The 139,011-nt window shown below is 40.9% G+C and overlaps 5 protein-coding genes across 8 annotated transcripts; 1 reads left to right on the plus strand and 4 right to left on the minus strand.

Annotated features, from left to right (window-relative positions):
• Positions 1 to 12,811: 12,811 nt before the first annotated feature.
• On the minus strand, positions 12,812 to 37,945 carry suclg1 (succinate-CoA ligase GDP/ADP-forming subunit alph). Of its 2 annotated transcripts, none has more exons than XM_061679627.1 (9): positions 37,709 to 37,945; positions 36,898 to 36,998; positions 31,464 to 31,580; positions 31,080 to 31,292; positions 30,709 to 30,766; positions 30,419 to 30,502; positions 26,976 to 27,127; positions 19,871 to 20,059; positions 12,812 to 13,570 (listed from the first exon to the last, which is right to left on the minus strand). In XM_061679627.1, the coding sequence occupies exons 1-9, from the start codon at positions 37,740 to 37,742 to the stop codon at positions 13,544 to 13,546; spliced, it is 975 nt and encodes a 324-aa protein (XP_061535611.1). In that variant the 5' UTR covers positions 37,743 to 37,945; the 3' UTR covers positions 12,812 to 13,543. The 2 variants fall into 2 exon arrangements, with proteins under 2 accessions (XP_061535611.1, XP_061535612.1); XM_061679628.1 differs by lacking the exon at positions 37,709 to 37,945 and adding an exon at positions 37,555 to 37,660.
• A 4,831-nt stretch (positions 37,946 to 42,776) lies between these two features.
• On the plus strand, positions 42,777 to 46,006 carry cisd2 (CDGSH iron sulfur domain 2). Its single transcript, XM_061679272.1, has 3 exons — positions 42,777 to 42,990; positions 43,706 to 43,920; positions 44,625 to 46,006. Exons 1-3 carry the CDS (start codon positions 42,888 to 42,890, stop codon positions 44,712 to 44,714), a joined length of 408 nt encoding a protein of 135 aa, XP_061535256.1. The 5' UTR covers positions 42,777 to 42,887; the 3' UTR covers positions 44,715 to 46,006.
• Positions 45,185 to 64,324, minus strand: si:dkey-162b23.4 (sodium/hydrogen exchanger 9B2). Its single transcript, XM_061679267.1, has 12 exons — positions 64,187 to 64,324; positions 61,641 to 61,842; positions 60,914 to 61,084; positions 60,273 to 60,415; positions 57,839 to 57,966; positions 57,575 to 57,750; positions 56,819 to 56,925; positions 50,712 to 50,861; positions 50,430 to 50,538; positions 49,801 to 49,937; positions 49,528 to 49,711; positions 45,185 to 47,277 (listed from the first exon to the last, which is right to left on the minus strand). The coding sequence occupies exons 1-12, from the start codon at positions 64,319 to 64,321 to the stop codon at positions 47,216 to 47,218; spliced, it is 1,704 nt and encodes a 567-aa protein (XP_061535251.1). The 5' UTR covers positions 64,322 to 64,324; the 3' UTR covers positions 45,185 to 47,215.
• A 3,973-nt stretch (positions 64,325 to 68,297) lies between these two features.
• On the minus strand, positions 68,298 to 80,260 carry bdh2 (3-hydroxybutyrate dehydrogenase, type 2). 3 transcript variants are annotated; one of them, XM_061679271.1, is made up of 11 exons: positions 80,198 to 80,212; positions 79,093 to 79,182; positions 78,930 to 79,024; positions 77,856 to 77,934; positions 77,080 to 77,176; positions 71,484 to 71,592; positions 71,115 to 71,175; positions 70,856 to 70,969; positions 69,400 to 69,458; positions 69,220 to 69,312; positions 68,298 to 68,380 (listed from the first exon to the last, which is right to left on the minus strand). In XM_061679271.1, exons 3-11 carry the CDS (start codon positions 78,999 to 79,001, stop codon positions 68,327 to 68,329), a joined length of 738 nt encoding a protein of 245 aa, XP_061535255.1. In that variant the 5' UTR covers positions 79,002 to 79,024; positions 79,093 to 79,182; positions 80,198 to 80,212; the 3' UTR covers positions 68,298 to 68,326. The 3 variants fall into 3 exon arrangements, with proteins under 3 accessions (XP_061535255.1, XP_061535254.1, XP_061535252.1); XM_061679270.1 differs by lacking the exon at positions 80,198 to 80,212 and adding an exon at positions 80,100 to 80,178; XM_061679268.1 differs by lacking the exon at positions 79,093 to 79,182 and having other exon boundaries at positions 80,198 to 80,260.
• Positions 80,261 to 90,784: 10,524 nt separating this feature from the next.
• On the minus strand, positions 90,785 to 116,925 carry tacr3a (tachykinin receptor 3a). The gene is made up of 5 exons (XM_061679711.1): positions 116,558 to 116,925; positions 111,461 to 111,649; positions 111,088 to 111,238; positions 96,278 to 96,474; positions 90,785 to 91,135 (listed from the first exon to the last, which is right to left on the minus strand). The coding sequence occupies exons 1-5, from the start codon at positions 116,923 to 116,925 to the stop codon at positions 90,838 to 90,840; spliced, it is 1,203 nt and encodes a 400-aa protein (XP_061535695.1). The 3' UTR covers positions 90,785 to 90,837.
• Positions 116,926 to 139,011: the final 22,086 nt, after the last annotated feature.

Below are 139,011 nucleotides of genomic sequence, written 5' to 3' on the forward strand. Positions count from 1 at the left end.
AAAGTGGTCGTCACCAAAGGTGAAGCTTACTACTTTTGCAACTTGTTGTTATAGTTATCCGGCAAGTTTATTAAAACATTAGATGCAGAGTATTTAAAAATCATATTTTAACAATGACAAACGTTTGACCGCAGTGATGGAAATATAATATAACATATTTCCGTCATTTAAGAATTTGTGTATTTGTAATCCAAACAAATTAAAGGTCCAACAGCCTCCAGGATTGTGGTCCACTATTCCTGTCAAAACATTCACTATTAAACGAAACAAAATTAGAATACGTGACATGAAATAATGTACAGCTTTAGAAGGTAAGGAAGAAGCTAAGGCAAGGTAATTATAAAATACAAATGTAAACAGTGGCGGTCCCGGAGATGGATGAAAGAATGGCCCTGCCAGTTTTCCTCTACACACGCATGCACGCGCGCACACACACAGATACACACGCACACACACCAGTCCAGTGAGTTTTACAAACTGGTTATTGCTCAGATATGGCTCAGCTGTGTTGTTGGGGTGTTATGAGAGTACCTATGGGGTTTTACGCCGGTCCTTACTGACCCTATTTCGGAGCCTTCCAACATATGACCTTTAAATCACTCTAAATTCATTCTCAGCCGTTCCCAGCTTGTTGTTATATATTAATATTGGAGCTGCTTCTTCAATGGATTTTGCTCTTCCTATCAACTTGCCCCCAGCCACACCAACACTAGTATTAAATGGGATAAAAGGAGAAAGACAAAATTGTCTTTGACTCTCAGAGCGGTAGACCTCTTGCCTACACTTAAAGTTTGATGGAAAGGCAGCAAATAGGAGTTGATCTTAAAACGTGTGCTATAAAGGAAACAGTGGGAAAAGTCCCATCTGAGAAAATACCACAGGAAGTCATTACGTAGAAAAATGTGAAAATGTTCTTTAGCTTTCAGTTGATCAAAAGCGCATGCAAAACGAACACAGTGTTGTGAGGAATTCTCCGACTGTGACCAATATGACAGTCAAGAGCTTGAGGTAATCATCCTCCATAGACGTCCTACAGTGAAATAGAAGTTACAATATCATCAGCGGGGCGCTCTAAAAGGCCCTGGGTGAAATGGACACTGGGAAAAAGGAATCAAGAGACCAACGTATTAAAAAGACAAAGTTGAAAGGTTTTTCAGCAGGTCTAATGCTTCCCAAGTGGGGCGGGATAATTTGTTTATCTCTTAATTTGAAAAATTAATGTCCTGTAGAATGTACCTCGTGTTCTACTGCATTGACAGCAGCTCCCAAAGAAACTAAAGAGAATTCATATCACAAAATATACCTCTGCACATGAAAAGCCATCTCTCTCTGTGGGATTAGGACGCTGCTGACAATCCTAAAGGGGGGGATCCTGATGAGAAGTATAGCAACAGCTGGCAGGATGTGATAACTGTGCATGGGAGCCGAACGTTAAAGGTATTACTGCAAATAGTGATGCGTGTAAACACATCTCTTTGCAGGGAAGAAAATGCACTGTCACCCCGTAGGATCAATATTAAAATAGGGGATATAATCTTGCATTACGACTACTAAATTTACACAGCGCAAGAAATGAAAAGGCATGAAGGTGGAAGCGCAAAACTGCATAAATACAGGGAACAGGAAATAGAATGCGTATTAAAGTCCACAGTTGTAAAAATGTTTATCAATCTTTTGCAAACAACTACAACCAGATTTGTTGTTGTTGTTGTTCTTTTGTTCAATAAATATATAAATATACAGTATAGACAGAGATCTCGTTTTCTATGCGCCACGACGAACTAAAATTAGCAGGGAAGCATAAAGTACGATCAATCTGTGTTTTTGGACGCAGAGCTATGGCTTAGTACTTCGTTGTGGTGCTGGAAATCCGGCGTGTGATTTTTTTTTGCGTTTTTGAGGGGACAAGACAGGACAATTTGGTCGCACCATTTCTGAATGGTGCGACAAAATAAAAAAAAAAAGACATTTACAGCACGGTGTCCGACTGGTTAGAGCGTCTGCCTCACAGTTCTGAGGACCGGGGTACAATTCCCGGCCCCGCCTGTGTGAAGTTTGCATGTTCTCCCCGTCCCCGCGTGGGTTTTTTCTGGGCACTCCGGTTTCCTCCCACATCTCAAAAACATGCATGCTAGGTTAATTGAAGACTCTAAATTGCCCGTAGGTGTGAATGTGAGTGCTGATGGTTGTTTGTTTATATGTGCCCTGCGATTGGCTGGCAACCAGTTCCGGGTGTACCCCGCCTCCTGCCCGATGAGAGCTGGGATAGGCTCCAGGACTCCCGCAACCCTTGTGAGGATAAGCGGCTCAGAGAATGGATGGATGGAAGCCGCTTACAGGTGCCCAGTCATTTGAGGAAGAAAAAAACAGTTCCGCAACTGGAAAGCACACACATGAAAGCCATCGTGGGCGCTAAACCAGTCAGAGATAGTGAAGGGCGGGGACCCTTGGTCTGATAGGTGCGTGTGTGTGTGTGTGTGTGTGTGTGTGTATGTGCACGCACGTGCGCACACGTATGCGCTTTTGAAATGCGGGCGCTCGCGTACACGAAGCTATGTTTTCTGATGGCGAACCGGTAGCTGCACAGTTACAGAAAGTTGAGCGGCATTAATGGAATTAACTATGTGGGAGCATTTTGGATTCAAGCCAGATCAATGCGGCCATCCCGCTAACACCAATGAGCTGGTATGTCAAATTTGTATGAAGTCGCAACAAAGACAACACAATTTAAAGTGACAAAGTTCATTTTAAACACAACCATCCCACTTAATTTCTTCAGCTGTGAACAAAAAAACACGGTGGCACATTTCCCGTTTCTCGTCAGCTTGCAATTATGGAACCCTTTGCCCAACAATGCAAACACAAACGTGACAGCGTATATGGTGCATGTATGTTCACATTATATACAGGTATTGGATGTGACCACCCAATCTGTCAGAGATGTCGATCTGCACCCACTCACCCCCCATCCCCCGGCGACGATTGTCCCCCGGCCACCCTGAAAAAACACCTGGACCCAGTCTGCCCCCCGCTAAAAATGGGCTAGAACTGCCACTCAAAAGGGCATGCAATAAGTGCACCCATGGAGCGATTGTGCATGGGTGGGGATGGATTCATGAGGTCTGCAGTCATATATAAATCACCCGCGGTTATTACCAGCTTATCCTATATTTAATCATGTTGTCTTTCGCCATATCAGCCAAGTGACAATGCCGTGACGCACAGATCGCTCCCTCTATGCATGCGAGACAATCATTGTGAGTTTTTTAAAGGGACTTAATCAATTAATCCGCTTGATTTGGGGCAAATAAAGACGGTTGTGTTTACACACACCGGCGCAGACAGCCCCTTTTGTTAAATACGGCGGCTGCGAGATGACAACAACCTTCACATACAACCTTCAAAGCTTCACATATTATCCAATCTGACAATGTTAGTGTGCTTGGTCATGGTGACCTTGTTGATGTACAGTACTCATCTTAGGCGAGTCGCTTTCTGAACCGCGAAGAATTAGTCTGCTAATAGACCAAATCCCCTGCGATTGGCTGGCAACCAGTTCCGGGTGTACCCCGCCTCCTGGCCGATGACAGCTGGGATAGGCTCCAGCACGCCCGCGACCCGAGTGAGGAGAAGCGGCTCAGAAAATGGATGGATGGATGGATGGATGGATAGACCAAATCCGTTGCCAAAGGTGAACGCCCCATGGGACCCAGCCAGGCACAGCCCGAAAAGGTAACCTGGGTTCCCCTTCCCATAGGTGCACCACCTGAGGGAGGGGCTACAGGGGTTGGGTGCAGTGTGAGCTGGGCAGCAGCCGAAAGCGAGGACCTTGCCGCTCTGATCCCCGGCTACAGAAGCTGGCTCGAGTGAGTGAAATTCTGGTCTACCATCTGGCATCTCAGCAAAGGGAAGCAGTGCCCCATCAACACTCTGTAGAGTGGAGATAGGGCACTGCTGACCTCAACTTGGGACGTTGTGAATCGGTGGGACGAATACTTCAAAGACCACCTCAATTCTACCGACACGCCTTCTCAGGAGGAAGCAGTGTCTGGGAACTCTGAGGCAGGTTCCCCTGACATTGCTTTTTGCACTGGTGCACAGCCATGTTAGAAGTGGAAGAACTGTTCCCACAAAGTTGGGAGTATGGAATTGTCCAAACTATTGGCTCCTTAGTTCTAGTGACAGGAACACTGAAGGATTCAGCATACCAAGAGCTTTTGGACAATTCATTGCTCCCAACTTTGTCGGAACAGTTTGAGTCACATGAGTCATATTATTCTGAAGTAACAGTACTCTTACTTGAGAACAACATTTGTTGGCTGCTCTACCTACATCTGCATATATATGGCCCCCCGGACAAAACCCCATTAGCCGCCACGTGTTATCGCAACAAATGGCTGCTGCTATTATGTTGATTAAGCTGTTCAGTGTAAAACAGTGCCATTTTATTTCCATCCATCCATTTTCCGTACTGCTTATCCTCACTCGGGTCGCGGGCGTGCTGGAGCCAATCCCATGACTCTGGGCATGAGGCAGGGTACACCCTGAACTGGTCGCCAGCCAATTGCAGGGCACATAGAAACAAACAGCCATTCGCACTCACATTCACACCTACGGGCAATTTATAGTCTTCAATTAACCTACCATGCATGTTTTTGTGAGGAAACTGGAGTACCCGGAGAAAACCCATGCAGGCACGGGGAGAACATCCAAACTCCGCACAGGCGAGGCCGGATTTGAATCTGGGACCTCAGAACTGGGAAGCAGATGTGCTAACTAGTCGGCCAACGTGCCACCATTTTATTTTATTTTATTATTCTGTATTTTATTTTATTTCTTTTTTTTACACCTGTGCTGTTCCGCTGCGACACTGGAATTTTAAATTATGGTTTTCTTTGTAAGAAAAATCTGAAGCTGTGATTTTAAATTATTATAATATTTATATTGTATGGACTATATAATTGTATATAATAATAAAATAATACAACAAATAAAGAATAAAACAACATTATGGACTGGTCACAGCGTCAATCGCAGACCACATTTTGAGACAGACAACCAACCATTCAGTCACCATTTACACCATTGCCGGGTGGAAAATAGAGCCTATCCCAGCAGACTTCGGGCAAAAGGCGGACTACACCCCGAACTGGTCGCCAGTCAGTCGCAGGGCACATACAGACACGGACAACCATTCGCACTCACAATCACACCGTCACTTAGTGGGAACTGAACCCACGCTGAACCCGCACCAAAGTCAGGCGACTGTACCACTACACCATCTGCGACGGTCGCCAACCAATCGCAGGCTATTTATTATATTGTATTATTATATGTATTCTAGCATTAAAAGTATCCTCCCCACAAACACATAAAATAATTATAAGTTTTCATAAAAAAAGACATCTGTTCAACCTCTGAACACCCAGTGGTATAATAAACCATTTTTGTCCAAAAATAGCATTTAATAGAATGAAAGCGCTAATTAAATAATTGATTCGGGTGAGCCTTTGTTGTAGACATTATAAAGACTCAAATCAATTTCTTGCAAATCTCAATCTCATGAAAATTCATTGCTAAATTGCCTCAGTACGTCTTTAACTGCGCCTTGTGAAAAAGCAGCAATGATAAAATTATGCAAATGATTGTATTCACTGCGGATTTTACATTACTATACTGTATATTGCACGTTCCTGCTCTGCACTGTCATACACCGCACAAATACATGTTTCTGAAGAAGAAACCAATTCCACAGATGATTGAGAACAAAAAGGAAGGAGCCCTACTCATCAATGCCTATACATCGCCTTCTCTGTCCTCATTCTTGCCCTCAATTCCCAAAGCAATCTCAAGTCAGTGGTTCTATTAAAACAACACAACCTCATGCAAATTGCTACTGTCAAGCCTCTTGGTTTTATATCTTGTCCTGAAAACAGCTCGATGCTTTAATGGAGACGGCACCGTGCAAACTTTGCACCATCAGGTAGGATCAACGGTATCTATAAAACAATCTGACGATAGTCATCGGCCCATATTCATGTAAAATGAGTATAAGGTGACACTGAATGGTTGAATACTTCATTGAGAGTGGGTGCAACCAAAGCATGTAATTACAGCCAAGGGCAACAAATACAAGCTCACCTATACAGCTTTCTGTCTGTAACGTTTCGCTTCTGGAAATTAATTATCCTAATTGGCAGGTGGCAGCATGCGCTATTGTTTGCTATTGCAGCTTGCGACTGTTAATGGCCCACCACGCGCGCCATGTTAGCTTCTACTCATCCATGAACCTGCAGCTGAATTAAGGTGGGGGGGGGGGACACACACCTCGTCTTAACTTGATCAGAATCAGAATCTGAATCATCTTTATTTGCCAAGTATGTCCAAAACACACAAGAAATTTGTCTCCGGTAGTTGGAGCCGCTCTAGTACAACAAACAGTCAATTTACAGAACACTTTGGGGACATAAAGACATTGACAAAAAACAATTGTGCAAAAAGATGCAGAGTCCTCTAGCACTGAGAGTAGTTCGAACGACTAATATTGCAATAGTCCGGTGCAATGACCATTGTGCAAAGGGCGCTGAGACTTCAAGGAGTGTATGCGGTTTAAAGTGACGAGTAGTGCGATCATCTGGGACAATGTTGGTTGTGCAAATGTTACAGTTACTCCTCAATCAGTGTGCAAATGGAGCAGATGCTACTCTGGCATGAGTGGCCAGTATATGCAAATAGTGCAGCATGGCGAGACAACTACAGTGAGTGCACGAGTAATACATAATTGGCCCCACAGAAATGTGACAACGAACTCAAGTCAAAAAATTGCCAGCTTGTTGTAATGGAATTATAGGTTAGGTGTTTAAGAAGTTGATCGCAAGAGGGAAGAAGCTGTTGGAATGTCTACTAGTGTATCTTGTCTGATTCACTGAAAACCTAGTAGTGCTACCGGTTGCCATTAGTCATCTCAGCGCCATTTAATATCTCTGCACATTCATTTGCTATTATTGTATGTGCTGGCTAAATGCAAAGCACTCTAATGAATTCCCCTTAACATTAACAGTATCTGCCATTTGTGGTGCTTTGTTGGTAAACACCAGGTTTGGACAAGCAATTACTGTTCAGCACCTTTGAAGGGCATAAAAGGAAGGACAGACAAGTTGACATGCATATAATATAATATCTCAAATATATCCTGATTGATATAATCAGTATTTCATACTTTTTTCTTCAATTGTTTAAGTTTTTGTTTGTTTTGTTGATGTTACAGTTGCATGCTGTTATATTGCACTATTCTATAGTATTGGTGGTTTCTATACTGTAATTGCGACCTGAAAGTGGTTTCATTAAGAGGTGGATTGAGTTAAGTGAAGTTCCTACTGAAGGCCCAGGACCGAATGCACGGCCCACCACTGAATAATAGCTACTGCTGATCTTGTTGTCAAATACAGTTAATGGAATGGAATCCAATGCCATTTCCGTATCAAAACTTCCGAAGTCCCTGATATCGGATAATTTGGAATAAAAAATGTTTACATCTCAGGAGGAATTTTGTCATTTGTCAATTTTATGTTAACTCCCAGTATTTAGATCTTGGATCACCAACTTCATTTAATGTAAATTTGCTGGCACATTTTAAGGTTTGCTTTTGCTATTAAATCCTGCAAAGCTGTATTAAGCCATGGTTAAAGCAGCTAAACACCAACAAAGGTTAATAAATACTCTTTACAATACACAGTGGGAACCATTCCTCGCAGCCTCTCAACTTAAAAGCGAGAACCTCTGAGCTTCTGTACAAATACAGGAGGCCTAGAGCTCCACTGTCAGTCATGATGTTAATTTGCTGTGGCAGATTAAAAAGTAAGCAAAAGAAATCTATTGTAAACAGTTTCACACTGCATAGACAGATTAAGCTGGCCTGGTTGACAACTGCTACGAGATATACTAAATAAGATGAAGATTGTTTCGTGTAAGGCATTGTCCGCTACATTACATTCTTGAGTTCATTTGAAGATATTTTGAATGGGCAAAACAGCTGTAACCTTATCTTACCTCTGTGTTGTCTCCACTTTGTCTTATCCAGTTTTCTTTATCTAGCGTACAGTAATGGTGATGTGTTTATCCTATAAGCTGCTTCTATGGATTTCTTTATTTGGCTTAATTAGAAGATAAACCGCTCTATTTGTATTTGGAAATAGTCATTTTAATCACGTTTCTTATTCCAATAACAATGACTAAAGATTGAAAAATAATTAACAGTGTGGGAACTAGCAGGTGTCAAAGTTTCCATGATAAAATGCATTATGAGCAAAAACCTATTGTAGGAAATATTGTGTAGACAGGCTATTAATTAAAAACAGCAGGTGTATGTGAAGCATTTCATAACATTGTAGAATCAGTACCAAAAAAAGGTTACTAAATTGTATACAGTCTATTATCACCTGAAAAAAAAATCTGCAATAGAAAACTGTCAGCGGATGTAAAATATTGAAAACATTCACCCAATGCAAGGATTTGTTTCTAACTTGACTACAGCCAGTGACCTCGCTTCAATTTTCAAATTGTTCGGGGCAAAGGTACACTTGGGTTTCCAATACCTATATGAGCTATTACTCATATTAAGGAATTACAACCCCAATTCCAATGAAGTTGGGACGTTGTGTTAAACGTAAATAAAAACAGAATACAATGATTTGCAAATCGTGTTCGACCTATATTTAATTGAATACACTACAAAGACAAGATATTTAATGTTCAAACTGATAAACTTTATTGTTTTTAGCAAATAGTCATTAACTTAGAATTTTATGGCTGCAACACGTTCCAAAAAAGCTGGGTTATGTTTACCACTATGTTACATCACCTTTTCTTTTAACAACATTCAATAAACGTTTGGGAAGTGAGGACAGGAAGCTTTGTAGGTGGAACTGTTTCCCATTCTTGCTTGATGTACAGCTTCAGCTGTTCAACAGTCCGGGGTCGCCAGTTGTCGTATTTTGCGCTCTATAATGCGCCACACATTTTCAATGGGAGACAGGTCTGGACTGCAGGCAGGCCAGTCTAGTACCCGCACTCTTTTACTACAAAGCCACGCTGTTGTAACACGTGCAGAATGTGGTTTGGCAAGGTCTTGCTGAAATAAGCAGGGGCGTCCATGAATAAGACGTTGCTTGGACGTCAGCATATGTTTCTCCAAACCCTGTATGTACCTTTCAGCATTAATGGTGCCTTCACAGATGTGTTAGTTACCCATGCCATTGGCACTAACACAGCCCCATACCATCACAGATGTTTGCTTTTGAACTTTGCATCTATAACAGTGCGGATGGTTCTTTTCCTCTTTGGCCCGGAGGACACGACGTCCACAATTTCCCAAAACAATTTGAAATGTGGACTCGTCGGACCACAGAACACTTTTCCACTTTGCATCGGTCCATCTTGGATGAGCTCGGGCCCAAAGAAGCCGGCAGCGTTTCTGGGTGTTGTTGATAAATGGCTTTTGCTTTGCATAGTAGTTTCAAGTTGCACTTACGGATGTAACGCCGAACTGTATTTACTGACATTGGTTTTCTGAAGTGTTTCTGAGCCCATGTGGTGATATCCTTTACACATTGATGTCAGTTTTTGATGCATCGCCACCTGAGGTATCGAAGGTCACGGGCATTCAATGTTGGTTTTCGGCCTTGCCGCTTACATGCAGTGATTTCTCCAGATTCTCTGAACCTTTTGATGATATTATGGACCGTAGATGATGAAATCCCTAAATTCCTTGCAATTGTACTTTGAGGAACATTGTCCTTAAACTGTTGGACTATATTTTCTCACGCACTTGTTCACAAAGAGGTGAACCTCGCCCCATCTTTGCTTGTGAATGACTGAGCAATTCAGGGAAGCTCCTGTTATACCCAATCATGGGACCCACCTGTTCCCAATTAGCCTGCTCACCTGTGGCATGTTCCAAACAGGTGTTTGATGAGCATTCCTCAACTTTCTCAATCTTTTTTGCCACCTGTCCCAGCTTTTTTGGAACGTGTTGCAGCCATAACATTCTACGTTTTTGATTATTTTCTAAAATCAATAAAGTTTATCAGTTTGAACATTAAATATCATGTCTTTGGAGTGTATTCAATTAAATATAGGTTGAACATGATTTGCAAATCATTGTATTCTGTTTTTATTTATGTTTAACACAACGTCCCAACTTCATTGGAATTGGGGTTGTAAAATGAAGTCGAATGTCATCTTTATTAATCATGAAGTCACCACCAGCTCAACAGAGCACTACGGTGTCCAAAAGGTTTGTGATGTTTGATGTCATCTGGAGGGGTGTTTTGGCAGCCATGTTTACTTTTTCTATTCCTGCCTTACCCATAATTTAAATTGTCTCTGTCCAATGTCCCATGTCAGTTACTAATATAATGTATATTTACTAACTGGCCACTATACAAAGGTACAGGATACCATCCTATATAAGCAATGTAATACAATTCAGGAGCAGAATCTGAATTTGTAAATATAGGTAAGGGTACCCATTTCGATAAAGGCTCTTTACAATGTATTACAAAAGCAAATGAATAGACAAATATGTGGAAAGGATTACATAATGATGAGTTTGTATATTGATGTTGTTTTGTTTCTTTGTCTCACACGATTAAATAATATATATTTACATTGTAATTTCTTGATCCATGTAAATTGACAGACATATTGGATTTTGACACTGGTTTTGACATGATTCAAAATTATAATCTCCGTTGCACGGCGTCTTCACGTCCCACTTTACATTCAATCAAAATGCACAGAAGCTTTCCCCTACGGTGAAAATACATTTCCGGGTTTGCGAGCTGTGCCGCCGCGTTGCCTTGGCTCAAGCCATATAAATAGTATGTAAAGCATCAAATGTTGTGTAAAATCAATGCTACACTATATAATAATGTATAATGTGGCTGTCCATGAAAAGCATAGCTTGTGACCAGAATGTATGCAAGGTAGATCCCTCGCTCGGTACGTTAAAAAAATTAATGTAGCCGGCAGCTTCCTTGCTAATTCCACACATTCCCTTTAATTCTCGCCAGCATCCTCTCTTGAACAACCTGCTTACTTCCATAACTCTTAATCTATCTTTTTATGGTTTAGGAAATGTGATCAAGTACAATATATTGAATATACAGGATTAAACACCTATACAGGCTCTGCATAGCCTACCCTTCCCGCGATGCAGGAGCCAATCATGTCTTAAGACATGATTGGCTCCACTTTCTTGGGCGGGTCTTGCCGAGAAAGTCCGTGGGATTTCTAAGAATGTGACTGTGAAATGGGACCTTCCCTTTGTTACGTCTTTTGTAAAAGTGTTTCTGCTTTTCGTTAATGTGTTTTCTGAAATGTAAAAGTGTTTCGGTTTTTGTTTAATTTGTTGTCTGAAATGTAAAAGTCTTTTGGCTTTTGTTAATTTGTTTTCTGAAATGTAAGACTGTTTTGGACCGAAGGTTCACCTTCCAAGATCCTAAGCACACAGCTAAGATAATGAAGGAGTGGCTTCAGAACAACTCCGTGACTGTTCTTGAATGGCCAAGCCAGAGCCCTGACTTAAACCCAATTGAGCATCTCTGGAGAAACCTGAAAATGGCTGTCCACCAACGCTCACCATTCAACCTGACAGAACTGGAGAGGATCTGCAAGGAGGAATGGAAGAGGATCCCCAAATCCATGTGTGAAAAACTTGTTGCATCATTCCCAAAAAGACTCATGGGTTTATGAGCTCAAACGGGTGCTTCTACTAAATACTGAGCAAAGGGTCTGAATACTTATGGCCGTGTGATATTTCTGTTTTTCTTTTTTAATACATCTGCAAACATTTCAATAATTCCGTTTTTTTCTGTCAATATGGGGTGCTGTGTGTACATTGAGGAAAACAAAAAGAACTTTCATGATTTTAGCAAATAGCTGCAATATAACAAAGAGTGAAAAATATAAGGCGGTCTGAATACTTTCCGTACCCACTATACCTATGATGAAAATTCCAGGCCTCTCATCTTTTTAATTGGGAGAACTTACACAATTGTTAGTTGACTAAATAATTTTTTGCCCCACTGTATTTGGATGGGTGAAACGGTGACCAACTGGTTAGCATATCTGCCTCACAGTTCTGGGGACCGGGGTTCAAATCCTGGACTCGCCTGTGTGGTGTTTGCATGTTCTCCCTGTGCCTGTGTGGTTTTTGTCCCACGAATGGTTGTTTATATGTACCCTGCGATTGGCTGGCGACCAGTTCAAGGTGTACCCCGCCTCTCGCCCGAAGATAGCTCGGATAGTCTCCAGCACGCCCGCAACCCTAGTGAGAAGCGGTACAGAAAACGGATTGATGGATGTGTTTGGATGACTACTTCATACTTTTACTTGTGTCATATTATTCTAAATTAACATTACTCTTACTCGAGTACAATATTTCGCTACCCTACCCACCGCTGTTTATGCATATGCCGTGTGTTTTGTGTACCATATTTAAAAAAACTACTACAATAACACTACAACTCTGTGGCCTTAAAGTTTTACACAGTGTATTGCATCTTTGATAAATCTGTCAAAAAAAAACAGTAAAAAGCAATTTGATCATGTCTCCTTTCTGACAATGTGATGTAGGATTGATTTCATCTAAAGGATTTTAGATATTAAATGCTTTGCATTCATCCCTTTTTTTTTTTTTTTTTTTTTTGGTGTTTTCCTCCTCAATAGATAAATGCTGTTTCGGTCACTTGGGCTTGTCATTAGTAAATGAATGGTCAAAATTTACAACGTATAATAAGAAATCCTCAAATTTTCGGATTGCATGCACAAATTCCATTTGACATTTATTTTAACATTTATCCTTGTTGTGTACTGTATATACAAATGCAAGAAATCGTAAATATTTCCTCTGCAACTGGTTCTAAATGTGTAACTGGCATAAAGCAGGACAGGCTGTGATAATTGTGCCAAATGTATGCCTTTGAATCCTCAACTTGTATGGAGTATTTGAAATGCTGTATTTCATTATTATTATAAAACAAATTGGGAGTAGGAGACAGCATTTGTAGAACTGGTGTCTCTCATGGAATCACAGCAAAAACAGGCAAGCAACAGGTGACTGATGAGAAATACTTCTTATTCAGGTGGGCAGCCGCTGACAAATGATGGGATATGAATCTTACAACAACAGGTGCACTCAACCAAGGGCTATAATGGCAGTCTTCCCTCAGCTTTCAACATTAAGCAGAGGAAGGAAAATAACATCTGCAAAGCTTGTACAAGGTATATAAGTATTATAGCATACATAAGGTTTTTGGACATACTTGGCAAAATAAAGATGATTCTGATTCTGGCCTCTTTAAGATACCAGCAAGACACTTTATTTCTTACTTTCATTATGTGCAAGTTTGTGACAGAATTACAATATAAACACTGAATGTGTGCTCATAGTTGCAGAGATATTCGGGGTTAGAGATTGGGGGCATATGCACATCAAGAATCAGGTTGTTCATCTTGGAGGTCACGTGTCTTCTCAAACTGCTCACAGCATCTTCCTCTTCTCAAACTCCTGAAGATAAGCAAGAAAGGAGAAAAGCAACAGGGAATGAAGTGAAATAGACAGAAGGGAATTATTAATTCGTGTTGATATCTCACAGCTCTATTGAAAGGGAAATGCTACCAAAGAAGAAGAGAACCCGTTTATATTTTTCCCGAGAGTAGCCCTCACATGCCGGCAGGTTCATTACCAAGTTGCAGCCGTGAAGACTAGTCACGTTCTGTGATTGATCCTGAGAGCTTGCACGAGCAATAATCTGATAGATGCTACAGTAACTTTGTTCATCAGCAAAATCATAGTATAAATGAGCAGAATTATGTTTAGCCATTTAAAAAAAAAAATAATAATAAAAAAGCTATTTACTTAGTGAATTCCGGACATATCACACAAAAAGTAGGATGGTAGAATATGTCCTTCCCTCAAAAACTTCTACTCACTCGGGTGTGGGGCGGTATCTTAATGCAAATGCCATTTATCAGGTCTGCAGAACACAAGGACTGCACAGCCCAGGCTTGAAAATACCTAAAAGTATACTGCCACCCTGAGGAAGCATTGGGTGAATGTTTTAAACCCCTCTTCAAAGCATTTAAAGCCTCTTGTTGTTCTGGGAATGGGCAAATGAATTAAGAAACCTTTTGGTGGGTCAACATGGGATTTGTGCTGGATTGCAAACAGCTGCGTTAACAAGGCATCAGCGGGGCCCAGTCATTTGGGATGAAGCTTTAAAAAAAAAAATGTGTAATGGCATGACAAAAAAAAAGGGAACGAGAGAAAAGGAAGATAGAACACAGATGCTTTAGTGTAGTACAACGGAGTAAAACCACCGTGTTTGTGAAGGGGGGGGGGGGGGGGGGGGCTGACTGACAGGAGCTTGACACCTGACAAGGAGTAAACACGAGGGAATGGAGTTTGCCACTCAAACAATGTACGACAATGTCTTTTATGAAATAGCGACGAGAGCAACATCAGAAAAAGAAGTGCAAGCCATTTAGAAGAGAGCAATGGCAAGCGTTCGACACTGGCTGCATTACTTAATTTCCCAAAGCAAAATTGACGCAAGAGTTCGTGTACGTGTTTTAGTTACTTTGCAAACAACGCTAAGAAGGTTGTAATTATTCTTGCATATTAAGTTGTCTGATGAACACTTTTAAAAAAAAAATAATAATAATAAATTTATAATCGCCTTTCTGCACCAGAGGCATTGCTAATTCCAGTGGCTATCACTGGAAATATTGCATATTTGAATTAGTTTCAAACAATGTCATCCACAAACAGCTTTGGAAATATGAATGTGAATTGTACAAATTAGTGAATTTTGGGGGTGAAAACCCCCATTAAATTACTATTACTGGCTTCACCAATTAAAATTACATCTGAAATATGAAAACCTTTAATCAATTGTTGAAGTCACAAATTCTTTTTTTGTTCAATGTTCAGTCTACAACAATTATAGTACACAAATCCATAATGGCTTGAATCAACATTGATTGGAAAGGCACAGTAAGAAGAATATAATTCTTATGTTTATCCCTCTACAGTGACGTGAAAAAGTATTGGCCCCCTTCTTAAATTCTCAAATTCTTATATTTTTGCATAGTTTTCCTACTTTGTTTAAGATCATCGAACAAATGTAAATAGACTATTATAACCCAAGTGAACTTAAAATGCTGTTTCTGGAAAGGTGATTCTGTTTGAGTGATTTCCTGATTGAACAGGTCTGAAGGTAATCAGGCTTGGGTGTGATCACTGAAAATTAACCAAAAATGGTGATTAGCTACAATTAATTCATCATTTAACAAGGGGGGGGGGGGTAATTACTTTTTCCACACAGAGCCAGGTAACTGAATTTTTATTCTTCCTTAATAAATGAAATAATTAAAAAACACCATTTTAAGTTCACTTGGGTTATATTTGTGTGATATTTACATTTATTTGATGATCTTAAACTTTAAATTAGGGAAACTATGATTTTGAGAAGGAGGGCAATACTTTTTCAAGGGTCTGTATATCACGGGTATACAACTAAAATTTTAAAGTGTCTAGATCGAGAACATTTCGTGAACCAAAGGTCTGGATCGTCATCTAGCAGGGCCGGCCGGCCCTGGGCATAGGAGACATAGGCTGCCATCTGCTGGAGGGGCGCACCGCCAGCACCCTCCTCTTCGGGAAAAATATTTCAATAAAATAATTTGCCGCCCACTGGCGCCCCCTTTACCTCTCTGTCTTGAAAGTAAATAAAATTACAAAAACTAAAGTATGTTTGTCACTTGGCAAGTCACGTCACATGACATTGGGGCGCATCGCAAGTCAACGAACGAGCGATCAGTCAGAAGAAGACAGGTGATTTTATTTACAGTTTTTTTTTCCATCATGAAAAGGACAGCTATGCCCTTGGGCGCACAGTTCCGCAAAAGAAGCGGAGGAGCAAAAGAAGTCAAAATATAAAGGCAACGTTATATCCACATTTTATTTAATTTTAAATAAAGCATTAGCTTAACACGCTGTCAAGTGACCAGATGTCTTCTTTTACCTGTCCTCGCTGCGGTTGTTACCGCTGCTTATGCTGTAATTAAGCGACCAATTTGAACAAATCATTACTTGGGCACATGTAACGATTACTCTCTTTTTATTAGTAATCACAGCTAAACAATAATAATCTTATGTTTAACAACAACATACTGATGTTTTGTATGTAGGGCCTGTTGTGGATGGTTGTCCTCCTTCAGCTTTTTTGTTTGTTGAACTAAGTAAATCATCAAAATGATCTATAATAAAATAAAACTGGATTCTTAATCTCTTCATGTAACAGAACAATGTTACCGTTATTATCCATATTTTGTGCTTCAGATGTGTTTACTGCCTGATGTATTGTAATTTGTAAATCATTGTGCACATTTGCATGTGTGTTTAATTTGCTTGCAGGTGAAGGCCCAAGCACAGTGGGCATTATCCTGTCTCCACAGCCTGAAGACCTATAGAGTCTATAGAATATAGAGTCCTCAATTAACCTGTCAGCCCTTCTGAACTGCAAGGAACTTCAAAGGCAACCCCTTTAGACCCTGCTGACTGGCCATCTCTTTCTGACAACGTAAGAGTGGAGTTAGTCACCCGAAGGCCATACCAGGTATCATCAAACTTTCAGTTTCCAAAAAGAGAAATTGCCATCACCACCATTTTTACAGACATTTAGTGAATGGAAAAAGGTCAAGAGAAGCTGGTTAGTCTATTCAAAGAAGAGAAAAAGCCTATACTGCTTCTGTTGCAAGTTCTTCCAAAAGAATTTCAAACCAACCACCAAATGGATTTTTGCAAATCCAAGCTTTCAGCCCTCTAAACTTTTACTTTAACAGTTTATTCTTTACTGGAAAACATCAAAGTCCAAAAAACATCCAAAAGAAAATGGATAAGGGATGCATAAGGGCTGGATTACAATTCATTCATTAAAACTCCCTGAATTCATTTTAGACAGTGGTGTCTGTATAGAGATGTGGTGTGTGCTGTTTCTACCCCTAGATGTCAGTAAACCCTAAGGCATGGAGTTCTTTTAATATAGAAAAAAAAAAAGGGGGCCGGGTGGGGTGAAAGAGAGGACAAGTTGTTGCTACTTTTGGTTTGTCCCATTAGGTGTTGCAACAGTTACATGCATGATTTGTTTGGCAGTGACGATCTAAAATGAAGAAAATATTTTATTTTATATTTTAAATTGTGTGGCATGTCATCATAAAAATTAATGGCAATGTTAAAAACTATTGCTATTTGACTTTTTTGTAAACGTATGTAAATGATGGAGGGGGGCGCCATGTAAAATCTCGCCTAGGGCGCCACATTGGCTGTCATCTAGTGTCTATTTATTGTGATATATATTTAAGTCGCCGGCCTAGTCATCAACATCTGCTTGTAATCAATTCCTCTGTCAAATCCAAGGACCATCATTATTTTTTCTATGGTTATGTTTTGTTTAATGATTGTGCTTTTCTGCCTGACAGTTCAATTTGAATCCCATTAGACAAAATTAAATGAGTTTCATCTGGTCCTTCATGTTTTCTTGAAAGAATTGTACACATCTTGCAAATTCTGTCCAGGTAATCAAACATATGAGCACAACTGTGTGTTCTCTCATTTACTAAATAAAAGTAGGTCAGCACATTCAAACACATGAGCAAGTAAATAAAAAGATAAAGTTATAAATGTTTTCGAATAAAGTGCTTAACTTCAGAAAAATTAAGTTTGTTTTCGCCTTTTCTGTTTGGCATCTTAGCTGGCAATTGACAATTTTACACATTTTAACAAATCTTAACAACGGAACTGTTTTAGAGGTTATGTTTGTTCAAAACCTTTATTTTTTGTTTTATAATGGCATTTCTGCATCTTACTCAACTTTCACGGCGAGTCCCTTTCTCTCTACCCTGCCACGTTTCTCCTAGTCTCCGTCTGCGCTGCGTGCAGTCAGTGATTACCGCCTGAAATTTGATTTGATTGGCAGAAGGGGGTGGCCTAACACCTATTTGATTGGCCGGTATGGTTAGTCACTACCGTAAAGCCAGTAATGCTGTGCCGATTAAAATGAAAGCGCTCTGTATGTCTTTAATCATAACCTCGTTTTTTTGGCTATGGTGTGGGTCTTTATAAGACTGCTTCTGGGTCCGGACCCTGACCGTGGTTCGGCAGGTAGTGACCGCTACTCTGTTTGGACTTGCATGAGGACTTAACAAAACAACAATGGTGCAATAACAGTGCTTTGAAGCCTTTGTGCATCTTCTACAAGCAAAGTCTACACTTACTGAAACACTACTCCGTTCAGCACATTCACATTCAATGGTAATATCTTCATCCATACATCACAAAGGTGGGACTTAATTGTGAAGAAAATGGTAGTTAATAATTGTTAATTGCGTCAAACTGATCGTTGATTTATTGTGACCTGAAGCGATTGAGGTGAAATTGCATGCACTACTTGGCTGCAACCAGCTGAGGCACTTCTACTGTTAAAAATCATGTTTAAAAAGTGACAATTAATAGAGTAATTAAGTATTAAATGTCTTCATACTTGATCAAGAAAATGTGAAATACCCAGCCCTGGTCAAAGACGTTTGTGGGCATTTGTGTAGTCCATCATGAGTCATGACAATGTGCCATAATCACAAACTACTGGCCTGCAAACATTAAAACCACCATACCATATTTATTTATATTTTTAAACGATCCATGTGAACGGGTATTGTTTTAACATTTGTCGCCTGTACAATCACGATTCTAAAAGCAAAGAAAAAAAAAAAAAACTTGCCCTTTTTACTAGGTCATAAATGTAAACGTATTGCTGTGTATCTGTTTTTAATATGACGACTTTTGTATACAGATGCCTGCAAATTAGATGGCACAGACATTTTACTCATAACCCTGCATTACACAGCACACATTTTTTAGTCTCAATGTAATACAAGGGTCCCTTATTCTACACTTCCGTCAATATCTTGCTTCCAGGGCCAGTTTTGGGACAATGGTTTTCCCACAACTTAAATGGGTCCACAATGGTCCCACACTCATGGCATAGCATATCGTTGCTACTCTTAACCACTTCCATTACATGAGATTAACAGAGATGTACGAACACTGCAGGTGTTGGGGGCAAAATGTGCAACAACATTGAAAATTTTTCAACATCACACTCAATGATTATGAATTAAACTTCGGACAAAAAAAATAAAAAATGTGTGCATGCAAATCAATATCCGCATGCGGGAGAGCCAGCAGTGGTAATGAAAGTATAAGATGATGAATGAATGTAATGCATGCATTCTGCTTTTTACACATCCTTTTAACAACACTTCTCTTGAGATGTTCTGAAATAAAAACAGTGGCCTTAACTCACCCACTTTCAAACATGCGTATATTCATTTCTAACATTCTTTAAAGGGATAGTAGAAGTTCTAGCTCATACTTTCTACAATATATTCTCTGTTCCAAATAAATCTACTAAGGGGCATTCTCGTGTGTATACATACACACACATATATACATTGTACACACACACACACAGTGGGTACACTAAGTGTTCAGACCCCCTTAAATTTTGCACTGTTATATTGCAGTCATTTGCTAAAATCATTTAAGTTCATTCCCCCCCCCCCCCTCATTAATGTCCACAGCACCCCAAATTGGCAGGAAAAAAGAAAAATAATTGTTGAAAAAAAAAAAATATATATATATATATATATATATATATATATATATATATATATATATATATATAAAAACAGGATCTAATTGCTCATGACTCAATTAAGATGTTCTGCATTTTTGGAAACGACTCACCTTGAACATAGTGCTGCCAAGCTGGGCAGGGGACATGCTAACTACAACTCCGGCTGACTGCAGGGCAGCAATTTTCTCTTTGGCGCCTCCTTTTCCACCAGCAATGATGGCACCAGCGTGACCCATCCTTCGCCCAGGAGGAGCAGTTAGCCCAGCGATGAAGGACACCACAGGCTTGGCGTTAGCACCCTGGACACATCAGAAAAATGTGGACAAATGGTGGGGGGGAGAGTGAATAAAGGATGAGGATAAAAGGAGGTGAAAAGACACTAAAAGGATAATCATCTCATTTCCAAGTGTGAGGACTTTAACAAAGCATCCTAATGGCGTAGTCATAGGCAGGACAGAAGGAAATATAGGAAAGGGGCAGTGCATAAATCAGGGCAATTTGTTTTCTGCACCTGCATTTTATTCATTCATTACAAATTAAACAACCCATGTCCTCCCATTACAGAGCCCTGATGATAAGAGTCTTATCTAAGCAGCCGTCTCTGTCTCAGCCCGCATTATTAAAACAAAGGGTCAATCAAGCAGTTTAATTGCATGAGTTGGTCGATGACCGGATAGGGGCCAAGGCGCCTGCCAACTCAAATCATCTCATTTCTGAGATGGTAATTAGTCATGCAGCCACTGATTAGCTCAGCGCCTGTCTGTCTATACTGCTTGCTCCTTGATGGATGTTGTGCTCAACACTTTAGATAATTTCCAAGGTGAGGAGTCCTAATATTTTATCCATCGCAATAACATAACTGGAAAGAGGGATTGAGTGTGTGAGTGCTAATACAGCGGTTCAAATCATGCAGTACTTAATACACATGCACAGCTGCACACAGCATAAAAATACAAGCATACAGTGTAACCCTTAGATGAATAACAACGTCAAATTCTGAATTTGATTAATATTGGGAGGAGGGGAGGTATGCTTCTAAAGTGGCATAAAACCTTTGAGCTGTCAACTCTGCTTGCTTCCTCACTTGTTTTTTATCTGGCTCTTTTGCAAAAACTACTCCAAAGTTAAACCGCAGTCATATATATCATCACAAGAGATGTCTGCATATCGCGCAATACCTCAGCATTAACATTGCACCCGTTTTGCAATACAAAAAGGACCAGCATCAACAATGGGTGTTAGGAGAAGACGAACACGAGAAAGAATGCAGTATACACTACAAAGAAAGCAGACTCATTCTAAGCCAGAAGATTCTGATTACAGTGGTTAACTTCCTTTTTACACATGTGAAAAGTAAGAACGTTCCACAGCCAAAACACCTTTGCATTATGCTTTCGTCACTGAAGTTAAGGATGTTTTATTGTTTGCATTTCTTAATATTGCACCTCTCGGGAAAATTCTGGATATTTTGTCAGGAACATTTGCGTCTCTGCTAAAACAAACACGTCACCAGAAAAACACGAATATTTTCCGCATATTTTTATTGTATTTTATTTCTATAAATTTTTTTGTGAAATAATATTGACAGCTTATTTTTTCTTCATTTCAGTTTTGATTGATTCAATACAATGTCTTGGCCCCAAATTGTTCTATATATACAAAAATGTAGTGACAGTTATTAACAGAATGACATTACAAGAAATTAGGTTGTAGGATCCTTTAGCAAAGCTAAATTGAGGCAGTGAAATAAGTAAAATCTATGGGTTTGATGATGTAGCTGTAATCTGATTACTTTCCTGTATACAGTAACGTGTTGCATTGCTTGTCACTCTATATGGCGGCCATTTTGAAGTACTTTGTAATGTTATCGGCATCAATGCCTGAAACGCATTCCAAAAATGCTGGGAAAGGGGTAACAAAAGATGAAGTTGAGGAATGCTTAAAAACGTGTTGGAATGTTCTACAAGGGAACAGGTTAATTGAAAACAGGTTGTGTCATGATTGGGTACAAAAGGAGCTTAATTGAAAGGCTCAGTTATTCACAAAGAAGATTGAAAATTGGCATCGTCTAAATAACATTGCCACGTGGACTTAGGAACACTTCAGAAAAAGTCAGTTAACACAGTTCGTCGCTACATCTACAAATGAAATTTAAAACTACCATGCAAAGCGAAAGCCATATATATCAACAATACCCAGAAATGCTGCCGGTTTCTCTGGGCCTGAGCTCATCTCAGATGGACGCATAGTGGAAAAGTGTGCTGCGGTCTTGACGAGTCCACATTTCAAATTGTTCTTGGAAATCATGGCCGTCGTGCCCTCCGAGTCAAAAAGGAAAAGGACCAAGAGTGTTATCAGCCCAAAGTTAAGAAGCCAGCATCTGCGATTGTATGGGGATGGGTTAGTGCCCTTAGCAAGAGTAATTGGCACACCTGTGAAGGCACCATTAATGCTGAACGGCACATACAGATTTTGGAGCAACATGTGCTGCCATCCAAGCAACATCTTTTTCAGGTACATCCCATTTTATTTCAGCAAGACAATACTAAACCATATTCCGCACGTTACCAACAGTGTGGCTTCATAGTAAAAGAGTGTGAGTACTAGACTGGCCTGCCAGCAGTCCAGACCTGTCTCCCATTGAAACTGTATGGCACATTATGAAGAGCAAAATTCAACAATGGAGACACTGGACTGTTGAGCAACTGAAGTTGTATAACAACTAAGAATGGGAAAGAATTCCACCAACAATTAGTTTCCTCAGTTCTCAAATGATTACTTAGTGTTGTTAAAAGGAAAGGTGATGTAACACAGTGGTAAACATGCCCGTGTCCCAGCTTTTATGGAACGTGTTACAGGCATCAAATTTAAAAAAAGAGCAAATCATTGTATTCTGCATTTAATTACGCTTCACACAACCTCCCAACTTCATTGGAATTTGTACTAAAGTAAGCATTCCAGTTAACAGGGTGATTTAGTGTGAGTGGTTTATTCAATAAACAAGATTAAAAAGTGAGGCTAAGACCAGAAATAAGACCTGATGAAATACTGACATGGCTGCATCCAAATTGGAGGTTTGGCATTTATCTAGCTCAGTCTTCTTGCAGATGACATTACCATGCAGGGTTGTTTCCCCAAAATTACAAAAGGGTTTATGTAAGCTTGAGGGAGACAAGCTGGGCTAAAAGTCATGAAGCTGAAATGGGATGAAAGTAGTATCGCTAAACCTTCATGGAAGCTTGGGTGAAAGATACTCAAGTAAATTATCATACGCTTATCCTGTGTAAGACCTTATTTGTGAATTCAGGAAGCCAGAAATGGTTGGCAGACCTTTGATACAGGTGACTCTTAATACCATATTATGTTGGCAAGCACAGAAGAAATTGAAACCCAGTGAACCTTAAAATATGCCCTGCAACATAAAATCTGACATCAGAACCAAGAGGGAGTTACAAGGTTGGTTTTTTTTGGATTTTACCCAATTATGGTATTGATAGATTAACTGTCTCCAGGCATTTAAATAGATAAATAATAAAGTTCTTATTATTCACAACCTGAGACAAAACGATGAGTCATTAATATTAACAATCTGGCAGACAGTTGTCTGAATTCTAATGCTACACAGAATGCAGAAAATTAAATGCTTTAGAATATACGAAAGTATAAGTCATAATAATTCATCCTCAGAACTAGAAAAATGTAGTCTCATGAGAGTTAGGGCTGCGTCATTGTAATATACGTGTGCGCAATAGTCACGGCATCAACTGTAATATTAATAAGTAACCAGCAGAGGGACCTGGTTGGACATGGTAATGCAATAAGAACCGATGTTACGTTACATTATAACCCATCAAACAACACACAAGGAGCAGCCCAAAGTGTTGTATACTATTTTTTTTGTATGATAACTAACGAGGACACGGGAAACAATTACACGCCTGCATTTACTGTATCTCTCGTCACAATGTGCCGAACGAATGGATGTCGCAATACATTAAATTTGGGGAGTGTGTGTGGAGCGGGGGCACAGCATTATTGAAAGGATGAACGTGTTTTGCTTAAACACTCAAATATAGACATAATGCATATGTTAAAACACAGGCGTAAAATAAGTAATTAGGTTAAGTAATTAACTAACTAATTAAGTAATGCATCATACACCCGTCTGTGGGGGAGGGGCAGGGTTGGGCTGGGGAGGACACTTGGCCGGGTGTAACAGCTGTTCTGTTCCGTAACATTTGGCACCTCTGCAAAACTTAATGGAAGCAAATACAGTTGATGCATTAAACGCAATAATATGAGGCTTGTAAGGACCAACTTTTCACTTGAAAATCCCTGTCAATATATAGTCAATTGTCAAGGACAGGTAAGTGTCCATTGTTCTGCTTGACCTCCAGCCTGCCCTGTGGACCTCCATGCTTCTCTCCCGCAGATTTTTAATGAACTACACATTTACATATCCTTTGGGGAGCTGGTCGGCCTGGGTGGGGGTGACGGTAGCGGGTCATTATTGCCCTGTGACCGTCTCGCCTCACCCCCACCAGTTTCTCCAATTTTAATGCACTAAACCCCAAACCCCACACAGGCGAGGCCAGATTTAAACCCGGGTCTTCAGAACTGTGAGACGATGTGCTAACCAGTCATTCACCGTGCCGCCCAGAGTAAGTAAATGTGTGAGTAAATTGAGACATGACCGACAATATTTCAGTATATACTGTACACTCGGGGTGCATGATTATGGCCAAAATAATAATAATGATTATTTTGATCAATATTGTAATCATCTACGATTGGCTGGCCACCAGTTCAGGATGTACTCCGCCTCCAGCCTGAAGATAGCTGCGAGGCGCTCCAGCATGCCCGCAACCCTTGTGAGGATAAGCGGTAGAGAAAATGGATGGATGAATATTGTAATGATTAATCACGATTATTCCTCGTTAGGGAAAAATCTATTTTTATTGCACTACTTTTCAACAAACAATATGTAACAGTTTTCAGTGCAAGATGAATCTTTCAATAAGAATGATAGATAAAATTAAAAAAGAAATGTCCCAAAAAAAAAAAAAAAAGAAATTCTACTTTACCAAGGGCTTACTGAAGAAATATGCTTTTTTTAGAGTGCAATCACGAATTGCAACTTCAGAGCTGCCAACCTATATAAATTCACTTCCAGAACAATTTGTCCAAATTTATCTGAATTTTCATGTTTTCAAAATTTTGCCAAGAACATTACCGCAGGACAGTTATTTCAGTATATTTTCTCGGCTTAAAGGATAAAAAGGGATTTTTTTTTAAATCTGCATACTGTTCAATTGCACAACAATCATATCTCTATAATCATAAGAGTTAATAAATTATGGCTTTAATATATGACATTTGAATGTTTTAATGCATCAACCTTGTAACTGCGGACTCAGTTGCAGCCTGAACCAAAGTATATATTATTTTGATATGCCATCATCAAAAATATACGTCTATCGATTAGGTCGCCTTTACCAATTCTGTTTTCAACCTGGGTTTTAAAAAAAAAATAATAAAATAAAAATAAAAAAGTTTGAGTTTGATGTCACATTTCTGTCGTGCCAATTATACATTACTCGTGCACTCACTGTGGTGGTCTCGCTACGCTGCGCTATTTGCATATCTGTTGTTGACCAATACTGGCCACTCATGCCAGAGTAGCACCTCCATCACTTACACACTGATTGAGGAGTATCTGCAACATTTGCACAATCAACATTGTTCCAGATTATCGCACTACTAGTCACTTTAAACTGCATACATTCCTTGAAGTCTCGGCGCCCTTTGCACAATGGTCATTGCACCGGACTATTGCTATATTAGCCATTCAAACTGCTCCAAGTGCTAGAGTAAGTATAATATTGTACCGGCATTACCAGATAACTAGCAACCCTTTATTGCTCAGTGACTGTTTTTCCTCAATGTCTTTGTGTCTCAAAATTGTTCTCTGTCAATCGACTGTCTGTAGTCGTACGAGAGCGGCTCCATTTAATCGTGGCAACCATAATCGCGATCACGAATAAAATTGTGCAAATTAAAATGTGCGATCAATTGTGCAGGCCTAATAGATACTTTTTGTAACATATGTTTGATGGTGTGCCATTAGATTTTTGTAATGTAAAATGTACCTTGGCTCTAAAGATTAGGAAACCCTGGTCTAGTCAATTGATAAAGTAAACCCACATGAATTGCAAAAGTGAACCTTGACTACAAGTTACATTTTAAAAATATAATTACAACTAGTAACTGATCAAGTTATGGTTGCACAATTCAAAAGTCGCAGGTCACAAAATTAAGTTTAGTAGATAGGATTTAACCCCTACTTAAATAAATGCATTGAATGTTGACAACTGGAAAACTAAAAGGCAGGGAAATAATCCCTGGTTATTTACATATTTGCATTAAACTCACACACTCGTCTTCACTGTCTGACTTTTTCTTTTAAATCACTTTCAAATAATTGTAAAATCCTGTTCAAAAACACCCAAAAATGTTGTTTTGTACTGTTCCTAATTATTAAGTAGATCACTTTCTGTCCAAGGTTCTACACAGTCGACTTTCAGTATAAGATGCGTTACCACCTACCTCACTTGCTTCATTTGAACTGTGCCTCACTGTCAACACTTTGGGTAACGGGTTGTGTTGGTTGCTGTTTGTAGTTATTTGTGAAGAGAGCGAGCGAGAAGTTATTCTCCTGAGACGCTTGCAGGAGATTTGCATGCATTAGTTACTGAGGGTAAATAAAATTAATTTCTCAGCATGAGAGCACCATGAACACACAAAGAGAGAAACAAAGCACACACAGTTAGTAGCAAAAGTGCGGGTGTTGCCTGGATTTAAAAAAAAGTCAATTACAGTTTCTTGCTGCACAAGCGAATCATCTGGGTGCTCTATATTGTCACAAAAGACTAGCTGTTCACCAACACGGTACATTTGCGAAACATGCCCCATGAGTAGAACGCTCAAAAACCCATCTGCCATTCTTCTTCTTGATCATGTTAATCACACAGACTCTGCAGGCAAAAAAAGGATGCCTGGGGCTGTGATCAAGAAGAAACACTTTCAGAGATCACATTGTGCTCTTGACTTAGGCTGTACTAAGTTATATTTGAAGATCCCTTATATCGCTACATTAGAAATGCCATCAAAGAAGGGTAAGAAAGAGCATAAAGTAAACAAGTCTGTGTCCCTTACAGAGTTGTGTTGCTTAAGATACTCTGCTGCATTCTCCTCTGCATTGCCTCCAATCTCCCCAATCAGGATGATGCCTTCTGTCTTGGGATCCTGCAGGAACACCTCCAGGCAATCTATGAAGTTTGTACCGTTGAACGGGTCACCGCCAATACCTTTGCAGGAGACAAAGCAAACGTGTGTTGTGTACCCAATGACTCCCTCAGAAGCATCCACGTGAATATTTGAGGACCACATGGAAGCACAGCCTGAGAACGGAATGCAAATCAGGCAAAGCGAACATGAAGACTGATATGGTCTGATCATCACAGCAGCAGCGGGCTCTTTCATGGCTCTTCATTGGGGATTTGTGAAAACAATTCAGTACAACTGGAATTGCTTCTGGTGAACAAACAAATTATTATTAGATGGATTTACTTTGAGCATGATTTTTGTGTATTCTACATCATGTGTACTTCTTTAAATCTGCCTCATCAGGGGCTGACTCCTACTTCAAACAACTTCACAAGTATTGAGACCTAAACTTTTGCACACTACAGTACTTTTTAAATTCAATTAGGAAAAAAGATGACAAACAAAGGTTGCCACTGTATTCCCTATTCTTTAGGGCATTGAGCAATTATATTGTTTTAGAGTCAGGTTTCTGTCTACCAGATGTTTAAATTATCATCATCATACAGGTCCTTTAAGCTATTACTGAGGGAATTATCCGCACTTTTCACAGCTTCATGTTAAAAGTTAAAGACTTGAGCTGCATGCTTATTAAGCAGGGCAAAAAACAAAAGCAAAGCAAATTTATTTACAGAGCGCATTTCATACACAAGGTAACTCAATGTGCTTTACATGATTAAAAGCATTTAAAAACATTTAAAACAAAGAAAAAAAACCTAAAAATTACAATTAAAACAGCGTACAGTGCAATAAATATTTCTAAGTGAAAATACTCTAAAAAGCATGAGAAAAAAAATTAAGAGTTTTTAACCTGGACTTCAAAATATTCACACTTAGAGCTGACGTCACTTCTGCTGGGAATTTATTCCATTTGTGTGCAGCATAATAGCTAAATGCTCCTTTACCATGTTTGTTTCGGACTCTGCTCCACTATTTGACCAGAGTCTGTCAATCTCAGAGCCCTACTGGGTTTATATTCCATGCATTTCTTTCATGTATTCAGGACTTAAACCATTGAGTGATTTATACACCAGTAGCACAACTTTAAAAATATATTCTAAAACTGACCGTTTTGTTCAAAAGGTTGAACAAACACAGAGGACTGTCACTTAAAATCCAATATTAAACAAACAGATATGAAAAGAGAAACCCTGAAGCAAAAGGACCTGTATTCTTTGCAGGAGGCAGCAAAGGCCAAGTCCATTGGTTGCAAAAAATATTTTCAAATGCAGGATTTATGTAGCTCAGAGAATATTTTCTAGTTCATGTTGCTAGTGTCAACTCTTCTTCAATGATACAGTCATGTTAGTGTCAGGATGTGGTTAAATCCAAGCTGGAAATTGATATGTTTAAGGAAAGTTGACTTTTGTTTTCCTCGTGAAAAGCTAACTGCGCTTTTCCTAAATGGTACAGTATTTGTTCCACCACACTTGTTTCCTTTCGCCGCCAAAAAGATTGCCACAGACATCAGCGCCATTAAGCACTTTCTAAAAGTATTTCCACTGCAAGATTACACCTCCAGAAGGCCAATCTTCACAGGTTAACATCAAAGTTATGTGTACCATTAAAAAAATACCCGGCAATTTCATGAAGGAAAGGTTATGAATAATAATCAAAGACAAGCATAATAATGGCAACACAGATATTAAATATTGTATCAACGGTAATTTGAAACAGCCCCGCAGGTCAGAGTGAGACTTTAAAGACTCTGTCGCAGTACCACCAATAAACCACTTTAATAAACTCTACAGCATAAAAAATCCATTGCAACAGTGTGGCCTTTATGAAGTCAGACTGGAGGACACGTCATAATTAAAATGTCAAAATCATAATGAACCAAAGTTGTTTTTGTGTTATTTCGGTTGTCAAACTCAACCTGGCAGATAATTTGGCCATACGATTTTGTTTGTATTAGTGGTGTCACGATACCAAAATTCTGACTTTGATACTATACCTCCATAAAATACTTTGATACTGGCACTGCAAAAGCATCAGTAAAAGCAGTGGAATGAAAACTGACAAAATGACTTTAATTAATTAAAAACAAAATTATATACTTGAAAAATTATGTAATAACGGAATCAGCCCAATCTTAACAGTAGTCATTTTTTAATTAGATCAATGCCTGCATGATCAGATCTATAATATATGAAGAAAATGTGTGTGCGCATATAATTGTAACACTATAAACATGATATACACAGTCATTAAAGAAAAATATTGCACCACTCATTTGTTCAATTTCTTGTTCATTTCAATGCCTGGTACCACGAAACACATTTAAAGTGCTGTTTTTCCATTGCGTACGGTGCCACGACTCATTCGAAAAGTGGACTGTTTTGCTCCACTTGGACCTTAAGTGGTTTTCCTTTTGCATTCGGGTGGATTTTTATTCTTCGCAAACTCCTCGATTTCCGGTGTGGTCTCGGACGACGAGTGTAGCCTGTATCCGGGTTGGAGCGCTCCAAGCTGAGCTCTCGTGCTAAGTCGTCCTATGCTATTGATCTCCTGACTCTCGTGTGCATCGAATGCTGACTTTCCCTAACAGCACAGGAAAATCCGCTGAATAGAATACTGACTTTGCTCACATAGCTTTGTGAGCTACGGACACTGAGGTTATGTCCCCGTGGCTAACGCGTGCTAACGTCTCCTCAGGAGGCAGGAGCTAGTGGGCGCACGCACGCAACCCCAATCCCTCACTCCACACTTACCGGCATGTCCTAACTTGTCAGGAGACAGGACGTCATTGGCTGACTGTCGGCACTTTTGTGTACTGGCCTTTAAGACACTGTATGTGAGCTGTCGTGTATGTATTTTTATTTATTTTTTTAAAACTACCATTAGAAAAAAAAAAAAAAAGAAAATCCATGTTTTACCGTGCTTCAAAATTCCTCTATCCGGTACCGCTACAGATACTTGATGTAACACTAGTTTGTCTAAAATACATTTTCTTAATACAAATAACTGTGTTGTTGAGAAGCAGCTGCGCTCACCACAATGGCCAACTGATACCGACACACAATCTATAATAGACAATATTCAGAGAGCACAAACAGTATGAACCGTCTCACCAGCAGTGACAATATGATTGACTTTATAATTAAGTTCTTAGCACAGTGGGGTGATTTAGTGAGACACATTAGCATATTTCATCTAAGTGTGAACAGCAGAGGACTAAAAGAGTATTTTCCTGCATGAATGATGGCCTTAATTAGCATCATGACCCGGTTTTTAATGTTTTTAATGCAGCATGGCAAACACCACTGTGATCTTACCAATGCAGAGGGCCTGGCCAAGGCCAACTTGTGTAGTTTGGTGCACAGCCTCATATGTCAGAGTTCCTGATCTAGACACAATACCTAAAAATAAGACCGAGACAGATATTATAATGTTATTTTGGGGAAAATACTGTAGACCAAATATAGATAGCACTTCTGTAATGATGACCAATTAACAATGAACCATGTCTGTTTCAGGTTAAATCTAAATGCAGGAACCGATTAAATAACGTTTCCATTTACTAAGTGTAGATCAATTCTAAATAAAACAATTCTGGAAAACTTACCGATCCTTCCTTTTTTGTGAATGTGGCCAGGCATGATCCCAATCTTGCACTCTCCAGGCTGAAAATATACAGTTTAAATAATCAGTTTACATCATAACCATTTAAAACATAAACGAGACTATCGTAGCACAACTTTTTGTAGCTTCAAAGTCACTTTTTCATGCGGTTCGATTCATGAAAACATTTGGCAAAACATCCAGTTAGCTAGTCTCTGTTGAGTTTGCACTCCATAAAGCCATACAAATCAGCAAACTATTAATTACAATCCTTTTCACCAGAAAATCTATTTAATTTGACAACTGTGAGTGTGTGTGCATTCAGCCTTGTGAATAGGAACAACGACAAAAAAGAAAATATGTTCATGTGTTTACATTAATGACTCCTGGGCAGTTGGGGCCAATGAGACGAGTGGTGTTCTGGCGCAGAAGTCTATGCTTCACTTTCACCATGTCTTGCTGGGGGATACCCTCTGTAATGCACACCACCAGTGGAATTTCAGCGTCAATGGCCTCAATGATGGCAGCTGCAGCGAATGGAGGGGGCACATATATCACGGTGGCATCAGCTCCTGTGCCTTCCTTCGCCTGAGGTAAAGAATAAAAGGTATTGTAGGTGGATTAAAAACGGCAACTGTGAAATTGTTAAACAGTGCCATCTAATGTCTATTCTGAAAAATTAGTCCAAAAACACATTTTACATTTTCAAAATTTAACTACATAAAAGTTTAAATTAGCGCTGAAAAAATTCACACCAACCTCTTTGACCGAGTTGAAGACAGGCAGGTCAAGATGAGTCTTGCCCCCCTTGCCGGGGGACACACCTCCGACTAACTGCGATCCATAGTCAAGAGACTGCTGACTGTGAAATGTCCCCTAGATGGAAAGAAATGTCAGTGTGTGAATGAGTGCGAGATGAGGATAACTCACTCACTGCTGCAGTGTTCAATACAGAGAAATTATTCACAAGTAGATAAAATGTGTCATCCAGCATCATCTCTCATCTTTTACCAGGGCTACGTTAAAGGATACGAAAGACAATCAGAGTTCATCTATAGACAAAGATGCTGGCAGAAATGCTCAATAAGAAGGCAAGGAAATTGTCTGAGCAGAAAAATGACGAGGGTGCAGTTTAATCTCCTCCCTGAATAGTAGGGAAACATGATAATGACAAAATACATTTAGAAAATATAAAATAATTCACATTCTGTGACTTTGTATACTAAACAAAGTTTTATATCCTTAAAATTAAATCACATTTATTTTTTTCCCACAGTAATGACTGAATGATATTTACCTTCAAAAAAGTTTAGCTTCCAGTTCCCTCGAATGTACAGTGTGTGTGTGTGTATCTGTATGAATGATGACAGTTTGTTGAGCTCCGTAGACAAAAACAAGGGGAGGAGCGAAACATGAATCTTCCTTTTTCTTGGTTGTGTGGCACAGTCTTTGTCTCCTTCAGCATTAATGGCCACTAATTTGGGAGAAGCATGTACCAATTGGCTTACATGGAGAGTTTACCTAAACCAATCATCATCATCACTTGTGGTTCTCTCCTGCTCCCTCATGAAAAGTTTTTTTATATATATATATATATATATATATATATATATATATATATATATAAAACCTCAGTTACGAGATCTCGCTAATCTGATAACAGATTTAATGATCCAATAATTAAAGTAAGGTGCTGCATAATTTGGCTTAACAGTAATAAGCTTACACATTACTGAAAAAGTGAAGAACATTAGTAACTCTGTTACTTATAACACAGTTACTACCATCACTAGTTAGCTAACATACATGTACAACTTTTTGTTAGAGTCCATGGTATAATACAATTTTCAACTGTATGAGGAGCCCAGTTTTTACCTATTACTTAAAAGGGGTGACTCATACTAGCATGTCTGTTTTAGGTCATCTGTGTATCAGGTACAAACCTGACTGTGTTTATTGTGAAAATAAACAGGAGGAACTGCATTATGACTTGAGATTTTTATTATTATTATTATTCCCATTGCGAATTGGTCTACCAAAGCAGATGAAATAAATTCTCAGCTCAACAAATCCCATGCCATGTCTGTTAATTGCCACTGAAGATGCTGAGACAATGCAGTGGGGCGAAGGGTCATACTGCAGAAAAGAGTCCTCCCCTACCCCCACCACCATTATCATCACAAATGGGTCAATTAATTTGAAGAATGACTTGCTTATTAAGCTAGAACACAAAATGTGTTTTCAATATCCCTGGTTTCATTTCTCATCCTTTTCTAATTACCTAGTGTTCACTGGAGCCATTTTACTATATTGAAGGCAAAATGGTGGATGAAAAATGGCATGTAGAAAGGCACAAAGGGGGATATAAATATGTAAAGATTCATGTTTCTGGACTGTCAAACACACTTGGCAAGTTTTGTTATTATCCTTCAGTGCACATGTTCAGAGTGTATCAACAGAGTTGTGTCCAAGTCCTTGTTTCAATCAATAAAAAGCACTTGGACAAAACTGTGGGCTACGACTTGCTGGTTAACACATTTAATGTGACCAAAAAATAAATAAATAAATAAATAAGATGTATTGTTTACTGGTGCAAGAACAGAAGATGAAGGCCATGTCCACAAAGCTCATTTCCAATGGAACTGCCAAAGTTTAAATGGTTGAACGCTGGTTGACTTTGAAGTTGTTTTAACTTCAAAAAAATACTCCCTACAGGAAATTATACTGACATGTAATGGAGAGGGAACAGAAAAGTGTCATTTTATAGGTATTACTGGAATATGTGGGTGTCTATGAGCAGGTAACAAGAGGTAACAATAGGCTCTTTGTACATAATATCCTGCATTGCTACAATATGGCTCAGTATTTTCCAGTTTTGAAAAATTTGCATTATTCGGCGTACCACAGATGTATGTAGTCTTCTTACGTTCACCTCCGTAGCATCAAGAAGTAAATTAAAGAAAGGTGTTGTATGTCTCTTCTTACAGCCACTGATATGAAAGTATAAATCGATATTCATCCTAATGTTGGGATTACGTTATAGGTTACCAATATGCTGATAAACATTTTCAGTTCGTGATAAAATGGATGTTTGTTTGTCTGAACATTTCTAGTCACTTAGGCAGGAAATATTGAGATCTGTGTATTTAAGTTTTGGCTTTTTTAAAATGTTTTTATCTGTTTTGCACTATTTCATTACTGTCAAATAAAGAGAGAGACTGACAGACACGAAGTTGCTGGGGTTTCTGATTCAAATTCATAAAGCAGCACAAAAAAAACACAGTGTAAATGTATGGCTGCGTAACATTATGGGTAGCTTTCTTTCCTCATCTTTCCTTGTATATAGGCTAAAAGGTCATCATCGGATCCGGCAAATCTTGTTCCTGGATCGCTATCTTTAGCGTGTCTATTTCTCCTTTTAATTTTATGTTTTTATGCACTGTAGTCTCCTGCAGATAACTATGAATGTGATTTATTGTTCTCAAATTTATAGTGGAACTGTGTGAGGCTTCAGGCTATACACCTATTTTCCAGCTAATAATTCACATCAATAGTCATCTGTTGCACAATTTACACCATTTCCAGAATTATTAGGCAAGAAAGTATTTTGACCATATAATGACTTTTAGGCAGATTTCCTAGCTCCCAGCTGGATAAACCTGGACTTTCTTCAGGCAGTGGTACAGGAAGAAGTCTGCATCTCTCAAAAAGACCCTGATTTCTATGCAGGACCATCACATGCATCCAAGTGTGCCTTTGCGTGCTTGGCCAGTAAGGGCTTGAAAGACTAAAAACTGATGACATGGCCCTTTTCCTCACCTGACCTGAACTGGAAAAAAAAAGACTTGCCTAATAATTCTACACACGGGGTATTTAGGTATGCCATCTCAATAAATTAGAATAATATATTCTAATTTAATGAGATGTACCTGTACTTGCAGACGCATGTAACATGACCTCCCCAACATGGCCGGCACGTTGGTACAACGGCCGGGCTGCTACCACGCTGGCATATCTAGTCTTCATATTTATGGTTGGGAACTTGGGACCGCTGCTGGAATACACTGCGGACAGAGGAACTCCAAGGGTTGGGATCACTTTAAAACAAAAAGGACAAAAATGAAGTAGTTGCGATGACTGCAAATGCGGAGGTGGCCTAAAGGCCTCTTTATACTCCTGCGGTCGACGACGCCCACATTTGCATTACGTGACTGACGAATTGGCACGCGCGACCCCTCTGCGTAGCTTGACGCGCCCACGGCAAAAAAATTTGCTACGCGTAGAATGCCGCAGAGATCATCTCTCGTGATTGGTCCGTTTTAGTCACATGCTGTGATGGGTGTAATCAGCGTTTCTCCCGGTTCCACATCGCACCTACACCGCTGCCTTCGCAATAAATTTTGCAGCATAATTAAACGTATCATCTGGTCATCTTGGTCCATTTGGTCTAGCAGACTCTGTTCCACAGTCGCCATTGTTGTTGCGTTATTACTTGTTACGGAAGGGAAAGTAAAAACGGCTACCGGAAATGGCCACAAAATGCAGAGGAAACGCCACCCTGTGGCTTCCTAGCCAATACCAGCCATAGCGACACCCCCGACTTGGAGAACTGCAGCACACTTTCAAAACAGCGCGCGAGTTGCGCTAGAGTATAAAGGCAAACTGCGTGCGGGATAGCCGCAGAAACGTCAGCGTGGTCGCCGTTCGTGCACGTATAAAGAAGCCTTAACACAGCAGCTTGGAATGGACGAAACATTCACACGAGACCTGATGAGCTTTGCTGCAGACTAAGGTGTGTGCGTGTTTGTTTGTTTTGTTTTTTTAATAACTTATTAGCCAATATACCCTACAACCTCTAGTTATAACTTAGAACGTATAGTAACACTACAATCGCTAGTTAGAATGCATTTGTATCGTGTTTGTATGCGTATCATTTATTGTCGTGATGTTGAAGCTGACACTTTTTTTTACAATGCTAAGCAGAGATTTAGTGAGAGTTGTGAGTTTAAAAAATTATTTTTAAAAATTACATTTTAAGGAAACAAAAGCATTACAAACAAACTTCTCCTGTGCTCGTATCTTTCACCTACAATAAAGTAGCCTATACAAATATAGACCCTTTCCAAAAAATTTTAATATCATGGAAAAGTTGATTTCCATAATTCCATTCAAAATGTTAAACTTTCATAGATTATAGATTCAGGACCCCCAATTTAAACAATGTCAAGTATTTATTTGTTTATTTTAACATAATTTGGGCTACCAGCTCATAAATATACTCATACCAGCCTCCTTAGCTATGAACTTTTGTGGCTTACCCATCGTGTGGAGGGTATCAATGATGGTCTTCTGGCCAGTTGTCAAGTCTGAAGTCTTCCCCATATTGAACCAAACTGAAGCAATTTAATGACACCTGGGGAAAACTGTGCAGGTGCTTTGATTTAGTAGATGATTAGGGTGTGACACTCAGTTTAAAACATTTATGGCCTACAAAATTTGGGCTGATTTCTTCACAGTATTCAAATGTTTTGAACTCTTGATTTCATGGGTTTTTTTGAGCTGGAAACCCAAATTATGTAAAATATTTTTTTTAAAAACAAGTGAAATTGTTTAAATTGTGGGCCCTGAATCTATCATCTATGAAAGTTTAAATTTTTGAATGGAATTATGGAATTTTGGAAAGGGTCTGTATATACAGATAAGTGACAAACCAGTAGTTTCACTAATATTTATGCATCATCATCATCTACAGGATTACAAAGACAGAGATAGGGGTATGAGTTTTGCTTCTTCCTACTCCTCAAATATTTTTGTTCAAATCTTGTTTGTTTTGTTGTTTTTCTGTAACGTTTTCACAATAAAAATGAATAATTCAATCAATCAATGTATTTAGAAATAAAACCCAAAAATGACTTGACTGGGTCTTTAAACTTTTCCTCTTTGCTAATCACTGTTATCCTTCCGTAGTGGCATCTTTAAAAACAAAGTCAAAGAAAAAGCAAAACACGATGTATTACTTTGGATGCTCGCTGAGCTGAGGTCTCACAGGATTTGTTGACATCTGATGCATGACGATGGTTTGAACTTCAAATTGTGCTTGACATTTGTTTTATTATACCCCCCAAATTTTGGGTTGAAAAATATCTACTTTGTGCATGATGAGCGTAGCAAAAGTGTTTGTTTCAGAACAAACCTGCTTTCCCGTAAAACCCTGACAGATGACCTTGGTGTTCTTGGTGATGTAGAGGTTCTGCCTGGTTCCTGTATAACAGTGCCTGACGCCACTTTGCTGCACTGAACAGAGACAAAAGAAAAACCAAAATTGCAACACATCATTTGCAATTTGCAACACCTTCACATATTTTTTCCAAGGCGAACTAAGCACACCCTATTAAGAAGCTAAATTAGGTTCATTAAGGTTAGCCTGCAACTGACTGTATTGGATTAACCAGTTGAGATTAAACCAATGCCTGCATACCAGAACGATAAGAATGAAGCCTGAACTTTGGTCTGTCGCACCTCAGACACACAACTCGTCACTGGCAATTGTGCAAAGTTCAGTTGCAAACACGAAAACGTGAAGATCAATATAAAGTTGCTACTAATGTCTCAAATTCTGAAAGCAGGCTAACACTGACTGACTAGAATAGCAATTACAAATGTGCTACACAAACAATAGTATGTAGTGTGTCTCAGAAGCAACGCTGGGTGATAGTTAAACAATTGCCCAGGCCTGTGAAGCAGCTGTCAAGAGGGTGAAGTTAAATTCTGGCAGGGAGTTAGCATAAACGAGCTGGTTAGCTCACAGTGCCTTTCCCCTCAATTGCAGACGCTAAGGACGCTAACTTGCCTGCTAGCATGCTAACTGTCAGACAACACTACGTGCCACCGCTACCAAAAGCAAAACAACAGCCCAAAAATGTTTAGCTAATACACAACACCCAATACACAGCTCTGCAGGAATTGAGCAACAGTTGCATGACTGTATTATGATGAATACTTACAAAGCAGCCTGGCAAATAACCTGCCGTGTGACATATTGGGTCATTCACCAATGACACTGGAGGCTCAGGACCTTAAACACGGACACGAGCTGCCCATAAATACCCCCCTTTAAAATGACAGCAGTTCGATTAACAAATACTTTTGTTCATCCAAATTCGGTACAGTGCATTTTTCTAAGACTCGTTTTGGATGAAGAGGGCATCACATATCAACAAAATAAACTATGGTTTCAGGCATATAATCGGCCTCTTTATATGGCTGGTGCATTATGGATATTGTAGTGACAGACAACAATTATCAAAATCCAACACTGGGGGGCGCAAACAGCAAGCGTATACGGTTTGGGAATATACACGCCGCACTGGTTGGTGGTGGCTGGTGGAGACATGTCGTGGTGGATCGGCAACAACAGAACTGTGAATAAATGGCGGGCCAGCAGCGGCTAAAATTAAAGAAATAAATTGAGGATAAGCGTTATAGAAAATTTATAGATTGATTGAATGTGTCATTAATTATTGAATTTAGATTTTTCAATGTATCTAATTACTTTATCAAAGGAAAACTCAACCACAGGAAGTCCCTAAATACAAGGAGCACATTGACTCTTCCACCAGGGAAAACAACATTCTAGACCACTGCCACATCACACTAAAGAACTCGTACTGTGTTATTCCCCATGCAGCTTTGGGCTTTTCTGATCACTGTTTAATTCACTTAATACCAACATACAGGCACAAACTTAAATGTGTGAAGCTTGTGGTGAAAACAGTTACGAAGTGGACAAAGGAAGCCAAGACGGAACTTCAAGACTGTTTAGACTGCACAGATTGGAGTGTCATTCAAAATTCAACTGGCTCCTTTGGCGAATATGCAGACACTATTACATCCTACATCAGCTTCTGTGAAGATGTTTGTGTACCAACTAAGACATTTTGCAGGTTCTATAACAATAAGCCGTGGTTCACTGGCAAACTTCGCCAACTCCGCCAGGCTAAAGAGGACGCCTATCAGACTGGGGACAGAGCCCGGTACAATCAGGCCCGAAACCAGCTGAAAAAAGAAAAATCGCAAAAATAAATCATGCAGAATAGCTGGGGAACCGGTTTACTGCTGGTGACTCTACGTCAGTTTGGCGAGGATTACAATCACTGACAAACTACAAGCGATCATCCCCCCCAAGCAGAGCACAATAAAGGACTGGCTGACGACTGGAATACCTTCTACTGAAAATTTGGTCACACTGCACACTCACCCAGCCGGACCACCGACCACCATCAAGCCTCTGTTCTCCCCTCCTCCCGCATTATCATAGACGAACAGAACGAGAACATGTCTTTAAACAACAAAAGATCAACGAAACGGCAGGCCTAGACACAGTCAACATGGGACTACATTGCATCCTGGAACACCTCGACGGCGCAGAGACCTATGCAACGATGAGGCTGGCGGACACCACCTCATCCACATGCACCATCAGCACCGGTGCCCAAAGGATGTGTCCACTCTCCGTTCCTGTTCTCTCTCCGCACGAATAACTGTACCTCAAGGCACCCGGGCCTCAAACTCCTAAAGTTTGCAGAAGAAACTACAGTCATTGGCCTCATCAAAGACGGTGACGAGTCTGTGTATCGACAACAAGTAGAGCGGCAGGAGCTTTAGTGCAGCCAAGACAACCTGGAGCTTAACACACTCAAGAGGGTAGAGATGATTGTGGCATTCAGGAAGCATCCTTCGTCACAGGTGCCCCTCACGCTGTCCAACTGCCCGGTGTCAACCGTCAAGACCTTGAAGTTCCTGGGAATTACAATTTCTCAGGACCTAAAGTAGGAGACTAACGTCAACTCCATCCTCAAAAAGGCCCAGCAGAAGATGTACTTCCTACAGCTTTTGAGGAAGCACGGCCTGCCACAGGAGCTGTTGATTTAGTTCTACACAGCAGTCATGAAATCGGTTCTCTGTTCATCCATCAGTCTGGTTTGGAGCTGCCACAAAAAAGGACTGGTTTTGTCCTTCTTCAAGGTCAAGGCTACCAAAACAATTACCAGTTCCCACTCTTGAGGACTTGCACACTGCCAGGGTTAAACAAGGGCATGGAAAATCCTCTTGGACCCTCCAAATTCTGGTCACCACCTATTCCACCTCCTTCCCTCAGGTAGGTGCTATCAAACAATGCAAACTAAATCCAGTTTCTTCTTTCCTCTTGCCATGACAACAGTTAACTTATAATTTCATTGCAACATGCTACCAATTTTGCACATCTCTGTCAGAACACTTCTAGTTTTTTTATACACTCACTGTTTTATCACACTGCACCCTCTTGCCATTAACTTCTTAAAGAGTTAATTTACAATTAACTTCTAATTTCATTGCAACATGCTGCCAATTCTCCACATCTCTGTCGGGACACTTCTACATTATTCGTACACTCACTGTTTTATCACGCTGCACTATTTTGCATACTGTTGTTGATTACTACTGGCCACTCATGTGTTTGAGAATTCTGCACCATTTCCACAATCGTCACTGTACCAGATCGTTGCACTATTAGTCACTTTAATTTGCTCTAAATTTCTTGAAGACTCCATCAGTTGCACAATTGCCATTATACAGTATTCAGTATCACCACACTAGTGGGGCACTTTCATTGCTCAGTGACACTACATTTGTGTTTTTATTTTCCTTAAATGTATATTTCATCACAATGGCTGTTTGTTGAGTGGCTCCAACTACCGTAGACAAATTCCTTGTGTGTCTTACAACATACTTGGCCAATAAAGCTGATTCTGATTTCAACCGCTTTTATGCTCATCTCTTATCATCCATCCATCCATTTTCTGACCCGCTTCTCCTCACTAGGGTCGCGGGCGTGCTGGAGCCTATCCCAGCTGTCAGCGGGCAGGAGGCGGGGTACACCCTGAACTGGTTGCCAGCCAATCGCAGGGCACATACAAACAAACAACCATTCGCACTCACAGTCATGCCTACGGGCAATTTAGAGTCTCCAATTAATGCATATTTTTGGGATGTGGGAGGAAACCGGAGTGCCCGGAGAAAACCCACGCAGGCACGGGGAGAACATGCAAACTCCACACAGGCGGGGCCGGGGATTGAACCCGGGTCCTCAGAACTGTGAGGCTGACGCACTAACCAGTCGACCGCCTCATCTCTTGTCATATTTTTTTAATTTTATAAAATAAACATTGAAGTCATAATTTATTAACTATTATGATTATATAGCAATTATTATGTTGGAGAATTTAACAGTATGCTGAATTATTTTTATCCTATGACACAATATACTGCAATAACTGTCCCGCGGTAATGTTTTTTGACAAAACTTTAAAAATATGGAACTTCAGACCAATTTGGGCAAATTGTTCTGGAAGTGAATTTCTGTCAGTTGGCTACTCTATATAACATTATGGCACCCTATTGGTTTGTATACACCTACATATGACACAAGAAACTAGTCAAAGATAAATTGCCACACTCGGACATAGAGAGCAGACGTATAGCCTAGCCCTGAAGTGGAAATTCAAAATTTAAAGTACAGTTTAGTAATGTGGCAAAAGAACATTTAGGCTAATAATGCAGCAAAAAATACAATGCACAGAGAGAAGTGGAAAGAGAGAGAGAGAGAGCATATACAGTGCCATCAAAAAGTATTGCTCCATCACCCCTTCTCATATTTATAGATTTTTTTGGGAACTTTTCCCACTTTAAGATCATCAAACAAATGTAAATATCAGACAAAGATAACCCAAGTAAACATAAAATGCAGTTTTTAAATGGTGATTTTATTCATTAAGGTAAAAATATATATATATATTCAAAGCTACCTGGTCCTATGTGAAATAAGTTATTGCCGCACTTTTGAAATCATTTCTCTGTCTAATCAATTTTGGAAAAGCTGAATTTATTTTTACTGGCTGTGCAATCAAGAAATCACTGAAATAGAGCCTTTCTGACAAAATGAAGTTTTGACACTATACAGACTGGAGGCGTGGCCCGGGAGTATGTCAATCATTAGCTTGTGTACATGCATTTACTATATGTCAGAAGGAAGCTCTGGGAACAATGGCGGATGCGGAGGGTTTTGGCGGCTATCCCTCATTTGCCAACAACCTGTGTCTTCTAATACAAGGAAACACAAGCAGAGCAAAGGGACCAGAAAGGCTAAACAAAGGGAATCTGATAGAGAAAGAAACAAAACTAGGATACACATACACAACTGTAGCTCCACAAGTAGCTTACCAGCACTAAGGTGTGACTGTGGAGTGAATGACCAATTTGTGCAATTGTAAAGTGTCCTTGAGTGCCTTGAAAGCGCTATATAAGTGTAATGTCATTTATAATAGTAACCTAGAGGGAGAAGAGGGACCCGCCATCGAATAAATTGTGTATTAAATTGCACAATATTTGTCTGGTGCATCTCTTATGACTTCAAAATCAAGAATTTATGTATAATGAGCTCATCTGCTTGGCTTGTCCGGGATGAGTGGAACAGCCTACAGCCACACAACCAACCATTTTGCCAAAACGCGCCCCAAATCCATTTAAAAACATGGGGGGGAAAAATCTGTCCAAGGTTAATTGAAAGCAATGCCGGGATTAGAGACAACAACGGAAACCATGTGACGTATATTTAACTAATGCAGTGCAGTGCGGTGTGTTCAAGCATATCCGGATTTTCAAATCGCTAGAGTGGGATTCATAATATTGTGTCGGCGATGTATGATAGGCCAAAGAAGACAATGCTCTTCAATTAGATGGCAGAAGGAACACTATTTCTGAACCAGTGTATAAACCTTTCGTGACATGGTTTGGTGGTGTCCCGTGATGTTTTTTTCTTGGGTCTGCACGCCGCAGACGGATACGATTGTATCTTTTCGTTGCAAGTCACGTTTCCATAGTTAATGAGGTAGTCTTTTAGAACCGCCCTCATACTGATATCCAATCAGAATTCACCAACTCCTCGAATAGTGATTGGTTGCGCAGCCCGTTCTTAGGCGTATTCACGACATTAATTACGCTCTTTTTTCAGCTTCTCCCAAATATTGTAGCACCAGAATTACGTACCGGTAAGCGACTGTACTGGGAGAAGAACGCACAGAGCATAAATGAAGCGTAGGGACTATTCAAGTCAAACGCTCAAGCTGCTTTACTAAGCATTTCAAGATGGTCTTAGAAACTATTTCGAGGATAATAAAAGTTCAACTCCCAGCATACCTGAAGAAGCTTCCCCTTCCGGAGACGATCGGCGGATTTGTAAGGTTAACAGGTGAATAAACACTTGCAATACAGTATCTTGTGAATGTCTTGACGTCTTGACTAATGGTGACACTTATTAGCTCCAAGCGCCTAACCTTCACTTCACTTACGGCATACAAACAAGTGCAACGAGTCGGTCGCTGTAAATGGGAATGTCAGTTTGAGTAGACCTTGTAGAATATAATTCTAAACCGAATGAAGTATTGAGGAACGTGACATTCATGACTTGGATGATAATGATTGCATTACTTCAACTACTTTGAAGCGTGTATTATTGTTGTGCAATGTAGTTACGGTTGTTTTTCATACATTTCCTGAAAGATATTAAGTACTTGGACTTTGGCATGAGACTACTGCATTGTACACTCTACCGAACATGGAAATGATGGGAGCTCCCATCATTTCCATGTTCGGTGTGGCCTTTGACGTGTTAGATGATTAAAAACAGACATATGGCACAATCATCACACTGGGAAGGAAGTTCAGAGGGTAACAGGTTGTCAGTACTAGTGGATAAACAGCAGTAGAAGCAAGTGTGTAGACCCAGTATAGTTTTATTTATTTATAGTTATAGTTTATAGTGTGTGTCTGAAATACCCACTTGGATATGGTACATACTAGTTTAAAATTGGACATATAGTTTGAATTGACTTGTGAAAGAAAAACTGTTCCCCCTCATGTGCCGTGCACCTTCTTAACAATCGTGTACATTTACGTGTCCGTAGTGTCCGAATGGCTGCGGTTGCTGCCTCTGCTGGGCATCTTGGCTCTGCTCGGCTACATGACCATTCGGCCCTTTTTTCCCAAGAAGAAGAAGCAGAGAGACTGTCTGATCAACCTGAAGATTCAGAAGGAGAATCCCAAAGTGGTCAACGAGATAGACATTGAGGACCTTAACAGTGCAAATGTGTGCTACTGTCGCTGTTGGCGCTCCAAAACTGTAAGTCAATTTGTCAGTCCACGCCATCTTCTCAGGAAGTGAGAAGTCTGTACAGTAGTTATTTTTTTCCATTTGACATGAAATGTGTTGTCATTGTAGTCACTGACTAGGTAAGCAGGGGTGTAAAACTCATTTTCTTCACAAGTCACATCTTTGTAATGGTTTCCCTCAGAGGGCTGTTATGGCTGAAAACTACTGTATATACTGTACTGTATTGTGAATGTATAACTTCCCCATCCTGTAATTACATGTACACAATTGCTCCTGCATTTGATTAATATATACCTGTATATTTGTAACAACAAATTGAATTTGAAATATGTGACTGGCTGGGATAGGCTCCAGCACACTCGCGATCCTAATTCGAATTAAGCGGTATAGAAAATGGATTGATGACTTTGACGTCAGAAGTCAAAGAGCTTGAGTTTGAGGAGTCGGTTCAATTCCCACTCTGTGATGGTTTGAATCTCAGTGTGAATGGTTGTCTGTCCCTATACGCCTCCTGTGATTGACTGACAACAAGCTAGAATGTTCTCCAGCTCCCCACGACCCTGATGAGAATAAGCCGTGTGTGTGTGTGCGTGCTATCAAAATGTTTTATCTCTACAATATATGTATCTAGATTTTAAACCTCCTTCAGGTATGAGGATACAGTAAGTGGTTGGGCAGCTGGCTATTAACATGAACACATTTCCTCTTTTTAGTTTCCTGTTTGTGACAAGTCACACTTAAAGCACAACGAGCTGACTGGAGACAACGTGGGACCACTCATACTCAAGAAGAAGATCCTATAAAAGACCACCTACTTGGAGATTCCCCTCTTCCCAGTATTTAGGTTACATTTATTTACATTGAAATCATTTTTTATTTGCACGTACAGGTGAGACATTTAGTGTCATGCAGTCATCATCTGAAGTAGTCCTGATATAGTGACAAAGAAATGGTTAGCCTTTTTTGTGGTTTCAGCAGACTCACTTACATACAGTGGGTACGGAAAATATTTACACCCCCTTAAATTTGTCACTCTTTTTTTTTTTATGTTGCCGCTATTTGCTAAAATCATTTAAGTTCATTTTTTCCCACATTAATGTACACACAGCACCCCATATTGACAGAAAAAAACGGAATTATTGAAATTTTTGCAGATTTATTACAAAAGAAAAACTGAAATATCACACAGCCATAAGTATTCAGACCCTTTGCTCAGTATTTAGTAGAAGCACCTTTTGAGCTAATACAGCCATGAGACTTTTTGGGAATGATGCAACATGTTTTTCACACCTGGATTTGGGGATCATCTGCCATTCCTCCTTGTAGATCCTCTCCAGTTCTGTCATGTTGGATGGTGAACGTTGGTGAGCAGGCATTTTCAGGTCTTTCCACAGATGCTCAATTGGGTTTAAGTCAGGGCTCTGGCTGGGCCATTCAAAAACAGTCTGAAGCCACTGTATTTTAGCTTTGTGCTCTATTTTAACAAAGAGTGAAACATTTAAGGGGGTCTGAAAACTTTCTGTATCCACTGTATGTGTAAATTTGATTTTGGTCTCTCTGGAAGCTTTCATAAATCAGTGAGACCACTTTGAAAGTACAACATACAGTAAATGCAGTGACTTGATGTAATGGCCTTTAATAAGTATAAATGTCCAAGGGCAACAATTTCCCTCTATTAGATATGAAGTAAAACTGCTATGCAGTCTGTAATCTCACTGTGCTACATACTACCAATTTTAGCACCCTTGCTGAGTTATTGTGACAACCAGGCCTTTTTCCTTCATTGTGACTGTGTACCAAATTTAAACTATAGCAATATGAAATACTCATGCATAAATTATTATTTGATAAACTCATTGCAACCTTTCTGTGCCCATTGATGTTACTCAATCATTTCAAACCATAACACAGTCGAGTTGTATCAGCATTGCAGTAGAGTTTTAGAAAGCCTTATTGAGGTTCATGTAAGTGAACTAAGCCTTGTTGTTTTCAGCCCGTTTCTTTTTATGCGCTGTACCATAACGGCTGTAAATACTTTACTTCCTTCTGAAGTAATTCCTAATACCTACCAATATTTTTGCATAAATGTTTACATCATCACAGTTGTATTTTCATGTTTCCTGGATCATGGTTTGAATTTGTTTATTCTATATTGGCACAGTAATGCTTTGAACTAAATGCTATCCCGTTAATACAATACTCCGAAAAGGTTTGGAGACTCTACTAAATGAGAATGCTCATGGGATTGCAACTTTATTGCTATTCATCTAAAAATTTCAACTTTTGGTCGACGGTACTACCCTAACCCTATAACTGAAGTACTAAGCAAGAGATTCAACTTTTTTTTTTTATATAACTTTATTTAAGAATATTTAGTAGAAAACTAATTCTCAGTTCCATATATTTCTCATAAATACTAATACTGCAAACAAAAACTTTGTATCACATAATTTAAATAAAATTAACATCTTGAAGTTCCTTAAAATACACTGCAGATTTTTTAAATAAAAGTAACAAAACGTGATTTAAAAAATGACTGCTAAAAGATATGTTTAAAGGACTGAATATGATTCAGCTTCAATTTTGAAACAAAGGGAAATGTGTGGATTACTGTATACACATTTTCCTGAGCTTTTACACATTTTGATTAAAAACAATAGGACTTAAAATATGTGTCAAACATAAGCTCATGTTAAAAAATACACTCCTGCTCATTTTAGCAACTAACGCAATAGGCTTACTAGCTGCAATTATTAGTATTACCACTTCAGTCCGAGTCCCTTGTTTTAACAAATAGGAACAACCACAGTCATTTTTAAAAATGAAAACCACATTCATAAAATGATTTCATTCAATTATAAAAAAAAAACAAAAAAACATTTTGACTCTGAACAGAAACTACCTCTCGTACGCTGCATGACCGTTCACATGTTCAGATGTGAGTCATTGGTTTGAGGCGTAGAAATCACCAGTGGCTACAAATACATAGAGTAGTCATTATTCACAGGTGTGCTCCTGCAGTAGAGAGAATAGCAGGAGCTGTCTGGAAGACAGCAAGATGTAGCAGGCCACTCGGTGGCTGAAGGAGAGCTGACATATCCAACATGTCATTCCAGTTATTTTGTTACAAATTAAAACGGAGTTGAGTGTTCCCTCAAGAATACATACAGAAATAGATGTGAACAGTGAGGATTTCCATGATGATAGACAATACTGTTGCGGCACTTGCAGACAAATGCCATCAAATCCAAAATGAAAGATTATTTCTTTCAACACCCCATTGGCTGCATTGAGACTGGTGATGTCAGAGAGTGCTTTCATAGGTGACCGGCGTTTCATTGTCCTCATCGCCACCTGCCGCAGTGCCTAGAGGAGATGCAGAGGGAGCACAAGCAATAGTTGATGACATTTTGTGTCATGCTTTTTCCATACTTCTCAAAGTATGTTCCAGAAGACCCCATGTGGTCTATAAATTAATGGTTGGATGCTTTGATACCTGTACTAACTAGTGAACAGGTAATGTTATAAGTAACACATTTCAAGTAACTTTTTATTCGTAACCTTTGATGAGCACCACTTTTGGCACGGAGTTCCTTATTTTAATTTATTATGTCATCATTACCATTTAGCTTTTTGGCTTATAACTGATACTCCAGTGAAATGATGTACAGTGGACCCCTGCATATTTCTGGTTTGGTATTTGCGGCTTCACCTATCTATAGAATTTTTGGGGACTCTATCGTTATTCGTGGAACCACACGCTTATTTGCAATATTTTTTCCAGATCACACAGATATTTTTATTTTTTTTAATCCAATCCCCTGCTTATTCAAGTTTCTTTAAAGACAACAAAATCGTGCCCAAAATATACATTTTCATGGTAATTATAATTAGACTTTACACCTTTATCGGTATCGGCCGATTATTAGCATTTTATGCTGATGGCTGATCGGCTTTAATGTCATAATTCGCCGATCCGATCAATGAAGTCATTGATCGACTCCGCAAAAGACATTTATTTACTCCGCGTAGCCATCGTGCACAGTATATATGAATCCAAACGCTAGTTTATTTTTAGCCTTGTCGCGTGTCTTTTGGCGTAGTCGTGTTAATAACTGACGGCCAATAAAGTTATTAAAAAAAAACAAAAAAACATGCCGGCGGTGTGGAACAGACAACACGCCTGAGACAGACAATACGTAATGCCCGGATCAGACTACAAGACAAATTTGCTCTTTCACGATTGCACTATGTCAGACTACTGCAATAAAATCTTGTATTCCGACACCACCACATCCCGTTTTTTCCGATCACTGGGCTTCATCGTATCAACGCAAACGCGACCGGATACACTCGTTACCATGGCGACGACAACAATAATGGATCGCGCCGTGTGTAAGAACAAAATGGGGGGAAATGTGTGTTGGTGGTCACCGGTGCTCAGGACAGGAGAGGATGATCGTTTAAGGCTTGCTTCAGGGATGTTCACGTACTTTTAATACGATACGGCTCGCAAGCAGGCAACAAAAACGTTATGTAGCCTAGCAAGCTATTGGTACAACGAACGGTTGGACGTAAACATGCCGCCGTTCTGTCAAATAATGCTCTCAAGTTTCGGTGTGGGTGAAGTCATTTAATTAAAAATAAAGTAATTTAGCGGCACGGTGCAGACTGGTGAGAGCGTCTGCCTCACAGTTCTGAGGACCTGGGTTCAATCCCCGGCCCCGCCTGTGTGGAATTTGCATGTTCTCCCCGAGCCTGCGTGGGCTTTTCTCCGGGCACTCCAGTTTCCTTCCCACATCCCAAAAAAACATGCATGAATTGGAGACTCTAAATTAACCGTAGGTGTGAATGTGAGTGCGAATGGTTGTTTGCTTGTATGTGCCCTGCGATTGGCTGGCAACCAGTTCAGGGTGTACCCCGCCTCCTGACCGATGATAGCTGGGAAGGTAGCTTAATTGAAGACTCTAAATTGCCCATAGGTGTGAATGTGAGTGTGAATGGTTGTTTGTTCATACAGTATGTGCCCTGCGATTGGCCGGCAACCAGTTCAGGGTGTACACTGCCTCTCTTTTAGGTCAAATTCCAAGTTGTTTTGATTGCTGAACCACCAACTGATTGAGTACAGTGTTGACTCACACTTTTCTACTTACAGATTTTGCAGATTTCATTTGAAACCCATCATCTGTTATTTGCTAAAAACCTCACCTAGTGAGTTGAGGCGCTTCATGTCGTGCTTTGGCGCCATGTAATGGAATCTATAGGCAATTGTAAAGCTTTTTATGGGGCCATGAATTACAGATTTCCACTATCTGTGGTAATGCTCGGTCCCAAAACACTGTAATAGGCAGGCCTACTGTTTTTTTTTCCAATATTAAATGTGTTTGGCAGGATTTATTTAGTGGTTGAGTGGTCCATTTTCTCAAGAAACTACTCTACTGACATTACTGCAGTGGTTGAAAGGGATGATAGCCAAGCTAAAGTTGTGTTACATTTACTCACTACTTCACGACTACGAGGCATGGGTGATGGAATCTGAGCCGGGTTTGTTGATAAAGATGCCCCCACATTACCTACCTAAGAAAAAGGCTGATAAATTCGTTTTGACTCGCTCACCACAGGCGGAGTTCTTTGGTTTCTGCAGCAGGCATGGTCCACACAGGCCAATGATAAGGGCTCCTACTGGCGCCGTGAGAAGAATGGAAAGCACAGCTACAGTCAGCACGTCCATGCCATACTTCTGCATCTGCTTGTCTTGCCTAGTTCTGGCCATGTCCAAAGCTGTGGAGCCAATGGCTGCCTGGTGATTTAAAAAACAGTTTACCTCTATGGTCCCTCATGTAACATTCAACAAACGTCTGAATGAATGTTTTTTTTTCAAGAAACTACCTGCACTGTGGCTTTGGGCATCCACGCCAGCGCAATAAACACCTTTTCTCGAATGTTAAAGCCGGCGAACAACACGCAAACATAGGTGAAAAGAAGTCGAATCACCAGGGCAATGAGCAAAGAAGCAATACCCAGACCTGCAGAAGAAAACAGATATGTACAATACTGTCACATAAATTTTGTTGAGAGCAGCCACCTCTTTGTTAATTTAAAGTCAAAGCATACAGCTTTCAAGATCAATCTTTCAACATTTCCAGCACCCTTAAAGCTTACACGTGTACACATAATATAGTATAGTAATTTACTGGTCATATACCCCCACAAATGTTTTGTAACAGCAGAGAGAAAGAGAAATGAAACAGGCTCATCAGTAAATGGTAAATGTCAAGTTTTAATGAAAGCTCTGAAATAAAAATAAAAAAATGTTAACATTAATCACATCCTGTATGTTTTACCATATTTTAAATCCAATGTGATGGTGTATACAGACAAAAAAACCCACCTCACAATCCAAATTCATCGAACTTCGTAGTATATTTTATTTCATCACAATTCAGTTAATTGTAGCATTTTCAAGAATTGTTAGGACTCGTGTGAAGAATGTTAAGTGATTCTGTATGTGCTCTCACCAACTATGTGTCCCTCCAACTCGGACACTCGTATCTCTGCTCCGATTAAACCAAACAGAAGTGGCTGAAACACATCCCATGCCCAGCCCACCACTTCCTCCACGCGTGCCTTAACACACACACACACACACACACACACACACACACACACACACACACACACACAGAACATGATATTAATGCCTGCTGCTTCTGGCATGAAGCTGAGTAGGAAAAGTATGTCACTGTAAAAATGTTACCGATGTTTGTCAGTCAAATGATAAAAGCTGTGAACGGGTTTACCTTTTCTGTACCCCATCCGAGACCAGCAAGAAATGCCAATACCAGAGTGCAGAGGCCACCAGAACCAGGAAAGCCAGCCACACCACTGCCAAACACAGCAAAGACAGACAGGCCGAGTACCAGGAAGGATCGCTTCATCACCAAGTGTTTCTGCAAGGTCAAAAAACAGCCAATGAGTACACATTTTGTTTTAAACACCATTTTGGCCAATCGCAGTTTTAAAGTTAATCTGAGCTTTTCCAGAACAGTATCATTCATAAAAATCAAAGATAAATAAACTGATAATTGTAGTTTGTCACCTGTGTTTTGCTATAGACACAAGCATGTTTTGAAACAGGAAAGTTAGTGGAAATTTAAAGTGCAACCAAGTTCATTTTCGTGTTTTGTTTCTAAATACATTATGTTTGAAGAGCTGAAAACATGCAATGACTGAGAACAATATAGTACTGAATTGTTAAGATTTCACCCAAATTTTCCTGATTTTTTTGGGGCGTGGCTAAAAAATAGCCCTGTGACATCTTGCGGTTGGCCATTTGGTGGAATTGCACATCTTTGTTCATAAATTCCCCCAGTTCTACCAGTGTAACGTACAACTGGCCATGAAACTATTGCAACGTTCCATTTACCTTGGAAATGGGACATTAGAGCTGGGAATGACATCACCGCCAAGTTACCGGCGTTCCATTTACCAAGTCGGAAAAAGAGATGGCGACAACTGCGAAAAAAACTTCAACTTCTAGACAAACGTGGTCCTTCTGCAAACTTCACACGCGGTGGATGAATAGGAAACACAAAGATGCAGATGGTGACCTATTTTTTGGTTCAGTGTATTTCATTGCTTACAAGGGTGTTTGTCTTTGCTCTGTGTTTGTGTTGCTCTTTTTCTTTCTTGGGTTTAAAATGTTATTGTGTCATATTATTTACTGAAATACGTTTTGTCTCTTGTCTAGAATAATCTAGATAATAATAATGCTGCAGCATACACAGTGAATTGAAGACTGGAACCGATCATGCTGACTTTACCATGGCAAACCAAAAGAGCTTCCGTGAGATCTACTTATCCATGATAACTATTACTTTATAGAACATCAATATAACAGTTTCTTGGATTTTGATGAAAAAGATTGACTAACACAAACAAAACAAAAACACCTATATAATATACTATCTATATTGATACGACCTCCTCATTTTGTAAATGATCATTTGTATTTATTTTTTGAACTGGTTGACCTTTTGCACATTGTTTCAGCTCTCCACTCATCTTTTCCGTAATTCTCACTCCATATTGATATGCTGATTTTATTATTATTATTGTGGTTCTGCATTTTTGGATAAACTTTGGCTTCTCTGTTAATTGAAACACCCTCTCTTTTTCTTGAAACACTTTCAGGATGAGGTGCAAGTGGAGGCGCCTACAAGATCTGCAGAACACCCGGATCGATGCAATAGTGATGATCATAATGGCGGGGTGTTTTCTCCACAACATGTGCATGGATGCTTTGGAGATCTGTCAGAACATCCAAATGGATGCCCATGACCGGCAGATGAAAATGAGTCCATGCTGTCAAATGATCCTGCTTTCTTAAAATGTTCATACTGTAAATAGTTATCAATAATGCACTGCTGTCATTACCTTTTTTCTTGCCAATAACTTACTGCAATAACTTCAAGTAGAAATGTAATAGAGTTTAATGAAATACTCAAAAAAACACAACAAAGATTCAAATTGGGCAAAATAAAGTTTCTCCCAGCAGTAAGGTAGTGAACATTGTGCAAAAGTGTAAACATAAAATGTACACTAAAAGAAAAGTGTTATCAATGTAACTCTTCCAGTTGATCTATCAGTCGACACATCAGGGCCTCAAATCCTTGCTGAGTTGACTCCAGTTGAGCCAGCAACTCTTCATGGCACCTCTGACTAGCCTCCTAGGAATCACGGAGGAATTGGATGGCATCATCATGTTCCCGCCGACGCATATGAGGCCGTGTGGGTGTTGGTGCCATGTGGGTGCTGGAGCAAGAGGCAGGGTGACACCTGATGATCCAAGCTTTTCTAGTCTTCTTACTTCCACCCTCGCTGATGCGCAAACCACAGGAAAGACATTAATTATCATGATGCCCTCAGGTCAATAAGGAACAGGGTCTGGTCTCTATTAAAGCCTTAATCTGCAAGCATGGCAGGAGATAGGAAGGGAGCATTCTCCTCCAACCTCTCTACAAGACACATGAATAATATTATCAAACATTGTCTCATGGACACCATTTTGTAACTTTTTTTTTCTTCCTTAACCTGTTGTGATGTGCTTTTCCTCAGCCATAACCAGGCAGTCATGCTGATGTAGTTCGTAGCTGCATCGTGTGTTCTCTAGAACATAGGGGCCAGGAAAAAGTGTCCTCCTGTGTAGATCCAAATATAGGCCAGTGCTGTTGTCCACATAGACTGGAGGGGGAAAACATTTACATTACAACTATTTCCCACAGAATATTTTTTGCGTCACAAATATTTTGGAATACAAATGGAATCATACATTTTCTATCCATATTAGGGCTAGACTATGATTGTTGATAAATGAGTGAGCAGTTGAAACAATATTCAGAATGTGCATCCCTAGTCCAGAGGTCATTCACTGCTTCACAGTACTTTTAAACATTCTTCACATAAACAGGTTGCAAAAACATAAATGAAAACGAGATGTCTATAGCAAGAAGCCACCGCGCTAGTATTAGCCATCATTAGCACGGGCTGCAATGTAGCTCACGTATACCACATCAAAAAGGTATTTTACACTCTAGCAAAAATACCATATATGTGTGTGTATATATATATATATATGTCAATACTATGTATACGGCCGGTTGAGTGTGACAAAAACTATTCAGAACCGGACTATTACAGGAGCTTTTACTTACTATTTACACTCGGGGCAGCCATCTTTGAAAGCCGACTCGGGGGTAGTGGGAAATCTCCAACTTTCCAAGTGGAAAATCCGACTTCAGAGGCTGTTCAATTTGAATTTCCGACAAGGAACTTGGAAATTCCAACTTCCGAGATGCCCACAACTGGAAAAAATAAATCTTTCCTGGAGTGTGATGTGTTTTTTTTTTTTTGTCCTGTTCTGCTGTTAGGTCAAACAGGATGGAGGATCTGTATCCCTTTTATGCCGGAACAGTTTTACTGTGTCACAGTGGAGTTTTTAAGATACCGATGTGGTTTCTTAGTATTAGAATGGATATTTACTGAGAAGGCGGCACAGTGAAAGAGTGGTTAGCACATCTGCCTCACACTTCTGAGGACTGGGGTTAAAATCCCGGCCTCACCTGTGTGGAGTTTACATGTTCTCCCCATGCCTGCATGGGTTTTCTCCGGGCACTCCGGTTTCCTCCCACATCCCAAAAACATGCGTGCTAGGTTGATTGAATACTCTAAATTGCCCGTAGGTGTGAATGTGAGTCTGAATGGTTGTTTATATGTGCCCAGCGATTGGCTTGTGACCAGTTAAGGGTGTACCCCACCGCTTACCCGAAGATAACTGGGATAGGCTCCAGCACGCCCGCGACCCTAGTGACGATAAGCGGTACAGAAAATGGATGGATGGAAGGATTTATTGAGAATCAGAGTCGAACAGAACAAGATTTCTCGAGGGGAGTGAGAAAAGAAGACAACAAAAGACAAACCGCTAACTGTAAACAAGATGAGAAAAGTAAATCCTTATATATCTAGAACAATGACACATTAGATATGAGTATTACAAGGGGCGTAGTGCTACACCCTGTGAGGGAAGGACAGGACAAGATAGGACCGGACAAGGACAGGAGAGGAAGCATGCAGGACAAGGGTCGTGAACCCGGATGTACAACTGGTGTGTGGTGGGAGTGGCTATGTACCATAATTTCTCGTGTATAATGCGCTCCCATGTATAATACGCACCCCCAAAGTTGACCTCAAAATTATGGAAAATCGTTCTACCTATGTATAATGCATTTTTTCAATGCATGATTTTGCTTCTACCCACATGATCAAAACGAAGTATTATCTGTATTTTGTTATTTTTTTTCAAATAATTATTCTGAAGTTAAGCACTTTATTTGAACACATAATCCTTTTTTTTGTTTACTTGCTCTCATTTTGAAATTCACAGCCCTACTTTTATTTAGTAAATTAGAAAACACACAGTGTGCTCATATGTTTGATTACCCAGACAGAATTTGTAACATGGGTTCAATTATTTAAAGAAAATATGAAGGACCAGGCAAAATTTTTATCAATGTGATTAAAATTAAACGGTCAAGCATTTCAGAAAAGCATTATCATTAAACAAAACATAACCATAAAGAAATTAATGATGGTTATTGTTCAGTCATCAGTCGTATTTAAAAAAAAAAAACATTTCACAAATTCTGCCAGGGTTTGTAAACTTATGAGCACAACTGTACATATAAGCAGTCATACGTACGTACCTCTGTCATATTGGAATGAATGCGTAGGGTACACCTACCTACTACTACTACTACTACTACTACTCGGTGGGATTTTGGAATGAAAGTGTACAGCATTTTCATAACCACTAGATGTCAGCATACATTTATAAAATGTGAAAGTTTTTTTCCATTTGCCCCTACACCCATGTATAATGCGCACTATTGACTTTTGACAATTTTTAGGGGGAAATAATGCGCATTATACATGAGAAATTACGGTAAATTATAAACCTCTATAAGGACCATAGTGTGAGTGAAGAGATACCCCAGCAATTCGCATATTCATGAATTATTTATCGCAATAAGTGAGAGGCCCCACACCCAGCAAAGAAGTCCCAGGGGTGTGTGCCTGCGGACAGAGGCAAGTGAATTTACACTGTTTCGCATGCACAATGCCTGACAGAAGTGCCCTGTAATTGCTGTGCCTGCACCGTGGAGGCTAAGGACCCCAACTAATCAATTGAGGCGGGATCGGGCCCAGGAGTCCACCCGAGAGCAGCTCGGTGGACGGGACACGTCCCACACCGAGGAACCCAGGGAAGTCTACCGGCCCCATTGAGGCGCCACAACTACGGCCACCCGGAGGAGGCCGCAGGGAGTTTGTCATCAAAGCTGCCTGCTGCCATTAACACCGTGGGGATGCCCTGCTCCACACTGTAACCGTCCTTCTGCAGTAGCAACATGGAGGGGACCACCACTGCTGGAGATACAGCGCCAAGCACAAAACTGCAAAGTGAAAGAGATGGCCCCACTGACTGGATGCATACGTTCTACCAGTTGAGCGGTTACAGAACTAGAGGGGAAATATATTTACCCAAGAATGAAGCCCCACACCCAGGGCAAACCCATGAGGAAGTGTGAGGCCAGAGCTATGGTGAAGGCCTCAATGATGCAGGGCCCCACTGCCACATGCAAACACACAGTGTGTTATCTGGACAACATGTCCTGCCGTATGGCACCCACGCACTTTGTGTTGCAAGGCAGCGGCAAAACGGTTGAGATCCGCGGTTAGAGAAGCCGCTGGAGGTCCAGCAAAACAACGCGAGTGCCGTTAGCCTCACAGCCTGGACCGGAGCGAGTTGCGCGGCTTTGGCTGCTTATGGAGCACCATTTGGTGGCCACTAAAGCTGAATTTTAAAGTGGTGAAAATTGGCCCAAGGGCGTGGTTTATGGTCATTATGAGGCTGCACCTCTGCAGTTCTCAGTGACACGCCCTCAGCGTCTGCAAACTAAAACAATGTCCCAATTCGTGATCATTTTTAAGCCTGATTTCACATACTTATTTCATTAATTCATTCGTCAGGCTTGTTAACAAGACTTCTCTGTGATGTGTCAAATTTACAAGACATTTTTTTCTACTGTTTTGGTTGCACTGTTTGGTATTTTCTACTGTTTGGGAAAAGGCATGTCTTCTTTACATGGTTACAACCATGAGTTTTATTAAATGTCTATCACTCTTTCAAAACTTTAATTAACACTGCATTTTCAAAACTTCAGGCCAGTGGGAGGTCCTTCCAGCCCTCAGTAACTGACTGGGGTAAATGCCAAAGTGGTGAAACTCAATGACTAAACAAAGGAGAAACACCTTCTCAAAGCAGTGATTTTGCAAGCTGTGTAACGTCTACCTGGTCGAGACTGGGAAAGTACTGGATGAGGAAGCCAAGAAGGATCCCAGCAAGCAGGCCACCAGCCACCTCCAGCACCCCTCTCAAGAGGTTGTACCATGTGGAACCTACAGTACATGGAAGAGCAAGATTTACAATAAATTAAACATATGAAACTCACGGTGGACAACTGGTTAGCACATCTGCTTAGCACATCTGAATGTATTGTAAAAAAAATATATTGTAAAAATGCGCATTAAAAACTACGTCATTGAAAGAAAATATTATGCTCAGGGTTTATACACCTTCTCCAAAGTCAAATAGAAGCTGTTTCCAAAGACTTTTAATGCCATTTTTCAAAAATACTTTCGTTTTCTTACTGCTTGGGTATATTGCAGGGGGTCCTCTGTTTTTCGATGTTTCATTCCTGAGGCGGCAAGGTAACCAGAATTTGTAAATTGTTGTAGGAACGCGCCATATCCTATCACTGAGCTAGACTAATGCAGTAGTGAAGGCAGAAGTATAGTACATATTTGTATAAAAAACATTGAATCAATCTAAATCAAATGAAAAAGTAGAGCAGTAAATGAGTGCGCCTTCTTGTGCCACTTGACAACATAGTGTATTCTTAAACTGCTGCGCAAACTACATTGCGCGCCGCTGTAAATTAGGACTGAGGATTCCCTGTAGCATATATTTCAATTACCATTGGCATCTATTTATTCATCTGTGTTGACTTGAGCTACATTAAAGGTTTGTTTCATCCTTCCCCATTACCTGTAGCAAAAGCCATGCCCAAGCATGTAGTGAACCCTGTTATGGCGAGAATGTCATCAAAGCTGCCTGCTGCCATTAACACCGTTGGGATGCCCTGCTCCACACCATAACCGTCCTTCTGCAGTAGCAACATGGAGGGGACCACCACTGCTGGAGATACAGCGCCAAGCACAAAACTGCAAAGTGAAAGAGATGGCCCCACTGACTGGATGCATACGTTCTACCAGTTGAGCGGGTACAGAACTAGAGGGGAAATATATTTACCCAAGAATGAAGCCCCACACCCAGGGCAAACCCATGAGGAAGTGTGAGGCCAGAGCTATGGTGCAGGCCTCAATGATGCAGGGCCCCACTGCCACACGCAAACACACAGATTTCAGCTTCCTCAGAGCCTGGCAAACAACATCCAAAAGGTTATATTCAACAGTAATTGAAGTATTTGAGTCACATAAATCTACACAGAATTACCGTATTTTCACGACCATAGGGCGCACCGCATTAAAAGGCGCAGTCTCAGTTACGGTGTCTATTTCTGTATTTAACACATACATAAGGTGCACTGTATTATTGGGCGCAGGCATGGTAAAACAAATGCTAGCTTAAAACATACGGTAGCATGCATGCACGCTAAAACAATTTTTCTAAAAAGGCAGCGGGAGCCAAACTGAGTTCGGTTGTACTTTATTGAAGTATTTAACAATGTACTGTTATTTTTTGATCAATCCTCATCCACAAATCCATCAAAGACCTCGTGTTCTGTATCCGAAATGAACAGCTGGGCAAGTACTCAATCAAACACGTCAGGTTCGAGTCAGTCTCGTTGCCGCGCGGCTCCTCAGAAATGATGCCGGCTTTTACGAAAGCTCGAACAACAGTGCAAGCACGTTAGCCCAAGCATCCACAATCCATTCACAAATGGTGGCGTAACTCGCCCGGCACTGCCTCCTAGTCTTAGTAAAGCTGTGTTCGCCATCTGTCATCCATAACTCCCACGCCGCTCACAACTTCACTTTGAACGCCCTGTTTACACCAATGTCCAGCGGTTGGAGTTCATTAATCCATTGCTCGAGTTGGCCTTCCAACTCGGGCCACCTCGCCTTGTTTCCGCGTTTTCTTTTTCTTTTTTTCCGCAGAAACTCAGCTTCGTCTTCTTGACTTGGCGAAGCTCGTTTTCCTGCTTCCTCCACTTGCGAACCATGGATTCGTTGATCTTGAATTCTCTTGCGGCTGCTCGATTCCCATGTCCCTCCGCGTAACTGACAGCTTGCAGTTTAAACTGTGCTTCCTAAGCGTGTCTCTTCGTAGGTGCAGTTTTCGACTGCGGTCAAGCCAGCCTCCACTCGTAAAGTAGCAGTCAAGCCAACCGCCCCTAATTTTGTTCATACTAGGCATTACAGTAATAGGTCGCCAACAGGCGGCGAAAGCCACCTTTCAAATAAAAGCTTTCCAATAATACGGACGTCAGTGCTCTTCGGTTAAGAAATGCAACCAGCAAAGTTAACTTGAATCTTGAGTTACATTAAAAATTATAGTCTATTTGTTATCTTAGGAAAAATAAATGGTAAATGGACTGCACTTATATAGCACTTTATCTACATCATCACAGTGCCCAAAGCACTTTACAAAGCCTCACATTCACACACACGTTCATAAACCAATGGGCGACTGCTGCCATGCGAGGCGCTGCCAGGCCCACTGGGAGCAAATTAGGGTTCAGTGTCTTGCCCAAGGACTACATTTTTTAATGCATCTCAAGATTCAAATTAACCTTGCTGGTTGCATTCCTTAACCGAAGAGAATGACGTCCGTATTATTGGGAAGCTTTTATTTTGAAGTTGGCTTTCGCCGCGAGTTGGCGACTTATTACCGTAATGCCTAGTATGAACAAAATTAGGGGCGGCTGGCTTGATTGCTACTTTACGAGTGGAGGCTGGCTTGAGCGGTGCTATATACCTGCGTGCCTTTAGCGTCCTCCTTCACGTGCACCCTTCCCCCTTTACGGCCGCATGCTGTCCTCAGCCACGTCCGCGTTTTCTCTGTATGAGCAGCGTGTCAGCAGGAAATGCTCCCAGTCAGTCAAGGGGAGGGCTCCTCACGCAACAACATTTATAGATTTTGGAACACATAAGACGTGCCGCATTATAAGGCGCCCCATCCATTTTGGAGAAAATTTAAGACTTTTAAGTGCGCCTTATGTTCGTGAAAATACGGTATTTAAAAAAAAGAATGGAAAAAAAGTAAAAAGAAGTAAAAAATGCTTTGTTTTTTTAAATGTAATATCTTTCATATCGTTACAATCTAAGATACTGTTTGATATTAAATATATTTCATGTTGTTAATGCTTTGCCTTGTGGTGTTCTCATTGTGGCGTATACTGGACCAGTAATTTCATTTTGCAGATGAAAAAAAGTACCCATCTACACTATGTATCCATCTCTCTATCCATCATCTATCTTATTTATAGGTTTAGAATCATATGATGTTGGTAGAACATCCATCAAAAAAGTAACATATCAGTGAAAAATATAAACTTTAATATAGATTACTAAATTGCAGCAGTTGTGAAAAAGCACTGGAATGTCATAAATTTCCAACCTACATGCTGTATTTAGCTTGTATTAAATTAAAAGATGAAAACATTTTCTGTATCTCTGACGCCTAATCGGTGGTACAACACTAAACTAATACAATGGCTTACCGAGGGATCCAAACTCAGACCGGCTCTGGCTAGGATGACCGCCAGTGCAATGTTCCTGAGGGAGGCGGACCACTTGAAATTAATATACACACCGTCTGTTATTACTGGGATATTTCTCAGCATGAAGCCCATGAGCAGCATACCTGGAAGAGGAAAGATATATATATTATTTGATCCTCTCACAGAGTTCAATTTCACATAGTTTCAGTCTCAGATTGGACACCTGCAGCTCAAAAATCAAACTGGATGTTAACCATAATCTTACATTTATGAATCTAACGTTTGTGAAAATGTCATGTTTTATTTTCTTCTCAAAACATGCAAACATGAGTAACTATTACTATACTACATAATACTGAAAATGTAAAAGAAATAATAATAATTTAAAAAAATACAGAATCGTAGATGACGTAAAATGTATCCCACCAGACAATCGCTGTTTATGATATACAGTAGTACTGAATGTGGAAGTACCATAATGTACATATTATGTTCAACCGAGCATTGCAAAGCATCAGAAAACCATGTTAGACAGATTTAACACCGGAAGAAAAAACATTTTGGAGTTGATGGACTTAAAATAAAAAATCTTATATATGTCCGGCACTGTTAGTTTGTCCAGAAGATGTTTAATTTCCTACCAAGAAGTGGAGGGAATGGTGGAAGTCTGGGCAATTGGATCAGAGCCACTAGTTTACCACCAATAACTGCACAGATGAAAAGCACCGTAATGCCAAACAGGTTACCCCCTGGAAGACACTCATCCTCTGTGACGGACCACACCACTCCGAAGAGCACCGCGGCCAAGAGGACTGGGGAGGACACAAAACAATAGTTATGAAAAATAATAATATTATCGCTGTAATTTGAGGACAATTTTAAGGTTTTAGAATGTCAAAGATCACGGGTGTCAAACTAATTTTTGGTCTCGAGCCACATCATAGTAATGGTTTTCCTCAAAGAGCCCTTATAACTATGAAAACCATATAAATGTATAATTACCTCACCACATTATTTTATATACACAATTGCCCCAGCAATTGATTGTTATGTATATTGTTACCAACAAATTGAATTTGAAATCAGAAGTCATTGAAAATGTATGTTAAGAAGGGATTTAGTGTCAAAAATGCTTGTAATATCTGGTAAAAATGAAGAAAATTACAAGTAAAGAACAAACCTATTTAACAAGAAACCTGAAGTTTAGACACACTTTAACTGCGTTAGGGGGCCATAAAAAGTGGTGCGGCGGGCTGGATCTGGCCCCCAGGCTTTAGGTTTGACACCTGTGTCATAGATTATCATTGACAGTAATGATAACATGGATGGAAGCCCACTGAGCCCAAAGGGGCCCCATACTGGGAATACCTTTTGTTATGACAGAGGCCACAAGGCCTCTTGGAGGACAAGGGCAAAATCTGTGAATCAAAGGGCAGCAGACCATCGGTGGTTCTGTGTTGGTACCAGCATCCACCACAGGGTTGCGAGGAAGAAAATAGGTTGTTTCCTCTGTGACATTTGGACTCGAACAACGCCGCACTACTACCTGGATCTGGTTCACATTAAGGTGCTGGAAAGAGTCACAGAGCATGGAACAAACAACTTTAACACCGTATTTAATATATGAAAAGAGTTTTTAAAAAAAAATTATTATAGTGAAGGTCTAATTAGACAATCAATAAGCTTTTCCACAGCACAGTACACTTGGCTCTCATTTACCATGGTTTTGTCTGGTGTGTTTCCACTTCCAAATAATACTAAGGAAAATTGAAAAGTTAAAACCATGCCGCAGTGAACATATCATCTAAAGACATCCATCCATCCACCCATCCATTTTCTACCGCTTATCCGAGGTTGGGTCGCGGGAGCAGTAGCTTAAGCAGGGACGCCCAGACTCCCCTCTCCTCAGGCACTTCATTCAGCTCTTCCGGGGGATCCCGAGGCGTTCCCAGCCCAGCCGAAAGACGTAGTCTCTCCAGTGTCTCCTGGGTCGTCCCCGGGGTCTGGGACATGCCCGGAACACCGCACCTCATCTGGCTCCTCTCGATGTGGAGAAGCAGCGGCTCTACTCTGAGCCCCTCCCAGATGACCGAGCTTCTCACCCTATCTCTAAGGGAGAGCCCGGACACCCTGTGGAGGAAACTCATTTCGGCCGCTTGTATCCGGGATCTCGTTCTTTCAGTCACGAACCACAGCGTGACCATAGGTGAAGGTAGGAACATAGATCGACTGGTAAATCGACTAAATCGACTGGTAAATCGAGAGCTTCGCCTTTCGGCTTAGCTCCTTCTTTATCACAACGGACCGATACAAAGTCCGCATCACTGTAGACGCTGCACCGATCCGCCTGTCGATCTCCCGTTCCATTCTTCCCTCACTCGTGTACAAGACCCCAAGATACTTGAACTCCTCCACTTGGGGCAGGATCTCATCCCCGACCTGGAGAGGGTACGCCACCCTTTTCCGACTGAGGACCATGGTCTCAGATTTGGAGGTGCTGATTCTCATCCCAATGGCTTCACACTCTGCTGCGAACTGCTCCAATAAGAGTTGGAGATCACGGCTTGATGAAGCCAACAGAACCACATCATCTGCAAAAAGCAGAGATTCAATACTGAGGCCACAAACCGCACCCCCTCTACGCTTCGGCTGCGCCTTGAAATTCTGTCCATAAAAGTTATGAACAGAATCGGTGATAAAGGGTAGCCTTGGCGGAGTCCAACCCTCACCAGAAACGAGTCCAACTTACTGCCGGATATGCGGCCCAAACTCTGACTCCGGTCGTGCAGGGACCTCCAAAAAGGGTGGGTACTCTGAACTGCTGTTTGGTGCATAGGCACAAACAACAGTCATGACCCGTCCCCCCACCCGAAGGTGGAGGGAGGCTACCCTCTCGTCCACCGGGATGAACCCCAACATACAGGCGCCGAGCCGGGGGTCAATAAGTATACCCACACCTGCTCGGCGCCTCTCATCGTGGGCAACTTCAGAGTGGAAGAGAGCCCAAGCTGTGTGTGGAGGCGAGTCCGACTATATCTAATCAGAACTTCTCGACCTCACACACCAGTTCGGGCTCTTTCCCTGCCAGAGAAGTGACATTCCTCATCCCTAGAGCCAGCTTTTGTAGCCGGGGATCGGATCACCAAGGTCCCTGCCTTCGGCCACCGCCCAGCTCGCACTGCACCCAACCCCTATGGCCCCTCCCACAGGTGGTGAGCCCATGGGATGGGGGACCCACTTTACCCTTTCGGGCTGTGCCCGGCCGGGCCCCATGGGTGCAGTCCTGGCCACCAGGCGCTCGCCTTTGAGCCCCACCTCCAGGCCTGGCTGCAGAGGGTGGCCCCGGTGACCCACGTCCGGGGAAGGGAAACCTAGATCATTTTTTATTGTTTCTTCATAGGGGTTCTTCATCTAAAAACAACTGAAGGGAATGAGGGTCTCCTTTATTGACTTATCAATATGTCATAAGACTTTTTTTCCCCCCCAAGAATACCTGGGGGCACCAAGAAAACATACTGCTGGAGCAAAGTGGAAATTGTGAGATTGGTGTTTGTGTGTGGCTTAACAATAAAGACCATTGCCATTGCCTCGTTCTTGTCAGAACATATGGAGCTGATTCCAGAGAAGTGGTGAGATGCAAAAAAATATATCGTTTTTTTGTTTTAATGATGTTAATCGTTTAATCTTGTCTGAAGTCTGTGCTCTACTGTGTTATATTTTGGTTTTACAGTGTTACAGAAAAGTACCGGTAGGCTTAACTATTGGAACAAAGTAGCAAAATCAGAAGCACAAGCAGAGGAATAGGCTGATAGCAAGCACATTAGTTTCTACAGTATGAAACCCAATTAATTATCATTAAAGCTCATTGAATAACATACTTTAGCTAAGGGTAAAAAAATAAAAGTAACACCTACTTCCACATGGTTTCCTGATGGCAAAGGGATTCTGTCCAACAGCGGACTGGGTACAGGACTTGGTGCAGGACTGGGTACGGGACTGGGTGCGGGACTGGGCTCCGGAGTGCCGGGTTTGGACCGAGTGTCTTCCATGGTAGTTATCTAAAATATATCTGGCCCACTCTTTGGTATCGCAGAACATTCAACTGAGGGATGATGTTGCTGACCATAGAAGGGGCAGTTCCAGCACTTGAACGCGTTTGTGTCCACCTCTGACTTGAATTCCAACAATAGAGAAAAGAAAACAGTCGTGTTAGTGGCGTTAAACACATTCAGTAGGTATGTCTGTAATCCGGCGCTGGCAAGGTTGTTAGAAGTGGTCACTCAACGAGCTATACTCTTGATTGAGCAATTTGAGTAGCGATCAAATTGCTGTTTTCTGTGTTTCACTGTGTTCACATTATTCACCTAAACACTGTATGCCATTAGTGATGATGTAGAACACAACTCTAGTTTTAATCACAACTTCAAAATTTCTCTGCAGAGCAAATAAGTTACAATTCTCTGACGTTTCCCGAATTTATAGTTGAACCCCCACCCCCTAAAAAACTTCTAGGTAAGATAATTTTTCAAATCCATATGATAATCTGTAGTATATATGTTTTTATGCTTCTGCCAAATGTGATGTAAATTGATCAATTTGCACACACATTTATGGGACCTGCAACTGGCCAAGTCTCTTATGATGTTAAACTCCTTGATGGCTCATATGTTTGGTTAATTCCAACGCTAATTTCATTAATTTTATCAACTATAAATGCCTCTTCCATCCATCCATCCATCCATCCATCTTCTTTACCACTTATCTTCACTAGGGTCGCGGGCTGCAGGAGCCTATCCCAGCTATCTTCAGGCGGCAGGCAGGATACACCATGAACCGGTCGCCAGCCAATCACAGGGCACACAGAAACAAACAAGCATTCGCACTCACATTCCTCACCTAGGGACAATTTAGAGTCTTCAATCAACCTACCACACGTTTTTTTGGGATGTGGGAGGATACCGGAGTGCCCGGAGAAAACCCACACAGGCACAGGGAGAACATGCAAACTCCAAACAGGCGAGGCCGAGATTTTAACCCCTGTCCCCAGAACAGAACTATATTTATCCCTTCTTATTAGCAACATGACAAGTGGCCCATCTTTGCGGAATTTTCTAAAAAACATGGGATGAGCACTTTAACCACCTGTAAAATCCTCCATTACAAATAAATTCATGAAAAAACGATTGATTGCTGAAGTACAGTACAGGATCTATTCTACTGCCCTCACTGCTCTTCTCACACATAATGTTCCAGTTGCGCTAGTTGAGTTTTTAGGGCAAGTGACGCCGTTTGAAACTTTACGGTAATTTAGACGCGTCGATGTTTTGGATAACATTTGCAATGTACGAGTGATTGGTGGATATTTTTAACTGAAACTTGTTAGCCAATTGGAGAAGACGTTCCCTGAAGAGTAGACGAAATAAACCAGTTAAGTAGATATGTTGAGAAAGTTTTATTGCTATACTCTAAACGTGTGTTTTCGTCACGAGATTTTCTATAGACAATATCACACAAAAACATTACCCAAAAAGGCATTTTTTTTTCCAACACGAAGAAGTCCATTTTTCTGGAGCCCATAATCCGATTTTCAAAATTCTTGTTGCGTTGTACTGAGGTTGAAGTGGCCGTTCCAACCAGAGTCAGCATTTTCCATCCATCCATTTTCTTTTACCAGGTCGTGGACGTGCTGGGGCCTATCCCAGATATCTTCGGGCGAGAGCCGGAGTACACCCTGAACCGGTTGCCAGGCAATCGCAGGGCACACATAAACAAACAACCATTCACACTCACATTCACACCTACAGGCAATTAAGAGTCTTCAATCAACCTAGCAGGCATGTTTTTGGGATGCGGGAGGAAACCGGAGTACCTGGAGAAAACTCATGCAGGCACGGGGAGAACATGCAAACACCACACACGTGGGGCCGGGATTCGAACCCCGGTCTCAGAACTCCGTGCCACCCAGTTATCATTTTGCCAGACAAATCTTTGACAAACCTTGTCACGTTGTTATTCTTATGTGTTCTAAGAATTTATGGAGTGTTGTTCTTTTTTTTCTATGCATGTTTGAGTGACAAATTAAAGCACACCACATCACCTGACTGTCATCTGCAAATTCTGTTAAACTCTTGACAATTTATTTGTAAAGCTGGTACCCTGGTTTCTACTGTATAATTACTTAAAGTTCATCAGTTTGGTGGCTTTCTTTTAACTGTTGCATAGCACAATATAAGTACAAATATATGTACACATGTACAAACCAAATTACGAGATGGCACCCATTATAACAATGTATGTACTGCAACAGTAATCATTACATAGCCTTATTTGCTGTATTTGACAAGTTTTATATTACTTTTCATATGTACATTATATTGCTTCACTAAAACATCGTCAGATTATTTGGTTGACAATTTAAATTTAATATCCATTACAGTTTTCACATGATTTTTGTTATCCTAAGAGTTACCTATTGTGTTTCACGTAGTGGCTGGAATTAATTAGAAATAATTCCCACCATTATATGTTGTCTATTTCTGTTTAACAAGCTTTTCACTGATGCCCTTTGAAAATACGCTCACGATGAAGAAAGTCATTAAAGTTTAAACTGGGAGTCAACAAAAAAAAAGGTCACATAAAATCTCAACTCAAATTGGCCAGAAATTAGTGCATTTTCACCAGGTTTAAAGTAATACCTTTCTTAATATTTGTCACAGGAAAATAATACAACACTGGAATCGATAATGCTGGTCTCCTGCAAATCATTTAATCTTTGAACTTTTACAAGCATACCTAAGTGGTAGCTGTATAATAACTAAATAACGAGTAGGGGAATCGCCCCTCAAGCATTACATACTGCAACGTGCTGTCAACCACTAGCTGGTGGGACCAGCAACAGCCGTTGGTTAATCCAATATTGTCAACAGAGCACACTAATCGATGCTTACATGCTTGGCCATATGGCGCAGCTAGCAGTGGAAGTAAGTGAACGTGGATGTTTCTGCCAAAGTCTGCCGAAACTCTCTTTTCGGTGCACATAGCCTATGCTAACAGCTTGCTAACTTTGCGAGTAGTATGAGGAGGAGGGTCTATCTTCAACGAAGGGGTTAATCGCGTACAACTATACGTCATACCAAGGACGTAGTAACATATGGACTGCTAGCCGGTTAGCTACGCGTTCGTTGACAATTTTGGACTGCTAGCCGGTTAACTACGCGTTCGTTGACAATTTGTGTGAGTCCACGCCTTACCGGACATTGCCATGCTCTCGCTAAAGGGTCTCGGTGTCTTCGGGTTGTTACTATTTAAACATTTCAACAATACAGTTAAAAAAAAAAAAAAAAAAAAGCAATTCACATATTAGCTTGTCACGAAACACTAAAGTATCAAGCAGGCAACCTGTGTGTGAACAAATTACAAATCATCGTACTTAAGTCTCGTACATAAAGTGACACACAGAGACCACAAAAGCACAATTTCCAGCAAAATAACAATCTTGGAGTAGGTTTTATGCTTAGTGCATTTGTGAGTCAATTTCAGTACTTCCTGTCGGATAATGGATGTGATGTTGTACATCCAGTGCCCACTACATTGCATCGTAAATAGCTTAACGTTCTTAGTTAACGATCAGTGAAAACAAATGAAAAAATAAAATAAAACGCTTACCTCACACCATAAACATTGTCAACGCTTGGGAACTGGCATTAGCAGCCTTTCTGGCAGGTTAGCCGGTAGGCAAATGGTAATAAAAGGGATTAGTAATGTCCAGTCCCTACCGTGTAGCATCGGTGTAAATTTGGGAGGAGGGAGGAGGTGAAGTACACACAATATGATTTCATATTTATTATATTAGTAATCACTTTAACACATTCAAATGTATACACATTGTATTTATTATAATGCAGCTGTGAGTAACCTGGCTTATTTATCTGTAATTTGACAGTTGACAAGTTGTTCCTCTCACAAAATATCAATAATCAAAAAGTAATAACAGTGGAGCCAGCTAACTTAAAAGTAGCATCTATAACTAATAGGACAACCTTGCTTAATGCTCTTTAAAGCCTCCAACCTCCATCGATGATTTGCTCTGTGCCAGTCACATAGGCCGACTGTGGAGGAGCATACACACATTAGACCACATCAGACACATTAGGGTCAGCTGCATAATTGAATGAACTCCAATAAAAATATATTTAATACAGGACCTCCGAAAGGTTAACATACACTTCCTTTTTTTCTATTTCATTTCATGTATCATTCAGACTGACGTGGGGCCATCAGCATTTTGCTGTTTTTGTAAGCATATCATTCCCTAGCCCATAGCTCACCAATTGAAATTGGAGGATGTTGTAAAATTGTCACCTGGCAAGAAGTTTTTGCAGTTCAGCATTAGTTTCAGAAGCTTTACGGCCGTATTTGACATACTTATATTAATTTGCATTGCTGGTCCAATGACAATTGGTGAGCCATGGGCAAGGGAATTATATGCTTTTAAAAACTGCAACGCCTCAGCTGTCAAATGCTAATGGCCTCAAGTCTGTCCAAATTATGCCTGAAACTAAATAAATGAAGTATGTAGTGAAATTTGGGACACCCTGCATTGGAGTTTGCAGTGGTGTACACTAGAACTACTTGTTTGATTTTGAAGCTGACCCTAATAGCGTTGTCAGTTCAGTGTGTTTCACTCAAAATAATTCATACAAATTGAAATTCCCCCACCCAAAATGCCCCCCCCCCCCAAAAAAAAAGAAAGAAATTGAGGGAATAATGGTAATATGTCACAGCATATCATAACAACCCCCATATTCTGTCAATTTGCTAATAAAAGGATGGCCCATGGCTTACTTTTTAGTATTTTCTTTTACAGTGGCATTCACATAATAACACGGTTTTTACAAAGTAGTGTCATGTGAACTCCCAAGGCTGCAAATATCCATAACATACTCACCTCATCTGAGGCCAGGTATACACACAGGTATGCCACCTCTTCGGCTGTGCACATCCTGCCTGTTTTCTGCCTTGCCATGAAATCCGTATAAGCCTATAGAGAGGGGCTCAAAAGTAAACAGTAGCATGTATCCAATTCAGAATACTTGATAACAAATAATAAAATTAAATTGACCAGTACCTTTTCTGGGTCAGGTTGAGCTTGGATCCTACCCCTCAGTGATGGAGTGTCAACAGTACCTGAGGGGGGAAAATAGTTCACAGAGCTTCAAAAAGCACATTTTCTTCCTAATTCTCATTTGCAGGTTCCCTACCGAAAAAAGAAGTGTCTGTAGACAAGGTGTGAAACCCTTAGTCATACAACATATACAGTGGTTAAAGATACAGTGTCCTCAAATACAAAAACTATACTGATGATTGGGCTGGGTGATATATCGAGAAGCTCGATTCGATCGATATTTTATTCATGCTCGATATGGAAAAAGGGGATGCTCGATTTTGTTTTCTGTACTAATCATTTGGAAACAACTGTCATCTGGAAAACGTATATAAAAGGTGTTATGACGAAGAAGGGCATATCCGTGTAAAATCACCTGAAGATGAAGCACATTAGAGTGCGACGCATGTATCGTGTTAAAGAGAGGCACGACTCCGTGCCGCTTAGCAGCTACTAGTTAGCATCATTGCGTGAGCGATCACCCAACTAGTTTGACATTGGGTCGGCCGTCGCCGTGAGCTAACTGTTTCAGACAGTTGGGGTTGCACAGTGTGGCATTCTCAGAATCGGTCTTGTATTTCTTTTTTTATTCACTTTATTTACATATCACCACATTTTATTCATTCCACATAACATCACATTTCTTTGTTTTTTCTTGATTTCCGGCAGACCGTGCATGTTTAAGTGCATTGCTGCCACCTAATGGTTAAGTGATGAACACCGACAACAGAGCTAAACCCCAAGCAATACATTGAAATAACAGCTATTGAATCCATTATTTATTCATATTTATAATGATAGAGTACTGATTATGTTGCACAATTGAACAAATTGTTTTTATCCTGTTACATAATATACTGCAATACCTGTCCTGCAATAATGTTCTTTACATAATTTACAAAATATGGAAATTCAGACAAATTGTTCTGGAAGTGAATTCCTATAGGTTGCCAGCTCTGCAGTCATAGCCATAAATAATACATTTTACTAATAATTGGCATAATAATCTCTACCGGTTTTCCGGTTTTCGGTCTTGGGTTCTCATTTTCAGTTTTGGTCAAGAATGTTCATTTCGGTGCATCACTAATTTTGAGATCATCATATTTTGAAATACATTTGGGAAAAGTAATTTATTTCATTGTGATGTTTATAATTGTTAAATAAACCTGCTTTATAATGTAAATCAATTTGGTCTGGTCCGGTTTTATACATTTATAAACTTGAAATCAATATCGAGTCATATTGAATATCGAAATTGAGGGGGGGAAAAAATTTTAGGCCATATCGCCCAGCACTAACTGATAAACACTTATTTACTGATATAGACTTCGTTATCTATTTGAATGGCGTCACTAGTCTAGGAAGACTAACAGGACACAGTGACTTTTCTTGTGCTATTTACTGCATGTTCTTGACTTACCAGGACAAACACAATTGCAGCGAATGCCTTGCTCAATGAAATCAGCAGCTATAGATTTGGTGAGGCCAATCACGGCTGCCTTGGAGGTGCTATATACACACCGGTTCACCACACCTGTGTCAAGGAAACATATGTCACACACACGCGCGCCCGCAAAGCTGTTATCTGGTATAAGAGGATTAACATGGTCATACAACAGTGCCTTAATGTCCCTTTAAATAAGCATTTGTTACACAAGTGGATATAAAGGCTGCTTTACCTTTTATGCTTGATGCAACAGATGCCATGTTAATGATGTTTCCAGACTTTCTTGCCAACATCTAGAATGACAAAATTAATTGGGATGGTGAAATTAATCTATATTATAATATAGTATAATGGAAATAAAAAGTGTTAGGTTCACTGTATGTGCATTTTATTTGGCATCAAAAACAGTAATCAAACGTCAGTTTGGTCAACTTAACGATGATTTGTGATTGGGCAGTTGGTGGCCAGGCTCAGAGTAAAACAGCTTATCTCAGCGTACAAACGGTGACAACTAAATAAATGAGCATATGTCTGTCAATTTACAGCTGCACTGGAACAGGATCAAGTGGATAAGGCATTTAGTGAGGAGGGCAAGGGTCACCTTGGGCAGGAAAGCTCTGCACATAAGGTACATGCTCCGGACGTTCACATCCATGGTAAAATCCCAGTCGGCCTCTTCACAGTCCAAGATGGAGCCATGGTGCACAAACCTATTATGAAACATACATTTAAAAATAATAAATAATAGCTGGGTTTGCATGGAGCCTAGTATTCCGATTACAATAGGTTTGCTCCATATAAACACCTCAATCGGAATACACAGGCTGAATTTTGCAAAAGAAATATTCCACCCATATGAATCTGAATAAAATTCCGCTTTTTTTTTGTTCTGTTCAGCTGTTCTATCAAACAGAAAGGAGGATATGTATCCATTTTTTTTATGCCATAACAGTTTTATGATACCACTGTGGTTCTTTGTATTCTGACTCTTTATTGAAAAAAAATGTGAAAATGTTTATTGAAAATATCAGTCAAACAGAACAACGTTTTAAAGGGGGGTGACAGAAACAACAACGAGGAGAGACAGTGAAAAGATAACGCAATAATATAGGAAGAGAAGACAACAAAAGACAGGACATTAGCTGTAATAAAGATGAGGAGCGTAAATCAATACATGCCTGGTACAACCCCAATTCCAATGAAGTTGCGACGTTGTGTTAAACAAATAAAAACAGAATACAATGATTTGCAAATCATGTTCAACCTATATTTAATTGAATACACTACAATGACAAGATATTTAATGTTCAAACTGATAAGGTTTATTGTTTTAGGTGTTCCTCAACATAAAATTACAAGTAATTTAGGGATTGCATCATCTACGGTCCATAATATAATCAAAAGGTTCAGAGAATCTGGAGAAATCACTGCATTCAACCAACCAACATTGAATGCCCGTAACATTCGATCCCTCAGGCGGCACTCCATCATAAACCAACATCAATGTGTAAAGGAAATCACCACATGGGCTCAGGAACACTTCAGAAAACCAGTGTCAGTAAATACAGTTCGGCGCTACATCCGTAAGTGCAACTTAATTCTCTACTATGCAAAGAAAAAGGTATTTATCAACAACACCCAGAAACGCCGCCAGCTTCTCTGGGCCCGAGCTCATCTAAGATGGACTGACGCAAAGTGGAAAAGTGTTCTGGGTCCAGCAAGTCCACATTTCAAATTGTTTATGGAAATTGTGGACGTCGTGTCCTCCGGGCCAAAGAGGGAAAGAATCATCTGGACTTTTATGGATGCAAAGTTCAAAAGCCAGCATCTGTGATGGCTGTGTTAGTGCCAATGGCATGGGTAACTTACACACCTGTGAAGGCACCATTAATGCTTAAAGGTACATACAGGTTTTGGAGAAACATATAATGCCGTCCAAGCAACGTCTTTTTCTTGGACGCTCCTGTTTATTTCAGCAAGACAATGCCAAACCACATTCTGCACGTGTTACAACAACGTGGCTTCATAGTAAAAGAGTGCGGGTACTAGAGTGGCCTGCCTGCAGTCCAGACCTGTCTCCCATTGAAAATGTGTGGCGCATTATGAAGCGTAAAATACGACAATGGAGACCCCGGACTGTTGAACAGCTGAAGCTGTACATCAAGCAAGAATGGGAAAGAATTCCACCTAAAAAGCTTCAACAATTAGTGTCCTCAGTTCCCAAACGTTTATTGAATGTTGTTAAAAGAAAAAGTGATGTAACACAATGGTAAACATGACCCTGTCCCAGCTTTTTTGGAACGTGTTGCAGCCATAAAATTTTAAGTTAATGATTATTTGCTAGAAAAAATGAAGTTTATCATTTTGAACATTCAAATCTTGTCTTTGTACTGTATTCAGTTAAATATAGGTTGAACATGATTTGCAAATCATTGTATTCTGTTTCCATTTATGTTTAACACAATGTCCCAACTTCATTGGAATTGGTGTTGTACAATGATACATTACATTCGAGTGTTGTATGGGGCAGTAGTGCTACACCCTGTGAAGGAAGGACAGGACAATATAGGACAGGACTTGGACAGGGCAAGGACAGGAGGGGAAGCATGCAGGACAGAGATAGTGGACCAGGCCGTACAAATGAAGTGTGGTGGAAGTGGCTATCTAAATTCTAAACATCTTTCGAAATGTAGTGCAAGTGAGGGGATACCCAGGAAGTTCGCATCAAATGAAATTCCATTCGGATTTACAGGGGCGAAGTATTCCTCTTGCCAAACTGATCAGAAGTAATTTTTTGTCATGCAAACAGTGAATTGGAAGGGTGTCTGGCTGCACTCTGTTTGCGCATGTTCTGTCTTGACGTAAATGCGCGGTGATGTTGTCGTTTACACCCTTGAAAATATGGCGGCTTCCTACCAGAGCTGGTCTGCGATGGAGATGTTTTTAATAAAGCTTTTGCTTTAATAAAAGTGTAAAAGCAATCACAAATACTGTGCTAAATAGACGACGGACCTCCATCTTGATAAATCATGATGTTTACATTGAGTTACACGTCACATGTCTGTAAAACGGCTGTTCTGATTAAATGTAGTAACCCATGTAAACGCCAAATCAGAAGAGATCACATCACATGGAAACAGTTGACCAAAGAGATTTCAATCGGAATAACAAAAAAAGTCTCCATGGAAACCAGTCTGTCTATATCCTCATCTAAGTATATGAGAAACAAAGCTAAATCCATTAAATGACATAAAAATTCATTATTAAAATGCTATCCAAATTGTGCCCTTGCATGTTACACAGCTTACTGAGCTTCTAATGTGACAGTCTAACCTTTGTTAAGGAGATTTAGCAAAGGTCAAGGGAAGGTTAAACCTTGAGATGTAGGGATTTTGGATACATAATAAAGTGGGAGCTGAATAAATAAGCAAAACAGCATGATGGCTGCATGAATATAGCAATAGTTAGGCTACTGTTATTTACGGTACCTACTGGGATGAACTAACGCTAAATTCTCCATAGGAGTAAATGTGAGCGTGAATGGTTGTTTGTCTGTGTGTGCCGGGGATTGGCCAGCGACCAGTCCAGGTTTGGTCAAAGTGGGCTAGGTTAGGCTCCCGCTCACCCGTGACCCGTAAGAGGACATGCACTATAGAAAATGTACTGATAAGCAGAAACCTTATTATTGTCAGCAGCCAACCCCCCATAAAAAAACAACACTTTTCATGAACCATCCCTGCATGAAACTTGCAGTTCTGTCAAGTGCAACTTAATTTTACCAATTTTATCAATTCAATCTTGGTCTCTGAAGATCCTTCATGACTATTTATTGAAACACTAATGACCACACTGTCAACCTGGCATGGAAACAGCCCCACAAAGAAGGACTGTCTAAGTCTTGTCACCATTAGTCATAACTGAAGAAGCCTAAAAAAATTAAAACAAAACACGTCCAGTTGTGGTCTTCACAGGTATGACATCCTTGACAACTGAAAACTGAATTGAAACGCAATAGTTCCTATTAGGGTAAGTCTTCTTTTCCTTTGGGCTTGTCCCATTAGGGGTTGGCACAGCGCGTCATCCTTTTCCATGTAAGCCGATCTCCTGCATCCTCCTCTGTAACATCAGCTGCCCTCATGTCTTCCCTCACGACATCTATCAACTTTCTCTTTGGTCTTCCTCTAGCTCTCTTGCCTTGCAGCTCCATCCTCATCATCCTTCTACCAATATACTCACTATCGCTCCTCTGGATGTGGCCAAACCATCGAAGTCTGCTCTCTCTTAGTCTCCAAAACATCTAACCTTGGCTGTCCCTCTGATGATCTAATTTCTAATCCTATCCAACCTGGTCACTCCTAGAGAGAACCTCAACATCTTCATTTCTGTCACCTCCAGCTCTGCTTCCTGTAGTCTCTTCAGTGCCACTAATCCATACATCATGGATGGCTTTACCACTGTCATAAACTTTGCCCTTCATCCTAGCAGAGACACCTCTGTCACATAACATACTGTACCTGACAACTTCCTCCACCCGTTCCAACGTGCTCGGACCTGTTTCTGCACTTCCTTACCACACTCACCATTGCTCTGGACTGTTGACCCCAAGTATTATAAGTCCTCCACCCTTGCTGTCTCTTCTCCCTGTAGCCTCACTCATCCCCCTCCACCCCTTTTTTTCATGCACATGCAGCAGCTGAAATAAGTATTTTTTTAAACACGTCACCATTTTTCTCACTAAATATACTTCCAAAGGTGCTATCGACCTGAAAATGTCACCAGATGTTGGGAACAATCCAATTAATCCAGACATACAAGGAAAGTAGAACAAATGCGCTTAGAAATTAAGTTGTGTGTAAAAATGTGAAATGACACAGAGAAAAAATATTGAACACATGAAGAAAGGGAGGTCTAAAAAGGCATGGAAAAGAAAGACAACACCTAAAATCTATCAATAATCAAGCAGCAATCCAGCCCCTTGTCAGTGCAAATGAATAACAGCTGGTTCAGTCCTAATTGATGGCCTACAAAAAGGTCTCATAGCCAAGGTGTGAGTCGTTGCACATCTCATGATGGGTAAGAGCAGAGAGCTGTCTCAAGACCATCGCAAACTAATTGTTGCAAAACATAACGATGGCATTGGCTCCAGGCACATATCTAAGCTTTTTTACATTACATTACATTTTATGTAATAGGATGAAAATAATTCTGCATACTGTTCAATTGCAAGACATCATTATAATAATAATAATTGTTACTCTATAATCGTAAAAATTAATAAATTATGGCTTCAATTTACTTCTTGTACAAATGTCTTTCTGTGTGCTATTTTTGTATTTCCTGTATCCACTACTACTTCTGAAATTATGCAAAATTCCCCATTGTGGGACTAATAAAGGTTATCTTATAAATATTTATCATATTAATATACTTTTTTCAAGTGACGTATGCAGTGACATATTTATTTCCGGTCCTGTGTGGCTGCGTAGCTTTAGTGTTTTATTTTTACTGCAGACACTGCTGTTCAAAGTTGGCTACTCTGTGTGAAAACACGGTTTCAGCCAGACCTATGTGACAAGTGTACTGTATAATTTTATTTCGGTGATTTGCGACTACATGTGATGATAACTTAGCAATCAGCATTGTTTCTCTGTCTTCTCCTGTTAATTACTCCTCAACCTCCCTTTGTGATAATGATAGTTGTCAGGAGTCTAATTTATTCACTGCCATGGAGGCAATGATTATTGAATTATTGCGTTGACACCGGACATGAAGCAAACTTTCACCTCGTGTAGGAGTGGCTCAGCATCGTGTTTAGCTGTGAGCCAGCCGCAGCTCGGGAGGTTGGGCAACTAGTCCATGTTGACGCGCCATTTTTAAAAAAATATACAACATAGTGATTATGTCATCAAACTCAGTTATGAAATTGGTACTGGCCATCATCTGAAGCGTCTTAGCGCCCCGACATAGCGCCGTACTGGCCGTTAATGTTGCACGCTTGTTTTTGTCTTTTTTAACTACCTTGAACAAGCAGTTTTAGGGCGAAAGAGTCAGCGCTCAGTGATTCCCGTAACAAAATACGGCTTTTCTGTGACATTTGACATGACTGCAATTGTTCATATTCATCTATGTAAAAGACTGTTCGGTCCCTTTGGGATACTACATAACAATGTTAGTGTTGATGGAGAAAGTTAATGTACCCTGCGACATTCAACAGGACATCTATGTGGTCATGTTCCTTTGCCAGGGCCTCCACTTGGTCCTTCTTGGTCACATCCACCACCTTGGTCCTAATCCCTGTTGAGGAAGAGAAAATGTAGAATGGAGAATTTTTAAAGTTGTTTAAAATGATCTGTATATTCATATAAACAGAGCTGCCAACCTATAGAAACTCACTTCCAGAACAATTTATCAAAATTTGTATGAATTTCCATCTTTTCCAAATTTTGCTGAGAACTAGGACAAAAATAACTCTGCATACTGTTCAATTGCACAACATAATCATGACTCTATAATCATAATTAATAAATTATGTCTGATATATTTGTTATTTTAATACTTTTATTGCATCAACCTTTTAATGGCAGACGCAGTTGCAGCCTGAATCAAAGTATATGAGATTTCGACGTGGCATCGTCAAAATTCACCTTTATTAATTCTGTTTTGAACCTTTGTCGAGTCATAAAATAGCGTACCCTCAAGCAGCTCTCTTTTCGTCACGGCGGCCAGATATACATATAAAAAAAAATAAAAAGAATTAAAAAAAAAAAAGCAAATGTCGGTAGCTTGATTTATTTTCTCCCCCATACACACACACACACACACACACACACACACACACACACACACACACACACACACACACACACATATATATATATATATATCTCTCTCTCTCTCTCTCTCTCTCTCTGTCATTGCAACACAGCACTTTACCAGCGGGTGGCGGTATTAGACCTTCCTGAACAGTCGCTACCTTGAATACTATCCAGTTCCTTGAGCTTCTCCTCATTAATATCAGTTGCAGTGATTTGAGCCCCCTCCTTTGCAAAAGCCTGCACATTTAAAACACAAATCGGTTACAATAGTTGTACAAAGGAAAAATATTAAAAATCCCCAAACTCTAACTTGACTATGTTTTTGCAGGTGACAGGAGGGTCTTTCAATGAACATGTATCAACTGGCCTTTGGGAACAACATCAAGGAAGAGTGGTGACATTAAAATTCCATTACTGGGTCTCTAGTCAGACGATGTCAATTACTAAACCGAATACCTCAACCCTCATTTTACATGGATTTTAGCTCCCGCCAGGTTGTGGTTGCTGGATACTATGTCATTCACAGCATAAGACCTTGTATCAAAGCATCTTTTGAAGACTCTATTGAAATGTTCAACAGATCCCTCACATTACCAAGCAACTTTTAATAATGTGTTTTGAATCAAATAGTCTAAGACTGCGTAGATGCATGCACTCTCAGTGTTAAACCTTTCACACTGTACGAAATACTGCAACAGTCTATCTCACCCACATACCGTCCACGAGGGCATTGCTTTAGGTGAAATAGAATTGACCAATCTTGAGAAGGAAGTTTTAAACTCTTCTCTTGTGACAAAAAGTGGCTTCTTGCAACATCTCCAGCACCACACGATCCCATTTATTTACTGTGAAGGATATTTCCTTACAGCAATGCCATGCAAGCAATAAAAAAGATGTCATAAACTAAAACGGTTATTGTTGTATGATAATGGCTTTGTGTAATGTTGGGGAATGTATACCATTTGCACTTTTGTTTCGAAGCTCTGTCCCAAAAAAAAACTTAAAATAAAAATCTACTGCTGTGGTACAGATGTTTTATTACTCAAAATGCTATATTCAATATACCACATACAGTAATGGGACAACATTAACATTTGTTGTTTGCATACAAATGCAAAATGTGAGTCAACTCTAGAAACAGCATTGACTGGCATACAACAGCCTATTAAATAAACATTTTGCACTGATAATGTGGAATATATCAGCGGGAAATACTTATTAAATCTCATTACTATTGCAGCAGCACGTCCAATCCCCTGCGCAGCGGCTGACAACACAATCACTTTCCCATCTAAGCGGCCCATGATGCACTGCTTGGATGCAGCTCCTGTACGAAAACAAGAACATAGAAAAATAACAACATGTCAGTTTTGTGAATAAAGGCGCTATCTCTACCTGTTAAAGATTTTTCGTGATGCTGCCACAGAGCAGTACCAGTCGAAGGGTAAAGTGTGGTGATGACAATAGAACCAAGGATGGAACCTACTGTGACACAAAAGCACAATAGTACAATAATGTATGGCTAAAATGACAATAAATCAACTTCATTAATAATTAAAAAAAAATGGAATACACTGTATATACTGTAGAGTCAGCAGTGTTTAATGAGGTAACGCGTGCCATCAAAATTAATTGTGAGTCCACAATTTGTTAAGTTTCAATGTCGACTGGTTATTTATACACTCTTTCTCCAGACTTCAGTTTTTTCTGCAACTATGTCACGTAATCTTCTATCTTCATTTAGTACGATTACACTGGGCATTACAGTAGAGTAGTGGTTGGCATATCCATAGTTCTCAGGTCAAGGGTTCGAATCTGGGTTCTTTCCTTCCTGTCAGAAGTCACTAACTGCCGGACTGCAGTCAGGGTCCGGACTCAGAAGTTGTCCCCTATTTTAAGCGGTACAGTCATTGTAGGCTTTACGGTAGTAGTTTAGTGGATGACAAAATGTACAGACCAATTACATTCTGTAGTTTCAGGGTAAAATATACAGTGAACATTTAAAAATTGCAGTGCATTTCAATTAATCTATACTGATTATTTATTAAGACATTTCCATTGGATTAGTCACAATTACATCCCTCAAAGCAAAGATCACCGCAGCCTCCTTGAACATGCAACATAATACTTTTAGGTGTTCCAATCAATAGAATCCAAGACCAATCAAAAATGATGCAGAAATGTGGAAAAATGTCATTTTAGAAGACATATCCTACATACTAGTAATTAAATGGCACAAATATATTGTAAGGCAACAGTAAATTCAGTTGTCACTCGTATTAAGGCGTTCATATGCACATATGGATTATAGTCTACTGTACTTCATGTGATTTGCTTTTTAATCGGTGCAATGAACACTCAAATCCACTGACTCAACAAGGCATTAAGTGCAAAGTACAAACCGGATGACAGTCTACTGTTACTGCTAGGTTTACAAACATGCTCAGCGTCGGTGGTTAAGTCGGGCAGTAACTTGGAAAATTCGGTGTTGAAAACTCACCTCGTTTACGGAACGAGAACACGTCCAGCAACTTCGCAGCGACACTGCGCACATGTGATCCTGTTCAACTTGCTGCTATTGGCTACTAACCCGGAAGTAGCCGTAGCGAATAGTAATCCGAAAAACAAAGACTGGTGATTCATCTATTGATTTATTTCTGTCTTTGTTATGATTAATATTTACCGTTTTTTTTAAATAGAAGCAATGGTGGTCTATTCTTTTAAATATCTAAGAATGTACTCATTCTTCACATATTCCTATTGTGAGAATCTATTTGAGTCAATAGACGGTCATAACACAATACCTCTTAATTGTGTCGTTTCATGACTTTTAATTTTTTTTTTTTTTTTTTTTTTTTTTACTGTTGTGGAGGAAGTGCTCTGCCTGCCATGGGTGGTGAGGAATAGCTACAGTATACCAAAAAAAAAAAAGGGAAATAAAGATTGAAAACCTAAAGTGTGTGTAGTTTGGAAATATTACACATACAACAATCCAATGCAAATGACTGATTTGAAAACTGAAAACTGGTGTTGGAATGGACAAAACTGCTTCTGGAGTGGCATTCATAAATCCCAAGACCTCCACCCTATTGAACATTTAAGGATTGTGCTTAAAGTCCCCGTAAAGTGAAAATAAAACTGTCTTGTAAATTTGATACTCCACAGAGAAGAGTGTAAACAAACATGCCCATTTTGAATGATTTAAAAAATCTCCATGTTTATAAAACAAGGCTTCAAAACGGTGAAATGTCAAGCCGCTCTCTCCACTCTCAGACACTCTGGACGTGTCCACTGAATGCACTGAAAGAAGATGCCGTGTTTCTAGCAATTATCTTCAACAATGTATCATGTTTTTATGAACATATCTCTGAAATCAGAGCTGATCAATCCAGCCCTTTTCACCCTTTATTAACTGGCCAGAGGTGGGTAGAGTAGCCAAATATTATACTCAAGTAAACATACTGTTACTTTAGAATAATATGATTAAAGTAAAAGTAAAAATTAGTCCTCCAAATATTTACTTGAGTAAGAGTAAGGAAGTACACAGTGAAAAAACTACTCAAGTAAAGAGCAACTGGTGAGTAACTTCTGACTAAAAAACAAAACAAAATTCAGAGCATGACCATCGAATAAAATCCATCCATCCATCCATTTTCTGAGCCGCTTCTCCTCAGTAGGGTCGCGGGCGTGCTGGAGCCTATCCCAGCTGTCATCGGGCAGGAGGCGGGGTACACCCTGAACTGGTTGCCAGCCAATCGCAGGGCACATAGAAACAAACAACCATTCGCACTCACAGTCATGCCTACGGGCAATTTAGAGTCTCCAATGAATGCATGTTTTTGGGATGTGGGAGGAAACCGGAGTGCCCGGAGAAAACCCACGCAGGCATGGGGAGAACATGCAAACTCCACACAGGCGGGGCCGGGGATTGAACCCGGGTCCTCAGAACTGTGAGGCTGACGCTCTAACCAGTCGGACACCGTGCCGCCTATCGAATAAAATAAAAATTAATAATATATGGGAGTCCACACACACCTGTCACCATTGCAATTTTTAAGTGCCCAGAAACCAACAACACATGCATTGGACCCTACAGAAACATTATTTGCTTTATTCGCTTAAAATGACAATAAGAAGCCGTTTGCTGAACAGACTTATTGATTGTGTTGTGTGTGTGTGTGTGCGTGTGAGAGAGAGCGAGAGAGATATTATTATTACAGCATGGCACGTATCCCCAAGAAGGATGTTTTACAGTTATTTATGACCATAACATAGGGCTAATGTTGGCAGATGCACTGCTAAAACAAAACAAAAAAACATCTGCAATTTACCGCTAGGTGTTTTAAAAAATATCCATGTTTGGGCAGACGCAAGACTAAAAACTGTTGTTTTGCGGAGTCTGTAAAGTAAACATTCACACAGCTGTTTCCCCCCCCCCCAAATGAGTCATTTCGATTGGCCCGCAAAGGCTTTGTGTGCGGTCATGTGACTGCCTTGTGCCGTCTAATTGGTGACTTGAAGTCAAATGACACTAGTGATCACGGATTGGCGCAACGGCGCCCTATGCGGAAGTCGAAGATGACATCTAAAAATAGATCGCACTCGTAATAACGGATGAATAAAAGTTGCGAGTAGCATGTCGATCATTGTAAAAAAGTAAAAGTATCGATTCATCTTAACTTAAATGCTCAAGTAAAAGTAAAAAATATGGTACATTCAAACGACTCTGACAAGTACAATTTATCCAAAATGTTACTTGAGTAAATGTAACGTGTTACTACCCATCTCTGTAGCTGGGATAGGGTCCAGCTTTCCTGTGACGCTGAGCAAGATAAGTGTTATTGAAATTTGATTGGTCACAAGGAGTTATTGCCTTTCCCATTCGGTATTGGGCTAGAGGTGAGGTACAATCCGATCTGGTCACCAGTCAACTGTTAGTCCAACACACAGAGACAAATACTGTGGCATTTCACATTTATCCCTGCAGCCAAATGTAAAATTCCTGATCTTGTAGTGTGTTTATTCAATGTAAAGTATGATATGAATTGCTTTTAGAGATATTATATGAATGCTTTTCATATTGACTAGAATAATACGCAATCACACAAAACATTTTTGAATACCTTTTTATCGCAAGACGGTGCAAATCGAGCATTAATCAGTGCTCGGGGGGAGCAAACCTAATTTGAATCAGCTTTGATAGATAACCACCTGCTGCTTATGTTGGGATTTTGTCATTAAGATTGATAATCAACGACCAAAAAAGGTTATGGAAACAAATATTAAATAAAATCCTGTAATCTTATTTGCTGTAAACTACAATCATCAAGATGATTAAAAAATAAATAAATATTGAAGTACTTCACTATTTTGCTAGCGAATCTATAAAATATGTGAGTTTCACTTCAATTCAATTGAACTCCTGAAATGAAATTTTGTATCCATAATATTCTAATGTATTGAGATGTACATGTATATTGGGTAACGGTTATTCAGATCTTCACAAAGGCTTAATGGATTATCGCATTGTCTTATCCTTCTTCAAATATGTGGCTGCATTGTTCTTATATAATTCTACGAATAAACCATGGTCAAAACACAACTCCTTTTGTGGATTTAATAAGTTAGTTAAGAAATGTGCAGTATTGTATTCCTCTGTGCATGGGGGGGGGGGTGCTATAGTCTTGTCAAAATATTAGGTTTCAACCAAGTATTTATGGTTTTCCACTTTTCAAGGTTGTTTACAAAAGGATATACTGTTTAAACATTTATTAATTTTTTTATATGTCAGATTTTAGGGGTGCTGGGATTCATTTTAGTGGTGCTTCAGCAGAAACGTCTGTGGTTTGAAGTATTTCTCAGAAAGAAGAAGAGAAAAAAAAAGCGAACACTTCAAAGGCCACTTGGGATGATGTTCATCAGCTTCATGCTCACCTATCACTTTAAAGTTAGCAGTGTCAGATCTGACCTGCACAGTTTAGTTCAATGAAACATGGATGAGCTATTTGCCCTTTTGCGGTGACCATCCTATAAGCTTGTATTTGAGTGAGTGAGAGAGGGAGTCAAGTCACCTCATTATTTTCAACATCACAAATGAATCGTCTTGGGAGCCTTTTGTGCTCTACCTCTCTCTGAGGGAAACACTTTGATCAGCGGACAATAGCAAAGCACAATAGAGATGACGCTGGACTAATAACATTTTAGCTGTGTACAATGTCATACGTTGAAGTGTTTTATACTTCAAACAAAATCATTTGATTACAATGTGTTCATGTGAAATGGATTAATGTCTCCCACCTGATTTATAGTTTGTCTATTGTGCTGTATAAACAATGTAGTGTAATATTTGCCATGATACTTTCTAAAAGCAAACAATGAAGAGACGCTTAGGAGACTATGCAATTAGAAACATTAGATCAGTGATTCCCACCCAGTGTGCTGGGGCACATTAGTGTGCCACGAGCGATCTTCAAGTGTGCCGTGGGAAATGATCAAATTTTACTTACGGTAACTGCTCAAAAAATTATTCATTTACAAGAAATAATGTATCTTTGTTCCTCTATTTACGTCACTGAGGCATAGTGACAGACAGAACAAATAAATGCTCTTCTATTAGATGGCAGGAAGTACATACAGTAATTACCTTTTGTTTGTTGGTGTGCCGTGAGATTTTCCAATTGTAAAATATGTGCCTTTGCTCCATAAAGGTTGGAAATCAATGCATTAGACACATTTACTTCTCTATCCTTCATCACCCTAACCTGCTGAACATCCTTCCCGTCGCTATCCCTGTGTCTGGCCAACCTGTACAGGCCTTTCTCTCCTTCTTTAGTGGCCAACCTGGCACACATGTCATCAAATGCCTCTTGTTTATCCTTTGCCACTTCTAGCTTCGCCCTGCGTCGCATCTCCATGTATTCTTGTCTCCTCTCCTTGGCCCTCTCAGTGGCCCACTTCTTCTTAGCTAACCTCTTTCCTTGTTTGATTTCATACAAGAGATTTGAGATTCCACCACCAAGTCCCCTTCTCCCCTTACTTACCAGATGATACACCAAGTACTCTCCTGCTGTCACTCTAATCATCTTGGCTGTAGTGGTCCAGTCTTCTGGAAGCTCCTTCTGTCTAACAAGAGCCTGTCTCACCTCTTCTCAAAAAGGTGCAGAACACTCTTTCTTTCTCTGTTTCCACCACATGGTTCTCTTCTGCAGGGCTGAAAATGAGTCTCACTCCGGCCCTAACATAATTTGGCCAGTTGGTGTACATTGCAATAAAAAAACAACATTTGATTGTTTTTTTTTTTTTTTTAGTATCTTCAGCTCTAGCTTGAATGTCTGTCACCCGAATGAACTCATTCACTTGTGTCCATGACAACAGACCCATGCTTTGATTGAACATGCTCTAGTATGAAAAAAAAGAGGAAAAAACACACATACACACAAAATGGTCCAACACTGACATGTCTGAGTGGGGGGGAAAAAGCTTCAAAATCACTCTGTGCCGATTTACTATAATCTTGTCAAGATGAAGTGAGTTGAAATGATGCTCCAAATTTCCAGCCATCCATCCAATCGCTCACCCTCTCTGGCGTCACAGGCATGCTGGCATCTATCGGAACTGACTTTGGACGAAAGGCAGGATAGACCCTGAATTGGCAGCCAATCGCAGGGCACATACAAACAAATAAACTTCCACACTCACATTCATACCTAAGGACAATTTAGAGTCCTCAATTAACGACCATGCATGTTTTTGGGATGTGGGAGGAAACCGAAGTACCCGACGAAAACATGGGAGGGAGATGAGGAAAAGAAAGAAAGACCTATTCACAAAGTTATCTCATCTTGTCTCATCTTGTCCTTGAGAGAAAAGGGAGGTTGGTACAGCCACGGAGACAGTATGACGGAACGGACTAAGACTAAGAAACAATGTAGCTAACCCAAGAACAAAGGACTATTGAAGTAATAAAATCACCACACACAAAACTATGGGGTATAATACATGGGATAATACAATAAAAGAGTATATAGACTATATTTTGTCGTTTTGCCATCACACCTTTTCAGCTGCTAAGCCATGCAGAATGGTGGCTCTGCATGCCTTTTGATGCTGGAATAGATTTTCTGTCCAAGAGGGAGTTTGAAATACTCCATCTGTGATTATTTGTACTGTGATATATGGTATACTGAAAATGCCATCTCATCTTAGAGGGAAGATTGTAGTAAGACCCAATGCCGCTTGCGCTGAATTGAAGCATGCATATTTATTAGTATTTTCCCAGACAGTTTAGCCCTAGTCCTGATTGATGACTAGGTAGTTTTAATTGGGCCCATATTATTACGGCTTATCGGCTTCCCTCCCAGTGACGAGGACTGGCTAAGTGTGGCTAAAGGTTTAGCCACATAAACACACGTGATGTTGTGGCTAACTACACACAAGTGTGGCTAGGAGGTTTTTATACTGTTTAGCCACATTGGCTAAAAGGTTTCATGACCCAGTGCCAACCCTGATTACCCTCTTACCAACCTATTACTATGGTCACCAAGTCCATTATCCCTGCACTGGGTGCTTGCGGCCCCTCAATATGATGCACTGTTTTAAAATTGGAGAGGCTGGTGGGAATAAGGTGGGATGGGCATGGGGCACTGCTGACCCACAGCCTGGCCCTGACCCACATGTCTGTATGTGGTGCATTGAAAACAGTGTGCAACCCGTACGTGGGTACCTTCTAGTTATTTTGATCAATTGGCAGATATGTTAAGGTAAGTTACCTTTGTCATGATCTGTGCCCTATACTTCCTTCTTTGGAGCTTCGGGGGACGCTTTGTGCCTCGCTTCTGCCCCCCCCCCCCTCTCTCTCTCTCTCCAGCCGTCCTCACCTACTCGCCCGCGCACCTGTTCCCAATCAGTACTTATCACTGCCTGTATTTAAGCCTGCCTGATCCAGGGATCCAGCGCCAAAGCGTGGCTGGCGTGGGCAGCGAAGCAGGAGACACGGGAGGTCTACACGAACGAGTGGGACCAAGGAGCAACCAGCTAGGATTTAAGTCAAAGGTATCAAACTCAAGACCCGCTGCCCAAATCTGTCCCTACGTGTCATTGAACAGTATGTGGTCCGCCAAAAGCTTGCCACGATTTTTACCATCTATTTATAAACAGACTGACTATAAAATGCTAACATCCAAATGTTGGGGCAATTACGTAATATGATGAGACGATTATTAGGGGTTCCCACACAAATCCGGGAGGTGACAAGGAGTGTAACTGCCTTACACACTCTAGATAGTCCATAAGCAAACACAGTGCAGCTCTGCTTCTGGCGAGCATATTTCATGACAAGCCATATGATTGGGGGGGAAAAAATACAACAACAACAACCTAGCAGCCTCTCCTGGGCTCTTCAGATTGGGCCGAAGCAATAACAAATGCCATCTTTAGTGTTTTTATAGCATTATAATTCACATTGTCTGAACTGTTACTCTTGCATCCTTTGGTTCTAAAATAGCAACTACTGGTGTTGTGCTTTCCTAAAAAGAAAATATTTATAATCTGTTGAGGTTTCATTTTAATTGTCATTAAATCTGTTCCTGTCAAATAGATCAGCAGCTTGTTTTGCATTTTATTCCCGTACTGTACTTCCAAAGGGAACTCAACCCTGAACTGAAAATCAAGGGATGTACCAAGCTATTACTTTTGCTTTACCGTTACAGATTATTATGCGCTTTCATCGTTACAACTGGCCCCTTGTGTGCAACCATGACGGCATCGTGGCCTGTGATGAAATTTGAGTTGAGAGTGTGACACGTCTGGTTGAAGTCATCTACAATGTTGTAGATGGTATTGGCTTGGCCTGACCAGGTACAAGAAATAGTAACTGCTTTTTCCAATAGAAAAGTATATAGCTACTAGAGCTGTGCAGTGGAAAAGGGGCATATGTTTGCCTTACTAAATGACTTTTATAATGTAGTTAGTGGTTGTAAAGTTTAGTAGTTGCTGTATTTAAACATCTTAGCAGTTTATTTTAACTGTTTATCCATCTAAACCATTTAGTGTCTCTGCTTTGCAGCTTGTTAAATTTAATCCTAGAATGTAATGATGTTGATGTTTTTTTATGTTCATAATGTTCCCTGTGTGTGGTATCTCATAATTATTCAGTTACCTCTGTTGTAATAACTCGAACCCCATCTTCAGCCTGCATTCATATGATTCACTATTACTTTGTGCAAAACCATTGTATTCATTTAACACTGCCGTGGAATCTTCCTCAGGATGTTATACTATTGTGTAAAAGTATAATGCGTAACTTTGCCATTCTTTGTCAAATGTAATGTCGTATGAGAACTGTACACCGTCTTTCCACTGCACAGCTTTGTAATAAATTCACAAAAATGCTTTTGGTGTCTTGCTCTTTATTTATTTTTTTCCACCAGTGTGATGAAGAATGCACAATGAAAAAAATGTCAATGTTGAAAAAATAAGCTTTAGTATAAAATGTCATTTGAAGTTATACTATTGTAAATGTCACTTGTGGTTTAATAAAGATGGAGAATACTGTTATGGCTTACTTACAGTAAAACAGTAATCACTTTATCTGAATTTACTATCAGCAAAAGAAATTATAGGTTATCATTTATTATTAGTAATTAATTATTATTTTGTTAAAAAAAATAAACCACCATTAAACTGTGAAGGCAATGTTTGCTGCAAAGTAAAATGTCAAAATACAATGATTTCTAAAATCAATTATTGCAATTCAGAAAACACATCACCCAAACTACAACAAAGAGTTACCACACAAAAGACACACAGTACACTTTAACATTAATACAAAACATATCAAATCGTATTTTTTAACAAACACTTAACATAAATACACTAAACATTTACAATAACATCAGGTTCTGGTGCCTATACTTTCAAGAAGCCTCAAAACATTCAAAAACCATATTAAAGGGCTTGACAACAGCAACTTTTTTTTTTAAAACTCCGAATACATTATATTAAAGGGCTTGACGAAAGCAAGAACAATAACATGTTTAAAACCTTGTGTTAGGTTTTTTCTTTCCTTATTTTGATGTATTTTTTAAATCTATTTACAGTAAAAAAAAAAAGATAAACGTATACAACACAAAGGCTTGCCTTTGTTGCTTTTTGCAGACACTGAGCAGAACACATAATTTGCATGACAGTTTCATTCTGTTGAATGACTGAATGAAATATGCTTCACAGGGTCCAAGAACACAGTAAAATAATGACTGCATGAAGTTCAGATTGTTTGTTTTAAGAAAAAAGAAAGACAGCAGTCCAAAAGCGCCACATATTCTTCATCTTATTTTCCTTGTTCATTTACATGTACAGATATCTATTAATGAATTCAGCAGACAACAGAAGTGATTCAACATTCATTTCTTCAGAGAAACACAGTACTTCCACACGTCAAATAAAGTTCAATTATTATATTAAATATACTTTGACATACATATCTACAATCACCACAACATATTGTCTGATTTAGCCTGCTGAGAGTATGTCATCACTCAAGCATGCGCAGTGTTTTAATAGTGTAAATTCAAGTAGTAAAATAAATCATAATTTAAACAGGAATAATTGGAACCACGGGGCTGAGACGTTTCCAAAACAATGGCACAATTAACATTTTGATGTCTATTAGTGATTGTTTTTTTGACTGAGCAGGAATTCACTGTTGCAGGAGACACTCGATCTGATTAGAGTAAACCTTTGTGACACAGTAATGTGCAGTTTCATTTCAGCTAAGAATTGTGGAGATCATTAACATGTAAACCAGGGGCGCCACTAGGTTTAACGGATCAAACCTAATTTTTCCGTCCATCCAAACAATATATTGTGCCTGCTATATTTCGCCGATGGAGGGTGGGGGACGTGGGGGTGTTGAGTGGAGGAGTTTAGGAATTTAGGGGGGCTTAGTCCCCCTTCAATTGGCCACTGACACAAAAGCCTTTGATTGTATGTACAAGCCCAATTCCATTGAAGTTGGGATGTTGTGTTAAACATAAATAAAAACAGAATACAATGATTTGCAAATCATGTTCAACCTATATTTAATTGAATACACTACAAAGACAAGATATTTAATGTGCAAACGGATAAACTTGTGGTAAACAGGGTCATGTTTACTGTACGACATCCACAATTTCGCACAATTTCCAAAAACAATTTCAAATGTGGACTCGTCGGACCATAGAACACTTTTCCACTTTGCATCAGTCGATCTTAGATGAGCTCGGGCCCAGAGAAGCCGGCGGCATTTCTGGGTGTATTTGATAAATGGCTTTTGCGTTGCATAGTATTTGCATATATTTCAAGTTGCACTTACGGATGTTGCTCCAAACTGTATTTACTGACATTGGTTTTCTGAAGTGTTGATGAGCCCATGTGGTGATATCCTTGACACATTGATGTCGGTTTTTGATGCAGTGCCGCCTGAGGGATCGAAGGTCACGGGCATTCAATGTTGGTTTTCGGCCTTGCCGCTTACATGCAGTGATTCCTCCAGATTCTCTGAACCTTTTGATATTATGGACCGTAGATGATGAAATCCCTCAATTCCTTGCAATTGTACTTTGAGCAATTGTACGTTGAGGAACATTGTCCTTAAACTGTTCGACTATTTTCTCACACACTTGTTCACAAAGAGGTGTACCTCGCCCCATCTTTGCTTGTGAATGACTGAGCAATTCAGGGAAGCTCCTTTTATACCCAATCATGGCACCCACCTGTTGCCAATTAGCCTGTTCACCTGTGGGATGTTCATCAAACAGGTGTTTGATGAGCATTCCTCAACTTTCTCAGTCTTTTTTGCCACCTGACCCATCTTTTTTGGAACGTGTTGCAGCCATAAAATTCTAAGTTGATGATTATTTGCTACAAACAAATGTTTATCAATTTGAACATTAAATATATTGTATTTGTAGTGTATTCAATTAAATATTGGTTGAACATGATTTGCAAATCATTGTATTCTGATTTGATTTATGTTTAACATAACATCCCAACTTCATTGGAATTGGATTTGTATCATGGAGGTGTGTCAAATTCTCATATGCCTGTTTCTTTATGTCATTGTTGATGCACAGCAGGAAAAATACCACTCAAGGGAAATGCTCAGCTTGAGGATTCATTTTGGGTTTTTATGCTTCCAATGCTGCAAGAGGCAGGTGTGTGGCGGGACGTGATGTAGCTTCTCTTCCTAGAGGACAGGGACCACTTCCTTCCGCAGCTGCCGCCATCCCCTTCAGCGGGGTCGTAAACCACAACCATGGTAGTGTCCATTCTGGAGAGTGTGTACATGCTGCTCTGCCGGGTCGGGTGCTGCCGGCTCGAGCGAAGTTCCAACTCGTCGTAACTGGAGACCTTGATGAAAGGGCACCAGCAAAAAGCTCGCTTGAAGCCAGCACGAAACCTGATGCGGCATCAGAGAGCAGACATAGAACCCAAGAGCTGTCACAAGGGAGTAGATTGATCAGAGAGCAGAGAGAAAATGACAGGTAGAAGATAAATAAAACTTCATCTGTTGCCATTTAATATGATAATGTATTCTGCGGTCAATGACTATTGAGCTGGCCGGGGAAAGACTTCAACTGAGATGCATAAGCAAAGAGGTTTAGGTTATTGTGTCTCATGTAAAGATTTGCAGGATTGTATTGATTTTTTATGTGAACACGAACCAAGCCAAATTCAGGTAACAAGTTTAGTTTGCCTCTACAATGTCGTCCAGTTATTTCCAACCAGTGTTGCCGCGAGAGATGACATAGCCCTGTCAGAACCCGTGCTGGCCACATATATTCATGATATATGTTAGATTTTAGTGATTATTTTGTATTTAACATCTTTATATTTTATTATTTGAGCCCCTTTAATACATTTTTAGTACAATTGCATTCATAGCTATGACTCAGTTAACCTCGCCAAAATCAGGGCATTGCAATTGTACAAATGAGTAATAATGCTTCCAAGAATAAATCAATTACAAAATTATTAAAATATTTACTTAGCACTGACATTCCAACAATGCTTTAGCTTGTGCTTTGATGTTGTGTACACTTTATGTATATTACAGTATATGTAAATATTGGCTGGTTGACGGGAGGCTCAATTTAGGGGATTATGTATGTGTGTGTGTGTGTGCATGTTTGCTTGTGTAACTGTTGCTTGAGTATTATGAGTTACTTTTAATTATTATTTTGTATATTAGTGATTATACTGTATGTATGTGTTGAAAGGACCCCCGTGAAAATGAGATGATGCATCCCAAGGGGCTATCCTTGGAAAACAAACAAACAAACAAACAAAAAAAACAACGCACACTATATAAAATATATTTTTTAAAAAGCCAGTATTCCCAAAACATTTCAGTGCCACTGGCCTTTTTCATGCAAATAAATTTTTGGTTATTTACATCATAGAGATAAATAAACACGTTATAGTATACAATATCTATTACAATATCTATATCAATATCAATATCTATTACGTTATAGTATACAATATCTATTATTTACACTCGCCAGCCGTATGCCGTTACGACATAACAACAACGGCACAGTGCCATGAAGTGTCATGTGTTGGTGTGCGTTCTCTTACTTTTATGATGAATAAAGCTTTCGTTAGCACATTGTTGTTGCCTGCGAATTATTGGACATAATCTGGCGATGGCTGGCGTTAGCTTCGTTAGCTTTGGCTACCAACTTGAGGCTAACACCCGTTTCCTGTCAAGCGCGTGTCACGGTTTTTTCTTTCGTCGTCATAACATCCTGTCCTGGCCGGGATGTTTCAGTGATAAAAGTATTTTGGTCAGAAAATGTGCTTTTGGGCCACTTTCAGCGGGCAAAAATTTTTGGTCACTTCGACTTTCGGTAAAATTTATACTGCTGGCCTGAGTGGGCATCTATCTGTACGTGGTGGCTAACACTGTGCAAAGTGACGTTATGCTGGCAAATTAAAGCATCGTTAAGGAGAACCGGCATTGTCGGCGGCGTCCAATTCTCATGGAATAAGTCAATTGGACCCGGTTATTAGTCGGAACCGGTTTTCAATGCCCAACTCGAGCCACAGTGCCAGTAAACAACAGCGCCCCAATTTTAGAACTAACAGACTTTGTCAACGCCTGTTCAAGAGACAACTGGAAACCTTGGGACACGTACTGTCCAGATGGTCAGTTACTTCCGATATCAGTGAACTTTATGTCCGTTAAATCGAGGTTTCACTGTAATGTCGACATGTTTGTCCTTTCACACATACCTAATGTGAGCATCTGTCTGTCCTTTCGCATACACACCTGATGTGAACATCTCAAATTATCCATCTATCCATCCATCCATTTTGATCCGCTTATCAGAGGTCGGGTCGCGGGTGCAGCAGCTTGAGGAGGAAAGCCCAGACTTCCGTCTCCCCAGCCACTTCGTCCAGCTCTTCCGGGGGGATCAGAGGCGTTCCCAGGCCAGCCGAGAGACATAGTCTCTCCAGGGTGCCCTGGGTCGTCCCCGGGGCCTTCTTCTGGTGGGACGTGCCTCTCACCAGGGAGGCATCCGGGATGCACCCTAATCAGATGCCGGAGGCACCTCATCTGTCTCGATACGGAGGAGCAGCGGCTTGACTCTGAGCCCCTCCTGGATGACCGAACATCTCACCCTATCTTTAATGAAGAGCCCAGACACCCTGCAGAGGAAACTCATTTCTGCCGCTTTTGGTCACGACCCACAGCTCATAACCATAGATGAGGGTAGGAACGTAGATCGACCGGTAAACCGGTAATCTTCTCCACCACGACAGATGGATACAGAGTCCACATCGCGGCAGACACTGCACCAATCTGCCTGTCGATCTCCCACTCCATTCTTCCCTTACTCAATAACAAGATCCCGAGATACTTGAACTCCTCCACTTGGGGCAGTATCTTCTCCTCGACTCGTAGAGGGCACTCTACCCTTTTCCGACAGAGGACCGTAGCTGCAAATATGAGCGTGCTGCTTTTCATCCCAGTCGTTTCACACTCAGCTGCGAACCGCTCCAGTGAGAGGTGGAGATCACAGCTTGATGAAGCCAACAACATCACATCATCTGCAAAAAGCAGCAACGTGATACTGATGTCATCAAACCGGACCCCCTCAACACCCCGGCTGTGTCTAGAAATTCTGTCCATATAGGTAATGAACAGTATTGGTGACAAAGCGTGACAAGCTAGTCCAACTCTCACTGGAAACAAATACGACTTAAAATGCGGACCAAACTCTGACACCTGTCGTACAGGGACTGAAAAGTCTGTATCAAGGAATCCGGTAGTCCAACTCTCACTGGATAAAAATACGACTTAAAATGCGGACCAAACTCTGACACCTGTCGTACAGGGACCGAACAGTCCGTATCAAGGAATCCGGTACCCCATACTCCCGAAGCACCCTCCACAGGACTCCCTGGATGACACGGTTGAACGAGTCCACAAAACACATGTAGACTGGTTGGGCAAACTCCCATGCACCCTTGAGGACCCTGCTGACGGTGTAGAGCCAGTCCACTGTTCCACGGCCAGGACGAAAACCACACATCTGAGATTCAACTTCCTGATGGACCCTCCTCTCCGAAAACCCTGAATAGACCTTACCAGGGAGGCTGAGGAGTGTGATCCCTCTATAGTGGGAAGACACCCTCTGGCAGACCGGGGTGGTGTTCCCCCTTTTTAAGGGGTGGGGGGCAATAAATATGCCCACACCACACCAGAGTGGAAAATAGTCCTATCCCTCTCAACAGGACTGATACGGGAGCCCAAGCTATGTGTAGAGGTGAGCCCGACTGTATCTAGTGGGAACTTCTCAACCTCGCACACCAGCTCGGGCTCCTTCACTGCCAGAGAGGTGACATTACGTCCCTAGAGTCAGCTTCTGTAGCTGGGGATCGGACCGCCAAGGTCCCCGCCTTCAGCCGCCACCCAGCTCACTATGCACCCAATCCCCTTGTCCCTTCCCACAAGTGGTGAGCTCACAGGAAGGGGGCCTCTTCGGGCTGTGCCCGGCCCGGGACCATGGGTGCAGGTCCGGCCACCAGGCGCTCGCCTTCGAGCCCTCCTCCAGGCCTGGCTCCAAAAGGGGGCCCTGGTGACCTGGGCCCGGGCAAGGGAAACTAAGAACCATGAATGTTCATTATCATAAGGGGTCATTTGAACCGTGCTTTGTCTGGTCCCTCACTTTGCACCTTTTTGCCATAGGTCACCCTACCAGGGGCATTAAGCCCCAGACAACTTAGCTCCTAGGATCACTGAGACACACAAACCCCTCTACCACGATAAGGTGACGGCTCAGGGAGGGGCAGCTAAATTTGTTTGGACAAAAATTCTGTGTTAAAGTGCAATTAATTACACAGTCCAGTTAAAGTGGAGTTACCACAATGTTTTTTTGTTGTTGTTTTTTCATACTAGAACTCTGTAAAGCATCAAAGGTCAGATCCTTTAAAATAAATAGCTTTCGTTCTCTGACATCGGAGTTTATAGGATCATTATCATAGGGCTGCAGTATGTCAAGCTTCAGCCCCTACTAACTGTACCACTGTTTTTGGAACCCCAACAGCCATTGCCAAAAAGTAAACCATAAATCTATGATTTGTTATTGTTGACCTAATTTGGACAGTGGAAAATCATACCAAATGTATCAAAACTGAACTGCTTGGCTTTGAAACAGTGCTTAAAAGTAGCTTGCTGTGAAAATCAGTGATAATACAATCATTCATTCATTCACAAGAACACTGAAAAAAATTGGAAAATGTTAAATACTTGTATGTACTGTATGTTTATTCATTTATAGGTAAAGACAAAAATACCATCACATCGGTGGTGCAATAACAACACATTTTTAAGACAATGTCACCATAATTAAACCTTAATTAGATGAGTGGTGATTAAGGGTTAATGAGACGTCTTAGCCACTTATGCAGTGATTCATTTCTCCGAATCAATTTTAAAAAAATCTCTCCTTTGTGGCAAAAAAATAAAAACAAATCTGGCATGTTTATGATGCTTATGTAAATATATTCTAGCATAAATGACAGTTTGTATAAAGGGAGAAGGCTGAATTATTGGCTTTGGCGGTGGTCTCCGCTCTGCTGAGTGCCCTTCTACTTTCCAAGTCAATGCATCCAGACAATCCAACCAGATATAATACACTTAGCCCTTTCTCTTTTCATTAGGATGCAATGATTAAAATCTCAAACTTATTTATCTTGAAAGGACATATGAAGCCATACATAACTTAAACTTTTCGTGAAGCACGTGATCTTAGTTCTTGCATTACTCTTACAAAAAAATTCATGGATGCAATGCATTTCATCTCTCAACTTTTGTATTTTGTCATGCATTTCAAGATACATGTTGTTAAAAGTTGTATAAACCTTTAAATCCCTTGTGAAAAATGTGTCAAAATTGAAGACGGAAATACATTTTTGGTCTGTGTGGAATACTGTTAAAAAGATATGAAGACAAACATAAAACTAAAATGGCAAACACCTCTGCACATAAATCCTGGACAAATTTAACTACCAACTGTGCGCTGTTACTCACCGGCTGTTCAGGCAGCAGTAGATAATGGGATTGTACATGGTGGAGCTCATGGCCAGCCACAACACTGACAGGTAAACTTGCTGTATGGACTTTGCCTTGCTCAGATGCTTGTTGAGGCCCGTCACAATGAAGTAGATGTGATAGGGCAGCCAGCAGAAGGCAAAGGTCACCAAGACAATGATCATCATCTTAACTACCTGTTTTAAGAAACAAAGATTGCATATGAATGATATCCACATAACAATTCTTGGACGTAGTAAGCAGGAATGCACTGTTGAGAAACATACAGTAAGGTTATAGGCCTATTTATGGCACTGGAACATATTTTCTGCAAGCAGATTTCGAAAGAAACTTCAGCATGTGCAAAATGAAAACATCAACATGATGGAGCCGAAGAATAGTAAACGATTTAATAATTGCTTTCTTGGATGTACAGTAGCTACACACTGCCAGAATGTTAAGGATTAGGAGCTCGGCGTTGTTGTGGCAATGATTAAAAAAACAACAACCAATGTGGTCCTGTAGATTATGGCACCAAATTGCAGAAAATTGCTTCCCAAAAATCCTTATATTGTGTAATGCATGCAACACAATATATACAGTAGAAAAACTTCATGCAAAATTAAAATGAATGCAATAAAAAGTACAGTTTGTGCATCAACATTTACTATTGCAATGCAAATGTCCCGCTTAAAAGGATACATCACAGGACCATAAATCCTGACACTTGGCCTCATACTGACACATCCCAATCATATCCTCTCTCATCAATATAGTAAAAAATAGTCTAATTCATCCAACAAATGAATAATTCATTCAACCTGTCAGTCTGCACAGAACATGATGAAAGGAAGTTTATGAGGGCAAAAGATCTAATAATTGCAGGGGATCCATTTCACTATTTTATTGAGTCTGGTTATTTTACAATTAGGGACACAATTAAGCATCATTCATTACAGTTTATGAATGCTAATGACCATACTCAAAATAAAACAGCACTCACATTAACACCTACGGGCAATTTAGAGTTTTCAATTAACCTACCATGCATGTTTTTGGGATGTGGAAGGAAACCGGAGTACCCGGAGAAAACCCACGCAGGCACGGGGAGAACATGCAAACTCTACACAGGGGAGGCCAGATTTGAACCTGGGTCCTCAGACCTGTGAGGCAGACACTCTAACCAGTCGGCCATCGTGTTGCAAAAACAGATAATAATAATGAATCAATACATTAAACAGGATTAAAGGTACACAGCGTAGTACATCTGTCCATCCAGCTTCTGTAGTCTTTGTCCTCATTAGGGTCGCCGGTAAGGTGGACCCTATCCCATTTGACTGTGGGTGAGAGGCAGGGCAGACACTGGACTGGTTGTGAAACAATGGCAGGGCACAGAGTCTTGAAAGTAACCTAACATGCATGTTTTGGGAATGTGGGGGGAAGCTGGAGCAACCGGAGAAAACTCACACAAGCACAGTAAGAACTATTAGGCTGTGCTAACCACTTGTCCAACCTGTTGCCCACATCATCAATTCATTGTCATCATCAATGACAAGGAATTGTACTTCTTACTTTGCTCAACAGATATTCCTGCTTAAAAAATACCAAAAGTATAAGAGCACTTTTTATAGTAAATTGTGTTTTTATTCAGCATCACTGCAACCTGCTACTTTACAATCCATGTTGGATTCAGATCACCTCCCATAACCTGTGTTAACAAGCCCATGTTTTCTGCTCCAACATTCAATCATGGGGCCGGTCCTCTGACACTTTTATAGTGCTTGTTTTTGGCTTTGGGCTTCACCTGGGAAAACTGCATTTGCTGTTAAGCAAACCTGAAGACCAGAGAGCTGTCTATGGGAGAAAACCAAACCATATTGAAGTTGAGAGAAGAGGGAAAATCGATCAGAGCTATTGCACAAACATTGGGCATAGAACATGCAAATTCCACACAGGCGAGGCCGGATTTGAACCCGGGTCCTCAGAACTGTGGGGCAGATGTGCTAACCACTCCTCTACTGTTCCACCTGTTATTATTATTATTATTATTATAACTACTTTCTCCAATTTTTTCTCTACTCTGTGATGGAACCCCCTCGGTCTGAAATAAAGAATAAAGAACTGCAACACTAGCCTGGTTTACATGGAGCCTTCTATTCCAATTACACTCGCTTTAGAAGCCCAAACCGAATTAAAATGCTCCATATAAACACCTCAATCGGCACAAGCAAACTGAATCTAAATGGAATTTCATTCAGTTCGACAGGGATGGAATATTCCTTTTGCCAAACCAATCAGAAGTAAATTTTTGCCACGTATTCCATCATTCAGAATAGAGCCGGGATGCACTGTGTCTGCGCATGCTGAGTCGCGATGTAAACGCGCGATGACGGTCATATTTACGTAAGGCGTAAATATGGCAGCTCCAAACGGAACTCGATTGTGACGAAGATCTTGTTTTTAACTACTTATAAGTTTTTTTTTATCATGCGTTTTTTAAAATAAACTTAGTATAAAAACACTCAAACGACTGTGCTTAATAGACGACGGACCTCCACCTTGATAAATGAAGTGTCGTTAACGACGAAGTGCGCATGTCAAGCGGCTGTTAATCACAAGGCTCTTAATCACTCACTTAGCACACACTCCACGGTGGTGGAGGGGTGCACGGGGTGGTGGAGCGTGGGGGTTTGGGCGGTTGTGGTTTGCTGGACGGATGGCTGTGGGCACCTGCGGCCTCCTCCGGATGCCCGGTTTTGGGGTCCCTCAGTGTGGTGGTGTCCTGTCCACTGGGCCGCTCTCGGGTGGGCTCCTGGCCCCGACCCCGCCTCTCGGCTGTGTGGGGTGGGGGTCCAGGCACAGCAATTACAGGTCACTTCTGACGGTTATTGTGCATGCGAGACGGTATCAATTCACTTGCATGTATCCGCAAATACTCACCTCGGGGACGTATTCGGTTGGTGTGGGAGCACTCACTCATTGCGATAAATAACTCATAATTATGAGAACTTCCTGGGTATACCCTCACTTGAAATCTATTTCTAAAGATGTTGAGAATTTACACAGGCACCCCCACCACACTTCAGTTGTACAGCCGGGTCCACTACCTCTGAACTGCATGCTTCCACTCCTATCCAGTCCTGTCCTATATTGTCCTGGCCTTCCTTCACAGGGTGGAGCGCTAGTGCCCCCATACAACACTCGAATCAAATGTGTCAATGTACTAGGCATATAATGATTTACTTTCTTCATCTTTATTACAGCTAATATCTTCTCTTTCTATATTATTTGGTTATCGTTTCACTGTCTCTCCCCTTTGTTTTTGTTTTTTTGGTCACTCCTCTTTAAAAGAGTGTTCTGTCCGACTGAAAATTTCAATAAAAATCCATCAAAGTACAAATAACCACAGGGGCAGCTTAAAAACTCCACTGTGGAACAGTAACACTGTTCCAGCATGAAAGGGAAAGAGATACTCCTTTCTGCTTGTCCTAAGAGCCAAACAGAACCCCCCAAAAAATAAAATAAATAGGAATTATATATATATATATATATATATATATATATATATATATATATATATATATATATATCCATCCCCTCACATCTAAACAATAGGAATGACAAAATCAGAATCCGAATCATCTTTATTTTGTCAATTATGTCCAAAAAAATATCCGGGAGCTGGAGTTGCTCTAGTACGACAACAGACAGTCAATTGACAGAGAATACTTTTGAGACATAAAGACATTGAGAAAAAGAGTCGCTGAGCAATAAAAGGTTGCTAGTAATCTGGTAAGGCCGGTACAATTTTTTTTTTTGACAATTTTGCAAAAAGATGCAGAGTCCTCTAGCACTTAGAGCAGTTCGAATGACTAATATAGCAATAGTCCGGTGCAATGACCATTTTGGAAAGGGCGTAAAGACTTCAAGGAATGCACGCAGTTTAAAGTGACTAGTAGTGCGATAATCTGGGACAATGTCGATTGTGCAAATGTTGCAGATACTCCTCAGTCAGTGTGCCAGTGGTGCAGATGCTACTTTGGCATGAGTGGCCATTATTGGTCAACAACAGATATGCAAATAGTGCAGCGTGGAGAGACCACTACAGTGAATGCACGAGCAATGTATAATTGGCCCGACAGAAATGTGACAACAAACATGAGACAAAAAAGTGGCAGCATCTTGCAATGGAATTGTAAGTTAGCTGTTTAAGAAGTAGATGGCAAGAGGGAAGAAGCTGTTGGAATGTTGGCTAGTTTTAGTTTCCATTGTACGGTTGCGGCTACCTGAGGGAAGGAGCTGGAAGAGCTGGTGACCAGGATGTGGAGGGTCTGAGAGGATTTTGCACGCTCTTGTCTTAGTTCTGGCAGCGTGCAAGTCCTCAAAGGTGGGTAGGAGGGTACCGACAATCTTTTCAGCAGTTTTAATTGTCCGTTGCAGTCGGAGTTTGTCCTTTTTTGTAGCAGCACCAAACCAGACTGTGATGGAAGAACACAGGACTGATTCGACGACTGCTGTGTAGAACTGCCTCAACAGCTCCCGTGGCAGGCCGTGTTTCCTCAGAAGTACATCCTCTGCTGGGCCTTTTTGAGGATGGAATTGATGTTGATCGCGCACTTCAAGTTCTGAGAGAGTGTAATTCCCAAGAACTTGAAGGTCTCGACGGTTGACATAAGGCAGCTGGACAGCGTGAGGGGCAGCTGTGGTGAAGGATGCCTCCTGAAGTCCACAATCATCTCTACAGTCTTGAGCGTGTTCAGCTCCAGGTTGTGTCGGCCGCACCACAGCTCCAGGCGCTCCGCTTCCTGTCGATATGCAGACTCGTCACTGTCTTTGATGAGGCCGATGACAGTGGTGTCATCTGCAAACTGCAGGAGTTTGACAACCGGGTGCGTCGAGGTGCATTCGTTTGTGTAGAGAGAGAAGAGCAGCGGGGAGAGGACACAACCTTGGGGGGTGGGGGCGTTGCTCATGCTGCGTGTGGATGAGGTGGCCTCCCCCAGCCTCACCTGCTGTGTCCTGCCCCTCAGAAAGCTGTAAATCCACTGGCAGATGGCAGGCGATACGCTGAGCTGGAGAAGCTTGGAGGAAAGGAGTTCAGGGATGATGGTGTTGAACGCTGAGCTGAAGTCCACGAACAGGATCCTCGCGTAGGTCCCTGCGTTGTCGAGGTGTTCTAGGATGAAGTGCAGTCCCATGTCGACTGCATCATCCGCAAACCTTTTTGCTCGGGTAGGCAAACTGCAGGGGGTCCAGCAGGGGGCCTGTGATGCTCTTGAGGTGGTCCAGCACGAGGCGTTCACTTCATGATGTCAAGGCGACAGGGCTGTAGTCATTCAGACCCGAGATTGCAGGTTTCTTGGGGACTGGGATGATGGTGGAGCGTTTGAAACAGGATGGAACTTCGCACATTTCCAGAGATCTATTGAAGATCTGAGTGAAGACAGGAGCGAGCTGGTCCGCGCAGACTTTTGAGGCAGGATGGGGACACATGGTCCGGGCCTGCCGCTTTGTTAATCTTTTGTTGTTTGAAGATGTGTCTCACATCCTGTTCGTGGATTGTCAACGAAGAAGTCAGAGGTGTGATGGTGGTCATTGGTGCGGCTGGGTGGATGTGGGGTGTGAAAGTGTCCTTTTCACCGCCGTTTTTGTTTTCCCCGATGATTCCATGTCGCTGTCTGCCCGGTGAAGATGGAAGCCGGGAAGCATGACGGTGCCATCGGTTACAGCCTCACAAAGCCAAGCCGGAACGTCCGAAGTCTTTATTGGTCTTTGTCAGTAGATGAAGCTGGTTCATTTTGTTGGGTAGGGAGTGTAGATTCGTGAGGTGGCTCGACGGAAACGTCAATCTATATCGTCTCTTGTGGAGCTTCACTTTGATGCCGGCTCGCTTCCCTCTGTGGCGTCGCCTTCGTCTCCATGCGCCAAAGACCACAATCGGTGCTCCGGTGAGTAACTCGGGGAAAAAACTGAGCGGATTTGCGCAAGTTGGTGAAAGAAAGTCTGGCGTAGACTCCTTGATGTTTAGCAAGTCTCCCCTTGTGTAAGTGAGTTGAGTAATGTCTCCAAAGACGAACGAATCTAAGCAATGCACATGGACGGAGCCAACGCCGGAAAGAGTGTACCGGTCCGCCGGTGTTCCACGAGCCCACTAGTGGCTAATGACACAGCCGTCCAACTTGTTCACTGTGTGATCCGCGTGCCAGTTCACCACAACAATGACAATTTATCAAGTCCGGAAAAAACTATTGTGTCCATTTTATTTATCGTACAACAATTCGATACAGTAATTATCGTGACGGGCCTAATCTCAGCCATCAATATGCGGGGTACACCCTGGAATGGTTGGTATTCAATCGCAGGACACATATAAACAACACAGTCAAACCTATGGACAATTCAGCAACATGCATCCCTTTTCTGAGCCGCTTTTCCTCACAAGGGTCGTGGGAGTGCTGAAGCCTATCCCAGCAATCACCGGGCAAGGAGGTTCAGGGTGCACCCTGAACTGGTTGACAGCCAATTGAAGGGCACATATAAACAAACAACCATTCACACTCACATTCACACCTACGGGCAATTTAGAGTATTCAATTAACCTACCATGCATGTTTTTGGGATGTGGGAGGAAACCAGAATGGCCGGAGAAAACCCACGCAGGCACGGGGAGAACATGCAAACTCCACACAGGCGGGGCCGGGAATTGAACTCCGGCCCTCAGAACTGTGAGGCAGATGCTCTAACCAGTCTTCCGCCGTGCCGCCCAGCAACAAATAATGTAGCTATATTATTTGTCCTTCACATGCACATTAACAAAGAGAAAGCAGTATCCACATTATACACTGCAGCTGACATGAAAATGATCACAGCAAAGATGACACACTATTCCAACATACATTATCTTATTATGATGTCCTTTATACTGTTTATCACATCTAAAGTGAAATGAACTGAGGGGAAAACATATTACAACCATACTGATTTGCTTTGCTTTGTTGAAGAAAACTAATGAAATTCAAAGGCTAATGAGCTTTTTTAATGCAGAAAAAGGATCCCGAGTTTCAATGTAATTGACCAAAACATTCTCGGGGCTTTCTCCATCGCTAGATTTATGTTCGTTCATTATACCAATAAATGACCACCCATTAATTATCTCGGAGTCAGAATGAGTCCCGCCATCTACAGTCTATTTGCAACGTGATACGGCGAGGAACGACTGTTATAACGATACCTAAGTGGGCGGAGAGAAACTGGGGTAATAAAAATAAAAGAGAATTTAAAAAATGATTTTGTGATAATCCTTTGGGTAGAGACGTCTTTGCCACTTGTTTTTTTATTAGGCACACTTCACCCACACATTTTCATAGTGGGTGAAGAGTTCAATGGACTGCTGTATTGAATGCCTTAGTTGTAGTGACTGGAATATATTAACTTTATTTCATATCTTACATTCAACATTTGTTAAAGTTGGTTTTAGTGCTATAAATTAATGTGAGCTGGGCGTAATGGTTGTGTAAACGGACGGTCATGGAGATTCAAACATTTGTTTCTTTCTCTTCTAGATACAACAGGGCCTATTTGGCAGTGCAGCGTTTCTACTGTACTTCATTCCAATTGCATCTATTTATAGATAGTGTGAAGCCTTTCAACAGATTTACCTCAGGTCCAAAGCATCCTTGGTAGCACTTTACTGCTTGTAATTCTCAAGCGGTTATTTCTCTTTTTGAGAGCCAGAGCTCTTCTGTTTGGGAAACAACACAGGATGGACGAGGCAGCTGAGGTCAAATGTTAAATCAGTACATGTTCCTAGATGGTGCTCTACCAGCCGCTGTGCTAAATTACAGTATATCACACTTCTTGGACTAAACACTGTTGATTTGCCACAGTAATATTCACTGTACGTACATTGAGCAAATGATTGTTTTACTTGAAGTGTTTATAGTATCGCCTTGCTGTTGCCGGCATTTACATGCAGTCAACAGCTGCTAATCTGCAGCACACTATGTCTATGACCAGGGTTAGAGGGTTGTCCCACATAAATTGACCCATTGATTAGATTTAACTTCCAAACCAGTTTATGAGCTCAAATGTATTAAAGAGCAGTGGAAAGAAATCTGAAAAAGTCTACAAATGTACTTTTGCGATTCCACTGAATGTATTGTTATTCATATTGCTTTTTTTTCACATCTTTGTTGAGAATCTCATGAGTTGTTTGAGATTGAGGCAAAAGAAAGCCACAAGTGCCAAAAAACAATCCAATGGAGCACTGACCGACCCTTAAAGTTGCTTCTCCAGTGATTTTTATCACGGCATCATTGCCTATGAACACCTACCCTCAGGACAGAATGACATTTTGAACCCCTTATATATAGTCAGGATTAGAACACTCGTATTATCAAGGTGCACCATGCCCAAAAATGCTCAGGAGGTGCATAGCATGACCGCCACCGTCCAACCCCCCATCAATTCACAATCAAACTCGTCAAGAAAATTGACCAAGTTCTCTTCTTACCCACACTCAAACATCCCCAAGGGGAAAGGTCAGCTCTGTGGTGCCTACAACATGCGGTCCTTGTCTGGAAGAGCTATTCCAGATTTATAACATCATTAGTGCTGCACTCTGGGTTGACATTTGAAACACTAAGCCCAGGGTCTGGGCTGAATATAGTGAACCTATTGTGTGATGACTACATAGGCCTGTCAATGACTGAAGATGATTAGAAATCACAACAAGCAATGAATCGGTTACCGCCCACCTCACTGACCTTACCACATTTTCCCAAGAAATGACTTGAAATGACGACTGAGCAAAATGCAGGTATGCTATTTTAATAGATTACATTGGTGAAACAGGTGTACTTACTGCCTTGATACGTCGCTCCATTAACTTCATCTCAGTGAAGTCTATCTTGTCAACCGAATTACTTCATGTAGTGAGTGGTTTACAGATGTGATTGCTTTAGGTTATATTATTAGCTCTCAGGACTGTACTGTATAGCACAAATCCATAGAATAGGTTTCTGCCAGGTAGTATATTTGTGCAAAAAATGAGGAATCTGCATTGTCCATCCATCCATTTTCTGAGCCGCTTCTCCTCACTAGGGTCTCGGGCGTGCTGGAGCCTATCCCAGCTGTCATCGGGCAGGAGGCCGGGTACACCCTGAACTGGTTGCCAGCCAATCGCAGGGCACATACAAACAAACAACCATTTACACTCACAGTCACACCTACAGGCAATTCAGAGTCTCCAATTAATGCATGTTTTTGGGATGTGGGAGGAAACCAGAGTGCCCGGAGAAAAGCCACGCAGGCACGGGGAGAACATGCAAACTCCACACAGGCGGGGACAGGGATTGAACCCCGCACCTCAGAACTGTGAGGCTGACGCTCTAACCAGTCGGCCACCGTGCCGCCGAAATCTGCATTGTGATTATCAAAAATGTGCAATGACTGCAAGAGATGTTAGTGGTTAACATAACCCCCCCTGATTAGTTGCCAGTCAATTGCAGGGCACATATAGACAAACAAGCCTTCATGATCACACCTATGAACAATGAAGAATCTTCCATTAACCTAATAGGTGGAAGAAAACTGGAGTACCAGGCAAAAACCCTCACAGGTAAAACCCACACACGTTCCAACAGAGATTCTAACCTACTGTGAGGCCGACCTGTTAATAACAGACAAGCAATTTTGCAGTTATTAAACTTCGACTAAATATAATTTGAGGAATATTAAATAGCGTGTGAACTATCATTACTGATTCGAAGTTATAAAAATTATTAAGAACTAGAAAATGAGTTTAATGTACCATACCACTAACGGACAACAACGCTGTTGCAGAACAAGGGTCTCTTGTAGGCACAGCAACAGTGCATGTGATTATTTTTTTTGTAGTTGTGTATCTTAAAATTATACAAAGTTACACTCACAAAAATAAGAAGTAGTTGCTTTTGCTGATGGAAAAGCATAATTTGTTAGTACAACTGTGCAAATCAGTCAACAAAATCAAATAGGTATAATGCAGTGGAAAATCAGCATGTTTCAGCCAGCTTGGATCAGCAAAAGCTTTGACAAAAATTTAACAATGAACAATATATACAATATATTATATGACTGATACGAATTACTTTTAAGGATTCAGGTTTTATCCACCCACTGCTGGTATTTTACAGTCAGAGTACTCTTTTAGTTGGCTTACCTTGACCTGAACCATCTTTTAACCTGTGTCTTCCCCTTATTTTTGGTCATGTTATACTGTCTTTTTCTTTGTTATGAATGTCATGTTGGCTGAGAGTTTTTAGGCCTGCGGGCTGCGGTCAGAGTTGGTTACAAAAGGGAGAAAGAGCTGGCGTTGGTGAGACTCTCAAGCATAACAAAACCAGCTGGCTTAAAAGCAAACGTACAGTACACCTGACGTTTGGCCAAAACAAAACACTACACACACTACAAAATGTAATACTTAACATCAAGATGAAAATGCCCGCTCAGTGACCTGCTCTAAAATCTCTAATACTATTGCTCAAACCCAACACTGCAGCCGAATTATTGCACTGCCATTCCCACTAAATAATAAATGAAAACATTTCTTTGCTGTTCTGTTCCAGAAATGATTTGTGGTTTAGGTGATTAATCCAATCGTATCTCTTTTGAGAGACTGTCTGAGAGGATTATGGACTACATGTACAATGTTGTATAGTCTAGTATAGACAGGTTTCCCATGTTTTAACATAACACAACAATTTGGTGTGTATGTGTTGTATGTATGCATATATGTACAGTATGTACTGTATGTACTATATGTATGTATGTATGTATGCATGTACAGTATTGCATAGTTTCCCCACTTTAATGTTTAAGATAATCAAACATGTAAATATCAGACAAACGATCATACAAGTAAACATAAAATGCTATTTTTCAATAGTGAGTGATTAAATAGTGATTAAACCTAGCCATGTGTGAAAAGCAAATGACCCCCTTGTTAAATAATGAAATAACTGTGGCTAATCAAATTTTTTGGTTCGTTTTCACTGACCACACCCAAGCCCGATTACCTCCAGACCTGTTCAATGCAGAAATCACTTAAATAGAGCCTGTTTGACAAAATGAAGTCAGCACAAAGATCTCAAAAAGCTGCATGAAAATGCCAAGATCCAAGAAAATTCCAAAACAGATGAGTAATAAAGTAATTGTAGAGTAGAGTAATTGACATCTATCCGTCTGGAAAGGGTTACAAAGCCATTTCTAAAGCTTAGGCTGCCAGCGAACCACAGTGAGAGCCATGATCCTCAAATGGAGGAAACATGGAACAGTGGTGAACCTTTCCAGCAGTGGCCGGCCTGCAAAAATTATGCCAAAAGCACAGTGTCGACTCATCCAGGAGGTCACAAAGGAACCCAGGACAACATCTAAAGAACTGCAGGCCTCCCTTGCCTCAGGGCCAGTGTCTGCCTCAACAATAAGGAAGAGACTGGGCAAAAATTGCATCCATAACAGAGTTCCCAGGCGAAACCCACTGCTGACCAAAAACAACATAAAGGCTCATCGTACATTTGCAAAAAACATCTGAATGGTTCCCAAGACTTTTGGGAGAATATTCTCTAGACCAAGGAGACAAAAGTTTCACTTTTTGGAAGGTATGTGTCTTGTTACATCTGGCGTGAATGTAACACAGCATTTCAGAAAAAGGAACTTCATACCAGAACTCAAACATGGTGGTTGGTTGTAGTATGATTGTCTGGGGTTGCTTTGTACCTCCAGGACCTGGACGACTTGCTGTTATTGATGGAACCAAAAATTCTGCTCTTTATGAGAAAATCTTGAAGGAGAATGTTCGTCTGTCAGTTTGTGACCTCATGCTGAAGCGCACTTGGGTTCTGCAGCAGGATAACAATCCAAAACACACAGGCAAGTGGACTTTTGAATGTTTGATTTTGGTTGTTGCTGCTGAGGATGGCCCAACCAGTTACTAGGTTTAGCGGGCCATTACTTTATCCACACAGGGCCAGGTAACTTTGATTTTTTTTTTTTTTTAATAAATAATATTACCATTTAAAAATGGCATTTTATGTTTACTTGGGTTATCTTTGTCTGATATTTGTTTGATGATCTTAAACACTAAAGTGTGGGGGAAAAAAGAAAAAAAATAGAATTTGAGAATGGGTCAATGCTTTTTCATGGCACTGTATGTAAGAGGCCAGCCAAAGTATTACAAATGATTTTTAAAAAATATGGAATTACCAGGAAAGAAAAATCAGTAGCAATGAAAAAGCAAATAAAAAAACAAATAATGATGTGTAAATACACATTTATAAATAAAAAGTGGATTGCAGGTAAAAGAAACTCTTTACTCTATAGTACAATGGTATATATTTGAGGCTGCACGTGGACTAGTGGTTAGCATGACCACCTTACAGTTCTGAGGTTTGAGGATCAAATCTCGGTTCTGGCCTTCCTGTGTGGAGTTTTTTTTTTTTTTTTTTTTTCCCCAAGCGTGCATGTATTTTCTCCAGGTACTCCCACTTCCTTTCACATTGCATGCGGAAGTACCCTATGAAAACCCATGCAAGCAGGGGAAGAACGTGAACTCCACACAGAAGGCCAGAGCCAAGATTCAAAGTCCAAATCTCAGAACTGTGAGGCAAACGTGCTATCCACTAGGCAAATGTGTTGCCCGAAAAGCAACAATGCGCAGCTTAAAATAACATCTCTGCGCTTGACATGGTTCCCCGAAGTTAGTTGTCTCAAATACTGAAGGACACCTCTAATGTTGGGTTAGCATTATATTTTACTGTTAAGAATTGTGTTTAGTGCTTCTATGAACTTTGCTACAGACCAAAATAATATTGTAATGATGTTATTTCATGTTAGTGTTGAGTGCATGCCACATCTCCTGATATAGCACCTTTAGGTTAATTTAATCAACTTCAAATACCAAGCCCTTATTAGAACTAAGGCTTTTAAAAGTGGACAAGCATTTTGAAATATTGAAAAAAACAAAACTCTAAAAGGAAATTCGTTTGGCTTCTTCAGCTTCTGAACAACAAACTTTTTTGTCAAGAGGTCCTGATTTTGAATTGTTGAAAGTTCCATAAAATGTGTTGAAAAGTCATTACTACAACGCCTTACATCAAATTGTTTTATTTCTACCAAAGATGCTGTGTTATCACCAGGTTGTCAATCAGGAGACTTAAAAGCAGGTTATCTGATTATACAGCAACATGGCCCAAAGCAAATTAATTACATCTCATAGGACTCTGACAATCCCTCATGAGAAGACCAATATTTTAAAAGATAAATTAAATTAACAACACCAGACCATTAAACTGACACTCCAAGATGGGATGAATCACATCATCTGAATTGACCTTGGCTAGCACAGGCTTTTTAAAATCTGAGTTGGAACAAAATGGGACAAACGGGAAACATCTGAACAACCTTTTATGTAGAAAGAACAGGACATTATAAGATACAGTCTCAAAAAATGCGGGAAGATTTAACAAATACTTGTTTTGACATTTAGTTCATGATCTAACTGACTGATTAAGCGGTTGTTATTAGCGGTTGTAGAGATGAGTCTACAAGTCTCTATAATGACTTTCAAGCGTGAATTCGAATACAGTATTCTCTAATCAAACGTTTTTGGCTTGGGGAGGAGGCAGAGTCATTTGCCGCAACAGAGCGAGTGCGCTGAATGAAATTAGTCCGTCACTTTAATTGTTTTAAAGTGTCTTCTCTTTCTGAATGTGCAGCTTTGAGACGCAGTAAGATAGAACAAAGCCATGCTCGAGCAGTATTTTTATTTTTGGCCAACACGAGTGGAAGGATTGCAGGGGATTATTTCAGAGCACACAAAGAGGTCCACAATTATTTGCAAACGCAGCAAATGCAGAACAGTGGTGGCTAGTCAATAGAGGGCACTAGGGCGCTGCCCCACCACCCATGGTCGTCACCATATTACTTTCCTTGAAGACCTTCATTCATTCATTTATTCATCTTACGTTTCACTCTTCCTCACTAGGGTCACGGGCGTGCTGGCGCTTACCCCAGCTATCTCCGGGCGAGAGGCGGGGTAAACTAAATCTAAAGAGTCTAACTACAGGAAGAAAATAACACTAATACAGGTGAAAGATAGGCGCACGAAAACGGAAAGAGAACACCGTGTTGCTGGAATAAAGTTGAAAACATGAGCGTTTAATGCGTTCAGTCCGGACGAGAGCGGGAGAGGGCAAAGTTAGGATTTGGTGTGAAGCTGGCCCCGGTGGCCCCGGTGTCAATGGCAGATTTGAGATAAGGTACGTAACATGACATTGCAGTCATTGTTTACAATGACTCCTGAGGAAACGTTACTTTGATATTGCGGTGACCACGAAAGTAGCTTAACTACTGAAAAGCTATTTGACGTTGAAACAGTGACGCTACGGAGAAATGAAGTTAAACTAGTTATGTCGCTAGTATCCACCACTGCTGTGTTTGGCTGTAAACATAACGTGAACTGCGGAGCATTAGTGTTGACTTAACAAAATCTTAGATCGTGCAACCCATAGTTGCTATACAGTTGAATGGCATGGAAAATAACATCTGGAAGCTCAGCCTATAGTTCAGTTTTGCATGTATCCAAATAGTTTTGGCGTCTGGCGCCCTTTACATATCTGAAAGCATCTCAGAGCTTAAGTGACTTATTGTAATGATTAAATAATCTCTCACCTGCAGATGTTTACAGTTATCCTGCAACCTGGTGAGCCACTACTGTATGTATTCCTGAATTCTTGAATACATGGTGCACATTTCCCTTCAAGCATGCTCACCTTTCTTTTAGCTCGCAATTGTCCATGATAGTTGTCTGACGAATCTCCAGGGATCTCCCCTCCCCATAGAGTGAGTCCCACGATGGAGTAGGTGATGCCCATCACCACCAAGGGTAGCACATAGACCAGGACTGTCACTATGATGTGGTACCTTCAACAAGATTTTAACAAAAGGGTATGTCAACTCGTTACTTCATGAAAAACTGTGATCTATCATTAACATCTGCATTTCATAATTTTTTGCTGAGAATATTTTGTGGAAGAAAAAAACCAATAGGGTCTTACACCTTTAAAAAAAATGGAATGACTTGGTTAATGAACTTCACAATTTCCATATCTCAGGCTAAAAAAGGCTGAATAAAAGACTGCTCACATTACAGGGTCAGCTTCCATGCGGGGCCACGCAACATAGCATAAGGTCCGGCGAGGCAGAACTCTAATTCTGGAGAAGTAGCAGAGGGGAAAGGCCAGAACCACGGCCAGACTCCAGATAGAGGCAATGACTCCGGTGGTGGCCTTGGCTGACAGACGAGGCTTCAGTGGGTGGATAATGGCCATGTACCTATGGGGTCAACGGTCAGAGGTTTTAGTGACTCATAGGCTAATTAATACTTGATGTAAAAGTCAGTGCATCTTCTTCAATAATTTATCATTATGTGGGATTTTTTTTCTATCCATTGTAAGAACATTTGTTAGATGTGACTGATGTTGGACCTGAGATAGCTAACAGTCTCTGTTTTAAGTTCATCCCGAAGGTGTTTGATGGGCTTGAGGTCAGAGCTGTCAAGTTGTCCCAAACCAAACCAGTCCAAGCATGCCTTCATGGACCTTGCTTTATCCATAGGGACACACAACATATAATGAATTTGACATATGCTTCACAATGACGCCAGGGTTCCTGTTAATTACAGTGGTTCATTCTCTTGACTTCTGCGCAGTAGGGCTGGACAATTATTTTCTTTGAAATTGAAATCATGATTAACACGATTATTCATTGGCCTTTGCTGAATGCAACCCGAGTGAGGATATGCGGTTAAGAGAATGGATGGATGGATGGATGCAGTCAACCGACTGACCGACAGATATAGATATATTCAGTGAGGCAAAGTTATGCGCAATTTGTTGGAGAAGCGTTATAAGCACAAGACGTTGCTGTGGTTCACCATTGTTGTTATGGTTGTGATATACTTCAATTAACACTTAACATGCATGTGCATGTGTCTTCTGTTTTCACAGATGTTTTTCTTATTTATTGTCATTTAGATGTAACTGTTAAAAGCACCATTTTCAAACGGAGACCTCTGGGTTTTTAATTTTCAATCTGAAAAATGATGTTTTCATCGACACAAAATGCCTGTTTTGATCTCTTTTCAATTAGAAATCATGTCTTAATAAATAATTCTACATGATTTCCAATTGCCTAGCCTGACATTTGTTAATTAAGTCTTCATGACAGGCCACTTACTGGCTTTCACCTCAGTGTGTGGAACACAAAGACAATCCATCTATTTACCACTAATTAAAGAGTCACACCGGTCCTTTTGTATTAAAGCATTGTGAGACACTTTTGTTGCACACCAAATTTATACCACATGAGGGTTGTTGAGGATAACTTAAAAAACACAACAAAAGGCAAATGCACTCACACAAACACTTGAGGTACCGGTATTGAAATTCTGTATATTAATTACAAAAGACATACCTGAGGCACATTAATGACCCTTGTCATCTTTTAATCTCAACCTGACATCTTGTCATCCTTGAAGCGACACAGGGTGCTTTCGGAAACCATCCCGTTTGAAAGCTTGCCACTACGTTGTGACTGTAACAACTCACAATCATTGCCTTGTGTTTATCTCGCAGCAGTTACGTGGCCAGGAAAAAGTACCTGCGAGCACACTAAATGTCAAGTCGTTCCTTGTATGAATGAAGAGGGAAGATGGTCACCCTTCACTCAACCTCATTTTACAACATCACAGACTGGAAAGGTTAGCTCATGCTGCAGTTTTTGTTTTAGAACCATTGATCATTGTCAAATAATGTCAACAATATAGACACCAATGTCAACGGTTGCAATGTAAGACATTTTTCATCTCTTTGAGCTCTTCTTTTTTGTTCCGAGGAAAATGCAAGGCACATTTGATGATTATCAAATTAATGTTTTTTAGCGAGCCCAATAACATTAATGTTATTGGGCTCATTCAGGGATGGGCCTAATAGGTGACGAATCAATTCATTGATACAATTATGAATACTGTAACTTGTGTAGAATTTAGGCTATGGAATACACAACTTGACGTCTATTATTTAGCCTAAACTATTTAGGCGGTGGTCACTGAGGGTGTAGTAGTACATTCGCCTGACTTCAGTGCAGGCAGCGTGGGTTCACTTCCCACTCAGTGACGATGTGAATGTGAGTGTGAATAGTTGTCTGTCTCTATAGGAGTCCTGCGACTAACCGGCGACTAATCCTGGAGGTAGTCTGCCTTTGCTCAAAGTCAGCTGGGATAGGTTCCAGCAAACCTGCGACCCTGAACAAGATAAGCAGTGTAGAAAATGGGTGCATTAGGCGGTCTAAAAAAGAAACAACATCATGTTCATGCTATGGCACCACTCCTCGAGGCAACTAACAATACTTAACTAAAGTTAATTTGCATTCTTACTAAATGTATGCATGCATTCCTGCTGTATACAGTATGTTACTATTTACTATTACTATATGTGTTTACTATTTAAAAAACAATTATGTGCTGAAATTTGTGATTTCTTCAGGGGAAATTTGATTTGAGCTCTGCTGTACTGTATGCATTTGCTGCACACACTGCAGGAAAGCAGGGCAAACACATCCAGGCATGCTAGGAGAGCTGTCTGAGCGATTGGGCTCACAAACTGTGACTGCGCCCCTGAGCTGAGTTTGGGTGGGGTTTGGCGTCTTGATCAAGGGCATCTCAAAACTAGTCAGTCTGTGCAACAACTAGCTTCAGTTTATTTTGTCCTGAGCTGCCTAAGACTAACTTGACTGACGGACTGGTTTGTCATCTGTTTTGAGAAATGGTATTATTAACACTAGAAATTTTAAAAATAAAAAATAAAAATAAAAAAGTCTTATTAACCCCCCATCATCCCCCTCCCCCCCAAAAAAAATAATAAAATGCATTGTCTACTAAAGATGTGCTTTTAAAGACATGGGGAGTGCCAACTTTTTGTTGCAGTGCTTAGTGGGATAATTAGTCGCTCTGCTACTTTCTGTGGAAATTCACTGGAAATGTTATATCATGTTACATGTTGCAAAACTGTCCCATATTAGCTGAAAGCAAATAAGGAAAGCAGAGGAAGAGATATTGTATGTAGAGCTAATGCTACTGGCGCTGCCAACCAACAAAGCACGTTCAGACTAAAGAAGACAAGGAAGCAGACGTGATGGAATACAAGCTGTGATTTTATCAAACACATCTATCTACCTTTTGCACAGCATTTCTTGGGTGCGCTGGCTCCAGAAACACACTTGGGAGCCACAGAGGCAAAAGGAAGGACAACCTCATTGCTGATGATGAACTCTGGCCTCGTGCCATTTCAAGAGAGCGGAGAGCCAGGTACAAAAATAAGCATAACCAGGGGTTACAGCTGCATCACGCAGGTCATGCTGATGTTCTTTTTTTTTTTTGGTTTTCCATTGATGGAATCAGAAGGACACAAGAGACTATATACATGGAACCAAAGTGAGCTTGCCTGTAGGAAACAGATTGTTCCCTCTGTGTGTCAAGGAGGACAATGCCTCATGCCGCAACCCAACAGTGACGCATGAGCATGCACACACACACACACACGTGCACAAACACACTCACACACGCACACGCTATATCTTTGTTCTTTTAGATGTCGTTATCGCCAGGCCTGAAGCCACTGCCTTCGTCATCTTATTGAACCATTATGACAGATGACGCTCCTTTGATGAGTGGAAAGCCAATTTGATGGCGATCGTCACATTACCTGAAGTCACGTGGGCAGAAGAGAGAAGTGAGCCTGATGTTATATTCTGGAGACACAATGGGGATGGGCATAATAATTGATAAATTGGATGATTGATTGTTAAATATTACGTCAATTGTGTGCAATTGATGGTAAAAGCGAGTGCGCTACTCGCCAACAGCTGGCAGAGGTGCTGTTGATTCAGTCTCAATTTGTTATCATATCAGCTATGGGAAGTTCAACTTCCTTCATCGAGACCACCACCTGGGCAATTGCTCTGGATATTGCCATTAATACAGAAGTTCAGAACATTAATTTTATTAGTCCTATAAAACAGTTAATTGACGTACTGTTTGTGTCCCCCATAGATAATCATGGAATAGAGTAGGAAAACAGTGCTAACTTATGCATTCGTGCCAACAAAATGTCAAAATAAATATGATGGACGACCTCATACAATGAGTGAGAAGGGGGTCAGTCCCACTTGAAACTGCTTCCCCTGCATGAAAATCAACCATCTATTTAGCACTGCGGGCTAACATACAGTCGGCATGAGCAACCCCACCCCACCAGTGGACGTCTCACACTTGCAAGCATTTGAAGAAGATTGTGCAACACATTTAGCAAATGGTAGCTTTCATGCAATTTGAGTTCTTCTTTTCAGCTCAATATTCGATTTTTTGCCTCTGCTGATGAAAAGTGGCGCAGCCCAGAGGAAGAAAGGGCGAAGAAGATTAAAGTTGACACGTTATTTTTCTTCCTTTCTTTTCTTCCTTTAACATGTTTTGGAGCTCAAAGTATTTATATGTGCCGCTGTAATGATTGTGATCGTGCCTCTGATAGACTCACTTTCATATGGAATACAAAAATTCCTCCACTGATATCCCAAAAGATACTTAGTGGCAATAAATTGTGGCGTGGATGTTAAAACCCCTTACACTACACTACTGTCATAATATTAGGTACACAAGCACAACTTAGTGAGTATAGGAGGTCTCTAAACACAATTCTATCTTTACAAAGCTATTAAAAGAGGTAATTGGGTTACGTTTAACAATTTGTTTGGAGGACTGCACTGTATTAATACCTGAAAGTTTTTTTTTTTTTTAAATAATGGTTGCTTGAGTTATGTGAGAGGGGGGAGGAATATTGGGAAGACCGCTCAGTATGATGCAGTGCTTTAAAACAACCCTGCAGGTGTTTTGTATCTGTTCAGCTGCCTCATGAGTATATGAACATAGATGCCCCTTAGGGCCAAAATATTAGAAACACCTCCCACAATGATGCACCACTTCAATCTACAATCACAACAATAAACATAACGACACAATAATACAGTAGCTCTCATATAGAGTCAATAATATATGTTATTATTGACTCTTATTGTCAATAATATATATATATATATATATATATATATATATATATATATATATATATATATAATTGTTGTGAACGATGGCCACAGTAGTGATCAGACGGTGACGTGTGATGAGCCCACCTGTCCACGGCGATTGCAGTCATGGAGTAAATGCTGGCGAACACGGACGTGACCGGGAAGAAGTTGTGGAATTTACAGTAAGCCTGCCCAAAGTACCACTCCCCGTGGGTGGCGTAGACAAAGTTGATCAAAGTGTTGAAGGCGGCCATGGAGGCGTCGGAGAAGGCCAGGTTGAGCAAAAAGTAGTTGGTCACCGTCCTCATGCGCTTGTGAGCCAAAATGATCCAAATGACGATGAGGTTGCCGAACACGGCCACGGCCAGCACCGAGCTGTAGGCGACAGACCAGAGGGCGACGCGCCATGGCGGCTGCACAAACTGGTTCGTGTAGTTTGAGGTAAGGTTCGATGCATTATGAGGAGCTGCCATCCTGGTATACTTTCCTCTCAAAAAAAAAAAAAAAAAAATGATGGCGCTACCAAGACAGGCGCACGGCAGAGAGGGACTGTGGAGGTTTAGGCACCACAGTGCGCAACAGGACCACATCCATTACCAAACATCGTTCTCCCATCTGAATGCCTCTCTGTGTAGTATAATTTCTGGTCAAAACGCGTCTGCTCCGGACAATGAAGTGCGCACAAATGCCTGTTGAATGAGCCTGCGAGAGCTGCAGCAGCCTCGACGTCGTGCGCGCTCCCTGACGCACGAGTGGAGTGGGCACACACGCCGGTGGAGATTGATCGACACTTTTAAACTTCATGAATAACAAATACAAGCAGCGCCGCGCGTTATCATTCAGTGCGCGTTGAATTGACCTTATCTTGTTTTCAGTCCACCCAATCTCGTGCGGGAGCAGCTATATACAGGATATTGAGATAGCCCACGTGTGCGTGGGTAGCTTCGACCTTTGACTATATGCAATATCAGATGCATAATATGGATCACATACGCTGATACAAACTATAAAATGTAAGAGTTTTTAGAATGCTGGCCAAAAGATTTTGGATACACCCTAGTTGACCCAGCGTCCCCACGTACAGGAGTTATGGCAAGCCTTCTTAACATTTAAAAGCTACGCTTGACTATTTGAAAATAACATTATATATATATCAACAAAGTCATTGTTGATATGTATGGCTGTGCTGCCCCTCACAGAATGCCTATTGCCCATCAGGAAACGACACCGCTTGAAATGGAATTATGCCTAGTCTGAATCAAACTGTAGATATCACAAACTACAGTTAGAGATACCTACAATTCTGTTGCAGATATCCACAATTCACACAGTGAATATCTGCAATTGAATTGTAGATATCTGTAATGAGGGGGAAACAGAGGAATTATCAAGTGGACGTGATTTAATTTTTTTCCACTCTTGAGTTGTAGAAATTTGGCTGAATCACTGTTTGAATTCAGAGAAGCAGTCAGTATGGGAGGAACAAGGCAGAGTGGTGGTGAGTTTGGTGGAGAGGTAAAGCTAGGTGAAATCCACATAGTGAAACTGTAAGTTGAATTAATGGAAAATATTGCCAAGAGGTAGGATGTAGGTGATGAAGAGGAGGGGCCCCAAGACAGAGCCTTGGAAGACACCAGAAGAAACCAGGGATGGGTGGGATGTGAATGATTTCATTTGAACAAACTGGGAGCGACCAGACACGTAAGAACTGAACCACTGGAGGGGTATGTGTGTAATGCCACTGTGCTGGAGTCTGTTCAGGAGGATAGCGCGGGAAATGCTATCAAAAGCTGCAGTCAGATCAAGGAGGATGAGGACGGTGAGTAGGCCAGAGTCACCTGCCAGAAGGAGGTCAATGGTGATCATGATGAGTGCTGTTTTGGTGCTATGGAGGGGTTGGAAAACAGACGGGAATTGGTCAGAGATTATTGGAAGTGAGGTCCGAGTGGAGCTGGGAAGCAACGGTCCAAGATTTTGGATAGAAATGGGAGATTGGAAATGGGATGAAGGTTATAGAAATTATGAACCCCCCAGGAAGTAGGGTACAATAACGCTTCACTGTGTGAGAAAAATAAGTACTGCACCCCCTATTTATAGAATCTTGTTCCACGGTGGCATCTTCTTTACCAGACAAAAGGGTGTTTTCAAAGGCTGGAGAGAGGTTGTGTCAAAAAAATATATCAAGTTATATGGTGCCTCATGAGGCTTCATCTCACCATCATTACGAGCTTCTGTAGGCCAGTTGTAACTGCAAGCAATGGTGATAAAGGGCCAACCTTCCTTGAGTCACACAAGGAAAACACAGGGGCTTTCATCTTGCAGATGAAGCTCTAACAGGCAACAGCAACTTACACATTTGGTAAGTCACCAGGTAATTTGCAATATAGCGAACAGGACCGAGAGGCCGTTCTTTATCATATAACCCAAAGTCAACCCAAATAAAAATGCTGGGAAATGCGCGTCTTCACTGTCACTACTATTTTTGTAATTTTCCTGAGTAAAAAGTGGTAAAAAAAAAGATTCGAAATATTCAAGTTTATGATTGTTGGCCGTCACAGTAGCCGACGGGTTAGCACATCTGCCTCACAGTTCTGAGGACCGGGGTTCAAATCCCCGCCTCGCCTGTGTGGAGTTTGCATGTTCTCCCCATGTCTGGGTGGGTTTTCTCCAGGGTTTCCTCCCACATCCCAAAGACATGCGTGGTAGGTTGATTGAAGACTCTAAATTTCCCGTAGCTGTGAATGTGAGTGTGATTGGTTGTTTGTTTCTATGTGCCCTGCGATTGGCTGGTGACCGGTTCAGGGTGTACCCCGCCTCTCGCCCCAAAATAGCTGGGATAGGATCCAGGAGCCCCCGAGCTGCGTGAGGATAAGCGGTAGTGAAAATGGATGGACTGATGATTGATGATTGTTGTTAATGTTGATTTCCACATTAAAAATGGAGTTAACGATGTCATATCTACCATATCATATGATACTATTATTACTTCTACAATGCACTACTATTTGGGGAGAATTTACACAAAAATATTTTATGTCACACTTTATGTTGATAAATTATTTGGTCATCCATTTCTTTGTAATTCGTAGTCATTCCCAAGAGCCAACCAACACGTGCAAAAATTCAATGCATCACACATTATGTGGTTAAGATACAGCACAAACACAAACAGCTCTCAAAGTCTTGCAGCTGGACCTGTAAAGCTGACACAATGACACAGACGCCAAGGCATACATTTGGAATATTTCTGCAGAATTCGTGAAATATCGAAACAGACAATTATCTCAGAGAAAGAGATAATTAGAGAAACTTTGAATGAGAGTCCACACATTGCAGTAACTCTTAAACGCTAGCAGGTGTCGTCTGCATTCCAGCAGTGTTCCCAGTGGTTGAGAGGCTTCAATCTTTTGGTCACTATCAGTTCTGCACATCACAAGGGTCTTTGATGTCTGGAAGCCAGATTCGACAGGAAGCTGCTAATTAGTTTAAGGTCAACTGACATACGCTAGGCGTCCTTTGGGGGACGTCTCGCACAGCAGGGCAGCTTGGAAGAATGCAGTTTATCAAGTTGTTGGGGGGGATTACAGTGGCAACCGGGCCGTAGTCACTATAGTACTATATTGTGTTCACAACAATGTAACCTTTGTACCTTGGGTGAAGTGTCTGTGATACTGGATGTCAGACACATGCGCGCACACACGCACACGCACGCACACGCACACACCTAACAAAAGCTCTCCCCATGTGCAGAATTCTTAGCCTCACCAAAAGGACAAAAATGATGAATATCCTGTCCAAACTTAACGCAGACTTTTGTTTATTGCAAAATAAATACAAAGTATGACAAAAACAAAAACAAAAATCACAAATGCCAGCGTATACGGTCCCAAAAATGACAATCTCGTTTCTTGATACTAAAGATGGCGCCTACACGGGTAGACGTCTCGGTAACGCGCTCTCTAGCATTGTCCCGTTTTTTTTCTTTTTCGAATGTCTTTGGAGATATTACGCGACTTACTTACACAAAGGAAGACTTGCTAAGCACTGGGGAGTATCCTCTTGACCTTTTTCTGAGGGAAATGTGCCTGAGTGCAGGTTCAGCTCAGACAGCGAGGATTTTGAACGCCACTTCTGTCGATTTACCTCGCAAATCTACGCTCTCTGCCGAACAAATTGGACAAGCTTCATCTCCTCACAAAAACCAGTAAACTAACCACCCTCTGCTTCACGAAGACTCGGCTTTGTGAACACAACCTCGACGACGTCGTACTGTTGCCTGGCTTGCAACTACACCAAGAGGACCACAACACGTAGCTCTCAGGGAAAACAAAAAGTGGGGGAATATGCTTCTACATCAACGAAAAATGGTGTCCTGGTCACGGAGCTCAGCACACACTGCAGAACAGACTTGGAGTCGCTGTTTTTGAACTGTAAGTCATTCTACTCGCTGTGCGAATTTGCTTCATTCATACTTGCCAGTGTTCACATTCTCCCCACAGGCTAACATGAACACCGCACTGCAAATGCTGGCGGACCAAGTAAACTTGAAAAAAAGAGAGAGAGATTCACCCATCATTATTCTTGGGGACTTTAACAAAGCAAAACTCAACCAGGACCTCCTTAATAGAAGCAGCACATTGACTGTCTCAAAAAGGGAAAACAACATTCTAGACCACAACTATACCATGATAAAGGTCTCATACTGTGATTCTCCATTATCCGTTAGACATTATGGACAAAACAAACACATGCTTGGATCCAATATCAAGAGAACTGCAGGACATAAAAACAAACCTCCAGTACACACAGAAGGATGCAGACTACATTAAAAAGCAACATCATGCTAGCTTAACGCAACAACTCGAACCAGGCAGCCTTATATAAAAATGTGTGACAGTCTCCTGGCTATCACGGATAAGATGGCGCATCTGGAGGGACAGTCAAGACACAGCAACTTAGCGACCTGGGAACAGACAGAGGAAAAGGTCCTGACTGAAAAAGCTGCAACTACAGCAGGAGGTGGAAGTAGGAAGAGCTCATCGCACAGGAAACCGTGGAGGTGAAAGACGAAGACCAATTGTAGTAAAACTCCTACGCTAAAAAGACACAACAACCATCTTACAGCGCACCAAAGTCAAGTTTGGCCATTGTCCATTGTGGAGATTCTGCCACTCTCACTGTCTTCTCTCGGCTGTCCCGACCTCCACCAGATTTGCATTTCAGTGGACCCCGGCAGCATTTCAAGCCTTTGAACGTCTGAAGGAGCTTTTCAGCAGTGCCCCCATCCTGAGACACCTCGGCCCCTCCCTCCAGTTCGTTGTGGAGGTTGACGCCTCTGACACTGGAGCTGGGGCCGTCCTCTCCCAGCGTGACCCCGAATCCCAAAAATTACATCGTTCTTTCCCTTCGCCTTTCCCCATCTGAACGGAAATACGATGTGGGAAATCGTGAGCTTCTGGCCATCGTCTGGGCCCTGGAAGAATAGAGGCATTGGCTGGAGGGGACCGTTTCTCCGTCCATCTCCGTTCCGCCAAGCGGCTTCACCTCCGGCATGCTCGTTGGGCCCTATTTCTCAGTCGATTCAACTTTACCCTCTCCTTCTGCCCTGGTTCTCATCACGGAAAGCCGGACGCCCTCTCTCGTATTTATTCACCTCCCTCCAACTCGGTGGAACCGGACACCGGACCCCATCCTTCCCTCCTGCTTTTTTGGGGCTGCCACGTGGAAGATCAAACAAGTTGTCAGAGAAGCCAACCCGATCCCAAGACCGGACCACCAGACCGTCTCTTCGTGCCCAATTCTGCCCGCTCAGAAGTACTTCAGTGGGCCCATAACTCCAAACTAACCTGTCATCCCGGAATCACCCCAACCATTCAATTCATTCAACAACACTTCTGATGGAGCAGTCTGGCTAAAGACCCCCGAGAGTTCGTCCGAGCCTGCTCCGTCTGTGCGAGAGATAAGGCACGCCGTCAAGTTCTTTCACCTCCTCACGCTCTCACTTCCTACAGATCACTATCACGCCTTGGATATACAAACTCTGAAACTACTTCAAAATAAACCACTCATCTACTCCCTCCGCTTGAGTTTACTTTTGGGTCCAGTCCTTTGACATACAATTACATATTGTGACACAAACAATCCCAATCAGCAAACGATGAAGGACCAACTCAGTGCACGACAAACAAAGATGGAACTCCTCAATTCACAATTCAATCTCAATTCGATGAAATTATAGTAAAAAAAAATAATAAATTTGATCAACAATTTTTTGAACAACTTAATTATGAAAATGTCGAAACAAATCAGGCAAATAACTTTGCAAACCCGCTATAATGCATAAAGGGATCCGCAATCATACCACCAATAAAAAAAAAAACTCAAGATGTGAAATCACTGAAAATCCACAAGAAATAAATGTTTTCCATATATATTACAGCAATTAATATTTTGAATAGAAAGATGAACAGTTATACAGTCATTTCTGAATAACGTCGATACAGATGCCAGTAACACTTCATGAACTCTACAACAACAGACACCCAACAATAAATCACATGGACCCGATGGTTTTCCTCACATGGACCTGATTGTTTCCCTGTTTAATTTTATAAACACTTCAGGTGCACATTTCATCCCCACTACTCTTATGACTCTTATCAGAAATACAAATTCATGTGTCACAATTTCCGTGACACATGAATACATTCTCTATTTCAGTTGTACAAAGTTTGTACTTAAGCCCAGTAAAGACCCAGCTCAACCCTCTAATTATTATCATCACTAATAAACACTGACTTAAAAATCATCACCAAAGCTCTATTAGATTAGACAACCAGATAAGACATTGACATCCATATGCAAACAAATCAAACTGCTTTCATAACATTCAAAGATGAATTAATATTAGTACTTTTTTACATCAATATCAACTAAAGATAATGAATGTATGGAGAAAAAGCCTTTGATCTGGTTAACTGGACTTTCCTACTTAATACAGTGGACAAATGGGATTTTGGGAAGTCATTTATTCACTGCATAAAGAAAATACACATCACCCAAAGGGGCAGCACGGCGGATGACTGGTTAGAGCATCTGCCTCACAGTTCTGAGGGCCGGAGTTCAATTTCCGGCCCCGCCTGTGTGGAGTTTGCATGTTCTCCCCGTGCCTGCGTGGTTTTCTCCGGGCACTCCGGTTTCCTCCCACATCCCAAAAACATGCATGGTAGGTTAATTGACAACTCTAAATTGCCCGTAGGTGTGAATGGAGCTGAACACGCTCAAGACGGTAGAGATGATCGTGGACTTCAGGAGGCATCCTTCGCCACAGCTGCCCCTCACGTTGTCCAGCTGCCTTGTGTCAACCGTCGAGACCTTCAAGTTTCTGGGAATTACAATCTCTCAGGACCTGAAGTGGGCGAACAACATCAACTCCGTCCTCAAAAAGGCCATGCAGAGGATGTACTTCCTGCGGCTTCTGAGAAAGCACGGCCTGCCATCGGAGCTGCTGAGACAGTTCTACACAGCGGTCATCTAATCAGTCCTGTGTTCTTCCATCACAGTCTGGTTTGGTGCTGCTACAAAAAAGGACAAACTCCGACTGCAACGGACAATCAAAACTGCTGAAAAGATTGTCGGTACCCCCCTACCCACCATTGAGGACTTGCACGCTGCCAGAACTAAGACAAGGGCGTGCAAAATCCTCTCGGACCGTCTGCACCCCGGTCACCAGCTCTTCCAGCTCCTTCCCTCAGGTAGGCGCTACCGATCAACGCAAACTAGAACTAGTAGACATTCCAACAGCTTCTTCCCTCTTGCGATCAACTTCTTAAACACCTAACCTATAATTCCATTACAACAAGCTGGCAATTTTTTGACTTGAGTTCGTTGTCACATTTCTGTGGGGCCAATTATGTATTACTCGTGCACTCACTGTAGTTGTCTCGCCATGCTGCACTATTTGCATATACTGGCCACTCGTGCCAGAGTAGCATCTGCTCCATTTGCACACTGATTGAGGAGTATCTGTAACATTTGCACAACCAACATTGTCCCAGATGATCGCACTACTCGTCACTTTAAACCGCATACACTCCTTGAAGTCTCAGCGCCCTTTGCACAATGGTCATTGCACCGGACCATTGCAATATTAGTCGTTCGAACTGCTCTAAGTGCTAGAGGACTCTGCATCTTTTTGCACAATTGTTTTTTGTCAATGTCTTGATGTCCCCAAAGTGTTCTGTAAATTGACTGTCTGTGGTACTAGAGCGGCTCCAACTACCGGAGACAAATTCCTTGTGTGTTTTGGACATACTTGGCAAATAAAGATGATTGTGATTCTGATTCTGATTCTGATGTGAGTGTGAATGGTTGTTTGTTTCTATGTGCCCTGTGATTGGCTGGCAACCCCGCCTCCTGCCTGATGATAGGCTGCGGCACTCCCGCGACCCTTGTGAGGATAAAGCTGTACGGAAAATGGATGGATGGATATACTTAAACTTAAAGGCCCAGTTAACCATCCAAAAAATGTATTGTAATGACACACCACAGAGAAGACTGATGTCAACAAGTCTGCCAAATTTGAATGAATAAAAAACACAAAAAAATCTGCAAGAATACACAATAGGGCTCCAAAGTCATGAAAAATAAAGCCCGCCCTCCAGCTGCAGGGCTGTGTGGGTGTGTCTGCTGAATGCGCGCCACTGAACCTTCAGCTGTCAATCAAGTACGTGTCTGTGGCTCTTCGCGGTTCAGACAGCCACACGTAATAAACAATTATCTTTCGCAGAAGTGTCTCCAAGGGTGCAGCTGTGGCAAGTTGGACAGCAGTCGACGCCAGTGCGCCGGATAGCAGACCGGTACTCGAGCTGCTGGCGTGGCGAAGCCGTCCGGTATCATTGCTGCCTCGTTTCGCACCACACGTAGGGGGACACAACAGGGACACTGTTGTCCAAATATCAGATAACACTTCAGGGAAGATTAAGTCAAGTTTATTTGTATAGTCCATAATTACAAAAGAGTCTCAAAGGGCTCCACAGGCCCACAGTTGGCAATGATTGACGACATCCCCTCATCTAACCCAACCCCCAGATGATGTATTTTTTCGGATTATAAGCCTATTTTAAGGGCCAATTGCCTGCTGTAGTGGTAGAAAAGTAGCAATTGTGCAGAAAAGCCACTGCATGGAATAAGAGCGGTTGGTGTTTATATAGAAAGTATACACCCCAGCCCTATTTTGTCTGGGGGCTAGTTTTTACCCTCACCCAAAAAAAATCCGGTCAGTTGAGATGGTGAAAATGAGTATTAAGCTGTATCGCAACAATTCAGTACTATATTGTTCTCAGTCTTATCCTCAAACATATTTAATGAATTTAGAAACAAATCACAAAAATGACTGCACTGGGCCTTAAAAGCTGGACGAGACGCTCTAAATATATTGTTCTACCTCCTTGGAAATCAGGATTGTTAATCAAATCTAAATTACATTGTGGTTTATTGTTGTTCTGGCCCCATGAAAAATGATCGCGACTGGGAGGGGTGAGTGGTGGTGGGTGGTGGGTGCTGATCGGCGTTTTCGCCCTTTGAAAATTGATCATCAGTCGGGGTAGTGCTGATGGAAATACATCGGGGTGGCCAGTGGAGTTGACACCATTTTTCCGTGGCTCCACCAATGCTCCAATATGGCACAACCCTGACTTCAAACTCCCTGGCAAACCTCTCCACTATTCAACATGGGCCAAAAAATAGTTTGACCAAATCTTCATCATATTCTCCACGACAACCAGTTCACGGATTTAAAAAAACAACAACAAACAAACAAACACGCTATTTTATTACACCGCCCGGCTGCCAAGCCGCGGAGACGAAAGTTCTCTTCGCATCTGGTGTCAAAGCATCGTAAGTCACGGATCATCGCCTCCATGGTAGCAAATGAGCTACACTTCTTACCGTGCTTCCTACAAAAGTGGCAAGAAGGGAGGACGAGGAGTGGATAGCCGAAAACACATGCTAATTGCTAAGCTATCATTACAAGCAGTCGCAAGACATCGAAACAAGTGACTCGGTGAAATAATACACTTGTCACATCGGTCTGGCTGGAACCGTGTTTATCGCAGAGAGTAACCAACCTTGAGCAAAAAAATAATAGCCCAATTAATACGAGTTTAAAGATATAAATATAAAATCTCATATACTGGCACTTTGAGTCACCATTACAAGGTTGATGTATTTAAAAGATCAAAATGACAAATATTAAAGCCATGTTTCATGAATGATTATGATTATGACTGGCGCACGGAAATTATATTGACAAAATATTGAAAATATGGAAATTCAGACAAATTTGGACAAATTGTTCTGGAAGTGAATTTGTAAAGGTTGGCAGCTCTGCAAATTTAACCAAACATTTTTTTTTTAATTCAATGCATGCCAAGTTGTTAACAGTTTATTAATCAAATGTTACAAACTTTGTTTACTGTAAATTGAATGGTAGACATTGCTAAAATATCATTAAATTGAATGTTTCGTCATCATTATTCAGAATTCAGTGTATGAACTTCTGTTTATTTGAACATCTAAAGCAAAAATACCTGTACATGTTTTTTTTCCACACATCAAAAAGTTGACCTGATTGAACAAAACCAATTCAGCACATCAAAATTGTCCTGAATCAGCTAAAAAAAAATCTTCGACAATAGATTTGTCATTGAGCATTGCTTGTCCAACTATTAAGTTATTGAACAAAAAACAAAAAACAAAAAATGCTTGCTAAATGTCAGGTAGTCATTATTTTCATATGACTATTTGGAATTTTTGTACAGATTTTAGCAAGAATCATGGAAGTTGATGGTCTGGCTTGCCACCTAAAAATGTGGCAAGCCAGACCTGGCCCCCAGGACTTGAGTTTCACACCTGTGGACTAGGTCAACCAACACAGTTGCCGTCTGGCTTGTACTAACCCGGAGAATTGGGGGCGGGGTCACTTTCAGAGCAGCATGTATTAGCTGGCTTACACAGACAGGCAGGAAGGTCTCTGTGTCTCGATCAGCATCTCCTGTGAGTACGATGTATTTTATTTAGTCCTTATCGCTAGCCTAGTAGGAATAAGCCGTATCAAAGATAGACGGATGGATATTTTTGTGATGTTATGAGATAAATATTGATTGTGAACTACTATATTGTAGTGTATAAAGTACAATCTCTATCATCTATCTATCCTCGGTCACAAAATGTCACTCATCTTGGCGCTGATCTTTTTTAAGGGGGGGAATTTTATTTTCCAAATAAAATCAAGTCCGACCTGGGATACACTATTTCATTGGACGGGGTCCTCAGTTTTGTGCATCTGCGCATCACTACTCTACATTAGCACAGTAGTAAAGTCATAATTACAGTAAATATTTGTATGAAAAAACACTTGATAAACAGGCTGTAAAAGAATCCAATGGAAAAACTAAGGACGGCATTAACTCTCACCTGACCACGTATTCTCACGCCCCTGCGCAAACTAGTTCATTGCACGCCATTCGTAACCTTGAAAGATTGGATGTCATTGATGTTGAAGACCCCCTGACATTTTTTTACAACCTGTTCTTGACTCATCAGTTGAGAATCACTGCTCTAGGTAATTAGGATTAGGTGTACTGTTAGAGATAACAGAGGGATAAAACAGTATATATTGTGATGTTGATGTTATATGCCATCCCTACTGTCCTATAGGCCTATTATAGAATGTCAGGCATACAAAAATTCGAACCTAATCCAACAAACAAAAATAGTTCATAAAAAGCTGTCCTGCTAGCATTTTTCACACCTGTCTTGCACATCACAGCCGCATAAGTCGAGGCAGCATTTATCAGACAGTGCCTTTCACACAGAACCCAGGTTTTTCTGTAAGCAGATAAAAACATAAGCAACTTTGGCTGGAGAAACAAAAACAAAAAAAAAAAGTTTTTTTTATGGAAGCCTGAAAGAAATGAAACACGTGATGTTTTAAAAATTGTACGGCTATGCCCAGTGAGAGATACTAAACGTGTTGCGATCCAAGGATCACAATAAGTTTGATCTATTTTTCCCTTGGGAACATTGTGAAACCAGCTGTTCAAAGAGGCTGTGTTCCTGGGTGTGCTGAATGGCCTGATTGCCATCAGGTAATTATTGTTGTTTCGTCAATTACATGTCATCACATCGCTGTATGAAATGTCAGAGCAGGAGCTGCGGTGCTGTAATCAACTCATTTCCCAGAAGCTTTTGTGGTGTGCGTCACCACTTAGAGGGCAATTGTCCATGATGAATTTGCATCTGTACCAGGACAAGCCACTGACCGACCAACCAAAGACCTTTCCCAGTTAGCCAGAACATTGGACATTATTAACAGTAGAACATTATGTTCCGATTAAGGAACCATGTAAACGCATTTTGTGACTGTACTTTTCTTTCACTTCAGAGTGCAGTGGGATGTTTTTGTGCTAAAACGTCATGTCTTTGTGTGTGTGTGTGTGTGTGTGTGTGAGGTGAGATGTAATTGAAGACCGCGCTGCAGGAACGCGTCGGACAGAACATTTAAGTCGATAAATTGATAGGTTAACCCTTTGCCAAATGCATTTCCACTTCCAATACGTTTCTTAGTGCCATACTGCACTCACTGATATGGAACATGAGCACCAATGTGAGTGCAATGTGCAAATTATCAATCAGTCAGTGTTGCCAAAACAAAGTGTCAGGATTCAGGGAGGTGAAGTGGTGACAAAGGCAGGCAGAAGCAGGCCAGGGAAGGCAGGTGTGCTGGCCAAATATTGATTTGACACAAAAAAGCCACACAAGGGTGCAACACAAAAATTCAAGTGTAAACCAAAACTGAGACTCTAGGAGCATGAGGCACATTGCACACGACTTTCGACAATAACCAGAGCCCCAAATGAACAGAGGGAGGAAACTGAATATGCACAGACGAATGGCAAAGGGGTGAGCAGGACAAGAGGCGAGAAGGAACGAACAAGGAAAGAGCAAGAAAGGACAGCAAACCAAAAACCAAACAAAATGTGCCGTCAAATTGATAAGACACAAAAGGTAAAAAAAAATCTTCTGCTACCGGTGTCACACCATCGCCATTGCAATACCTAAAGTTAAATAAAAACAAAGATCATGACTCCAAGGTCTGACTGCCAATTTTCCAGCCTGTGTGAAAGACTAAAACTCTGCATTAGCTCCTCAACAGCACCAACAAACTAAACCAGAACATTTACAACCGACAAGGTAAGAAATGTTTGTACATTGCATGTCTACTAGTACTCAAACTAAAGTTGGCTCTAAAAAAAAAGATTACATGGGCTGCAACCTCTCAACTTCTCCGTGTTTATTGTAATCATGTTGTAAAGTTTTAAATAGTTAAGTGAGTGGATGTTCCACAATTCAAAACTACACATTTTGTCTCAATTCAAGGTATTACAGTATTGCTTTGACTACCCATGACGAATTTGAAACGATCACAATATTTTGTCAAAAATAATGATCATGGGATAATTGAGGTACTGGCAATAGCACGGACATTGCATTTCTCATCATCATTGAAAATTTGAGATGCGTAACTATGAGTAAAACCTTTTCAAAATCTCAGACAAATTAAAATAGATTGCGTGAAAAGGTGGCACTTCAAGGTCATATTTTGGGGGGAAAATTCATATATGGGACTACAGCAGAATGGGACGATCAGAGAGAGCCAATCAGAAGCATTTCCTTTAGAAAGAGGAAGTTATATGAAAAAAAAAAATATTTGAGATTTTGAAGCTATTTATCTAAAATAGTACTCATGGAAACTTCAATTACATACATTTCGTCATTAAATTACACATTGTAGTTACATGTAATTAGTTACTCCCCAACAACACGTGCAGAGATTCGTACTGATGGGCTGGGTCCGATCTTGTGATTCTCCAACCTCGTGGGAGACAGAATGATGCCAGTTTTTTCAAATGTGCGCCAGTGACCAAATGTAGTAAATTGCCCAATAAAGGGTTAACCAACCAATGCTGGGAATCTTACCATCAAAATTGCAGCGATACGATGAGACGTACAACCTGAACCAGTGTATTGCTCCACTCGACAGGAAGCGTGAGAGGCAGCGCAATTACGACCAGACCAGAGGGTGACTCCAATAGAAAATACAATTATAAATAAAATTCCACATACGAACGGCAATAATTGGCATTGTAATGGATTGTACTTGAACCTTTGTTCCTGGTTCCAAGTATGTCCCTCCTCGCTTGCCATACTGGAAATCAGTGGGTGTACCGCAGCGTACTCCTTTGCTTTAGTTGTTTTACAAATAACTGCATCTCATTTTACAGATATGTCATGCCATTACACAAAGCTATTTCAAATAGCATATTCTGTGGTCTGGAGCCGTGTCGACGCCTCCCTAGCCATTCCTGCCCTGTGCGACAGCACACTTCTCACATGCCAGTTACCGCCACTGACCAGATGTTTACTTGCAGCACATCCTTTGACTGAAACTGCGCTATAATAATAATACTGGGTGTCTGTAAAACATGCTGTTTTTTTTCTCAGAAATTGCGTGTGGATAGATATTGTTTCTCAGTTGAAAACACAGAATGAAATGAATTGAGGACATGCTAATACATCGATTGCAGCGATTTTCAAATACCAAGCAAATAGTATGCAAATGACATCAGATCAATCTGATTGGATTCTTTACTTAAACACTCTGAGGCGGCGTATTAGCTGTATTGCTTCTCTGTGTATTAGCTTGCCTTTGATCTCATTGTAATACAATATGTAAGGCACCGTACTATGTATAATAATTCCCTCAAAATTGCAAATGATCAGAAATGCTGTTAATGACTTGAAACAGACATAAATTTAAAAACAATTATTGAGTCCTTTTACACTTGTCTGTGCATCATAGTGCAGGTGGTCTGGAAAAGGGGTGTCCTCGGTTTGCAACTGAGTTCCGTTCCTATGACGGTGAAGTAACTTGATTTTGTCCGTAAGTTGAAACATGCTGCTAATGAAGTAGAAAAGTCACAAAGTAAACATTTCTATTAAAAAAAATACTTATCGGCCATACACAAAGCGAATAAAACAGATAAACAACAGTAAGTATGGCAGTAACTAAGTGTGCCTTCTTGTGTTGCATAATGGTGTATTCTTAGGCAGCTGCGCAAATTTATCAATTGCACTTCATTTGTAATGTCCAAAGTGTGAATGTCAATACAAAGGACCTTCTGTATATCATAGATGTCTTCAATTAAAACTCCAGTATGCCACATAAGGATTTGGAAGGTATTTTATGGGCTGGGGATTGTCTGAACGGGGGCACGTATTTGACACAAAATGATGACAGGTTATAGGATCTAAAATGTAGAGAATATGCGGTTGACTGGCGACCAATCCGGTGTGTCAGCTGGGATAGGCTCCAGCTCAAAGCGACCAACCTTCCTGTATGCTGAAACACCACCCCAGCCCCCACACTCCCTCAGGTGGGATTGAAGGTCAGTGGATTGAAAGGTCTAGCATTGATTTTAGCTTGTAAACACCCTCTGGGCTATTTGTTACAAGATTTACTGCAGACGAGGATGTCGAAGCACATGCCTACTTCAATGAAACATTTTCACCTTCTGGGATGCTTGGTCGAAGACAGATTTTCTACCAGGAAAACGAATAATTCCAGGGTCCAACAGTTACCATCATTAATTCTTTATTAACTGTAGAGATCATGTCTACCGAACACATTATCTGTATCTGTATCTGTATCTTCACAGTTTTAGCTATCCCTCATCCGTCCATTTTCTGAACCACTTATCCTCACTAGGGTTGCGGGCGTGCTGGAGCCTAACCCAGCTGACTCTGGGAAAGAGGCTGGGTACACCCTGAACTGGTCACCAACCAATCGCAGGAGTTTTAGTTGTCGTACTAGTGTAAAATAAGGTAAACACAGTAGTGACACGGATGAACATTACACCAAACTTATTTTTCTTTTTCAATGAAAAAAGCATAATGCTACCAACTTGTGTCACGACTGTGCCTCACATCTCACTTTTTGAACATTCTTAATTGTCATACATGTATAAAAAGAGGCCAACCAATTTAAAATGTAAAAACAACAGACCACTTCAAATGTTTTGTTTTCTCTTTGAATGTAAGTCTGCTCACTTCTCTTACCTAGGTTTTTTATTCATTTATTTATTTTAATTAATAACACCACTGTTAAGGCTGTCTCCTTTTTTTGGACTATCCATCCATTCTCTGCGCCGCTTCTCCTCACAAGCGTCGCGGGAGTGCTGGAGCCTATCCCAGCTATCATCGGGCAGGAGTCGGGGTACACCCTGAACTGGTTGCCAGCCAATCGCAGGGCACACATATAAACAAACAACCATTCGCACTCACTCACTCTTCAATTAACCGACCAAGCATGTTTTTGGGATGTGGGAGGAAACCGGAGTGCCCGGAGAAAACCCACGCAGGCACGGGGAGAACATGCAAACTCCACACAGGCGGGGCCGGGGATTGAACCCCGGACCTCAGAACTTTGAGGCAGATGCTCCAACCAGTCGGCCACCGCCACTAAGTGTCCAACAAAGTCACAAACAAGCTAAACACGTGACCAGAGTTAATCCTTTCCTGGAATATTTTTACCCCAATTTTTTGGCTTAATTCCAAATGTTACATACAGCCTTAAAGGCGTTTCACTTTACTGTACATAAGAATACTATAAATTACTTCTGAAAGACATTCGGATTTCTAACACCCATTTCGTGTTCTCCCCATTCCTGTTTTCAATGTCACATTTATGCACTGACATGTGGGCATCATCCATCAGAATTTGACTGTTGAAACTGCAAACAATGGATTGCACCTGTTTCTCTTCATTTTAGCAGACACGTCGCGCATTCAGCGCACACGTTACAACAGAGTGTGTCCTTCCCAAATAAGGAGAGGTTTCTGCAGCTTTAGCTCTTTTGTAAACAAAATGGCATTTGTTCACAGGTATGAATCATTTATGATGGAATGTCACCACAACATACACTTATATATGTCAGCTGAGTTTGATATGTTCCTATTTCACAATTAATAATAGGGCTGGCGCTCCTATATAGACTCTCTACACGGAATGACAGTGAGCTGGCTCTTGTGCTAACCATCCTGTAAATGTTTTTTTATTACTGCTTTTGTAACAACCGCAAAACACAAACAGGAGCTCTGATTACAAAGAGAATGGAGGGATAAAGTATTTCTTTCTATTTCTGGACAGCATGAGTATATTCCAGTCAGCCCTTTATTGCATTACAATAATGAATTTGAGGATGAACAGTGGAAAGAAATCCAGCATCCAAAGCTAGAAACAGCAAATGCATAATATGCACAGTGTTGTGAAGCTGCAATGCTTCCTTTGTTCTTCATGTAAACATCATTTTATGCCACTTTTGATGATTGTTGCTGTGTTAATACTGCTTCACCAGATTCAAACCCCCTCAGGCAATGAATTCCAAAGAGATACCTCTTCTGGGAAATCAGCAACAAATGTCCCAGGATAAATGGCATGTACTCCATCATGCTGCCTTTCTGCTCTGGCAGAACATTCTCATAGGCTTCTCACAATTACGTTCACAGCAACATAGCGTATGTGACGAGAATATTACCACAATGCAGGGTGTTCTTCACATACACATGGAATGTATGGTAGTTTGGTCATAGAATGACAGCTCGTTATGGGAAAGGAAGGAAAGACAGTACTGTCGTCTGTACTGTTTTTCTTAATAATTTCATATTTCCTACAGAGAAGCAATGCAACTGTGAAATCATTTAGGTAAGCTGGAATGTATTTCCTCATATAGTGGCTAGGATTGTTTATTTATTCAACTGCAGAAACTACCATCTGTCTATTGGGGGTAAGGTGTTCTGGGGGAGGCCTTTATTTTCGTTATAGAAATACTAATACACTGTCAAATAGAATAGGATTCTCCATTCACCTGAGGGAAATTGGGGCCTGAAAGCAGATCTTGAGTGGGGAAGGCTACATTAACTGTCAGTTTAAACATAGGAAATGAAATAATATCCTTCATTGGAATACAGATACAATGGAAAAATAATCATACTTGTTGAGACTATAGAAGAGGAATGTACTCAGTTGTATGAGAAGATGAAATCGTGTACTTACACAAAAGCAGCGGTAGCTAGAAGTCATCACCCCTGAGCCCCTTCCTGTTTGCAGTGGTGACAGATAGGCTGACAGATGAGGTTAGACTGGAATCCCCGTGGACCATGATGTTCGCAGTTGACATTGTGATCTGTAGTGAAAGCAGGGAGAAGGTGGAGGAACAGTTAGAAAAGTGGAGGTATGCACTGGAAAGGAGAAGAATATAGTAAGAGTAAGAGAATATATGTGCATTAATGAGTGTCACGAACGGAACAAAGGACAGGACCCAAAATGCACGACTCCAATTCAAATGGACAGTTTCAAAAAGAGAGGTTTAATAGACGGGCAGAGGTCGGTACAGAGGCAGGCAATCCGCAAAGGCAACAGTATCCAAAAAACATGAGGCAAAAAGCAAGGTCAATAATCAGAACGGGGTCTAGGCTTACGATGAGTCGGTGACGTGGAAACAAGGAATGCTGGAACGTGACAACAAGGTACAACGAACTGGCGACCAGAAAGAATGAGACACGAGGTTAAATGCATGGGGTAATTAGGGTAAAGGAGACACAGGTGGGGAAGATGCTCTCAGGAGCAGGTGTGTACGAGACAGGGGGAAGACAACAACCATAACACACACCCATGACAATGAGAGGGGTGGAGGGGGAAGAGTGAGGCTACAGGGAGAAGCGATAGTGAGGGTGGAAGACTTTAAATACTTCCAGAGAAATAGGGAGTGTGGTAAGGAAGTGAAGAAATGGGTCCAAGCAGGTTGGAAGGTTGGAAGAAGGTGTCAGGTGTGTTATTTGACAGAACGGTCTCTGCTAGGATGAAGCTCAAAGTTTATAAGACTGTGGTGAGGCCAGCCATGATGTACAGATTACAAACAGTGGCACTGAAGAGACAACAGGAAGCAAAGCTGGAGGTGGCAGAAATTATGATGTTGAGGTTCTAGAAGTGACCAGGTTGGATAAAATTAGAAATGAGCTCATCAGAGGGACAGCCAATGTTAGATGTTTTGGAGACAAAGTTAGAGAGAGGAGACTTCAATGGTTTGGACATGTGCAGAGGAGAGATAGTGAGTATATTGGTTGAAGGACGATGAGGATGGAACTGCCAGGCAAGCGAGCTCAAGGAAGACCAAAGAAAAGGTTGATCGATGTACTAGGGGAAGACATGAGGGCAGTTGGTGTTAGAGAGGGGGATACAGGAGATAGGCTTACATTGAAAAGGATGACACATTGTGGCGACCCCTGGCGGGAGAAGCAGAAAATAAATTATTATTATTATATAAGAAGAAGAAAATAAATTATTATTATACCCAGGCGCTCAATGAAGACTTCTCTCGTATTTCAGGACTCTATTTCAGGAGGAGAAGGCTATGAAGGGCAAAAACGTAGACCATGAAATGTGGGAGAAAACTACTGAGCTACAACAGAACAGTGGAAGGGGTGCACCATAAAGGTAATTCAAGAGTGGGGGTACAGTGGTGGGGTGATAATGAAGTATATTGTTCAGTGGATAACAGAAGAATCATCTTAGGGGCAATAGGGAGAATGAGATTTCGACACAAAAGGAACTGGACAGGATTGTGTTCTGCATTTCGGAAAAGAAGATACACTCCAAGACTTTGAGGTATGTGGTCACTACAACATATGTTAACAAGGGGAGCAAATTAATTTGCTCATGATAAAATAGGGATCCATCTGCATGGATCCCTATTTTGCATCCCTATTCTGCATGAATGCGGCTGGACCCACAGGAGTCACAGGCCAGAAGAGGGAAATGTACCCGCTGGTGCTTGTGGACTCCATGTCAGGGTTTGTGACTGTAAAACCAGACAGAAAAGTTAATGCCGTTTCAATCAGCAGCAGTGTTATTAAGATGCTCAACATAGTGTGCAGGGACTTGGGGGTATCCAAGGAATTATACATCGACGATGGTTGTATTCTCCACCCTACACCCTGCAAGAAGAAAGGATCCAAGGAGTGGAGCAACTGAAACCTGTTCCACTCCACCCAGCTCCAAGTCAAAAGTAAACAGGAGTTAACAATGAGTCGCTGTTGCCTCATTCATCAAAGAGTGCATAGAACAGGTTACAAGTTTGTTGGTAGGACGGAAATGAAGACTGTGTGTAAGTACAAAAAATTTGTATTTATCAAACGTGCGGACACCTTTCGTATGCACACCAGTAAGTAATGTGCATTGATAAATCACACCCGTTAAACTACATACCAATTGACCATAAATGGTGCCAACCATCCCTTTATGAATGCATGGATGGACGACTTACGTTGCCGAAATCATGGCAAAGAGTGTGGAGAAAAAGAATATCTCCGGGACTGACATTGAGGTACTTGTCTGAGAAGTGGAAACAATGCAAAAAAATACTCTGTGGAACAGTTAATGCAGGTGCAGGACTATACCGCTGCTCCAGCTGCGCAAAGCTGCGTACGTCCTCGCGATGAAATTTTAACTCTTTCCCCTTGTCTACTTACATTTTTAAGTTTTACTTTTTGAGACTATTTAGAATTTTTGAGAGCGGAGTAGCACCATTTTTGAGGCTACTCGCTCCAGCCACACCACTGCCAAACACTGACGTGGCTTTTTGGCTATCCCACAGACTTCGCTTCCGAAACTCTGACCAAATAAACGTGAGTATAGACTCGTACACCAATTGCACCCTTCTCCATGAGAGGCTTTCTCTGCAAGAGGGACGTGTCCGCCAACTAGAGCAGAATAGTTTGGTAACTGTAGACGTGGCGAGCACACTGATAGTGTAGGTTGTAGCCACCTTAATAACCCTGTTAGCATTACCCACATGCGGCTAGCTAACCACAGCAAGCCTGTTCAGATGCATAACAGATTAACTCCTTTAGCTAGTCTCGTGATGTTACGAGTTGTGCCGAGTCTACGAGACGTGTGTCGAGTAATGGAGGGGGCGTGTCCGCAAAGCGCGTATCGAGGCTTGCTTCATTTAGGGGAGGAGCCGGAAGTGATGACGTCTGAAGCCTCCCTGCCCGGCTGTACCACGTGACCGATTCGGGAAGCGGTTCGGAGTTTGTCTAGCACTTAGAGCAGTTCGAAAGACTAATATTGCAATAGTCCGGTGCAATGACCATTGTGCAAAGGGCGCCGAGACTTCAAGCGAGTAGTGCGATAATTTGGGACAAAGTTGATTGTGCAAATGTTGCAGATACTCCTCAATCAGTGTGCAAATGGAGCAGATGCTATTCTGACATGAGTGGCCAGTATTGGTCAACAACAGATATGGAAATAGTGCAGCGTGGCGAGACTAATACAGTGAGTACACGAGTAATGTATAATTGACGCCACAGAAATGTGACAACAAACTCAAGTCAAAAAATTGCCAGCATGTTGTAATGGAATTGTAGGTTAGCTGTTTAAGACGTTGATGGCAAGAGGGAACAAGCTGTTGGAATGTCTGCTAGTTCTAGTTTGCATTGATCTGTAGCGCCTACCTGAGGGAAGGAGCTGGAAGAGCTGGTCACCGGGGTGCGGAGGGTCAGAGAGGATTTTGCACAGATTCAGAGAAGACCACTCTACTGAAAGGGCCCTTGTAAAAATAATAATAATAAATATAATAAATACAAAAATGCTGCCTGAGGGATCGAAGGTCACGGGCATTCAATGTTGGCTTTCAGCCTTGCCGCTTACATGCAGTGATTTATCCAGATTCTCTGAAGCTTTTGATGATATTATGGACCGTAGATGATGCAATCCCTAAATTCCTTGCAATTGTACGTTGAGGAACATTGTCCTTAAACTGTTCGACTATTTTCTCACGCACTTGTTCACAAAGAGGTGAACCTCGCCCCATCTTTGCTTGTGAATGACTGAGCAATTCATGGAAGCTCCTTTTATACCCAATCATGGCACCCACCTGTTCCCAGTTAGCCTGTTCACCTGTGGGATGTTCCAAACAGGTGTTTGATGAGCATTCCTCAACTTTCTCAGTCTTTTTTGCCACCTGTCCCAGCCTTTTTGGAACGTGTTGCAGCCATAAAATTATTATTATTAAGTTATTGATTATTTGCTAAAAACAATAAAGTTGATCAGTTTGAACATTAAATATCTTGTCTTTGTAGTGTACTGAATTAAATATAGGTTGAATATGATTTCCAAATCATTGTATTCTGTTTTTATTTGTTTAACACAACATCCCAACTTCACTGGAATTGGGGTTGTCCAAAAATATTTCACTAAAAAAACAGGTACCTGATTACAGGTGCCTAGAGTTCACAACACACTATATATATATATATATATATATATATATATATATATATATATATATATATATATATATATAAATGGGGGAAAATCAGTAATAGATTATTCTTTTTTTATTCAAATGGTCACCTTTCTCAATAGCTAAAATATGCAT

This window comes from Phycodurus eques, chromosome 6 (genome assembly GCF_024500275.1).
Source record: "Phycodurus eques isolate BA_2022a chromosome 6, UOR_Pequ_1.1, whole genome shotgun sequence".
Lineage (NCBI taxonomy): Eukaryota > Metazoa > Chordata > Actinopteri > Syngnathiformes > Syngnathidae > Phycodurus > Phycodurus eques.

Coding starts and splice junctions, on each gene's coding strand:
- bdh2 (XM_061679268.1), bottom strand. CDS start 79,001: ATGGGCCGCTTAGATGGGAAAGTGATTGTGTTGTCAGCCGCTGCGCAG. Junction 71,593..77,079: donor GTCCTGTTGAATGTCGCAGG/GTACATTAACTT, acceptor GTTTCATAATAG/GTTTGTGCACCATGGCTCCA. Junction 71,176..71,483: donor GCAGAGCTTTCCTGCCCAAG/GTGACCCTTGCC, acceptor TTGTCATTCTAG/ATGTTGGCAAGAAAGTCTGG.
- cisd2 (XM_061679272.1), top strand. CDS start 42,888: ATGGTCTTAGAAACTATTTCGAGGATAATAAAAGTTCAACTCCCAGCA. Junction 42,991..43,705: donor CGGATTTGTAAGGTTAACAG/GTGAATAAACAC, acceptor ACGTGTCCGTAG/TGTCCGAATGGCTGCGGTTG. Junction 43,921..44,624: donor GCTGTTGGCGCTCCAAAACT/GTAAGTCAATTT, acceptor TCCTCTTTTTAG/TTTCCTGTTTGTGACAAGTC.
- suclg1 (XM_061679627.1), bottom strand. CDS start 37,742: ATGTCACACGGCAGGTTATTTGCCAGGCTGCTTT. Junction 31,293..31,463: donor TCTTCAACTCGGTCAAAGAG/GTTGGTGTGAAT, acceptor TCTTTACCTCAG/GCGAAGGAAGGCACAGGAGC. Junction 20,060..26,975: donor ATCTTAAGCAACACAACTCT/GTAAGGGACACA, acceptor TGATGTGTCCAG/GGTGCTAACGCCAAGCCTGT.
- si:dkey-162b23.4 (XM_061679267.1), bottom strand. CDS start 64,321: ATGGAAGACACTCGGTCCAAACCCGGCACTCCGGAGCCCAGTCCCGCA. Junction 61,085..61,640: donor GGCCTCTGTCATAACAAAAG/GTATTCCCAGTA, acceptor TGTCCTCCCCAG/TCCTCTTGGCCGCGGTGCTC. Junction 47,278..49,527: donor ACCAAAGAACTCCGCCTGTG/GTGAGCGAGTCA, acceptor CATCTCCTCTAG/GCACTGCGGCAGGTGGCGAT.
- tacr3a (XM_061679711.1), bottom strand. CDS start 116,925: ATGGCAGCTCCTCATAATGCATCGAACCTTACCTCAAACTACACGAAC. Junction 96,475..111,087: donor AATTGCGAGCTAAAAGAAAG/GTGAGCATGCTT, acceptor TTCTTAAAACAG/GTAGTTAAGATGATGATCAT. Junction 91,136..96,277: donor TACTGCTGCCTGAACAGCCG/GTGAGTAACAGC, acceptor ATGCCGCATCAG/GTTTCGTGCTGGCTTCAAGC.